This window comes from Parasteatoda tepidariorum, chromosome 3, assembly GCF_982258835.1.
Source record: "Parasteatoda tepidariorum strain Cologne lab strain chromosome 3, Ptep-v5.0, whole genome shotgun sequence".
NCBI lineage: Eukaryota > Metazoa > Arthropoda > Arachnida > Araneae > Theridiidae > Parasteatoda > Parasteatoda tepidariorum.
Window position 1 is genome coordinate 18408237 of NC_141757.1, and position 144179 is coordinate 18552415.

General features: G+C 27.2%; 1 protein-coding gene and 3 long non-coding RNA genes across 6 annotated transcripts; 1 reads left to right on the forward strand and 3 right to left on the reverse strand.

Moving 5' to 3' along the window:
• Positions 1 to 4073: 4073 nt before the first annotated feature.
• Positions 4074 to 63711, reverse strand: LOC107455260 (uncharacterized). Of its 3 annotated transcripts, XM_043045663.3 has the most exons (20): positions 63202 to 63711; positions 58607 to 58697; positions 44784 to 44883; positions 43109 to 43196; positions 41049 to 41373; positions 38962 to 39128; positions 38027 to 38132; positions 36042 to 36124; positions 35461 to 35577; positions 29142 to 29247; positions 27165 to 27385; positions 24232 to 24281; positions 22379 to 22652; positions 19681 to 19785; positions 17657 to 17870; positions 14612 to 14754; positions 11871 to 12953; positions 8425 to 8535; positions 6770 to 6858; positions 4074 to 6546 (listed from the first exon to the last, which is right to left on the reverse strand). In XM_043045663.3, exons 1-20 carry the CDS (start codon positions 63238 to 63240, stop codon positions 6501 to 6503), a joined length of 3558 nt encoding a protein of 1185 aa, XP_042901597.2. In that variant the 5' UTR covers positions 63241 to 63711; the 3' UTR covers positions 4074 to 6500. The 3 variants fall into 3 exon arrangements, with proteins under 3 accessions (XP_042901597.2, XP_042901600.2, XP_042901599.2); XM_043045666.3 differs by lacking the exons at positions 58607 to 58697; positions 63202 to 63711 and adding an exon at positions 45954 to 46334; XM_043045665.3 differs by lacking the exons at positions 58607 to 58697; positions 63202 to 63711 and adding an exon at positions 45711 to 45864.
• An 11662-nt stretch (positions 63712 to 75373) lies between these two features.
• LOC147813212 (uncharacterized) lies at positions 75374 to 79934 on the reverse strand. Its single transcript, XR_015432437.1, has 4 exons — positions 79783 to 79934; positions 78181 to 78218; positions 77449 to 77525; positions 75374 to 75485 (listed from the first exon to the last, which is right to left on the reverse strand). It is a non-coding gene; the product is annotated as an uncharacterized LOC147813212 (long non-coding RNA).
• A 1859-nt stretch (positions 79935 to 81793) lies between these two features.
• On the reverse strand, positions 81794 to 102058 carry LOC147813213 (uncharacterized). The gene is made up of 5 exons (XR_015432305.1): positions 102053 to 102058; positions 87077 to 87098; positions 85204 to 85255; positions 84225 to 84289; positions 81794 to 81915 (listed from the first exon to the last, which is right to left on the reverse strand). It is a non-coding gene; the product is annotated as an uncharacterized LOC147813213 (long non-coding RNA).
• A 7362-nt stretch (positions 102059 to 109420) lies between these two features.
• On the forward strand, positions 109421 to 114617 carry LOC147813214 (uncharacterized). Its single transcript, XR_015432438.1, has 4 exons — positions 109421 to 110253; positions 111810 to 111847; positions 112472 to 112548; positions 114506 to 114617. It is a non-coding gene; the product is annotated as an uncharacterized LOC147813214 (long non-coding RNA).
• Positions 114618 to 144179: the final 29562 nt, after the last annotated feature.

The following is a 144179-nucleotide window of genomic DNA, read 5'->3' on the forward strand; positions in this document are numbered from 1 at the left end:
CATGTATAACCATATGGTGCATATATATACAAGTAATTTAAAGCAATCAAATGCAAAGGGTATGCGTGTATGCATACATATATAAAAACTAATCAGCAATATATTTTCAGCTTTGAAATGTTAGCAAATACAATCTGCTTTCAGTTGGATCCCTTTTTTCCAAGTGGATTCTGAAGGACACACTTTGCATTAGACTACTTTAAATACTTATTTTTAAATTAAGAGATTTCAATTAAAATTTTCAATCAGTATTACATATTGAAGCATTAAATTTAGGTATTATTTAAACAGAATAATATAAACAAAATATAAATCCAAATATATGTAGAAACATGGCTTGTTGCTGTTCTTGACCCAAACAAATATATAGATGAATTGAACAGCTTAACTTAGCATAGGAAGATAAGCTACTCTACATATGCTAGGCTTTAATTAATAATTTAAGTTAGCTCTGTGAAATGGAGCACAATAACTTTCAAGGTAACCCATCTACGTAAAAGCAGTCAATTTCAATAACTACTTAAATTTCATTTTCATTGTGTATTTAAAAATGTAAAGCAGTTACCTTACGTAAATTAATGCGCTATTATTGCTCTAACAGTTACTAAAAACAAATATTTCCTAATTAAGCTCCATTAATTTCGATAAGTTTATTCCTAAAAACTAAAATTTTGTTTTTTTTTGACTTCACTTTCATTTAAATAAATAAAAGTTACCTTTGTAACCGTGCATATAGTGTTATGAACTAGAAAATCAGTTTTGAATTTTTAGATATATGCTAAACGATATTGCGAAGAAGTTTTGATCTTAAATCTTCTAAATGATATATCTATTAATATTTAATAACCTCAAGAAATTTTAAAAATTGTAAAAAATTTGTTATTTAAAAACACTAAAAAAGTTAAGATTCCAGCTACATGAAAAAAAAAAGAAGCAATATTTCATAGATTTCTTTTAAACCTTTAACAGTAGAGTTAAAAAAAAGAAGAGAATTAATGCTTCTCCTTGATTAATACATTTGTATAGAACTAAAATAATCCAAAAATAATAATTAAAGTCCTATTTTCAAGGGGGAAAATGTGTAAATATAATACTGACAAATACCTTAGCGCAAACTTCAAGTCAGTTCAAGGTATAGCATGGGCACTTATTTTTAAAAACCAACCATTATTTTTCCAAAATAAACAAGAACCTTTACAGTTAGACTGACGGTCAAAAACATATATTATACATATATATATTTAAAAATCAAAAATACTTCATAGCATCAAGCTAGTATACTTTACAATCACTAATAATGCAGTATGAAAATCCAGATATTATTATTTGATAAAACTGTTTCCAAGAAAACATTTTTATTGTAAACCAGCCAATCAAATCAAATTTATTTATACCTATTAACATATGCAATTTTGAAAACTCTGAGTATCATTATTTTTGATGAAATTCTTACTTTAAAATATAAGCAAGTTAAAACAAATAAGAAACCTGCAAATGTATGCAATTGTAAGAGAGAAAAAACATTTAAAATAATAAAAGGGAGAAAAATTCTCCTTCATAGAATAAGAATTAGCTGAAAAGCTATTCTTAGATTCGCTTAATCTCATTAGTAGCTTATCCACCCAATCTATATTCTTATCAATGTGAGATGTCTATCAATCTAATAAGCGTAATTACAATACAAAACATATTTAATAAAAAATTTGTAAGTATTTTTTGTAAGTTAAAGTAAAATTAAGGTGCTTTTATTAGTAATTTTATTTCTAATATATTCGTTAACGTAATAACAACCTAACATATTTATTAATGCATCTGACAGATTAAATCTTATGGTCAAAAAAATTAGTAACTAGTCTTCAAATGTGAGTAAAAGATCATTTCTATCAAGTAATGTAATAATTACGCCTGGTTTAGTATTGCAATTCGAAGACTCCAGTTACATAAAAAAGGTTTGTCCCAATTTGTTTGAATATGTAAAGTTGAACTATACATTTCCAGGGTCTAATTTAAAGAAATTAAAATTTTTTTAAAAAATTAACTGCTAAAAATAAAATAAAAATGCTAATATGTATTATATTTTTCTATACAAATGACCAGATTTTTAAAATTAAAAATTATATTCATAAAATGCAAAAAGATCCAATATGCAATCCAAAACAGAATTTCTGAAACTAGAATAGCAATAAATATATCAAAATATTTGTAGAACATGCCGAGTAACACAGATACTTAATACAAATAGCATTAAAATTTTAAATTCAAAAGAATAGTTACACAAATGAGTGACACATTTTGAACAATTTCTAAATGTTTATAATTAAATTAAAAAGATTTATTTAAACTTATATTCAATTTCGTCCTAAACGATGCTATCCACCGACAGGTATAACTTTAAAAGGCTAATTCTGATGGATGTAAAATTTCTGAAAATTTCATAAATAATTATTTCTTCCTACATAGGTATATAATTGTATATTATTTTAAGAATGCTTATGCAAATAAAATTTTTTATTAGTTATAAATTCTAAGATTAATACAACTGAAAAATTTTTTTTACAGGGGAAAAAACCTTAATGTTAAGCAACATAAGTTAAAGGAAAATAACTAAAATTTTATCTTCAATTAATTTTCACCTTTTTTCCAAATAACTAACAAAATCAATAAAAACCAAATTAAGGAAAAAATAAATACTCTTCATAGATATATTAAAACAAGTCACCTAGTAAAATTTGTTGTTTAATGTTTGAAATAAATACCTTCATTTTACAGTACTGTTGCAATAAAAGAAAACAAAAAACCAGTATAAATTAAATAATAATTCCATACATCAATAATTAAATGTAAGAGATGAATCAATAAATGAGAAACTACAAAATCCCACCTACAAGATTTGTTACTGTATTTGCTGAAAATGATAAATCAGTATACAGTCACTAAATTCATTGCATAAAAATTTGAAACAATGTTGTTTATAAGGCTACATGCTATGTAAACTATGTTAAATATTACTGAACAGTCTTTAAGAGTGAACTATTAAATTTTTGTTACTTTTACTAGTTCTATTAATTAAAATAGATGTCGGATCGAAAATCTAAATTTTTCGATTTTTTAAAATTGATTATTTAAAATCTGCATTTGCATTCGCTGAAACTGGGAGGTTATAAATCAGGACAAAATATTTTTCATCAGGAAAACCAGGCCAACCACAAACCCTAAATAAATTACCATAAAAAAATGGCTTTTAGTTACGTAAACAAATAAAAACCATATGGTCCAACCATCAAGAGAAAAAAATCTTACCTTTCGACATGTTAATGTCAATCATCATGACTGTTGTTATTAGTATACCTAGTATTACTGCAATGTTATAGGAAGTTAGACTGAATTATAATAAAAGATTACACCCCAACAGTTCAATGGTTATTTTCTTCTTGTGAAAAGTTAAGAAAAAAAAATTAGACAAATAGAAAGTTATTGGAGGATGCAATATAAAAATTTTAGAACAATAAACAACAAGAATTGCTAAGTGACATTTTTATAACATACTTCATAAGTACTTAAAAGTAAATTAATTAATTTAATACAGCAAATACTTTTATTCTAAGAAAAAAATTATTTCATATAAGGCAGTTGAACATCATATTATACTAACATAGATTACTATTAGTGTCAGAAACTCTGTTTTAAAAATAAATAAATTAGACCTGATGTAGGGCAGCTAAAACAGTTCGATTGATGAAGTAAAAAAATAAATATTAATCATGAGCTAAAACACAAGTTATTAGATAATTAAGTTTAAAGGTCTTAAACTTATCATACAAGATAAATTTTTGTTTTGTTAAAATACAATCTTCAGTCCTTCAATGAATTAAAGACTGAATTTAAAACATTAAAAATATTTTGACAACATAAAAGCAAAGATACTTAACTCTCTTTGTGCTGAAATATGCATCAGCACAATATTTTAGTATTATAAAAAATTAAATAGATATTTGTAAGTCAAGCACAACAAAAGCAAATAAGATGAATTACATTAAATAATAATAAATATTGAGTTTACACAGAACAAAATATATTTCTATAATTCTTTAATTTTTGAATCAGAATACAACTATTCAGAGCTTCATCTTAGATGCATTTAAATTCACAAAACAAAAGTCGATTGAAATTTTTGTTACATTTATCATTTCATACAAAATAAAATATAATATAGTAATAACATAAGGAAAGGCTATATTATAACATCAATTAAATTAAATAGAACATATTTATGGGAATTCAACATTCCATGATAATAGAAAGCAATGTGACTGAAGAAATGACAATGTATATTCAAAGTTGATACATTTTTTAAACAGTATAAGTCAAAGATGAATTAATTTGCGATGTTGCAGGTAAACTGCATATAATTGTAAATATTTTAGAAAAATTATCGTCGAATGCACAGTTTTAAATAAATTGACAACATATCTCTCTTTTTAAAAAAAATAAATAGAAAATAAACAGCTAAGTAATTTAAAACTTAAATTTTTAAGAGTCAACTAGCAAATTAGTAATACTTTATTTAAATTAAATAAAATAACCCAGTTAAAACTCTTTGAACTTATCAACATGGACGAAAAAAGAAACAAAATCTAAAAGAAAATTTACAATCACTATGAAGATAATTTAGAAGCCCTAAAATTTTAACTTTTCCAAAACCACCAAAGAGAAATTTATCAGTTTAATATAGACTGACAAACAAATGAATCAGAACTGAAAATGAATCGAAAGAAAAATATGCTTAAATAAAAAGCAGACAGAATTAACAATCACTATTAAAAATATTTTGCACAAAGAAAACAGAATTTCACTGTTCACAAATGAAGGAGAAGTCAAATTAAAATTTTGAATAAGTACAAAATTAGCTGCAAAAATAAATAACTGAAGAATCAGATCAAATCTACCTAAATTAAATGCTACATTTCCCTATATTGGTAAAAGAAATGGAATTTAATTCATATAGTAGCTAATTATTATCCGATACTACAAAAGTATGAACGTGGTCCTTTTAATAATAATAAAAAAATTACAATCAATTACAAAAAATTGTTTTCACTCAATTGAATTTTAATAGTAACTGAGTAAAGTGAATTTACCAGTGTAAAGACACCAAGTAAGAAATCTTAAATTTTACAGAACATGAAAGTTTAATAATAATATCTCAAGAAAAAATAACCATAAAAAAATAAAACAAGACCAATGAAAAAGAACCAGAAAGATAAAACTAACTTAAAGTGCAAAAAATAATATATAGTATTGTGAGCAGTATTGAATCACAATATTTTAGCTAACATACATTCCATTATTTAATTGTCTTTCCTTTATGCAAAGAACCACTTTCTTTGGATTAATAAATAAGGAAACTGTCAGCAAAACAGCTTTATGCATTATGTCAAATAGCAAGAAATGATGTATATTGATGTTCAGATAAATGATGTATCTGCAAAAGCACTCAGAGGATGTTAATTATGTTAAAATTCGGTAACGTTTTGAAAAGAAGAAAAAAACTATGGAGGAAGAAAATGAATAATTCAAGAAAATTTGCTTGTTACATATATTATTATTTTTTTAAAATAAAAACTAACATAGGTGATCACTTACTGGAAAAATAAATTACAAACTGAATACAAAACATTTATAAAAGGAAAAATCTATCGGCTAACACAAACGGATTGCATAAAATATCCCGATAGTCTTCTCCCAGAAAAAAAAGCTTCTTATTAGGTTTAAATGAGTCTTTCATTGAAGAAATAGATTAGCTACACGTTAAATGCACTCAACAAAAGAGAATGACTGAACAAATTAAAAAAAAAAATCCAAGTAAAAATGTGATAGAATTTTTTTTGTCAGCATTTGTTAAATATATAATTTTATACACTGATTCATCCCTCGCAAACTGAAAATCTAAAAGCTGATGCAAGGACAGACAGAAAAGCAATAAAGATAAAATACAAAATTTTTTCTTCATACACAACAGCTTAAGATTAATTAAAAAAAATGTTTAAATGATTTAAAAAAATCAAAGATTTCTTTTAAAAAGAAATTTGCTTGTATGATTACAATAATAAACTACAGAAGTAACAAGGATGAGTTTTCAAAATTTTCAGAATCATGAAATATAAAATTCAGACACAGGCAAATGAATAAAAACATGCATTTTTACTTTAATGCATAGAAACTCAACAATTCACTTACATTTATATTTGAACACATTACCTGTTTGCAAAACAGCTAAAATACAAATAGCATTGTACAAAACTACAAAAACTATACCAGCCACATTGCTTTTGATTTGGAGGTAAAATAGCTTAAATAAAGCTATATGAATAATAGCAATTTTTCGAAAAAATGTATTATGAGAAAAAACAAGCAATTAATATAAAAAAGTCCTAATTATATCTTCTTTCTTCAAGTTTTGGAATAGTTCACTTTAAGAATCACCAAAATAACTTCAGTAATTAGGGGAGTAGAGACACCTGAATCATAGCAAGGTCCAGCATGTATCTGCATAGAAGGTTTTATGATTTAAATTAGCGAAGAACAATGAAGTGATACTGAAGAGAAAGTGAGTATTTACAATTGAGATATTGGATATTAGATATTACTTGAGATATTGAGATTTAAAAATTATGGTTCCAATTTTTATTTAAATTTGTCATTCTAAAAGAATTTTTTAAAATTTTTAATCAGATACTTAAAACAATAGAATTTATTTTTTACTCCATACCTTTGATATTTCTTCTGAAAGCTCAGAGCTTGTTGTGCTTCTTTAAATTTTATAACAGCTTTTCTTTCATTTTTCACTAAGTTAATATTCTGAAAAATAAGTAAAGATTTACTTGAAAGAAAAAAATGCACACATAAATAAAAGGCCATATTCTAAAATATGTATCATTAAACTAACATATTACAGGCAATGTGCAAGCATAACATGTCATACATACAACTTAAGCTGCAAAAAAGACAACAAATGCATTATAAATGCATAATAATTTAATTTTACTAAAAACAAAAGCAGGTACAAAAAATAGTGTTATAAAAAATTAGTTAAAAACGATAAGTGTAGCTGACCAAAAGATAAAACTTAATTTTTTTTTTTCAGAAATGAAAAATTTTACTGTCATGTTTAAAAATTGTGTTGAATATCCTAAATCAAATTCGAAAAAACAACTAATGAAAACAATGTTTTTGTATAACTAAATACCACCATTCAGAAGTTGATGTCAGGTGCAGAATACTGCTGAGAAAAAAAATACAAGAAGCTATTTAGAGTGATTGATGAAGTAGAGATGTTTTAGTAAGTTCTTTTGAACTATTGCCATCATAAAATGCATAAAAAAATATCTATTTATTTATTCAGCTAGATAATTTAGCTTATTAGGTTTTTAGTCTAAATTAACTAGATTCTAAGTATTTTTTCAAGAACAATTTAATTTAGCCTCTTGAATTTTTGTCTGTTTCCATATCTAGTAATAGACAAGACATAACATCATAAAATATAAACGGTTTTCTTTTAAAAATTCAAAATTATACAATATTAATAATGTTAAAATTACACAGGAAAAATAAGAGGTAATACAGTAAAAGACATGACAATTTTCATCAGACTTTCCTGGCAAGAATATCAACGAATTATGAAATACAGATAGTACAGAATAATGAATTCAAAATTCGCATTTCCATTTGTCTTTCAGAACATAAATTTGCAAGTTTTAGAACTTAACAAATATGTTTTAAATCTATTTTTAATATATAGTTAAAAATACAATTTTAGATAACTCTTTATTAAATAAATTCAAATTCTGAAAAAAATATTGTTGAATAATACTTCGCTGAAAGTGCCGATTATTCGTTACTTCTCTAGTATTTATCAAGATTCAAATCGATATCTTTTCTAGTGAAGGTTTAAAATCTCATTCCTTTTTTTCTGTATCACGAACTATTTCAAAGTCAAATTCCAAGTTCCTATCTCCATGATTTAATAAAATGTAAAATAATAGAATAAACTTAAACATGCCAAATTTAGGTTTAAATATTTTAAAGTTAATAGTGAAGAAAACTATTCAAAATATTTAAAAATATATATATATATATATAGATACATATACAGAGACATTCAAAAGTCTCTGGCTACCTGTCAGTATACATTAATTTCTTTCAGCTTTTGGCTTTTTATACAAGCAACTATAAAAAAATACATATATTGTTTAAAAAATGCAAATAGAAACTGTGCTGTATTAAAAGACAAATAATTTTCCTCCTAATTTTTATTGCAATTAAATTAAATTTTGCAGCTGCAGATTTTTGTACACGACTGTAAATACAGTTGAAGATAGGCAAGCAGAAGGTTTAAAACAAATAAGAATAAATTGAAAAAAAAACCTTCACAACTCCAACTGCAGAGCATAATTTCCGTAACTGTCCCACATCTGTTGAGGATGATAAATTTTCAACACAAACAGTATCACTTGAAGAGTTTTCTGGTTGTGGTCCCTACAAATAAAAGTTATCAACTATGCTTTTAAAGGATGAATATAACAAAGAAAAAAAAAAGATTTAATGCCTAAAACAAATTATTCTAAAATTATTTTGAATTGAAATTTTTAAAACAAAACACTATGTGCATACATACCAACACAATATATAAATAATAGAAATTAATTAATATAAATAAGACAGAAATAACAAAAACTCAAAACTGCTAAGATTATAACAATATCACACACACTGTAATATAATGAATAAATAAAAAGAAAATTAAAAAAAAAATTGTATCTACCAGTCTAACTTTCATATAAAAAAACTTGATATGTAAAATAAGTGTTAAAAGGACAACTAACAAGATCAACATAATTTTCTTTAAAAAAAGCTTTGCACTAAAAAAATATAAATTAGTAGTCTAGTAAAAATAGCAATTTTCATTTAATAAAAAAAATATATTAAAAAAGAAATAGTCTTTGGTACAAATTTACTATCTGATTTTAATAATAATAAAAAAAATGTAACTGTTGCAGTGATATTTTTTTTAGAAATAATTATAATAGATGTTTGATTTATTTATACTTTGTATTTTATTGGTGAATTGTTGGAATGCATTTTAAAAAAAGTTATTTTCCAAATTTTGCCCAGAATGAAAACTTAAAACTTTTAAAATTTGAAACTATTTCTTATTTTTTTTTTGAAGTTTAATACTAATCCAGTCTACGCATTTTAGGATAATACCCTATTACAGCGACCTTCATCATCAAGATTCTTTTTTACGTCAGTCTGGTGCACAAGGCTTTAAGTCTCGTCTTCCATTGTTAGCACACTTTGCAGTTGTTTATAAAATTCCTTTACAATAACTGTCAGCATTATTAGTTGGGGCATAAAGGCCTGTTTACACGGTCCAATTTCTTGAATCCGAGAAATTGGACGGATTTCTCTGTCAAAGAAATTGGATGATTCGTTGACACTATCCAAGTTCTTGAATGTCGCTGATTCGTTGATAGAAAAACTTGCGCAGGCGCATTGTTCATATTCAACATTATAAAATAATACTTACATAAGTTTAAAATTACTAAATAAATTCAAATAAAATCATAATAACGCAAATAAACCTCAACAGATCAATTTATTTGGACTAAAATATATGAAAACCCACAACAAAATTTGCTGCCAGCTTGTTGACGTCACAAAACCTAAGACGCTGATTGGTTAAGGGAGAAAAACCTTGGATGGAAAGTAGAACATGCTCTACTATCGTCCAAGAAGTTGGACCAAGTTCTTGGATGTTTGTTTACACGATCCAAGCTCAAAGCAAAACAAGTTTCCATCAATATCAATCAATCTCTGTCTAAGAAATTGGATCGTCTAAACAGGCCTTAAGTTTGGATGACATTTAATTTTATACATTACAAGGACCTTACCATTATAAAAACAAATAAAGTCTCATTTGCTATTTCAAAATGTTTAGAACACACAACCAACATCATATACTACATAAATTCAAAATTTTAATTTTGTGAACACATAGAAATTTAAATGGAGTGTTACTGATATATTTAAACTGTGGGATAAAAATCTGAAAATCACATACAGTTGTTTTTCATACATTTCCCAATCTTTGTAAGAAATATACAAAAAGAAATATTTTCATGAGAATGTGAAAATATTTTTCAGATAATTACAAATTAAAACATTTTAATTGCTTCTAAAGTCAAAATTAGCTTTTATAACATCTTTCAAATAATCAATATTAATCTGCTTTAATTTAATTAGTATTTAGTCCTACTAACAACTTTTGAAATAAACTCAAAGACAAAGAGTTGTCTACAATAGTGTATAAGAGACACATTAAGTGTAATTAGTGACATCTACAATAAAACTGAATATCAAGATACATACTTTAATTCTATTTCTTACAAAAACTGGCATTTTATAGGTAAAAAATTTTTAATGGGAAAAAATACTACTTTCAGTTCCTTTTTAACTGCTGAAACTTCAAACAATGAACTTTAAACTAAGACTACATATTTAACAATAAATGACAATAATAACTGCTTTCATCAACAAAACTATTTATTTATAAGAAGTCAACAATCGAAATTCAATCCAAAATACTTTAGAATTTTTAAAACTTAACTCCACACCAACTTGGCAGTTACGGAGAAAATAGAGTAAATAATGTTGCATAAATTGCTCACTGATATTTTTGCAGTTGCAACCCAAAATACTTCTTACGGAGAGAAATTATATATATATATATTATTTTTAATCATTTCAGAATTTCAGCTAGCCATTTAAAATAATTACTCTAACACTACTCCATTTCGTTCGAACTATTATACCATATTTATTTTTACAAACCTGAAAGGCAAAGTAACAAAAGAAAAACGAATTTGGTAGATAATATTTTGACTAGATTTGCATTAATATAAGTATGTTTTATTTTTCTCCTACGTAAAAAATTAATGCTCTTGCACTAAAAAAATCATTAAAAAAATTTATGAAACATGCATCTGATGACAAGTTAAAAAATTCTGAGATTATTGTGTTATTACTTGGGTTAAAATTATTTTAAAGAAAGAGTATAAATTTTCTGAAACAACTACATCATATAATATAGCACTCATTAAAAAAAAAATAGTACACAAGTGCATGATCTTCAATTCTTTTTTTTAAATTTGAATTGAAGATCATGCACTTGTGTACTATTTTTTTTTATTTTGAGTATTATTCTGAGTATTACTTGGGTTAAAATTATTTTAAAGAAAGAGTATAAATTTTCTGAAACAACTACATCATATAATATAGCACTCATTAAAAAAAAATAGTACACAAGTGCATGATCTTCAATTCAAATTTTAAAAAAAGTTCAGGATTGGTAAATTTAATTAATCAAGTTTTTTTCTTCCTTATATCATTATTCAAGAATTCTAAAAATTCTGAAACTACAAAACAGGTAGATTAGTTAAGATACTCAGTTAAATTTCTCAAAAATGAGCAATATTAGAATTGTTTAATAACTCGGATGAATAAAGGTAAACACTACAGATTGACAGAAAAGTGGCTAAATATAATTATATAAAAATAACATTTACTTCTTGTAAGTTTTACAAACTTAAATTAAGTGTTTCTTATAATTTTACAAACAAGAGCAACAGGCTTTACTTGACAATGCCTATTAACAAATTATTTACAAAAGTTATTAAGTCAAGTTCACTTAAGTTTTAACACATTATTAAGCTAAGGTAATACTAAGTTTAAGCATATAAAGCTAAGTTTAGCTTAAGAAATTGAGAGCAAAAGCTACTTCGCTCATTGACACATCAACTAAATATACTTACAGATTTTGGATTTATCTGATTTGCATTTGTTTCATCAGCCACTGGGCTTTTTGCTGGCAACTTTTCATTTTTAGGGGGTTCAACTGGTTTTGGCTGTTGCTTAGTTTCACGCTGAGTAGACATTTGCTTTTGTTGAGCAGCATTAGGCCTTGAAAATCTTTGCTTTCGATTAGAGTCCTGATAAAATGGTGCTCGGTGAGGCATTGGGTTATTTGAATCAAAGAACTGTCTAGGTTGATTTACTTGGTTGTGGAAGTGGGGAGGGGGGAAGCGATCAGGAGGAAACATGTCCATTCCTCTGGGTCGGAAGTTTTGAAACCCAGGTCTTTGTGGTCTATGTCCAGGGTGAAATTGTTGATTAGGATGATCAAAATGTCCAGGAGGACCAAACTGATGATGTTCATTTGGTTGTGGACCATGAAAATCAGGATGGTTCATATCTTGGGGATGAAATCGTGGGCGGTTCAAGTCACCTGGGTTTTGGGGGTGGAATGATGGTCGATTAGATTCAAATCTAAACTGATTAAAATGTGGTCGCTCCCCAGGGGGCCTAAAGGCTAGAAGCGGTGGTCTCGGTTCATGGAATGAATGAGCTGGTGGCATAGGCATTCTCATTTCATTCATTGGTGGCCCGGGAGCTGGACCCCTCATTCTTGGTTGGTCCATAAAAGGAGGAGTTGAGAACTGTGGCCCTCTAGGACCTTGGAATCGAAGAGGTGGTGGTGGCCCAGATCTTTGTTGGAAAGGTCCACGGGGATTTTTAAATTCTTTCTTTTGAAATCCAGGTCTATTTCCTAGACGTGACTGAATTGGACCTTTGCGAGTTTGCTTGATGTTGGGTTTTACAGGGTTAGAAACACTTTTCTGTTGATTTGTATTTGAAGAAGGAGAGGGTGTGATTTCTTGTTTATTCGTTCCAGTAACTTTTTTTAGAGAAATTATTTTTTTCTTTGGAGCAGCTGTTGGCGTTACATTCTTGGGTGCCGTTTGATTGGGAACATTATTGATGAGCTGTTTATTAGCAGCGACTTTGTTTTGCATAGGTACATTCTCATTACCAGTTTTCTGTGTCTTTAAAACAGCCTGTAATGAAGAAATATTAATACATCATTCATGAAATTGGTAAAAGTTAATTACACACTAATGTAAGACAGTAAAAGTGATGCAGTTTTATTTCAATACAAAATAAATAATTTGCAGTTGATTGCAAGGGCAACTAGCTGACTTGCAGAGTTAAAATATGCTTAATTTTCAAAAAGTTTTTATTTTGATCAGTTTCGGAGCTTTTTGTGACTTAGACTTGAAAAAATAGGCACTTAAGGGACAAAAAAGTAAAAAGAAAAGAAAAGTTAAAAACAGGTGACTTTCTTAAATTTTTTACATAAACAATTGAATCATTTACAACAAAGTAAATTTTTGTATTAAAAGAAAACAGCAGGAAAAAGAAAATTTTTAAATAATATATAATAAATGTTTAAAAAAATAGGTTAAAAAGTAGAAGAACAAGAGAAGATTTTTTCTCTGTATTTTTTTTTTTTTAGCTAGTGAGCTATTTTATGCAGATTCATGTCATGTAAAAATATGTATAATATATTTCCTAACATTTAAAATCTAAATTATTTTCTCAATAAAAAAAAAAAAAATCATTATATCATATAATCAATAATTTTTTTATATTACAACATTGAATTGAGTGCAGAAAAAAGTCTATTTTCAGAGACTAAATATTTTTATATAATTAAAATTAGTTATTATTTTTCACACTTTCTTTTCTGGTAAATCATTTGAATGCACAAGGGTAAGAAAAAGGGTCTTCGTAATAAATCAAAGCAATTAATTGCAAAACACGATTTCCCTTGGCGAAAACTATTTTAATGTGTACGTAATTGGCATTTTCGATTTCATGATGGCTAGAGGTGTTCTCTGGGGCTTGGCCCTGCAGCCACCTGAGCCAGTTTCATTTAGCAACTCATACGTACATCATTAAATGAAGAATACTTCTTATATTGATTGAGCTTCACATTTTCAAAAATAAAAGATTCTTATTATTTATCATATTTGATTCTTCCTTAAAGCAGTTTATCATTTCTAATACATAGTAAAATAATTTAAAAATGTGTAAATACAAATCGAGATATTGGATTTTTAAATGGCGAGAATCTGAGTTCCAATGAACGGTTTTTAAATTGCATGAATACGAATTGCAACGTGTAACTTTTGAATCAGGTAAATACAAAAATCGATGCTTAATATTAAAACTCTGTGAATAAGAATCATAATTTTAGTGGATTCCAGTGTAGTTCCAAAAATTCTAAATGGTGAAAATCAGCCAAACTAAAAGAATCAAATTAGTGGATTTCTGTCAATTGGCAGAAGAATCACATGCATGTTTTGTTAGCCTGATTTGGCCAAAGTTAAAAAATTTGAATTTCAGAGAGCAAAATCCCGTTACAATTTCATCGGATAATAAGTTTTTGATTAACAGAAGTCCGAGAACCAAAGGTCTTCCGCTATATTCTCAGAAAAATCATATGCTCTGCTCTGAACTTTTAGATTCTGAAGAATGATTTGATAAATGCGGAATTCCAGTATACATTCTGCATACAATCACTCTTGATAAATACAATGCAGAGATAATTTTTTTTTTTAAATGACTAAATTAAGGTACATTGTAGAATTGTAACTGTTTGCCAGTCCTTGCAGGTTCATGGTTCAATTTAAACTATATAAATATTTATTACCATTTTAGGTTCAGCAGCATTTACAGGGAGAGCAGGTTGAACCGGCTTTTTCCTCAGCACCACAATCTTCTTTTTAGCAACTGGTGTCACATTAGTCGGGGGCACTCCAATTCTTTCTTTCACACTTAGCTTTTGTTGAAAAACTAAAGAAAAAAGGATGTGATTAATCCTCAGGATTTAAAAGCTAATCCAATATTTAACAGGAATAAACAAAGTCATGTCAGATTTAGAAGAAAGATTTATTACAGTTACCCCTGAAACTGGAATATAGTGAAGTTTTTAGTACAGGGCGCGTAGCCAGATTTTTCATCAAAAAATAAGCATCTTTTAAGTACTTTTTCAAAGCATGCAACAAATATTTGTAATCACTTTCCAAAGAAAAAAAAATCATAATTAGGATCTGTGCAGTAATAAAAATTATTTTTTTCTACTTATTTTATTCTTGTTGGCATCACTACCACCTATATAGAAGAAGGAAAATAATTTCTACCAACTTTCAGTTCGGGAGTGAAATAAGTATTCAATATTCAGAACTTTTATTTTCTCTTCGATAAAAGGAGGTTAAGAAAGAGCTCGTTTTTTAACTAATTGTTGATACGAGAATCGGTAAACTCTACTTAAAATTAAAATTTAACCAATCAAAAATTATTAATTTCATCTGTAGAATGTTAATAATTTTGATAAATTAATTTATTATTTTAAAATTTGATTCAATATTAATTAAATCAGCAGATCTGTATAATATACAGGAAATATGTAACCACTGGGGAAATTGTTTTAACTATTACTAAAAAAAAAAAAAAATCTCTCGAAAGAAAGCTTGTCTTGTACGAATTTTAGAGAAAATTCTCTTTACTTTTTCTTGAAAATACCGTAATTGGAAAACTGAGATGTTCAGCTTTAAAATTATCTTAAGAGAATTAAGATAGATTTTTATTTTTTTCTGTATTGCTTAGCAATCTTTTGTTTTTGTAGGCATTATGATAGCATGCTATTTTTAAAAGAGTTTCTGATCTATACTTCTTTTAATGTTTTATGGTAATTTTTTTCCAGGAAAATACTATTTTTCAGCTTTGAAGTTTCGTTTCAAGAATAAAGAGGATTTCTTTTACATTTCTCTCTCTCTCTTTTTTTCTTCTTAACTTAACAATTTTGGCTTTTTTTTTATGATAGTTAGTTTTTTATTTATCTTAAAAATTTCTTGTGGATAATTGCTATATTTTTTCCTCATACCAATTATATAGTTAAGTTTTGGATGATTTTAAATGACTAAAATTATTTATACATAAAAAATATTTATTAATAACATTTTTCGAAAAGAAATGTTGCTATCAAATATTCAGCATTGGGATGTTTTTAGTACATGGCCAAATCAGTGTTCATTATATTACTAAAATACAACCACAGGATTCAAAATAAAATATGGCATATCGTGTTTTGCATTTTTACGATTTTATACCAAATAGCGTATTTCATTTTCACATGATTTAAAAGCCGCTATTATAATTCTTGTCAAAGTAAATTATAAATTTAAATTCGTATTCCCGCGATTTTAAAATAATGTTCATTTTATCTAAGTTTGCTAATTAGTAATAATTTATAAGCCCATTATGCACTACCATAATCACTATTTCCAAGAACACTGCCATATATGAAAGAATAATTTTTCAAAAAATTTGGGTACAGTGAAGAACTTCTCATAGTGGACTTATTGCTTAAAACTAGGGCCCTATAAATTACGTGAAGATGCGGAAACCAGCGTAATTCACAATTATCCGCATAATTTACAATTTTCCGCGTAATCGCAGCATATCTGCATAATTTTTATTTTTCAGCAACATGTATTCGTTTACCAGATAAATTTCTCCTTAAGGGTTTTTTTTTCAATTGAAATATATCTTCATTTTCAATTCCAAGAATCTTTTTGGTCAGGTGGTCAGACCTTTCCAAGAACCTGACAGAGGTGAACAAATTCACAGAAAACTTTAAGAAATTGTTCAAGCATTGTCCTGCAAGAAAGCGCCGCTATTTAAAGTTTTTAACAAATGACAATAAGAAAGTTAAACTTTGTCCAGTACCAATAAAGACACGGTGGAATTCCTGGTTTAAATCAGTGCAATATCATGCTGAATATTGTAATGTTTACATAGAATTTTTTAGCAGTGAAATAAACCTTACTCCTGACACTGCTTGTCTCAATCAGTGCAAAGTTTTGGTGGAAAGCAAGTACGTTTGCAAAGACTTTCAGTTCAATGCAGAACACGCTCAGATATTAATGGATACTCTTCTCTTTTTCGAAACAAGTGGTGTATCTATTTACAAAGCTTACAATAAGATTTTTGATCTGTGGTCTAAACTTCGATGTAATTCTCAGGCATCATACTCACGAAAAGATTCACGCAGCGTATTTCTTCAAGAAGTGTTTCACAAAACAATTGCAAAGTTAAATAATTACTACTCTCCAGAACTAGACGTATTCAAAAAACGCTGGCCCAAGTTTAGTCAACCTACATTAAACTTCATGAAAGCTGCTCGAGTTTTCGATAAAGAACAAATAGTCAACCTCAATATTGAAGACGACGATGTGTCAGACTGGACGCGACGACTGGAATTCAGAGGTAGTCTCGGGGAGATTTCCAGAACTTACAAAAAAAGCAAAGACAAGTGCTCTCAGTGCTTCCTAATTCAGTAGATTGTGAAAGAGCTGTATCCTGCTACGGTCAAATTTTTACAAAACAAAGACAGAGTTTGAAAGAAAACGCAGCTTCTGGACTAACTTCTGCATGCATAATTTTTAAAAGACGCCGCATCCTAGCTGCATAATTTTTAAAAAATTTCCGCATAATTTATAGGGCCCTACTTATAACTACATAAAGTTCATCATAACAAGGTTTAATAGTATTCAGATTTACAGGATTTTCTGCCATCATATAAATTTACAAAAAGATTTATTTTTCAACTTAAATGTTTTTCTGTTAAAAATTTTGGAAAACAGCTGGTCAAATTTAGGATAACCTGTAAAAATTAAAATTACTCATGACTCACCAGGTTGTGGCTGTTGTCGAACAGGATTAGAGGGCTCAATTTTGGTCTGAGTTAGAGATATGACATTTTTATTTTGTGAGGCTTGTCTTTTTTTCAACTCCGTAAGTCTCTGTGCAGCCATCTGTCTGCGGCGCTCTTCTTTCTGCTTCAAAATTTGTTCTCTAAGCCTTTTTTGTTCTTCGATTTTCATTCGCAATTCTTTGGTTTCTTCATCCTAAAAGATGTCAATTCAAATTTTAAATCACAAACTTTACCACCAGTCACAATAATCTAAAAATAATCTCTCTCCAACGCTATATATATATATATATATATCTGAACCTTTTACCCAATATCCCCCCCCCCCAAATTTTTTTTGATGGGTTTCCCAGCCATTTTAAACCAGAACGATTGAGGCAAAATGCAGAAATTTTAGTCACCGTTGAAGCTGAGTAGAGAGAAAGGTGTGAGGTCTTTGATTTATGAGGGGGAAATGCTTTATATTTCAGGGTGAGTAGCCAGATTTTTCAACAAAAAATAAGCACCTTTTAGTATTAAAAAATATTTTTTATCACTTTCCAAAAAAAAAGTAAATTAATAATTAGGTTCTGTGCAGTAATAAAAATGTCTTCTCTACCATTTAAAGTTCTTAATTAAAAAAACAAAATATCAATAAAATTCAGAAACATTTTCAAAAACTTTTCATAATCGAGATAAAATAACTAGCTTCGGATAAATATTGCAGAGAAAATCATGCATTTTTTGTAATTTAGAATGATAATCAAAATGACAAAGAAAAAAAAAATCTTTTTGAAAGATAGAAAATTAAGCACTTTTCACAAACCCCGAAAAAAAGCACCTTTAAAAAATGTTACGCACTCTGCATATGCTTATTAGTGAACAGAGGATGGAAGGGTAATAAAAAAATACATCCCTATACTTTACCATATAAATATAAAAAAACTGAAGTGAAAATACCAATTTTTAATTAGAATATGAAAATGGTTTAAACATGACTATTTTTTCATCAATAATTAAATAGAAGTATACTTAGCTGCACAGTATAAAACCTTTTAGGCGGTTTTCAGAAAATTGAGAAAAGCTTAGCTCGCTTTCCACATCATTTTTAAACTAGAACAACTGAGTCATCTTTAAAGTTGAATAAATGGAAAGGCGAGGGAGGTTCTTTTTTTCCAATTGAACACAGAACAGCAGCAGACTCAGATGAAGTGAAATGAAAATAAAATCTCAAAAAACTTTTTGCAAGCAATGCTATTGACTCCTAATTCTGACAAAACTTGTTCATAAATAACTAAATTTATTAACAGTTCTTAATTTCATTAAATATTTAAATTGATTTTCAGAAAACGTTTAACTCTGCAACAGAGTAGACATGCTCAATCAAATTACAAACTGAACCCCCAAAAACAGTGCTTTCTGCTCAGTAGAAAAACCAACAGCTGGACGTCCAATTTTCGATACTTGCAAACCAAATGGAATGTTGTAATCACAGGGAAAGAGCGACTGTGTAAATCAGAGTATGAAATTCTCTTCCAATCTGTCGTTGCCAGTTTAATTTCAGGGTAAAATAGACATTTAAATGGCATTTTTTATTCATTTTAATTATGTTTATTTATTTTCAAAATAGAAATCAGATGGAACAAATGATTTTGTTTTTTGCTTCCATGGGGAAATATCATCAAACAGAAGGGGGCAGGGAAATTTTAGAAAGCTGCATCACTATGCTTTACTATATAAATATAATTAAATAAAAAGAGTGAATTGAAAATGCAAATTTTTAATTGGAATATTAAAACACAGCTTTTTTTTATTATTATTCAATATTAAAGTAGCAATCTAGATAAGTTGTATTGAATCCTTTTTAACAATCCAGAAAGTCAGGAAATTCAGACACCTAGGATAGCGTTGGTCCTCAGCATTCTGGATAATTTGTTCCCTACTATATATATACATAAACAACAAAATGAACAGAAAATTAAAACGTATTATTTAAACACATTGAAGATCCAATTAATAAATTCTACCTCTTCTTCAACCACAGCTTTTGATTGGGAAGTTGCAGGTTTTAGAGAAGACATTGTATCAACTAATGGAATTTCCTTGATATTCGAGTTAATCATACGAGTATTCTGAAATAAAACAGAGGAAATGTGTAGAGAAATAGTTTTACAATTTTATTCATAATACAAGTAACAATAATGATAAAAATATGAATAACTGTATAAGTTTAGTTAGTAATTAATCATTAAGATAGATATATAAATTGCTTGCTAAGTAATTTTGAGTTTCAAGAAGTAATTCCTGTCTGGTCTATGGACAAGTTGGGGTTAAATTTTTTTTTTTAAATTTCTCATATTTATTTTACTATCAAATTTATGTTGAGGTTCAGGATATATAAATTGTTATACCCAGTTTAAAAACATTTTATCTAATACATACTTTTATTTTTATCTAAACATTTTAACTGAATTTAAGGAGTTAATCCTTGAACTGAAATTTAACTAAAAAAAGAAAAAGCTACTGAAAAACTTACTTTAAGTATTTTATGCTTTTGAATTTTACATAATAGATTATAACATTATTCACTAGTACAGAGTGCAAAAAAAAAGGAACACCCTGAATAACTTTTGATCTAGTGGTCTTATCTTCATATATTAGGTCTCAATCTAAATGGTTTGAGTGGTTAACTTCAAATATGCTTATTAATCAGTGGAGACAATTAAGTTATATAATTAAACACAAAAACACACTATCTCTGAATAAACATATGATTTTGACAGATTCAGACTTTTTACCCACAAAGCATTTTTGGAAATATGGTCGAAACAGTTTGGTCAGGAGTAATGTTAATTTTAATTGTTAATAGTTTCTGATGATTTATATTTAAATATTTGATTTTTTTAAAACTATTTAATAACTTAGAAACTGTTTGATCCATTTTGTTCAAATTAAGCATTCTGCATGTAAAATTACATTCGTTAAAATGATAAAAAAATTTGTATATTCAAAATGAGTTTTGACTTTTAAATAAAAAATAATCATAAAAGTTTTTTTTTGCATGAAATTATCTTCAGGTATGCATATTTTATAATTAAGTGGAAAAATGTTTCAATTCATTTAAAAATTTTAGAGATATGATGAAATAAATAGGCAAAAAGTTAACATTATCTAACATTAACCTTTTAACCACTCTCCTGAACAAATCATTGGAATATTTCCCAGATTATGACACCCCAGAATCACAATACGTTAATAAAAAGTAAGTTTATTCAGAGAATGTACGTTTTTGTGGTTGATTTCATAGTTAAAAATTCTGCCTGCACCAATTCAAAATATACGGTAGGGCTATAAGACTAAGGTCTTAGAATGTGAAAATCTGATGTACTGCATATGAAATATACATAAAAATATTTAAGCACAACCAAAAATGTACATTGAAGCCTTCATAATATTTTTGCTGGTTAATAGTGATCGCAAATTGTTAGAGGAAAAGGAGATAATTTTCACATTGTCTTTACATATGTAAACAATATTTTCTTGAAAATCACGAATTTTTCTTATTAAGCCAAACTTTTGGTTTTAATAATTGTTTCATGAATCTTTTTCAAAATAAAACCAACTATTTATTAAAAAATTTCTCACTTCGTTATCTCTTTAAATATGGGCTTAATCAATTAAAAAAGTAAAATAAAAATTCATAAGACTCTTACTCTGCCTATCTTGTTCTATGCAAATGAACCCCGGACTCTAAATGCTATTCTGCCGCACAATTAAAAAAGAAACGCAAGTGCTTTATAATTGATTCCGAGAAAAGTGGCTTGACAACTATTTTCCTTCTATTGCTAATACTATGGATGCTAAAATAGAATTTCAAAAAGCTGATAAAAAAATTTATTTTTGGAAATTCTTTTGTTGCAATATGTAGCTTACCAAACAAAGATGCTAAATATATAAAAAGCTCAATTTTGATTTTTTTCTGACTTACATTGATTTTTCAATTGCACGGCAGTATTGCACTCTCTTTATTTTTGAAAGAAAAATTGTCAGTATTATTTTTGGCCCTGTGCAAGAGGGAGGCTGTTGGCAAACTAGATATAACTTAAAGTTATATAGGTTTATTAGGCAGCCATAGATAACACAGGTCATCCGGAGTAATAAGTTACGGCTTGGCTATGTCTGATGAAGCCCAGAAAGTGATGAAGCAAAAATTGCCATTTTTAAAAATCTTATATGACTTCCAAGTAGATGACACTGTAAATGACTTAAGCATCTTGAAAGCAAAAAAACAGAAGGAGTGGCAATAAGAAACTTTGAAAATAGTGAATAGTTGAGACAGCCAAGGCCTGTTATAAAATATAAATTTTTTCACTAATCACTTGTGAGGTAAATATAAACATTGAGTAAATATTAAAAATAAATTTTTTTGGGCATACAAATCAAAAAAATTCGCTGAAAATGATAGTTTAATTTTTTTTTTACATTGCAGCTATTGTTATGGTTGACATAAATTTAACTTAAACACGAATGGTAAAATTTTTTTAAAGAGTTGCAGATAATCTTTTAAAGCTAGTAACAGTTCCTTAGCAATGGTCACTAAATTTATTGAATTTTTAAAAGCATAACGTCAGAGGGTTTAAGAAATAATAAACAAGAACTTTTGAAAACATGAATAAAGCGAATTAAATAAACAGAATTTAAATTGGTACATTAAAAGACAAATACCTTTCTAGCAGGTATTGAATCTGTACGAGCAATTTTCATTGGGACTTCCTTAATATTAGAATTTAGAGGCCTTTTTTCTCCTTGTCGTGGAAAACGCTGATTTTGCTGCAGACTTTGTTTCCTTTGAAACTGATTTTGACGCATCTGTTGGTTTTGCTGTAAAGGTCGCAAGTTTTGTTGCAACGGTCGTTGATTTTGTTGAAGAGGTCGATTTTGATGCAAAGTATTTTGGTGGTGTGGTTGTGAATGTTGATTTGGAGGAAAAATATTCTGCCTGAAAAAAATTATAATAATAATTCTAAATTAATTTTGGTATAACAGGCCTTTCTTCATTGTTTACACACACAAACTACATATTTAATAAGTTTTAAAAATACTAGTATTTAAATAAACACAAAACCAAAGAGGCATAATTGAAATTTGTTTATTAAACACAGTTATTGTTAAGTACAGTTAAATCTTTTAAGCAAAGTTACGGGAAAATTATAACTATAAAGTTTCATGTTACTTTTATCTACATTTAGTCTTTTTTTTTAAAAGTCTAATTTGAACATAATATAAGAATTTAAATACACTTCTCTTACAATTATATCTCCAGATAAAACCTTCAATATCAATAAAATCTGACATTGAAAAAAAACAAAAAACACATAGAATAAATTATAAATAGAAAGTGAAACCTCCCGGGAGCAGGGATGCGAACTGCTCCGCTTGCAGCAAAAGTTTTAATAAATTGGTATTGAATTAGACGGTAAAACTTGTTGATTGAGGTTAATTACCTTCCCCCCACTCTTTACAAGTGATATCACAAGATTACAGCAATAAAGTTGCATTTTATATGATACTTTGAATTTTCGTTATGTAGTGGTGAAAAAATTATCTGAAATGAAAAATACTAAACTAAAAATAACTTAAATTTCGTTACCAATTGAAAATATTTTTTTACAATGCGGAGCAAATTGGTTGTGCCTCCCAAAAAGGGGTCGCAAATAGGTCGCTACACAGAGGTGCTCTTTCCCGGAGGTTTCACTGAGTAGATTAAAAAAGATTCACTAAAGAGTAGATTAATAATTTACATTAAAAAATATTTTTGGCTTATAATTTCAAGGAAATAAAAAAATCAAGATTTGAATAATACAAAAAATTCAAATTTCATAGATTTTCCTTGTAAGAAAAAAAATCATTTTATTTAGAAGAAAATGGTGAAATCTATTGTATTGTTCATTAAACAATAAAAGCTTATGGTTAAAATTATCAATAATCAGCTTCAAAAAAATAATTGGTACTTGATAAGTAATTTAATGATAAGTTTCTAAAGAACAAATTTTATTATTTGCTCAACATCAATCTTTTCTTTAAACTTTAGCATATGTGACAGTAAAGGAAACAGTTACAAGAAATTTTTTTTTTTTTAATGAATCAGAAGAAAAATAAAACACAAATTAAATTATGCTTACAAAACTAATTGAGGAATATTTTAGATTTACTATTATAATATCCATATTTATTATTTTTTTTATTTGCAATCAGACAGCACAAAAGTTGAATAAAAAAATAAACTTTTCATTTCATTATGCTTAATAAATTATGTTTTTACTGAAACAAATAATAAAGTAGAAAATAACAGAAGATGTTACAATTATAAAAATTATTGCAAAAAATTTTACACACTAAACCATAGTACAACAAGGTATAAAGAAGAAAAAAATTATTTATAAATAGGAATTAAAAAAAAAAGATAAGTTTCGAAAAAAAATTACAAGGTAAATGTGACATATAGGCTTAATTCAATATTAAGTTAGAGAAATTAAAGAAATTAGCATTAGACAGATTAACAGACAAAAATAACTTACTGATAATGAGGAGTAACTGACTGAGTCATTTTCATTTGATGATACGGTTCCTGTAGAAAAACAAATAGGGTAGTAAATAAATATAACATTTGTAAGGTGGTTCAACAGAGAGTTAGCCATCAAGAATGTACATGGATGAAGAAAAAAAAAAAAAAAAAGAGAAAATTTAATTTATTCAACAAAAATACATAATTACAAAATAACTTCTAAATTTACATAAGCAGATAAATCAATTAAATTAAAACCAAAATATTAGAATGGATGCTGAGGATATAAAACTCATCATAAAACATTATTTCAAAAATACCAATTACATAATATTTCAAAACATGCTCTATTTGTCATCCTGTTGTTTTGTATAGCACTTGACATATCTGGCCTATCATGGGATATTATTCAAATATTTATTAAGAAAGGGGGAAAATAAACCTTGTTATAAATTGTAAGCAATTCATAGTTCTCGTAAAAATATGAATACTAAGGCAAAAAAGTTAATTCACATTCTTCTTAGAAATATGAACACCATTATTTTTAGTTATAAGCTTAACGTTATTTAAATATAAGCAGGGTTGGTATTATTTCAATCATTAAAATTATGATATAAATCACCTAAATTAAAAAAATATATATATATTGATTTAAACAAATTGATTTTTTAAAAATGAATTATTCAATCAAAAATATTTTCATATAAAATTATATTTTTATTAATAAACATTATATTATATTATTATTAATTAACATTCTTTATGTTGAGACTTTTCTTTAAAATCCAATTTCATTGATAATGAAAGTTTTATCCAGGGGGAATGTATGTAGACAATATTTCAAAATAAATTAACAAAAAAGAGAGAGAGACTAAGAGTAGCACAAAACTTTTAAAATATAAATGTCCATTAGCTGTTAGTAAAATAATAATAAATATATTTCAACTGTATTTATTCAGTTTTAAGTACAAAGTCAGGAATTTGAAAAATAAAATTTAGTGAGGCAGATAAAAGCAAGAAAAACAATCAAATAATGAAACATGCAATGTTAATATTAAAAACATTCCTGAATTTTATTTTAATTTATTAAAAAAAAAAAAAAGACTAGACAGGCTTTTGTTTGAAGAGGTTGAAATTGGTTGTAGATGTATTTTAAATGTGTTTTAGTAAAAAAATATTTTTTAATTGTCTTTTCTATTTTTCAATAGCACTAAACCATATTTTTAATTAATTCATTGATAATTATGCTAGATTAGTCCTAGACTTCCCAGTTATTCTCTGACATATATTTAAATACAAGTGCTTTTAAAACTTATATCAGTTATGTATATCAATAACGAAGAAAGATTTGTTCAACCCAGAGAAACTTAGAATAATTTTTTATCAATAATGTATTCAGATCTAAATGGAAAACTTTATATCACATTTTGTGAGATGAGCAATCAAATTACAGGAGGAAAATTTTTCAGTCACAAAGATACTAATAAAACAATGTGTGCATCTCCGAATGGATGTTTTGGAGGCCAGATTGAACACATAGCAATCAATGGTAAATACAAGAGGTCACTCGCTGATGTCAGAGTAAAAAGAGGGACCTTTTTCTGAGTGGAAGCATAAAACAAAAGCTATATAAAAATATAGGGCTTAAAAAAAGTAAGGTATAATATAAAGAAACTTAAGACACCAGGAAATTAAGCAAACTATAACCATCAAACTGATTGGAAAGATTTTATACACAGAGTACAGAAACAGGGTGCGTAGCCAAATCTTTTAACAAAAAATAAGCACCTTTTTTTAAGTACTTTTTAAGCCCTCAAAGAATATTTTTAAGCTCTATATACATTAACAAAATACAAACTAATATTCAAAGACTTTACACGATCATGATAAATCAACTATTTTCCGACAAATAATTCTCTTCTTGAGTATATTAGCCACCATAAAAAGATTTTTCGGTTCGATTTCAGAGGGTGGAAAATGAAGCTTGAAACTGAGAATATCTTGCAAAATGCAGCAGAGTTGCACATGAGAGAGCTAGAATCTCGCCAAACTCAGCTGAGTAGACGCACATGTGGACTCTTAAGTATTTCATCAAACATGTATAATCAATCATTGGCGCTTTCATATGCTGTGGAGGCCGAAATGGATTGCAGTTGAATGAATTGTGAAAACGTTGAATAGAACAATTCTTGAGTTGAAAAAAAAAAAAAAAAAACAGTTTAAATTGAAAAATTAGAAAAACATTTAAACAAGATTTTTTTCCTTTTTCTCAATATTTCTTAGTTTACTTAAAATATATTAAAAATTTTACACATACCTATGATGACCTGGAGAAGTAATTAAAATTTACAAATATGTCTTTCTTTCTTGAGTTTATGATTATAAAAACTATTTACTGATAAAAAATGAATATTAATCATGGATATAAGCTTATAAAGTATCTCTCTAGCTCTCCCTTACAAACAAAAAAAATAAACTGAGTTTTTAAGTACCACCCTTGAAAATTTGATTTCCGGAAACTTACGTGATCAATGATTTTTTGAAACGCCTGGACCTTCGATCTCCGGAAACTTCCGGATCACTGTCAGCAAAAATTCCGGAAATCCGGATTTTTTCCGGAGCACAATCAGCCCTGATAATACGTGGAGAAAATCAACACGGTAAAGAAAAAATTTAATTTTCAAAAGGGGAAAATTAAGCACTTTTTAAAAACACCCAATGAAAAAAGCACCTTTAAGGGCTTATAAAAAACAAAAATCGGAAATAAGCACTTTTTAAACATTCTATGTACCATAAGAAATGATGTAGTGACAATATTTCAGTCATTTTTTTAATTTTTTTTATTACCATTGGGGAAAGAAATTTTCTTGGTTTGGTGTCAACACATTTATGCATCAATATATAAACGCATGCATTGCTGTTTTATATAATATAGAGTATAAATACCTGACTAGGTTGGGTGTTATGATATCCAGGATGGGGGATGCTCGTTTGTAGAGAGCTGACTGGAGGAGAAGTATATGTTGGTGGCTGCATGTGGAAAGGTGGTGGAGGTTGATTGTAAGAAACACCTTGAGGAATAGGAACTGGAGGAGGAGGCGCTTGGAAATTTGGATTTTGAAAGTTGTTTGAATTGTAATTGTTCTGGTAACTAGGAGGAGGTTGAGCTATTGAAAATTAAGAGTCAAAACAATAAAAATTCACTTAAGTTTCTGCATGAATTAGCAAGTGAACACATTTTAAAAAAAATACTTTAAAAAAATTGTAAAATTATAAGCACATAGTTAACTTAAAGGTAAGAAAAATCATGAGTAAAAAAGCATTTTTATAAAAAGCATGTATAACTAACTACTCAATAGATAAACGAAGGTCTTTACAGAGAGATAATTCTATAAGATAATCTTTGAGATTCATATATGACACAAATTTTAAATAAGTTCTAAAAATCAGCATCTTTGATAGATGAATGATTAGAATATGTTAAAAATAATAATAAGTTGAACACGCGATGATGAGAGGATAGACGAAAAAAAAAAAAAAAAGTGGTTAAGTGAACTGTCCTAATTAATGATAAAGTTGCCCTGACTTTTAAAAGGCTATAATGGATTTTAACTCTTATAACAACTTTATTTATGATGAAAAGTATCTTAATATGATGAAAAGTATCCAATAAAAAAAAAAAAAAAACTATGACTAGGCATCGTAATGTCTTTAATTTATTTTATTTATATTAAAAATTTTCTTTGGTTGGAACAGAAATCTTATAAGCAGTTAAAAATTTTGTTTTTGTGCCATGTAAAGTTGAAACTGATACATATGAACTCATTTTTTAAATTTTCAAATTTTGTAGATTAGTCATGGTAGTCGTTAAATATTTTTAAAAAGAATTGTTCCCTTGTGGGAAGTAATAAAGAAGTAATCTTTGTCAATCACTTTAAAAACTTGTTAAGTTGGTTTGGACAATGAATTTTGCTTTCTTTAGATGATGTAATGAAAGGAAGTTGGCATTTGTTTATTAGAGAGATATTGCTTATAAGAGAGATATGTTGTTTTGTTAATAGGGATCTTTTTGACGTCCCGGTAAAATATTACTCAATGAGGACCTGTAAAGTAATGAGTGCGTGAGATAAGATCTAGGAATAATGCAGACATCAACCGCTCTGCTTTCTGCAATTATAGTGAACTCACAATTATAACTTCCAGAATAAGGATAATTATGCTCACTCTTTATAAGAGTAACCACGAAATGAATGTAATAAAGTTGCATTTAATAAGATACTTCAAATTTTTAATATGTAGTGGTGGAAAAAATACTTAGAATGAAAAATACTAAACCAGAAATAAATTTCGTCACAACTAGAAAATATTTTTTTTACAAAGTGGAGCAAGTTGGCATCTCTGATAATGCTGCTGAAGGCATTTTGACGCATGTACTGACATTATTAATTAACATAAAAAGATGTTGTGTCGAAAATCCAAGTCTCTCAATTCTTCAAACAAGTTATTTTTTAAAATTCTTTTTTGTATTTGAATAAAATGGCATGTTCTGAACACGCCAGGAATGAGAATGGAAAACGAACAAAAGTCTTAAAATACCTATTAACTATAATCATGAAAAAATAAATAGAACAATATGTGAGACAATTTTGCACAAAAAGAAAACATTTAAATTAGTTACATATTCATTTGAAGTTGGATTTACAATATGAGTACATAGACAATTAAATTAATGCAGAAGTATCAAACTTTATGTTTACAAAATGCGGTTTCCAACAAAGTTATAACCTTTGTTTATAGTGTCAGTAAGATCTATAACAGAAAGATTTTTAACAGTAGATTGTACATACCTAAACAGAAAGCTGAAATTCAAAAAATATACCAAAGCTTTAGAGATGTCAATAGTTGGTTAAAATGTATACTTACATGCATAATTCATAACAGGTGGAGGTGGAGCAGAATATGAAACAGGAGGTGGCATATCTGGTGGTGGTTGTGTTTGCCATACAACAGGAGAATGTGATGGCGGAGCCTAAAACATATTATTATGAGATTGAAAAAAGACAATAGAATTATTTATTACATATGGCCAAACTAGGCAGAAAAGCATTAAATCAGCCTATAAATTACTTGCTAATAAAATAAAAATATTTTTATCTTTTAGACTAAACAAATTTATTCTCACTTACTAAGTGAAATAGTATATTAATCAAAATTGAAACTGATTATTATTTTAAACAAAATCTGAGAGCAATACAGATAATTTTTATAACTACCATTTATGGGCTTCTTCATAAAAAAATTCCTAGTATCAACACTAGTATTTCAGACGAAAATATTTTCTTTCGCAAAAATTTAGATTGTGACACAGTTATTTTAAAAAGATTGGAAAATTTTTCTTCCTCTTTTGTTGGTAAAATGGGTTTTTTAAGACATTCTAGATCTGTCCCTAGTTTATTCAATGTCTTTACAAGAATATCAACATGATTTGTATTCGCTAATTTCACAAATGACTGATTAAATAGACAGAGTTCTCCCTAGGAATAAAAAAGGGCAGGATGCTTCCTCTCTAAATATGGGAACTTTGAGTTTTGATAAGGCACTTACTTAACACTGCGAGAATTTATTAAAATGTGTAATATTATGCAAATAACTAAATTTTATCCTCAACAGTCTTTAAATTACCCTCTTATACTATTTTATGTGTTTATTTCAAAAAATGATTCTCTCTCATTATCAAAATTAGAGAAAAATTCGTAGTAAATAAAAATAATTGAAGGCATGATAAAAGACAATCTTTGTGGATATTGTTTTTTCAAAAAAGTAAACAAACAATGATTAATTGATAAACAACTTGAAAGTTTTTTTTTCTTTAATTTAAACTGAAAATTATGAGAAAATAAACATTTAAATGTGCATTTTTTTAATTTAAAAAAAGGTATTTATTTAAAAAATAGGTTTAAAATCACTTAAAAACTTATTTAATATCCTCCCAAAAGAGATAATAAAAATTCAACCCGTTGAGAATAGTCCTAACAAAGTAAATATTTGTGATAGTAAACAGAATTAAACCTATAAACAAATATAATTATAACAGTGTGTAATTATTATTTAAACAGTGAATTAATTTTTTTTTCAAAATGGAGTATGAATAAAAAAGCAGTGTTTTTTTTATAAAGGATGACCGATTATTTTTACAAAAACAGGGTTCCCACTCTATGATGAGATTGAAATTCAAGGACTTTCCAGGACTTTTCAAGGACCTCAACAAAATTTTCAAGGACCTTAATCTAAGACCAATTTCAAAAATTATTCTCTTCTATTTTACTAGAAGCAACAATGCTTGTTGTGGCAATAATTAATTTCAAATATAATACCTAAATGCTTTGCCTATATAGAGAGAAGAAAGTATATGTATTATGGACTAAAATTTATATTTTTCAGGGATGAGATTAGCCAAAAGGCAAAAAAGCTGAATTTCCACGATTATAAATTTTACGCAAGCGCAACCCTTTGATAATAAATTCCAGACAGTTTAAGGTAATAAATAATGTGTTGACATACAATTTTGTACTAATCTATTATTATATAAATGATTACATTGCTACTTAACATTTAGTGAAAATAAAAATTACCAATTGAAAAAATAAAGCTGGAAATTATAATTTTCCTCAGTTCACATAAGAGACAATTAATACTTGAAAAACTACCTGGTTTAGCAAATTAAAACTACTGAGAATATACATTAATATTTCATTTCTTTTAATAAATACTGTTATGTGTTTTATAGCAAATATATCAGTAATATTACTTTTTAAATTATATTGGGAAAAAAAACTTTAACAATGGACGGAATCATTATGTTAATATTATAGTCTAATCTAACTAGAGCCCTTTGAAACATATCAATAACAGTGAAGTAGAAATATATAGTAACTCCTTAGCATACAAAAATTGCTATTTTAGTTTGAAAAATTACATGACAATCAGTAACTATTTAGATAATTGTTTTTTATTTGATAAGAATTTTGCCTTTTATAGCATAAATAACAGCAATTATAAATAAAATTTTGATGATGAGTTAATTAACTCTTTTTCCAAAAAAAAAAAAATTAAATTAAATCCCTTTTTAAGTGATTGCTTTTGTTTGCTATATCTTTTATGTTTGCTATATTTAGTCGTTAGTCCATCTTCAAACATCTCGTGACAAATCCTATTTTTTCTTCTTTGCAAGCACAGAATGTAAGTTTTGAATATATTCCCTTCCAGTTTCTCTGATGTTGTAACACTTACATATACTAATAATCGTCGTTAGAAAAACAGTCACCTTTATAGTAACTAATTTAAAAAAATAATTTACTTCTTGCAAGAATCGCGATAGTTGATTTTAAAATAGCGTGAATATGAATAACAATTATGGATTTTGAAATCACATGAATATGAAACTAGATATACGATTTTGAAAATGAGGAAATACAAACTGGGATATAGAATTTTTAAAATGCGTAAATACAAATCACGATTCATTCTTTTTAGATTGCGTAAATACGAATCATGATGCGTAATTTTTAGATTGCATAAATAAGAGTTATGATGCATAATTTTCAGAATGCGTGAATGCGAATCCCAATGCCTTATTTTAAAATCATGTATAAATACGAAAATCAATGTTTGATATTATAAACCGCATGAGCAAATCAAGACATTAATTTTAAACTTGCGTGAATACGAATCGCTATATAGGTTTTTAAAAAGGCGTAAATACGAATCACAATATCGGATTTTTAAATCTCGTAAATAAGAATCGCAACATACAATATTCAAATCGCGTGAATAAGAATCGTAACACGCAAATATGAAAAGCTATGTTTGATATTAAAATCGTGTGAATAAGAATGGAGATATTAGCAGATTCCAGCTTTGGGACCTCTAAAAGGCTTGTCAGAAGCAGCGTCGCTTGTACTACAAAAATCGGATCTATCGGGAGGGCGGGTAAAAAATTCGGAAAATCTTATCAGCTGCTGTAGTAAAAGGGGAGAAAATAGCTATAATAAGTAAAAATGAGAAAGGATTGCTAGCTATGTAGTTTGAATTTTCTGTTTCTCTTTGAAAATCGGTGAATTTTCTGAAAAAGCGGAATACTTATAAAAAAAGTGAAATTTTTAGAAAAATCTGAATTTTTGATAAAAAAAAAAACTGAAATTCAAGAGATAAAAGTGAAAAAAGCGGAAATCCGCTAAAAAGCGGAAAAATCTCATCCCTGATTTTTTTAAAAACAACCCTACTGGTTTTACATATTAATTCACAAAATCATTTTCAGCACAATCTATAACTAATGGTAATGAGGTGTTAATGGTGAAATCCTTTAATCCTGTGTATTTCCATGTGAAGGCTGCATGAAAGACAGAGTTAAATCTTAGGTATTCCATATTCCGTGACTATTCCATAACCCCCTCCTCTCCTCTATTAAGCATAGTTTCTGAAATTATTCATCCATAATTTACACAACCTTCTCTAAATGTTATGCAGCAACAATTCTTTCTGAAAATAAAAATTAGAAGGAACATATCCCATTTTCACCATGGTTAAAAGCATTATTCGTTATGTGTAATCCACAACTGCCAATGAATATGAGCTGGTGGGAATATTTCTCTTTTAATTCACACTGAAGCTTCTAATAGAATTTCCAAGTGACATAGGGTCCATCCATGGATAATTGAAGTATTTTAGAGAGCTTTTAACCATCATCCATGCATTTGTAAAGAGAGGACAAAATATTTTCTGCAGTTCCATGACCTATAAATTGGGAGGTAAGATACTTAGTGCAAACTTTATTATCAATTCCTTACCATAATGTCCATCTGCTTAGATTGTAGAGACTGACTTAACGTCTCATCAAAGAGTACAGTGTAGCAATCAACATTCTTCAGCTCATTTATAAGAATCCCTTTGAAGTATAGTGCCAATCCAAAGGAGCCCAAATAGGCTCACTTTGTGGCACTACAAAAAAATTGTCTCGCTATACAGCTATCAGCAAACATTTTGGAGAACAATTTACTAATCCCTTCACAGGAGTTACATGAATAATTACTAGTGATGCACTTCAGACTCCAGAGAATTTCAGCATCAAGCACATTCCTTTTGACCAGATAAGAAGACAATGTTACCTCGGCCACTAAAGTTTCTGTTTCACATGGGGCACACGATGTCGAAGGAGTATTTACACCAGATGAATTAGATGTTGATGTCTTTGGAAAAAGAGAACTCAGGGCATGAGACTGCTTTTTTGTCTTACCTTTCTTTGATGTGTGATTTCAGAGCAGATTCTTTCATTTTCGCGATATCGATCTCCTTCATGCATAATCGGCACTTGGCTCTGAACTTCTTTTCGGGCATCGATAAAATCCATTCTTTATAAGCTTGATTATCCATCCATTGGGGATTAAAATAGCACTTCCCAGGCATAACTAGTCTAAACTACATAACACAAATACGAAGCCGTGCCTTTGCGAATACGATTTACAATAAAGTTTTGAAATGACGCAAACGTAAGGACAAGTGCGGATGGTAAAACGGCAAATTTATTGAAAACTACAAGGTACATATTGTTACGAAATTCGAGAGTATCCCAGTTTCGTTAAGAAAAAAGAAGATCTAAGCATATGTGACAGAAGATGAAGTGGAGTCTCGCCCCGAACGCATTGATTGTCTGCTGTGCTCCGCGTGCTTGGCAGACACCAAGACGCTAGGCCCGGTTAGAAACGGTGGCGTTAAAAACCAGGTGAGAGAGTTCGGGAACAAAACAGAAAGAACGAGAAAGATCCGCGGGTGTTTTATAAAAAGGGCCGCCAGCAGTATTGGACAAATTCAAGGACCTATCAAGTTTTTCAAGGACCTAAGACGTTTTTCAAGCACCTTCAAGGACCTAAATTTAGCAAAAAAAAATTCAAGGACTTTCAAGGACCGTGGGAACCCTGAAAAAAGGGTACATTATTGGGATCAAAGGGAAAGCAGGGTGGGTCACCCTTCAAAAAAAGCTAAGGGAGAGCACTGGAATATATATATATATATCAATTATTTAGTATCTATAAACTAGTAACAAGAAAAAAACTAACATTAAGTTATTAATATAAACAACTGAAAAATGTTTAACTCAGTAGAATTTTAGATTATGTAAAAAATAAATAAAATATTCAAATATAAAGTGTTCAATTGTTTAATCTAAAAATAAAAGACTAAGAAAGAATTAATATTATTTATGATATTAGAAAACACAGTGTAGCTGTTTAGCAAAAGAGAATTGTCTTTACTTTTTTACTAAGCAGAGTATTTATTGATGTATTCCATTAATTTTCATACATTTTGTTAAGGATATCACAGATGATGTTTTATGATAATCAACTAAAAAAAAAAAAAAAAAAAAAAAAAAAAAAAAAAAAAAAAACCTTTAAACTTGAAATTTTACTGTGAACCTGTAAAACCATATAACAGTGAAAAAATATTGTAAGTAAAGAAAAAAATATTATATACAAGTTAGCAGATGTCACAAATAACTTTCACTGGAAATGAATTTGGGTAATTTTTTGAGGTCTGCGCTTCAAGATTTAAAATCCAAGACTGCCCAAAGCTTAAATAAAAATGAATTACATTTTCAACTTAATTTCAAAAACTATTACAGGGTGCATAGCCAGATTTTTCAACAAAAAATAAGCACCTTTTAAGCACTGAAAAAATATTTTTAATCACTTTCCTAAAAAAAAAACTTAATCAGGATCTGTGCAGTAATAAAAATTCAAAAACTTAACATAACTATGATAAAATAACTAGTTTCTAATAAATATTGCAGAGAAAATTGTGAAAATCATACAACTTTTGTTATTTAGAAGGACAATCGACACTGCAAAGAAAAAAATATCTTTTTAGAAGATAGAAAATTAAGCACTTTTTACAAACCCCGAATAAAAAAAAACACCCTTAAGGGCTTTTAAAAAAAGTCAATCAAAAATAAGTATCTTTATAAGCACTTTTTAAAAATGCTACACACCCTGTATTATCTTGCGAAACAATTATGCTCTTTCAGAATTTAATTTCTTTCTTACACTCTTTATATTCATATCTAATTAAAATCACGCTATTAGACCCACACTTAAACCTTTGTTCGCACTCTAAGATACAATAGGTAACATTCACAAAAAAATAAGATTAATATTAATTATTAAAGTAAGTAATTTTAGAGTAAAAATACCTGCTGAATAATAGGGGGCTGAGGAGGATAATCAGGAGGATTATACTGCATTGCAGGAGGAGAACTATAAATCGGTGGAGCAACATTCATTGGGGATTGCATATCCTGATGAGAGTACTAAATTTAAAATTAAAGGAAAGAATTTGTACTGTAAGTCAAAACAAAACAGACAAGATAGATTCTTAAAAAGTATCAGAATAACAAATGTAACAATCTCTTTTAAAACAAGTGAGGTAATAAGTTTAATTTTAAACATACAAAATTGGATACATCATTTGCAATATGCATTACGTAAATCAGTTATGTAGTTTTTGTATATGGTAATATCCCATACATTATAATTTTTTAAGACAAACTAATACTTTTAAATTCAAATTAATAAATGCCCTTTAAATCACACAACCAAAATATTTACAAGATTAATAGACACAAAAGTTAAATCATTTGTAAGCACAAAAAAAAAAAAAAAAAAAAAAAAAAAAAAAAAACAGACAATTAAATCAATTCTTAAAATAATAGATCAAAATATTTCTGGAATATTTTTCAAAATTTTATTTAAAAAAAATCTTATGAATACTCACCACAGGAGGCATTAAATTCTGGGGAGGCTGATCATATGAAGGCATTGAAATAGGTGCTGGAGTACTTTCACATGCCATGGAAGCTGAAAAAAAAAAAGTTCCAAGTTTAGCATACGGAATAAAATAATACACAATTACTGAAGAACCGCACTAGTCCAAACTAATTGGAATCCTTGCCCATTCTGATCTTTTCAAATTCAGATTGTGATCGATGTACACAACTTATATTTATATAATTAAAACACGAAGAAGCCTCTTCAAATGCTTATGTATGAATGTACCAGAATCTATCTTTCTTTTTAATGTGACGAAGGTAGGAATGCATTAGAAAGCTGTTGTTTTCACACTATATTATGTGAATGATTTTTAGAGATATTCATCACTTTTACAAAACATTCTGCATGTTCAATAAGTATGTTTTGCATAGTGCATATACTGTAGTACAATCTCCATTTCCTACAGATCTTGTGTAGAACATACAAAAATAAAGCTGTGCAGAAGAGCAAAATCTCTCTATTAAATTATCGCTTTCTCACATCATGAATAAAAATATCACAAGTTTTGTTTGTGTGATTAACTACAAGATCACATGCTTTTCACGATGTTTTATAGCAATTTGTATTTCAGACATGTTACAGCTGTTTTAGAAAGTAAAAAGGAGTTGAAATTAGCGTTCAAAATTTTGAATCAAACTGTATAAAATTTAAAGAAATTATTATATTAAACAAAATTTAAATTAAATGAATGATAGCTTTTTTTATAGAAACATGTCCAGTAATTTTAGTCAAAACACTTTCTTATTGAGAACCGAAAATAAAGATTTAATATTCTTTAGAAAATTGCAATTTTCATTAGTATTTATAATTAAAATGTTTTACAAATCCTGAATGCAACTAAACATTTCTTTAACAAAAATCACTTTCTAAACAAACCCTCACTTTACTATTTAAAAAATGCTTGTGTATATTGACTGGATTAAAATAATTCACAATAAACTAACTGAGTTAGAAGAATAATTTAAATTGTTAAACACTTTATCCTCAACACACAAGACTTAACTTCCTCTTCTAAAAATAGTTAATAAGTATATAACTTTCAATTTTATCATCAGAAGATTTCAGATTATTCATCGTTATATAATAATAACAAAATTTTTTAAAAAAATAGAAAAAATATATTAAAAACGAAGAAATAAAGAACTTCAATCACTTTCGTTCAATTTGTAGATTGCTCTCCCAATTCAGCCCATAAAATTTTTGCAATTTTAAAATTGTTAAGTAGAAAACACTACAGGCGAAAAAAGCCAGATTTTTTTCAAATCCGCAGAAAAGTGGCACGGCTGAAAATCACACGAATCACATCACACATTTTATTGACAACATTTTAAATTACTCTAAAGATGAAATCTGCATTATTTTCTATCCTAGACTATATTATGCTTCATATGGTTTTTGAATTATACGCATGCAATCTAGATCTTATGCACATTACATGATTTTATTTTATTATCAGATTTCACATGGTCCTCGCCTTAATTAAATTTCATTATTTATCTTTTTATAGTATTATTGATGGAGCTATTGTTTTTCTTGATTGGTTTGTTTCGTATTGATTTTCGTGGTCTCTGGAAAAAATTTATAACTAAATGAATATTTTTACAAAGTTTCTTTTCATTTGAAATTCTTTTAAAAACTTATTACTGGCATTATCTTTCCAGATTATTCGAAATACGGGAATACATTGGTCTAAATTTGTAGTATTCTGCTGTATTTTACTACACTATTTTAGATATTATACCAGTTAAGTTCTATTTATATTAATATTAGAAACTAATTGTTTTAATGAAATTAATTTAATTCTTCGCCAAAAATAAAACAAAATTTAAAAGAATACTTAAACTCTACACTTTTGAATTCATTATTTATAAAGTTTAATTTGAATATTTTGTACAGTAGGATCAGGCACTAATAAAAATTGAAACTTACTTTCTCCAGAAGTCGGGGGAACAAGAACTCCTCGGAAATGAGGATTTATGAGAATTTTACGTGACTGCGTAGAAACAGGAGGAACTGAAGGCTCTGGAGGAGAATACTAAACCAAAGAATAATCATATAAGCAAATAATCAATCATAGGCAATAACAGTTTCGAAAAAGTAATCTATTACAATTCAAACAATTTAATGATGATGGAAGATTATAGAAGAAGCATTTTGTAAAAATAAAAAAAATGTTCAATCATAAAAATTTCATACATAATGAGGACCTTTAAAGGTAAAAGTTTTGATAATATGGGGATTTTTTCACAAGTTTTCTAAAAATGAGTAACACATTCAGGGCTAAACGACCCTATCAGACCTTAAAACTTACAATGAGCATGACATCAAACACCACTTTTAGCTTAATTCATGTAAACAAAAATAAATCAATAAGAAATGTTAAGTTTCACTATAATATCATTTTAAAACAGATGAAAGAATACGAATATGATGCATTTTGTGTTACACTTTAAAAACTTGATTATTTTGATGTAGCAATTTTTAATAGTACCCAGATAATGGATAAATACCTACAAAATTTATTTTTATAAGCATTATTTTAGGAACCAAAATTCTTTTAACTGAAAATAGTAATGACAATAATATTTATTTTCACATAACATATGTTACATTTTCGTAGTTATTTTTACTTTACCGTTTCATTATTATAGATAATGTGTTGCTGAATAAAAAAAAAAAGTTATATTTATATATTTTTTGAATGAAAAAATTAGTCTAGAGCAATAATATATTTTTGCAATTAAGTTTATCTTAACTTTAACACAGGGAACAATGGTCAAAATAATAAACGCACATTACATACATTATGGAACACTAATTAATGACTTAGTTTTGTAAACTAGTAAATAATGAAAAATCTTTACTTGTGGTGCTTGATTTTGCTGCTTGTTCATAAAAGGTTGAGGGTTGCGGCTATAAGTTGCACTCTTCATTCTAGGTAAAGGCCTGCCTTTAAAGCGCATTTTTCGTTTTTGCTCATTTTCTAGAAATGCTTGAACTTTAGCTGTTTCTTCTTGACTTATGACGGAATCTAAAACAAATTAAATGCATAGTCTAATGGTAAATGTGACAAAACCAAACAGCTTAACAAATAGTAACAATAAATTTTAAAAATAAGGCATTAATTTAATTTTTTAATATTATTCTTTTTAAATAGAAAAGAGAATTGTTAATTTAATAAATCATAAATAATATAAAGTTATATAATATTAGAAAACATTACATTTGTAACTGAGTAATTATTAAAGATAGTATTAAATTCTTGAAAAAATTCCAGACTATTATTCATATCACTTTTATATTGGTGGATGATTTTTTTTGTTGAACACATCAATTTTTTTAAGTCTATGTCTTTTGATGAAAATATTTTAAGAAAGCTAAATTCTGAGTATATTTGAAAAAGTGGCACAATTGAAATAAGATTATGATTTTGTGACACAAACTCCCTCTCTATCCCTAGTGAACTGGTCTAAACGCCGCCTTCTGGCGGGCAGTTAATAGTTAGTTAAGCTTTTGAAATCTTTATGGATAGACAGTGATTACTTTCTGTCTCCCTTTTGTAATTGTAGTATCTGTTGGTAATTTTGTGTGTAACTTTACCTTATAACATTAAAATACTGTTACGCTAAAAGGGCTGATTTACAGTAACCCATTACCACCAGACAAAATTTTAAATTTATAATTGAATGATAAATTTTTTTGGAGATTGTTTATAAATTTATGGTTGCAGCATAGTTAAAAACAGAGTTTGTTGATTTCAATTAGCTTGATTTAACGCACAATTTAAATAAAAGAAAGTTTAGAGATAATTTTTTTTTTTTTACAGTGTGATTTATTTTTTAAATTAATGGGTAAGTTATTTTATGCTGTAATATTTTTCACTTGCAGATAATGTATGAGGCAACAAAATTCAGTTTATAATTTCAAAATTTTTTATTAAAAAACAAACAAACCTGAAATTGTGATTTCTCTATTCTTGCTTGCTTTTCCACAATTAGTAATTATTATTCTAATTTTGTAAACATTTTATGCTACTATTAAACAATATTCAGCGCAATAATATAGTTTTAAATACATCGTTATGACTCATTTTAACTACACTTATGCTTATTATGTATCAGTTAATTTAATTACAAATAAGAAATAAGTGTAATTGAATTAATAATATATATTAATTCAATTACGTTCATGCTTATGACATTTAACTATTTATAATACAGTGTTTTCACTACAGCGCAAGAATCTTGCATATTTGTTTCTTTTCTCGCATTAAAAAATTATTACCGCGAGAAATTCGCACATTCTATAAATCAATTTCAAAATTCACGAATTTCTCGTATTTTGGAAAAAGCTTCGAATTATGCCATTTAGAATAAAATCCGTTTCACTTTTCTTCCTGGATCTTTCATTATTTTCAACATCTGCCCCATTATCTAGCTTCCCTATTCACCAGTATTGTTCAGAATCTTTTCGAGCAACATAACACAACCACGGAACCCTTTTCAGAACACATTTCTCTGCAACCACGTGTTTACCGTAGGTAAGATTTCTTCATGTAAGACGTTCAAATTTTTTATGCACAGATGTAAAATGGATAAATACCTTGTAAAGGCAAAATCTTCTATGATGATGCACCAAAAATATTCAATGTTTTAAAAAATAGAAGACGTTAAAAATGTATTATGATTAAAGAAATGATTTTTTTTCAAGAGTTTTTGTGTTTTTTTAGTTTTTAGAAATCTCACCCTGTTTTTGGTAAAGGGTGAGAAATTCTCACCCATTTTTTTTCTATGATGAAAACAGTGTAATATAAACACTCACAAGGTATTTTGAATAAAGTAAAAAAATCTGATTTAATTTTGAAAAGATACAATTTTAATAAAATGAATAAAAGAAAACATGAATCCTGGTCTAAACTACAGAAGTAGAATTAAAATCAACTAAAAATTACCTAAAGTGTCAGGAATATCTGTTCTCTTTTTAGCAGGAGTCAAAGTTATTATATTACTTCTTTCAGATCTAAAGCGTTCCCTGTGATCATCCTCATCTTCGCTTTCTTCATCAAATTCCATTTCGTCATTTGAGTCTGGAACTAGACGTTGAGATGAGGTTAGACTTTTGCTAACATATGCGATGGTATTACTGGTAGTTTCAATTTCTATATTAGGACTAGAAATGGACTCTTTCCTTTTTATTGTGTGCACTTTTTCCAACTCTTTTCTTGAAGTAAGAGAAATTAAATTTCCTTTTTGTTTCTCATAAGCTTTTTTAGGAGTCTGAAAAAAGTAACATTTAATCATTATAAAAATTTCTTAAAATGGAAAAATCACTGTGCAAATATTACGAGTTGAAAATAATTAGATGCATACAGTCTACACTTTTTAGTACAACCCCCATTACAGCAACTCTTCCAATATAAGAACCGATACACACCTCATTTGCTGTTCCATAGACACTATGTTACTTTGATGTCCATTAGAATGCTAACATTGACACCCCCGTGACAGAATCGTGGCAACACAGCGACACTGTTGCAGAACGTTCACGAGTTCTCATAGAAAGATTTTTTTCTATGGGAAGTAACAAATTTCGGTTTTCTTTTCTGAAGAAATTTTCCCTTTTTTTTTTACTATGCAGTTATTACCATTAATTTCCACATAGTTTTCAAAATCCTATATTTACTACAACTGAATCTCGAAGCGAAAACATGCAATTATTAGTCCGTTTTTGAAGAGTCCAATTCGCGTGAGTTCATCACCGTTTTTTTTCTTCTCGGTAGTTACTGCTACGGATTTCTTAGAATTAAAAAAGATATTACATATTCAATTAAAAAAATTATTTTATCCCAAAAGTTTTTTTTCTCTTGATGCTCTTGATACTTTAAATTACAGGGGTCTGTCAAGGTTTTTCTGAGAGGTATCTATTTTGTGGAAATTTAGACCAAATTTGCGAAAATAAAAAATTATATAAAAAAAAATCAACACAAAAATATGAATTTATCCTTTCTTACAGGATACAAAAATAAAATTTTAAGAAAGAGTATTTTGTGAAACTACCGCTTTTCTTAAAGTTGAATTTGTGAAGGTACCGCTAAACGGTTGTAAATTTGGCCTGGACAGACCTCTGAATTAGTAACATGTATATTTGCTATTAAAAGTGTCTTGCGGAAAGACATTAGTACTAGAGAGGTACGTCGCAGAAAGCCTGAAAAAATTTTGCCACAGTCATAAAATATAGCGACTGAAATTTAGTCGCGATTTAAAAAATAAGTCATAGAAATTACTTAAACTATTATTTACTTCGATGTTACCACACAATGTAAAACGCCTTGAATTCCTTTAAATTGCAACTATTTTGCCATTTATAAGCCAATTTTAAAATTGCAAATATGAACTAGAAACCATACTTTAAAGAGCAGTTGCAAAACTTTAAAAAATAAATCGGAAAACATTTTTATACAAACAAATTATACAATAGGGAAAAAAAACTATCATAGGAAATAATGTTTTCAAATTATGTGAGGATTTTTTCAGACCAAACTTTTGATATTGAACATTAGTAACATTTATTTAAAAGATTTAAACTTCCTTAATGAGATGCTAATTTTTAGAAGCTTCTTAACATTTTCAGAAAGAGTTGATAAATAAAAAAAAATAAATAAAAGAATATTATTAAAATTAATAACATCATTTGTAAATATACAATCCATTAAAAAATGTTTAGCAAATGAAATAGTCCTCTTTACTAATTTTTTTTCTCACTTAATATTTAAATACAAAATTCTTTTTTACTTAAAGGATTTTTCAAATTTTTTAGGAAGATATATGATATTTTCAAAAGTTCAAAAACAAAGTATTTTGAATGAACATAAAAAGATAAATTATCTGAACTCTTCATGAAATACAAAAACTGCATTTGTTAAAAGGAAAAATATCAGTGAATTACTAACAGTTCAAAATGTTTCTTTTTTTAATTAGACATTTAAAACTAACACAATTTTAAAATACTTACCTCAATTGGTGACGAATCTACATCATCTTGCATAAAACTGTCGAGTTCATCATCTAGATTAAGATCTAATATATCTTCATCTGCAGAGCTACCAGAGAAAAATATTACGATAAGTAGTATGAAGACATAAAAATAGCTATAGTATATAAATTTAAAAATAACAGTTTATGATCAAATAAATAACATATCTGATGAAGCTTGGTGAATATTTGCCAAGCTTTGTGTTGGAATAAGTATTAAGTTAAGTGCCAACACCAAAAATTTGAAATAAGGTAGATTATTTTTTAGTTAAACTTTTACTAAAAATTAACGCACTTGAAACTATTTTAGAAAAAAAAAATGCTTATAAAGATTACATCAAGTATATCTATATCGGACAGGAAAGTTGTCGGAAAAAATAAAATACTAGTACTAAATTACTATTACTACTAAATACTAGTAATTATTAAATACTTCAGCAAGGGAGCCCAACTAAAAAATCCTGAAAATTTCTTGAATAAAATATATTTACAAAATATGAAATTCTAAATAAAATATATGCAGCATGATTTAAATGAATAATTATTTATAAGTTTACTTTTATCTCTAATCACATTTATTATTCTACCAGAACAAATATTTTCAAATTATACACATGCCAACAAGTATAAATTCTAGTTCTAGTTTTTTAAAATAAAATATACAAAAATTTTTATTAATAAATATGATCGATGATTTCCTGTAACTTCTGGATCACAATTATAGAAAAATCCGGGAATCTGGATTTTTTCCGCAGCACAATCATCTCTGCTTTAGTACTAGTAATTACTACTAGTACTAAGAATACTATTTAATAATTGATATAAAAACACTGAACATAAAGAATATTTAATATTCAAAATATTTAACTTAAAAAATATGTATATAAATTGTATAATATTGATATGGATCTGTTTCAGGGGCTGTAAAAAATCTATCACCACAACCATAGTACTTGTAATAGTATATTTTAGATACCTATTACTTCAACACCAACAGTACCATTACCAAAATTAATTAAGTCTCACTCGGGATCAATAATAGTTGGGTAGTCTTTTATTATAACCTTCAAAGCTGATAAGAACTTTAATACAACTTTTTATAACAATATTTTTATCTGGTGCCCAAAGTATTGCGATAACAATGCAGCAACCTTAAAATAAGTATACTGATACAAATTATGAACTCTTAAAAAAATTTTTTTTTCATGGGTTTGCATTTTTTATAATGATTTCTTTTGTTTAAGAAAGAAAACTACCTAAGTAAAAAATAAATAACAACAATAAAACAGCTATAAAAACACAACAGCTATAAAAACACATTAAAAATAACTATTGGAAGTGGAAATCAATTTAAGATTGAGACTGTTATGTCTCAATCTTATAAGGCTTGTTTAACAGTAAATGGCTAATTTTATTACCAGAGTCAAAGTAAATAGTTGGATTTTCAATCTAACTTAGGAATTGAAAATGACATCTAATATGCTGCAAAATATAGTAATTTGAATGCCATGCAAGCCGAACTAATTTAAGAAATAACAAGATTAATTTAGAGCTAATCATCTTTTGCATAACAGCACGACTTACAATAACATCCATAATCAAATGATCAGGTACATAACATTAAATACAACATTATTAAATAAATAAAGACTCACTCAGATTTCCGCACATTGGCAACTTCATACAAGTCAGCATTATTTTCACCTATCTCTACAGGATTTCCCTCTTCATCAAAATATTCTACATCTGGATCATCTAGATTGAAAAATACAAAATAATTATAAAGTATCAGCAACACACAATGATTACTATTTTTGTTTCAATTTATTAGCTCAAATTACATTTCAATATACAATTTATGACTGATTTTAAAATAAAAAGTCAAGTAATGGTCATAATATCAGAGAAACAAAAAAAGGTAAATTCCATTAAGTAAAATACAATTAGAGGGGAAAATCATAAGGATTGACTACTTAATTGACTTAACTTAATTCTTATAATTAACTTAACTTGTTTCTATTTTCTGCCTCTTCAAATTCAATTACAAAGCATCAAAAAAGGTCCCATTGATTAAGGTTTAAATTTTAAGAAATAAAAGGTAAATTTTAATTAAAAAGATATCCAAATTTTTAACTTTGCTCTGTTTTAAGACAAAATAAAGTATTAAGCTAAAAATGTTAATTACATCTAATCACAAATATTAATTCCATTTAAATGTGAGCACAAATAACTAAAATATGTTATTTACTTATCAAAAGCACAAAAAAAAAAATAATAATATTTCAAGTATATAGATATATTCAAATTCAGCATATACTTGACTTTCAGAATTTAAAATCAAATATATTTTTTTATAAGAAATTCAATTTTAAAAAGATTAGATTCAAACATTTATGTGTAACATTAAAAAATTCATGAGACTAAGGTTAATAAGTACTTAATACACACAAATACTTAAATATAACCAATATACTCAACATTTCTTTTGTTTACGAATTTTATTCTTAAATATAACCAATATACATAGCATTAGATCTAGTAATTTCAGATTACCAAAAAAAAAAAGGCAAAATATTCAATACCGTCTAGAACTCGAATCTTCATAATGCAAGCTACAATTCAACATGTAAACATTATGCAAAGTGAAAAAATTATGACGTTTTACTGAAATGAATAAAAGTATTTCAGGGAATTCAAATAGTTAAATAAGAAATTTATAATGAAAAGTACAGATGCCATTTTCGCGAAACTTAACAAAGGAAATCCAAATTGGAAGAATGAAGAGACCTTACACGCGAATCACAATTTAATTTATAAAAGCTTACGGAGTCATATTACTGCAGCAAGCGTTGAATCCGTGAATTCCATTTTTAAAATAATTAAAGATTGGAATTTAAAAATTCATAATTGGATTTTTTGTGATAACAAAAATTTCAATTAACGATTCTGTGGAATTTGAAATCTAAGGGTAAAAACATTAACTGCGTGCTTGCAGCAAGGGCAGAAACGAAAACAATCCTATAAAATGCGGACAGTGATTGTTTAACAAGCCTATTAATTATTTATAAAAAAATAAAGAGAAAATATGTTATCGTTCACACAACAGGAAAAAAAAATAGACACGTCAAACACTATTTAACAGCATTAAACAAAGCAAACAATAAAAATTGAGGATGAAGCACATTTTAAAACGATCAATTAGCGTTTCAACTTCCGAAAGGGACGTTTTATTTCTTAGAATTATATCATGTTACGGTTATGAAAATAATCAAATTGAAACTGTGAAAGGTGTATTACAAAAACAACAAAACTGAAATAATAAAGATGAAAAAAAGTATTACCAGCGATTTCAAAAGAATTTTTTATTTGAATAATGTCAATCTTAACAGTTATTTTATTTCTGAGAATTATCATGTTACTGAGTCATGATTATAAAATTAATCGAACTGAAACTGAGAAAACCAAACAAAAATAACCAAACTTAAATAATAAAGATGAAAAAAATACTGCAAGCGATTTTAAAGAATTTTTTTTTTCTCAATCGAGGCAATCTTATGGCTTTATAAGTACGAAAAAAACTAAGATATATAGTTACTTAATTTTTTTTCTAAAAATGACTTTCAGTTCTTATTACTTACTAATATAATTTATATATAAATAAACGCAAATTTTGAATTACTTTTCTAAATATGAACTACCTTGAAAAATTCTAGAACGAAATTGGAATACAAATTTTTAAAATATGCCCCTCTCAATAATTAGAAATCTAAAAATCACCCCCAATATTTCAGAAAAATAAGGAAAATTACTATGAATCATCATCGATTTAAAATCATCAAAGTTAAAGATGAGAGAGAGATAAAGATAATCAATCTTTTTGCACATATTTAGCAAACGTAAGAATTTTTTATGAGTGAAATTTAGAGAGTTATTGAGACTTTACGTCACCATAAAAAATTGAACCCCTGCGATGCCCATGGCCAACTATATCTCGTTATTTTGAAATCACTTTATATATATCTATATATATATTTTTTTTTTTTGCACTGTACTTGCTCTTATTTATTTCATTCTAAAATAATAAGAGTCTTTGTTTTTTAGAAATATTTCAGATCACATCCGATTAATTTATGATTATGATTAATTATACTCTATAAGTATGAGTGACACTTTATTGAATTTGGGTATATAAAATTTTAGAGTTTATGTTTTTCTTTGTTATTTCAATAAATTTCAGTGTTTTTGGCATATCTGTAAAGAAAATACAACATAAAAATGTGAAAGTAAATTATTTAGTCTTAACTCTTTAATTGAGGGAAGATTTTAAGTCAATTAATTAATTTTTGTAGATTACGTCTGCTTTAGTTCACATAACGTTAAAAACAATTAAGTTTCTAATGTTATAACAGGAAACTGTGTTAAGTGTATTATGATACTCAGTTGACAAAGTATTTATTAATGCTGGCTATTATCACCGTGCAATGTACTCATTTAATTGATGGTGATTATTAACATGAAATCGGATAAAAAAAAAACAAAATCAAGCTATTTCAGACTTAAAAACAAATAAACAATAAAAAAAATTAATGAGTTTCTTAGATTGCAAGAAACTTAATCGAAAAAAATATTCTTTTGGAAACATAATAAATTCTTAATTGATGGTCTTGAATTTTGTTTTAAGTTCTGCTGCTTTAGAGTTTCTTCAAATATTACGTAACAATCCACAGAGAGCAGGGTTTGTGATTGGTTTATTTTTGCTGACAAAGGGAGCGAAAAAAGAAAGAAAGAAAGAAACGTTAAATTTGTAAAGAAAGGAGGGGAAATTTTTTTTCGAAGAGTTTCAAATTTTAATGAAATAAATTTAGACGTGCATTTTGCTTTATGCAAGCCTACATTTTTATTTTTTATTTTAGTAATCCTAAAAACAGATAATTGCAGTGAAATAAGAAGCAATACTCTTGTTATTTGTGCAAAATTTGTTTATGCAATACGACTTAGATAGCATAAAATAGTGTTTGTTGCTGGTTTATTTTTACTGACAAGGGGTGAGAGAGAACAGAAAATTTCTAAAAATGTGTTTACGCTATATTTGCACGGCCCTTTAGCAACACATATATGATTTTTTTTATTTCGCTAGGTATTAAACCTACCGTCGACAAAAATTTTTTCCCAGCCATTCAGCACTGAATACAGCTACGTAAATGTTTAAAAAATAACAAAAACATTTCAATCGTTTTTTGATAGGCTTAGCCACCAGGATAAAGGGGTATTATTAATATAGTTATTCTAATTAAGCAGAAAGTTTAATATTAAAATAGAACGACTATGTTTAAAAATTAATAAAAACATGTAAATACAGAAAGAAAAACCTCAAATTTCTGAATTTTGATAGTTTACGTTAGAAAAGTAAAAAATGCAGGTAACTGATTTCAAGATTTGTAAAATTTTGTAAAGTGCTATTTCCTGCTGAAAACAAATCTACTTTAAACATACTATTATAGGAAAAAAATAGACAAAACAGGTTTTCTGACTTTAGGACCATTAAGAGGGCTGCCAATGAATCTAAAAATAATCGCTTAGTTGCTACTCCAAAATAGTTTCCATGTGCATAAAATAGTTGCGAAATTAGTCTCCCGTCTTTAACACATTTTAAAATATTTATGCTATAGTAACATAAAATATTCTAAATAATGTTAATTTTTTGGAGATACTTGCACAGTATTTCTTTTTCTTTTTTTAATTTTGCGAAAGAAAACCTGAGAAACTTGGTGCAAGAGAATCTAAGTTTTTCAAGTGCATAAGTTTTAATAAAAAATTACTTACTGAAAAAGATTTTTTATTCCGTCGCCAATGGGCATAAGATGAAAAAGTTTTTTTTTTTTCAATTTTAACTTTAGCAGAGCTTGAAACTTTGGACCAACAGTTTAAACAATAATTTTACCAAAGGAATATTTTCAAGAGATATGTCATACGTAGGGTTAGCTAAAATTATTTAGTTACTAAACTGTAATGTAATATATAAAGATTTTGATATCTTCCATTTAAACAGCAAAAAACTGAAAGCTTTTAAAAAAAATTATATATACAAATGCCAATGAAAGCAAAATGTATGAGTAACTTCAGGAGCTAGTTTAATAAACTAAGTAATGCCAAAAATAAGTGAAGACGTGTCTCCAGGGAAGCTTAATTATCCAGCACGTAAAATTGAGCAATAAAAGAGGATAATCAACAGCAGATTTATGAAGGCAAAATTATAATCGAACTTCCTGTTTTGAAATTTTCGATTTCGTCTCTATCAATAGATATTACAATTATGAATAAGGAGATAAAGAATTACTATTTCATATATTACTATTTTAGTACAAAGAAACCCAAAAATACCTCCTAGTGACACGCGTGTCACAACAAGTATTACAGTGGCAAGCGAGAAGTACACAATAATTTATACTTTTATTCACAAACATAACTGTAAACAATAAAAAGAAGAAGAAAAAAACCAGTGGTAGCGGGCGGCCATAATAGATGGATTCAGAAAAACTATGATTTAATGTACCATTAAAAACAATTTTCAAGATGTAAGGCTGACTATAGTAGTACTTCTTTTACTATGGAAGTACATGCTATTTTATTTTATAATCGTCTTTGAACAGCCCACCCAATTGAGTACACGTTATTGAAGAGACTCATGCAATATAAAAATATCTAGCGATAACTACATCAATTAAAATTTTAATTCATTGCTTATCTCTTTCAGATTCTTACCTTAACTAAATATCTAACTAAAATTACTTTTAAAATATTTTTTTCTTTCGATTTTCATTTGAAGCAAGTTAATTACTAAACAGCAATTATAGTTACACAATTTAATTCATTGTGTAAAAGTAAATTTCAACGGTTTAAAGATTAAATTTGAGAAGAAAATTAACAAATGGCACACTAAACAACAGAAAATAATAAATAGTTGCTTAAGTGGCACACTCATCAAAAAAAGTTTGCCATCCTAGTTTCTAAGAGTCCGAAGTTTCGAAAATATAGCGGAATCAGTGCTAAATATACAGTGAATACCTTTAATGTTAATTATTTTATTCTTATTAAAATTGATGCTTAACTTGCAGTGTAAACCATTCACAGACTCAGTCATGTACTATTTATATTTCCACAAGAGATAAATTGATTGTTTGGGGTGAAAGGCAATATAACCTTAAGAAACTTTTCAAATAGAATAATCAAGCCAGCTTTCATTTTAACAAAAAGCCTAAGTAAGCCTTTCAGTTCATCTTTTTTCTTAAATTTTGCAAATGTGAAGTTTCTGATTGATATTTTATTTTTCTTAGATGCATGTTTTATTCATTTATTATTATTACTTTTTAATTGCTCATTTTTTTCTCATTTTAAAATTTTATGAATTCAAAACTCTTTTTGTTAAGTCCATTATAAAAACATATAAGTAAAGAGAAGACGAAATTTTTTTAATTAAAGCTGTGAGGTTTACACCAATCAAGTAGATTTTTGAATGACTTTAAAGGTCAAGAAAACAGATTGTTCGTTCAATGAGAGATTTCCCCCCCTATTTGGTGCTTTCCTTAGAGGAGTAATTTAGGTACTGTTTGTCTACGATAGGTACTCTGTCCGCCACAAAGTCTGCGGCAGTCTGGTGCTATGGAAACAAGAAGAGAGCATTTTAGGGAGGGTGGCTTCGATGAAGAGGTCTCCTTTTCTTTCGCCTTCGATGATAGCTTGTATGGGGAGTATACCAGATTGGCTGACTCAGCCACCAGTAGGAGACTTATTTAATCTGATTCAAGAACTTTTTTAAGATTCGCATGAATATTTCTTTCTTACTTAAAATAATTCTCTCGATTCAATCAGTTGTTATTTTTTAAATACAAAGGAAAAAAAGTGAACAAATTCTGACATTAAGGGTAGTACAGGTTTTTTTAATATTACTTTTTAATTTTACGATATTTATTATGAATGTTCATTGATTGTTAGATGGTTTAATTTCTAAACTTGCACATTTTTTAAAGCAGTTAATTTCTTTTATTACTTGAATTTTCTGGAAAAAGTGAAGAGCTTAAACTTAATAACTCTGATTTTAAAAGGAGATAAAACTTTTGCTGAAAATAAAAATAGTTCACGTTATCTGTGCCGGAGAAATATTAAATATCTTTGTTTTGATTATTAATTTTTAAATATTTTATTTATTTATTTATTTTTTTTTCTTCTTGAAACTGAAAGCAAGTGACCGCAACTAGGATGAAATCTAAAACTATCAACGATGATTTTTATCAGCACCCATCAAACCATCTGAAATTACCTGAAGTTTCTTTTGCTTAAATTACGTTTTCTTATTCATATTTTATTGTAACCTGTACAGTTTTTTTTTCACTATTTATTAAAAACAGTTTTTATTAGCAAATTTATTTTTTTCTTAATAACCAATTTACTATGTATGATAAATTTATAGATGAGTTATTTATTAATTAAACATTGAGCTGCTTTAAACAATTTTATACAATTTCCATACATATTCCATACATACATATAAATTTTTTTTCTAAAACAGAAGATTTTGAAAAAGAGAAAAGATTAAAAAAAAGGAATCACACGCTCTAAACGATGTTTCAGGCGCGAATGCTCTTTTCTCTTAACTCTAGGGCTAATACAATAGATCGAAGAAAGAAGTCTCCTTTTCTCCCACCGAAACCTGTCTTAAAGAGGGACTCCGCACCCCTACTTGAAATAATCATACCTCGTTACCATAGTCCCCGCCACCCCTCCAGACGAATGGCGGACAGAGTACCTATCGTAGACAAACAGTAGAGAGAACCAGTCCCCCATCCCTCGTTGCAAAGAACATCGTCACGTGATTCCTGGACGATTTTCCCTCCAGTAAACCCTCTCCCCATTCTTTTCCTATGGAGGTGAATTGATGAGCTGTGTTTTTAACTATAAAATTTAAAAAAAATGGTGGTATACTGCTATGCATTTGAATGCAACGAAAAATTCATTAAAGGAGGACCTTTTGCATTTCACAAGAAAGATTTTTCTTCTTTTATATTCAATTATAAACATTTATTTTCTATTTATATGTTAGCACGTCAAGTTATGGAATGAATTTAATTGGTTTTTAACTAGCAAAATAGCAATTATTTTTTTATATTTTTATTTAAATTAATAGATTATAATGTAGTTAACATTGATAGGCATTTTCATTACAATTAAATTTCATATTGATACAAATATTCTGATATTTTTACTCCTTTTCTGATAAAGCGCGTGCATCGGATTTGGCGCATTTCTTTCACGCCAATGTTTGCAAACAGATCGCTTTAATTTTCGCTCTGTAACTAAAATAAAATAATTTTTTGCAATAATTTCAAGCGAATTTAATTATATATATTAAATGATTTAATTATATATTTAATACATTTCATGCAAAAAAAATTTTTTTGGATCAAAACTAAAATTATCTTTTAGAAATTCCGTTATTAAATAAAATTTATAAGCCGAAGAATATATTTCTTATTATTTTATTATATAGGAAAAATTGTTTGGATATTCATATTTACTTAGGAAGCTTTATATTTATTACTGTACATTTATTATTGAAGAAAATATTAACTAGGTTATTATAGGTTCTATTATTAATAATAGGTCCTATTATTAAATAATTGTTATAGGATTATAAAAGGTGTGGCTATTTATTATTATCATTATATGTATTTAATTTTGATTTCGAGAAATAAAAAGAGAATCATTCTTTTTTTGAATATCAATTAATGTTTTTAATATAAAATTACAAGTAGCTGTCGAGAGCTATCAATGTTTCAAACAACTGGTAGACAGTATGTTCTTATATGGAATTTCGCAATACTTTTTTTTTTAAATAAGATAAATGGACAAATAACAAGACAAAAATTTGGTATTTTAATTTAAATACTTTCATCATGTTATGTTAACTCACTAAAATTTTAATTGTGTGCATTGGTTGAAATAAATTATTATCGCTGATAACACTGATAACATATTTTATAATTCATGTCAGAATGTAATATAAAAAAGACATGATGTATTTTTAAAAATTAAATGTATTTCCAAACTTTGCAAATTTTATTTTATTTCTTTTTCCTTATTAAAATTTACAGATTATAAAGTAATGACTTAGAAAATATTTTGCATATCAATCCAGATTGTTGTATCAAATGGATAAGATGATTTTCTTTAAACAAAGATTGACAATGAAAATATATTTCTTAGTTCAAGCCGTAATGTAATATAAAACAGAATGATAATGTATTTTTTTAACTATTTAAAATAAAATATTGTTATCCAATTATTTTCTTGCAGTTCTTTAAATTCTATTGAAGGAACTAGTTATTTTTTTTATTTAACTCTTATGACGCTTTGACAAAAATAATTAATACCTATAATCATTTGCAATTAGTTCTTTATATTTTAAATGCTTTTAAATGTATGTTCGATTCAAAAAATCATTATTTTTATTTCATTGTCTGGCAAAGTCATACTTAAATAATATGTTATTAGCTTTTTATGATTAAGAAATTAAAAGTAAATAATTAAATGTAGCACACATACTATAATGTATTTTTATTTGAAAGCTTATCTTTTACAATCACGAATAAAATTGGGAAAGCATTCAAAATAAAATAAAAGAGAGAAAAAATCTTTAGTACTCTTGGAAATATTCCTGTACGATGCGACCGCCAGCTATGAATTTTTCGCCAAAATGGATACCCCCATCTTGGAACAAGTTTTCAGAGCCCAAACAATAGACTAGCTCTCTCTACCCTAATATCTCCTCTAAGGTGCTTTCACACTTTCTATAAGAAATGACCTGATGATTGAGTAAAATCATGCACCTATATAGGGTATCCCAAGACCTGGGACATATGGGGTAAAATGGTGCTTTATTTATCATAAAAAACAACGTTAATATATTTTTAAAACTAGCGGAACATAAAGTTAAATGATTTCAAATTTGACCAATATTTAATTGACCAATGTTCAACTCGGCTAAATTTAATTCGAATTAACAATTCAGAAATGCACAGCATAAATAAAGAATATAAAATAAATAGAAAAATATTTTGATATTTATAAAATATTAGCATAAAAAAAATCATATTTAACTTTAATGAATTTTTCTACATTTGACGATTTATACAATACTAACACCAAAACTGGTGAATATGCTTTAAGTGAGGCATTTTGGACCTTTAGTTCTCTTTAAAATTTTAATGATAAAACTTAACGCAGTTGTTCAAAAATTGGTAATCAAAAAAATTTTTATATGTTAAAATTTTTTTTTCTCTTTTCTTTTAAAGAACAATTTTTAAGCACATGGCAGATTTGATAATAGAAAGTTTCATTTTCAATCCTTTTAGAATTTTTAAATGACGAATCACTCTCAGTATTTATCCCAATCAATATATATTCTTTTTGTCGGTTTCTAAATGGTGTAAGTTTCGTTAAATTTCTCTACTTATTTGTAAGTTATTTCTCTCATTTACAATGCTGGTTTAAAAAGTATTGTACCAAGCACAGGATTCGTATCGATTGGAGATGAATAAAACAGTTCTTAACGACCCCAAAAATTTATTAGCAGAATCTTTCAGAAAATACAGCTATTTCTAGCACTTAGTTACAGGCGAGATAACAGTCTAGCACACAGCAAATTATGAGCTTTGAAACTTTCAGACGGCTCAATAAACTTATTAATAATCTCCAAAACTTTCTGAGGAGACACGCTCCTATTTATATAGGTTTGGTGAGGAAACCCCGGACATCATATAACTCCGTAAATATTAATCCTATTGTTTTGAAACTCGAGTTTTCCAGAACTACCATGCTGTCGCCAAAAGGAGTCTTCCATAAGAAATATATTAGGCGTTATTTATCTCTAAATTATGTTAGATTTGCACAATTTCCTGACTTAAATCGTTCATTTAGGGTCTATCTGAGATATTTAGTAACAAAAAAAATATTTACAAAATTATACACATATACATATATTTACAAATTTGTAATAGTATTAACCAGTTAACAAATCCAAACATACTTTCTGTAAAACAACTTACTTAATCAACTCTTTTTAGGAGCTTGTATCAGAAAATACAACAAATAATGCATCAAATGTCCTAAGCTTATTGAAAACTGCTTTTGTTTCTCACCTAGAAGCCTATTTTACACTATTACAAACAAAACTTTACTCTCACAATTACTCTACTCAATTGAGGCATTATTTCACTGAAGACTGCAATAACTCGTTTTTTATTCTTTTTATTTATCCTTCCCCAAAGAGTTTTACAAAATTTTCAAAACAGTATATATTTATATATAATTACACGGGATGTAACATAGCAGATCTACTCAGGGTGCAACGGGGAAATGCCAAATATCTTTTAGATTTTACCGAGTTCTCCAAAAATAGATTTTCAAGTGCTTCTTCTTTGCATGTTTCGAGAGAAAAACCTTGGAATGTACTCTTCTCAAAACCACTGCTTGTTACTGATTAACTTTCTTTGGCTTCTGTCGCAACTTTTAGACTCCTGACAAAGCAAATTGTCTTTGAGTGCAACTTTATTGGCTCTCCTACATGTTCTCTCAGTATGACTAGCCAAGATCAGGGGTAGCAGCAAAGTTTTTTAAAATTTTAGGGTAATTTTAGGAACTTTTTTCAAAAAATTTTAGGGGTAATATATGAATTTGCTAGGATAAAAACAGATCACACGGTAGTTTATTACATAATAGAAGATTATTACAATTCATCCACACATATCATAAATAATTGCAAGCCATAAAATAAAGCTCTGAAATTTATTAAGTCAAGAATGAAATCTCTAAAGTGTAAAAATGAAATTTCAACTTTACATATTACCTATCAGAAATTAAGTGCATAATTCAGGAACAGACAAAAGTGAGAATAAATCAAGAGAAAAAATAAATTAACACCAACTTGGATTTTTATTTAATTTTTACCTTCTTAATCAAAACTTTATTATTACCCTTTACCTTACTTTATTAAGAAAACTATTGTGTGATATTATTAGATTTCAAATCAGCAATTTATATTAGAAGTTAGAGAAAAACAAATTAATCACGATCATTTTTCTAATATATTCTTGATATGATTTGTGAGATTCTTTTACTTCTCTCAATAGTGTTGTGGTGATCTTCAACACTCCTCCATAATTTCGAATGGTATCTTTGATTAGTCTAAGAGACATAATAGCATTCTCATGGTGACTCACGTTAAGCATTGCTTTATTTATCGAAAAACCTCTCTCAGGATCAGAATTCCCATGTGGCAAAATTAAAACAGTTTTAATTAATGTAGTTAAATTCTTATATTTTAGATTATTGCTTTTTTATTTATATTTAGCCTATAACTCGAATTTTTTAGGAACACCAACAAAATTTTATCAGATTTTTAGGAATTTTAGGGTCTGCACATAGTTTTAGGAATTTTAGGGGGAATGCGACCCCTGCAAGATATGCCTGCTTTGCATTTAGACGAGTGCTCTGCATTATCTTCTTGCTCTACTAAAGTAAAGAAATATTGGGCAGCCTGTGGTCTAATGGACTAACAGCAAAATGACTGGTATGTAATAATAATAATTTTAATTTTTCTAAATAAAAATTTTCAGGAATGTCAGTTAAAGACTTTTTTAGTTTTATTTATTCGTTTTTTACAGGTTTCTTTTAATCAATCACTTTCTCTTATTCTTCCCCATACATTCTATGCATGCCCCTTGTGCAACGCTCAAGTTATTTGGGGCCTGGAGCTTCAACTACATTAGTGACCCTGAATAAATTTTTTATATAAAATTAAGTTGAAACGAAAGATAAATATTAAAATTACTCATTAAAATCGCCTTGGTTTTGATTTATTAAGTGGGCCATTCTCATGAAAATCAGAATTTCAAATTAAGTTCATGAAACACAATTTTTTTTTTTTTTTTTTTTAAAGTGAATTCTAATTCGTAATATTTTTGTAATTTTTAGTTTTAAGAAGCCAAGATATGTTTCAAGCAAAAGAGTTATATCTTTTGAGTAGTCATACCTCTTTATTCATTCCTGCATGTCTTACTTTAGCATGCTTCTCTTTTATACATTAGTGAGGGCATAACAAGAGTCATTCTCTACTAATACGCTATTTTCAAGTAGTGACAGCAAGGAAAAAAATAAATAAAACGTGCCAGGAATTTCTTACAGGATGGGAGATACAGGAGGGGACAAGAACGAGATGGCAGTCATGCTTAATATTTTAAAAACTGCTACAAGTATTATAAGTTTCTATTAAAATTAGGGAATGATAACATGGTGCAAGAATAACTTTAGTTATCATATTTAAAATAATAATTTTAATGAATAATAGTACATGCCAGCCCTAATTACTTTAAATAATAATAAAAAGAAGCAAAAAAAAAAATCTTTTTTCTAACTAGTCTTTGAAACCATAAGAATGAATCCCTCACAAATGTATCATTTTCTCCCAATGAAGGAATTATAATAGTGACGGAAAGAGAAGAAAACATTAGTTGCTGTTGAAGTTTATGTTCATAAATAAAATAAAAATAACAATAAATATTATTAAACTATCCCATAAAAGTGAATTAGAATACTGTAGATTAATAATAATCTTTAGAACATAAATAATTTATATTAATTACAAAACTGCCATTCTCACACAATGAGGAAAAAGGGCATTATATATATTTTAATTCATTCTCTTTAGAGGAAATTAAAACACTAGTCAATACATTTTAAGAAAATAAATGAACTTCATACGTTTGAATGAGGGAAAGTGAGTGTCATCTTCTGCTCATCCAATTTGTGTATTCAATTTCTTTTTATACATTGACGAACTTCTCCCAATTTATTGAAATTTGATTTGCAGTTTTAAAAGAACATGTACACTGCTAGTACCCAAATAATAATGCCACCCAAATAAAAATCTCATTTAAAGATCAAAAAATCAATACGTAGAAACAACACTATTCTAAATCCTCAGTCAGGATAATACAATGTTGTGAGGGAATGACTGGACATATTAAGGATTAATTTTAAAATAATATTATAGCATTATTTATATAAACACGAAACAATTGAATATAAAAGTTATTTTTTGAACTCTATATTTCAATATTCTAAATTGAAAAAAAGAAAATTATTCTCATTCAACAGTGGGGACAAGTGAGGGAATGACTAATGAGTATTTTAGTTACATAAAATAAATAAAAATTGATTAAAATTATTTACTAATTTGCTAAAATACATTCCAAGGAAGCAGAGTGGTACAGTGAAACATTGGAGGCATGAAAGTAACTATTTTTGAGAGAATGATCCGTAAAACTAAAAGTTTGAGAAAATCTATTGCACTTTTATGTTCATTGCACAACTTGAGCATGAATGATGCACATTAAAAAATAAATACCATTTTAAACATAAATACCATTTAAATTCCTTTTGTCTTCAATCTCTTCATCACTTAAACCTAGAAGGGCAGCTTCCTCATCAAGATCAAGTTCATCTAGGCCGTCATCCTAAAATAAAAACCAAAACATAAATTTTAATGATCTAATTTAAGAAAAAAGCTTCAGGATTAGTGAAAATACTAAAAAATAAATAAAATAATAATGCAGGAATAATGTTCGCAGCCAGTTTTTGGGAACATTGACTTATGGTTCTAATATATTAGCTATAATTATTTCCAACTTTCAAGAGTTACATTCAAATGATTATAACTCAGTTGATAAGATTCAACTTTTAGTTATGATAAAAAACTATTAGTTACAAATTATTTGGTGTAGGCTTCATAATAGATCAAAGAAAAAATTCAAGACAAAATTTAAAAAAAAAAATTAGAACTTTTTCTGGAACTGTACTTACACTAGACTACATTTAGAAAAGGTAAACAACAAACTGAAAAAGTATAATTTACTCTTTTTAACACTCCGTCGGGCGCGTCTCGAAACTTACGGCATCGGGCGCGATGTATCTGTCAGATACATCTCTGTTTTGTGTGTTTTCTGTTAATATGTATTACTTTAAATCTCCTATTTTTACTCTTTTTAGATCCAGGCTTTTACACCCGGACCTTTTATTAGTTTTTTATGTATATTTTTAATTTTTATTTAATTTTTATATATTTTTAATTTTTATATATTTTTTAATATTTTCAATAATAATTTTTATTTATTAATCACAAACGCTATTACAAAAGTTAAATGCTGTAAAAAACATTTAATTAGACATGTTAAACTGTTGAAAAAGTATAAAAAGGACAGTTATGCACAAATAATATATAATATAAAAGTGACAAATCAATTATTATAATTGAATCCGATTCTAAATTTAAGTCAAATTTTTTCTTCCGATCTGTTTTGCCCATTTAAGTATTATTGTCCTTTCCTACATAAAAATCATCATTATTAACATCATCATCGAGTTCTGAGTCATTATAAACACTTTTACTGCCATGACAATCAACTTCACGTGTTTCTAAAATATCTTCTTCGTCAGCATCACTTTCATCAAATTCTCCAGCATTTAATTCCTCATTTCCATCACTAAATAGAATACTATGAACTAGCTCTAGGTCTTTCTGATTTTTCAAATCTAAAAAGCGTTTAGCACTCATCGTAGGAAAAAGATAAATCAAAAACGCTCAGGGAATCTCGATACTTCCATGTAGCTTCACGAGACAAACGTTATCGGGCGCGTGCATCTAACAGATACAAAATTTCAAACAAGCTTAGAAACAGGAAATACTCCTACACCGAACTGGCCACTACTGCATTCCAAAGTAGCAGGGGGCCAGATGGACAGATACTGATAAGGTCGTCAAGGTCGTAAGAAAATGTTTTAGGGGACAAAAGCAGAGATATTGACATGCCTGTATCTGTCAGATCAACGCGCCCGATGGAGTGTTAAATGCAATTGTAATGAAAGCAAATTTGAGAGCAAAAAATAATAAAATATACTACTATTTTTAATTTAAAAAATTACTTTGTTCAGAATAGAAAGTTCTATCAGTTTTCAGTCTTCATTCTATCAATACCGAGCAACTCATAATAGTTTCAAAATATTGAGAATGGAACATTTTTCTAGTACCATTGTATTAAAAAGAATAAGCAGTACCAGTATTAATTATTTTATATTCTCTCATAACAATATTCAATTTAAAATTTCAATTCAGTTCAAAATCTAATTTTCTAAAAATCTCAAAATGAAAACAGTGAATATACTACAAAATTTTTGTACAACAGTAATTATGTAATTATAATATAGATGATACCTTCATTCATCATTTAAAAAAGCTTAAAGACACGTGAGAATAGACAAGTCAAAATTTTTTATAACATAAAAATGCTTTCTTTGTAATTTTTCCCCCTCTGTTTAAGGTTTTTATCACATTACATTCTCTTCTTGTCAATGACCTTAAAAAATGTGGGTGCTTGGCAAAATCCGAATGTCAGAATTTCTTGGCTAAAAATATCATTCTAACTTCATTCTAAAAAAAATGCTTGACGCCATTTGAAAATTTTGAAATTTTTTTACTGTAACAGTGAGAGCTATGAAATCGTTTTTAACTCCATTTTTGAGAGCAACGATCACAATAATTAGATAGGTAATGATTATTTGGCGCTTTTGCAAAAATATTCAGTTGGCCGAATATTGGGCCAAATATTAATTTTCCTTGAGAATGATTAAAAAAGGTTTTTGAGTAAAAATTTAGTAACGATAAAATTTCCCCCATGATTCTGTGACCGACTTAGTATCTATTTTTTAAAAACTTTTTTAGAGAATCTTTTAACTCTTGGTATGTTTTTACTGTCTGGCTATAGGCATTTTGATAGAGAGTTCTTTAATAATTTCCCTATAGCTGATTATTCAAAATTTTTTTCAAAAATAGGCATAATGAAAAAGAATTTACCCTTATGATATGATAGCCAGCAGGAAGTTGGTTAAGACTCACTTTTTATAACTTGACAATTTTAAGAGCCATACATAAAGCATTTTAATTTAAGTTCTTGATTTAATTTTCGTGTTTGATGTTTTGCTTTTGTATATTTCATATCTTTCTATATTTGTATTTTTCGTTTCTTTTTATTTCACACTGCGTTAGGATAATGTCTACATCGCCTACTGCATTGGAAGCAAAAAAAAAACAAACCATAAAGCATTTTTGAAAGAGAAAACAATTTCATTTTTGATTTAATGCAATCTTTGATAACGTTAATATTATCAGTTCCCCCGTGACAGAATCGCAGCGACACGGCAACACAGTCGCAGAATGTTATAGAGTTCTTGCAGAAAGATTTTTCTTTAGAAAAGCAAATAATTTTATCTTTCTTTTCAACAGAAATTTACACGCAATATTGGAATCACGGATTTAGATAATAACTTCTTGACACGCCCAATTTACATTTACGGCGATAGTATCATAAATCAATGTAATGCTTCAATTGTACTTTTGCCAGTTATTGATATTGATTTTAATGTGGTTTTTAAATATCTCAATATATTTTAAACAATATAGAAAATTGAAATCATGCATTTGAATATTTACTTATAAGGCAAAAAATCCGAAAGATTATCAGTTATTGCTATTGATTTCTTCATAGTTTTGAAATCCTATTTTTTTCCTATCCTATTATCTAATCTCAAAATGAAACAAGCATTATGAGAGTCTGATTCGCATTATTTCGTCGTCTATATTTTTTTGGCAATTACTACTACAGATTTCATGGTTTTTAATTATTTTTTTAATTGAATGATTATTTACAAAATGCGAAGAAGGAATTAATTTGTTCCCTCCCCCCCCCCAACAAAATACAAGAATATCACCCATAATATTAGAATAAAAAATTATTACATGTTCAAAAAAAAAAAAAAATATATATATATACTATAGCTTTCTTTGTAAACACAGTGCTTTTGTTATTTTAGATTTAGATTAGTAACATATATGTTCGTTATTATTAAAAGTATCTTTCATAAAGATATTAGTACTAGAGAGTATTGTCGCAGATAGCTGGAAAAAATTCTGCCATGGGGATCAGTTCTGACACAGTGCACTTCAAGTGCTATTAGGCATCCACCAAAACCACCCACCGCTTCCCTAAATTGGAAAATCTTTAATGTATTCAAATTTAGAGCATCTCTAATAAGAAACATTCTTAAGATGCAAAAAAAAAAAAAAAAAAAAAAAAAAATTGAGCACATTAGAAAAGACAACAGGCCATTTTTGTTTTTTTTAAATAAACTGCTACAGTATAAAATCTAGTTTATTTGCGTCATTATTATTTGAAATGTAATTAGTTACTATCAATTCACTTAAATTTCAATTAGAAAAAAATGATAAGTTAATTTCTAAAGCTATCTAAATGATAAATTAATTTTAAAACAACTAAATATCATAAATGATTAGTTTAAAATACAATTTAGATTGAAAAAATTATTTTTACAAAAGTGATGAGTTCCATTAACTTTAAAGTAACAGTCTTTATCTTTTTAAAAAGAATTTAAAAAATAATATGCAGCAGTTTAGCCAGAGGTGTTGATTTGATCCCCTTCTGAGATTTTTTTGTTTTGTTTCGAAGTTTCCTTCATGTCACTGCCCCAGGATCACCAAAATTTACGACTTTTAATGGTGCAAGTTCGAATATAAAATTTCTTAAAATTATTTCATCAAATATCGAAAATGAGTTGATAATTAAGACATAAATTTCAAACATTTCATGAAAAAATTAGTTCCCCCTTTTCAATTGAAAAATCTAAGATCAATTCAAATGCTATTAGAAATCGAACTGTATAACGTTATTACATTACATATGAATTTTTAATAAGATACTTGATTCGTCAATATTAGTAGAGTTTATTTTTTATGGCATTGTAAAATGTAAACATTAAGCAAGGTAGGTGATCGCAAAGAGTAAAAAATATTGATGTTAATTTTGAGAAATGGATAACTATTTATGAAATAACATAAGTACGATTACATGCATAGAAAATGTGGTAAAATTTAAAATGAAAATAATTCACCTTGAACTGTCCATCATCGGCAAGAAGATCTTCATCCATTTTCACGAAAAATTTTATAAAACACTCTTATTGTACAGTTAAACAACGAATTGTTCATACATCAAAACATTTCTAAGAAATTTAAAGAGTTAATTATTACGAAAAATCGTGATTTCGCAAATCTTGTAAACGGAGCATACGCTTGAGAAGAAACAATTTCCACTAAAAATGTATTTGTTTGTTTCATTCGCTTCCGTTTGCTTTTTTCTGCCTGCTATAAGAGCAAAAAAGAAACTATATAATTGTAAAATGGCAACCTCAGCATATAAAGCAAATTCAGACTGACAGCACATGGCAGGGTTGTTCCTCAATAAGTGTTTATACTACTAGAAGCAATTTACTGGCATTTTGACTAGCTATTCAATCGAAATGTGTCTTAGTTAGTATAACTATAAAACTGGTTAGCAATTTAGATCATTTTAGCTTCTGCAATGAAAGATTGATACTGGCTCTTAACCGTTTTCTTTGCTTACGAAAAATTCGCGATGTGAATTCGGTGATGCGAGTGTGAACCTGATTGGTGAAAAATATATGCCAGCGAATAACTTGCCAATCAGATTATCTTTTTCATAACTGAATTCACATCTGTAAATTTTCTGCAAGCGGTGATGATGGGGAGGGCACATAGCAGCAGAATCTGAGAAGGATCCATTTTCAATGTAGCCGATTCACCCATGACATACGAACCAAATATGCAATATATTTATATATATTTTTAACATATATATTTTTAACATTCTTACAAGCGTGAAGAGAAAACGTTCCTTAATATAAATTTGAATCCTATGACTAGAGATTTTGCGCCCTTTGCGAGGCTCCAGACAAGGGATTTTTAATATTTATTTTCTCCAGTGCTCTTGCAAAAAAAAAAAAAAAAAAAAAAAAAAAAAAAGAAGAAGGATAAAAGGAAAAAGAACCTAGAAACCCATTCGACCCATGTTCAGTGCCGTAACTTCAGCCCTCGGGGTCCTGGGGCAAAAGTTTTTGGCGGAGGCCCTTTCAAAAACTTTCACTACTCCATCTCTAATCGTCATTTTAGCTATTTATGTATTATGTTATCGAATATGTTTATGAAAACAAGTTATTTGTTCGCAAATAAATTGGATAACAAATCATTGTAAGTTTTCCACATGGCAAAATGCAAAATTTCAGCGAAATCGATTAATCCTGAGAAATTAAATTTTAAAAAAATCGTACTTATAAAACTCAATTTCTCAAGAACTAATCAATCAATTTCGCACAAATTTTGTATTTTCCATGTGGAATTAGATACTTTAAAATGATTAAAAAAAAAAAAAAAAATATGCCTTGCGATTCAAAAGTTTTCAGGCTATTATTGTCCCGCTATTATTGTTGACTGATCGTTAAGACACGGTTCCCAGCAGATCACCGAAGTCAAGCCTCACTATCTGCTGTCAGTGTGCGGGTGTGTGACCACTTGGATCAGTCTGCGTTGGGACCGAGGGTGTGCGGTATTGGTCCTCGTTAAATTGTTCTACCATAAAATGTTCGACTTCACGTGCAGGTCGCCAGGCTACCGAAGCGAGGGTGCCATCCCCTCAGCAGAGGATCAAACCTCAAGGGATGTTTCCCAAACCGTCGCCAATAGCCTATTGTTTAGCACTAGTGCAACGTAAATGATCAACAACATCAGACTATTATTAAATAAAAAATACTAAATATTTACTAAAAGTTATTTTTCGCATGGAATTATCTTTAGATAAAAGAATTTTATAATAGTGTGCAAAAATTTTTCAATTCCCTTAACATTTGGGGGTCCAAACTTTGGATAGCTCACCCGACCCAACTATTGGGACCATATTTCCCAGATTACAGCTACCTATATTACGGGGGTTAGAAAATCGAATCTGTTGATCAAAAGTTATGTTTATTCAGGGAAAGTATGCTTTTGTGTCTGATTGCGTAACTTAAAATAAAATATCGTGCACAAATTAATTTGCATATTTGAAGTCACACCCTCGAATTCTTAAGATGGAGTCCTAGAACGTGAAGATCCGATCATTAAATTAAAAGTTATTCAGGATGGTACGTTTTTGGTTCACTGCACGTAAATGTTTCCAATTTACGGCATCTCACCGCGGAAATATGACTAGGGGAAAAAAAGGCTATTCATGTTGTCTCCTCTTGTCCCCCATGCCCACAGTAGCCTCCTTTTCCTCTAAATATAATGCTAATCATAAAATACCAATTTTATAAACCTGTTGAATCCGGTTACTATACCGTTAGGAAGGTCTTTTCAAGACAAGATCATTATAATAATTAAAATAATTTTTTAGTTTCAAATCTAAAATTTTTTGATCGCGTTATGGAAACTGAAGGAAATTATAGATTTTTTTTTCTATCGGCACATATATCCACATTTTAAAAAGTCCTAATTGAAAAAATAAACAGAAATTTTTTCTCTATATACATCGATTAACAAAAAACAAAGTTGCTTTACTCCAATATGGACAGGTCCCTAGAAAATATAGCTATATTTTGAAAAGAATTCGTTCTTGAATATTTGGCCTATGTATTCCTGACGCCATGTAATCATATCTCTGATTCAAAATTATGACAAAGAGTAATAGTTTTTTTTTTTTTTTTTTTTTTTATATGAAAGAAAAATGAGAAAAAATCAAAGCATATTTGCTAATTAAAAAAAAAAAAAATTCTTTTTAATGGTTTGTCATGGCAATGAATTTTAATTGCTACGGATTTCTAAGCTGGTGTTCATAGCTTTTTTATTAAATTAAGTACGATTTTTTTTATATAAAATAAAGATTGAATTTCATTTTTTACTGAAAACAAAGTTGTTAAAAACCCTAAAAATTCGAAGTTCCAATTTAAAAAATTTAAAGGCCTTAATAATTTAAAAAATATAAAATCAGAACAAAATCCATGCACACAATAAACAGTAAAATTATCAATTAAAGTACTATACAAATCAAATTTTATATACGAACATAAAAAAAAGCTATTTTTATGTTACCATTCTTATAAAAGAATTCTAACAGTATATAAATATAAAATTTAAATGTATTAAATGAGTTAATGCAAACATTTACTTACCATCTTATAAATAAATTTACATTTGGTTTTCTTGTTTTCCAAAGAAAATTTTTATTAAGAATGGGAATTATTGATATCACGATTTATGTTTGAAAAAATGAAGTTGCAAATAATTTTAAAAACTCTTAATTGAAGTAAAATTTTAATTTCAAAAATTGAACAAAACAAAAGGTAACAGAAAATTTATATCTCAATTAAAAATGGTTAATTTAAATGACGCAATTAAATGAGTTAAAAACTGGAATTTAACTGCAGCGTTTTACGTTTGTCTCAAAAAAAATCTCTTGACAAAATTACCTAAGTAAATGTTAACAAGAGTCATCCCCTTGGATCCCTTAAAAGCTTACATCCATTTTCCTAGAACATCTAGATAATTTCTAGTTTAACAACTTAAGGGACATATAGTGGTACTGTAAATATATGACATTTTATAAAAGCACAAAAGAGCCCAGGGTCATAAAAATGATTAAGGCAATTTAAAGAAGGAAAAGGTCATTTTCCTATGGTGTAAAAGGAGATGGCTATTTTTTGAGGAGTCAGATAACTGTGGGTCAACTCTGTGGGGGGTATGAAGGTTTTAACACCTTCATACCACCCACAGTCAAAAGATGCTTTCAAATATATCTATTAGGCTGAGAGCAAGCTCGCAACCAGCAGCTTTTTCGTCCCTCAGTGAAATAGATATACCACAAAAACAAATTGAAAGAAATGTTATATTCCACAAGAACAAATTGTTAAGATAAGGCGTTCTACATTCTAAATGATGTAGATTCTAATTGATTCTTCACTGAGGAAAGCAAAAGCAGCCTGCCCTCAGCCTTAGTCTCAGTGTAGAATGCATTTTTCAGGATGCAAAACAGTGGTGCTTATTTTAGTTTTCTAAACACTTGTAATGTTTTTTTATGATGTGCTCCTCTTCTCTTTTCGTGTTTTTGTTTCAAATTTTTTTAATAAATTAAAAGTTGTAATATGTAGAAAAAAATTGAAACAAAACCGACGAATTTTTCTTGGGGGGGGGGATTTCTATTTCAATTTGAAAAATAGCTATCAAATTGGGAAAAAAAGTAATTTCTTTTTCTGAAATTCTCAATTCTGTTTTACTTTATTATAGCGAATGTCAAATTTTCGGAAGGGGAGGCTAAGGTTTTCGATTTGGAAAATAGCTTTAAAGTCGAAAATAAGAGTTAAATATAAATTTCACTCGACTTTATTCTTGCGAATGTCTGAAATTCAGAAGGGGTGAAGTATATTCTTCACCTCCTCACTTTAAGAAGAAAATAAAATTTTCTTTTTGAAAAATAGCTTCAAAGTTTTTTTTTTAAAAAAAAAAAAAAAACAATTTTACTGGACTTTATTATTTCAAATGTCTAAATTTCTGAAGATACAAAGAATTTTTTAGCCCCCCTTACTTTATATCAGAAGAAATTAAAGTTTTCTATCACCTTACTATAATTTAAGAGGAAAATGAAGTTTTTTATTTGGAAAATATCGTCGAAGTTATGAAACAAAACAATTTTTTTCTACTAAAATTTTCAACTTTACTTGATTTTCTTCTATTAATGTCTAAATTTCAGAAAATGAGAAGCAAATTTTTCGCCCCCTTACTTTTATTTCAGAAGAAAATAAAGCTTTCTATTTGGAAAATAGATTCAAAGATGACATTTTTTTTTTAGTTACCAATTTTTATTATTTTTTAACACTTTGAAATTTCAGAAGGGGCGAAAAACTATGTTCGCCCCCTCATTAATATTTCGGTAGAAAATAGATTAAAAGTTGGAAATAAAATACTTTTTCTACTTTCACTTTACTTTTTCAAAAGTCAGAAAACATATTAATCGCCCATAACAGAATAACTTGATGTATATCTTCAAAGCTGAAAAAGAATAGCCTTTTTTTTCCTCTAAAATTACCTATTTTACTAGACTTCGTCTTGGCGAATAACTAAATATCAGAAGAGGCAAGGCACATAAATGTTAGAGGAATATAAAGTTTTCTATTTCAAAAATAGCTTCAAAATTGAAAAAAATCCTTTTTTTTTTTAAATTACTGATTTTACTTGACTTTATTTTTGTGAGTGTCTAAATTTCAGGAGGGGTGAAACGCATCGTTTGCCCCATCATCTAAATTTTAGAGGGGCCCTCTGCCACTGGGTCTGACGCAATCAACTACATGCAGCTGTGGCCTTTCCCCTCCTCTGCAAAGCGTGTTTGTTCTTTTAAGAAAGGGAAATAATTTGTGAAAAGGTGTTTTACCGTTTTTTACCCTTCCCTTTATGTTATACTAGGTACGCAATTACAAAAAAGAAAATTTTCATCAACACTATCTTAACACAATTTCTTTCCTACATATATATAATTAGAGTGCTTTATTTTGAAAAAAAAAACAAACATGATGTGGTCTCTTCATATGAGGTCCCCTAGACCGTCGGGGCCCCGGGGCGGTGCCCCGGCTGCCCCGGCGTAGTTACGGCCCTGGTTCAAATATTTTTTTGGATAAGAAACCCTAAACGGCCGAGCGTTTTTGGTGAAACCCTGGCATTATAAAGTTCATTACCTGTCTTACATCTCTTATTGGACTTTGTTGAGAGTAAATTAGACTGAATATCACGTAGAACAAACTGAAAACTTAACTTTATTTACCTCAAAGAAATATAACAGCGAGAAATGGTTGCCAGAACAGGAAACTCAAAACTGTCTAATTAATTTCGAACTCAACATCCTCCCCACCCTGGTCGACCTCGAGGGGGATGACCAGAGCTACCGGGCGGTTTATATTGTGACAATTAACTCTCAGCTCACAGGATCTTATTTTTCCATCTCGTCCTTCATGCAAGTTCACCACTCTAGCTTTCTTCCACATGTGCCGTGGTCGGACATCTTCTTATATGAGTACAATATCGCCAATTCGGACGTTAATGATATTGTCCTGATTACGAACTTGATGAAGTGACCACTTGTCCTGCTGCTGCTTGTAGATTTTTCTTAGTTTTGTGTTGTTATTTGGGCTGGATGGAATGGCCGTTACTTTTCGTCCTGTCAAGAAATGGCTGGGTGTTAAGGCTGTGGAACTGTCATCTTTTCCACTTTCGTAGACCAATGGTCGGCTGTTCAGAGCGGCTTCTATTCCAATGAGGGTCGTCGACAGACCTTCCTCGTCAAGAAGTGCACGTCCGAGTACCTTTCGTAGACATCGCTTGACAACTCCTATTAGGCGTTCCCACCAGCCTCAAGAAAAGGTTGCCAGAACAGGAAACTCAAAACTATCTAATTAATTTCGAACTCAACACCTCTCTTTGTGTCGGACTTTTTGAGGATTCGTGACCTCCTGGACATGGTCTAGCATGCAGTTAGACATTGAGGAATAAGCCACGACGCCTGCCATACTTGCCAAAAAGGGACTACTAATTATTTTTAAATATATTTAATGTGTAGAATGAAATATTTTAAATTGTGAATTTGTTCTTGAAGCAGGCATATACAAAAATAAAGGAAATATGCTGAATGATAGTTTTCCAAAAAGTACTGATGCAAATAGTGCGAAAAGTTATCCGAAAAGCGTAATTCTTTACTCTTGATTTCTGTCATTCTATTTTGAGTAGAAAAGCTAGATGGAAAATTCTTATGAAATTTTTTATAAATGTATTCTTTTCATAATATATTCAATTTTTTGTTATTTAACGAAATGTATTTTTGAGTTTGCTAACCTTTTTCTTTCATTGGCATTACAAAATAATTTTATGTTAGCAATGGAAATATTAAATAAATTATGGATTTTTAGTTGGATATAAATATGATTATTACAATCTAAAAAAAGCCCCAACTCTTGAAACTTCTGTGATTCTTCTACGGAACCAAGGGTTTTGCCAAACCGCAGCTGTAGCATATAGACCATAGACGTTTAGGAATGGTGTAGGGCCCTTTTTCTAGATTTTTCTACCGCACATAAATGGCCAATTTGTTCATACGACTCTAATAGAATTAGCGTTAAGTTCGTTTTGGAGATGAGGGTTAGTGCTGAACCTCATAAGACTTAGGCAATATTCTTCCAGGGTCTATTCTAATGTTCTTCAGGAATCAGGAAGGAATCGTTCAAAATGTCTGTAGATAAGTCTGTACCATTTAGGTAGGTCAGTAGCATTAAGCAGAAAATTTAGGGTTACATTTAATGCTCTTCAATAAGGTCAAAAGTAGTTTCTGAAATTTTGCAGATATCATACTAGTAGAAATGTTTCATGTTTATTAGTAAGTTTCGTTGAGAGATTCTAATAATTATTAAAATAAAGTGTATATGAACCTAATTTATTTCCTGTCTCCCTCTATTAGTAGGTATATCAGCGTCCCGAGATTTTTTTAAAAAGCAAACAAACCCGGTAGTAATGCTTTTTTAAAAGATATTCAAACATTTGCCTTATCGTTATAATTAAAAATTCTCAAAACAGAAATCAACAGGGATTCGGCAATAGAAATTATCATTATTTTTTATTTTTATTGGGAAGGTGAAGAAGTGAACTTTTGAATATTCAATTATAAAAAAGTTACAATGCGTTTTTTTAGTTTTATTATTATTAAGCTGTTAAGATTAGATCGAAGTCAGGCACTTGAGTTTTTTTTATTTTAAATTTAATATCCTATTGAAATATCAAGAAAACAAATGGAATGTGTACGTTCTTGACCACAAACTCACTAGGGTTTCTAGCTTCAAGAATTAGCAATATGCACTCAAAGAAAAAGAAAAAATGGATGATTAAAGGGCGAAAATTATGAGGCCAATGAAAGAGAGATAATTCCGGATACCCTATTCTACAATTCACACTGGTTGTTCTCTAATGTCTGCTTCAAGCTCGCATGCACTGAATCTGCAATATCCTGTTAAATAATTGAGATCAGTGGTTAATAATCTATAACAGTAACTTTATATTGATGATGTTTTCAATATTTACTAATCTCAACTCATGGCTTACTCTACTTCCGGTTGAAAAGTATACAGCTGCTTACTACAGTTTATTATGCGAGGCGATATCTTCAGATAATTTTGTTTTTAATAAAAGATATAAACTATTTAATTTCTGAGCTCCAATCTGCTGTATTTCATAAGATATTTAATGATATTAGGTAATTTTGGTGAGTTTGAATTGATAATTTATTTTAGTTATTTATAGATGTATTGTTAAAATATGTAACAGGTTGCTAGAATTAGAGTGAATTTTTTTCCCGGCAGTCCCGATTAGGCCTCTTTTCACTTGTTTATTACTGTTCTTGTTGCACTCCATGCCGCATCATATGTTAGTGTTAGAATATTGTTCGAGCAGCGAGATTGAGTTCATGTTACATATCATCATTCAGATTTAAACTTTGAAGTTGGTATATTGTTGAAAAGGTAAGAAGTGTTTTATAACGATCTTTTTTTTCTTCTTCAAATGATGATTCCTACGTTTTGAAATGGCAGGTCTCCAAAAGACGATTCTTATAACGATTCTTCTTTTAAACACAAATACAGTTAACAAATACACCTATACAAGAAATACTACTCAAGGGAGTCTCAAAAAACAATGATCACGTTGTGAGCAAATGGCCTCAAATTACACCGGAAACAGTTACCCGGAAGTATAGGGAGTAAGGAGCTTGCAGTGAACCCTAGTGTAGAGTACACCATTCATCGTTAAACAATTCGAACTGTAAACAGTTTTTATATCTTCTGAGAGTTAAATTTTTTTTAAAATATAAATATTATGATTTATATCTAGTAACATCTAATTTCTTTCTTGTATTTTTTATTCAGTTTATTAATTTTTTTTGTTACCTTCGACATCAAGTCAAGCGTGAGCATCATATTAAGTCTCGAAAGAAAATGATTTTTTTAATAGCAATGGATAAACAATCTTATTTAAAGAAAAAAAAGAATAAATAAATAAATAAATAAATAAATAAATAATTAAAACAAGAAAGGAGAATTTAAAATTGTAATGATTTTGTAACACAATGAAATTTAAAAAAAACTCGCTTTAAATTTATAATTGAAAATGGGTTTTTCAGAACGTAAAACTTTTTGTCCGTAGTTGCATTTCAACGGGCTGTAGATTAGCCAACATAATTTTTTTTTACTTCTTTAACAGTTGATAGTTCTTGAACTAATAACTAAATCTTAATGCTTTTTTAATAAATCGAATTGAACGGTGGTGGCTCAAGAAATAGAGCGTTTGCCTTCCAATGAGGTGGACCGAGTTCGAATCCCAGCAATGGCCTGTCAATACAAATTCCGCTCCCGGTACGCACTGACCACACTGCTGACGTAAAATATCATAAGTGGTAGACGGATCATGGATTAGATTCTCCTTGCCGTCAGACTAACCGTGGGAGGTCCGTTTCATGTAACGCAATTGAGCGTTAGTTCTATCAAAAAAAGTCATTCACGAACGTAAATTTCTCCTAATACTTGATCCAGGAGTTCATTTGTCTTCTGGATTGGGTTCGAAATTATAAGTCTTCGGAGATGAACATTAGTAGTCGTAAATCCGAAATTGGGTTGGCTGTTCAACGATAGTAATAAAATTGAATCATCGATTTCCATTACATTTTCCCACTCAGTTTCGCAATTTCAAATCTGCTCCTTCTTTGTTAATTATGGAATACTACGTTGTGATTTAAGAGCCAATAAGAATCCAGCAAAAACAATCTGAAACGTGTTTTCTTTTCTCACGCCATTTTCATTTTTAACGAAAATTACATTGGCAAACATAAACAGAAGAAATCCTAATAATCGTGAATAACTGTTACAAACTAACAACAGTTATTGAAATATTATACTATTCACCAGAATGTGTTATTTTATATGATGACCACCTTAAAGAGAAATCTAATACTTAACAATATTTCAAAAGACCAAACTTGGACAACTTAGCATATCGATTCAATTGTTTTGTTGATCATTTGATTTCCATATTGGACACTTTTTATTTAACGAGTATAAAGTTTATAGTCTACTCTCAGTGCATACATTTTAAGTGTTCTCAGTTATGAGTTTCAGAAATTGATTTACTTGTTGACTTTATGCATAAGATTATTCAGATTTTTAAGAAATTCTCGTAACTTTTTATTAACCACATTTCAACTGGTCGTGTAAGAAATAAAAGTTTTTGAACTACTTCGAATAAAATCGATTTTTGCGATAGGTTGAATAATAATGAAATGATTTCTTCCTCTTTTCAGCTATTAAAGGTTAGAACTAGTTTCAGTTTCAATAATCCAAAATCGTTATATCTCTGCCGAGATGACCTGTAGAGAGAGAAGCTCGCCGATTATGCGAGTACTCGAATATTTTGTTCTTTTTTTTCTTCTTGAGAATTTTATGGACCATAAAAGCTCAACAGACGCTGCAGGCGAGTAGCGTAAACACATTTTGAAATTTTAGTTTCCCGTGAGGCTTGTTTCTGGGATTCTCCAGAAATGATATGGGTCATTTCATGGACACTTTACCACTTTACACACAATTTTATAGTTCATGGGAAATTTCGGTAAACTTATGTATAGAAATGAAATGCGACCCAGCTTTTAACTGTAAATAACATTTGTTCTATTTAGCAATAACTAGTCTAAAATATTTAGTTGAGGTTCCTTTACTTGTTTGTGTTAGTCAATTTAATTGTTATATACAACCTGTTACAAAGAAGAAAAATTCCCAACAAGCACACGACTTTAGGGCTAGTGAAGGGACAATGTCGGCTCACCTAAAGTGCCGTTACGGCGGGCTTTTCATTGCCGTATCGGTTCCGTTAATAAAGTGAAATCTGGGCCAGAATGAGGGCCAGTGCATGGCATTTCAGGCAAAGCGACGGCAATCGTTAAAGGACCGGAACTAGTTTGTTGCCTCTGGATTACTTTGCCATTTTTGCCTGTTAAATACCGGAAAAAATTTTTTTTTTCACAGAATAAAGAGAAAATTGCCGTAAAGGCTTTTATTGTACCTTTATGATGTCTTTTTTGCCTTTTTATCAAAAGCTGAATATGTTCACTGGCACACGTCGTTGCCTCACTTGCCGTTAAGGCACCTTAACTGTTGGCTGATTAGAAAACGTCTATGCCGTTTTCGCCCGTATCGCACCTTTATTTCAGGTGCTTAGGCGAACTTCTTTGCCTTATTTGCCGGCGTACCACCCTTAACTCACCTCAAACTCAGTTTAATAGAAAGTTTTAATGCCATCCTTGCCGGTATCACACCTTTATGTTAGGTGTATCGGCAATTTTTTTTTTTTTGTCACTTACTTATTTATTAGAGTTCTCCTTAAATTTCAAAGACTTTTTGCTGCATGTTGTTGATAACAATTCTTATTTAAGGAACATAAATTGTTTTCTCTTACTCTGCTGATATCAGCTATAGTAATTTATTGCATTTTAACTTTTTATATTGTAATAAAGCAATAACTGCCATTACATGCAAAAAACTTATGCTAATATAAAAAGCAAAATGTTGGAAAAAATTGCTTAATTTATGGTAAATTATCATCCAATGAATCTTCTTACATAATATAATAGATTTCTTTTTTATTTCATTTTAATCAATTATAAATGCAATAAGTTAAAAGTAGAATCATATAAAAACATTGTGTGTTTAATTGAGTGTTCACAGTTTTTTACACATTATGAGGTAAAATTAAATAAAAATTTTATTCTAAGATAAAAACATATTGCGACTTAATGTATAAGTTATTTAAGTTATGAAAAAAAATTAAAATAATTATATATATTAATGTATAAGTTATTTAAGTTATAAAAAAAATGAAAATAATTATATATATTAAACCTACAATTAGCTTTTTTTGATAGAAACAAAGCCACAACCCAGTCATTATTTTTGTTTTCAATATTATTCATATTTAATATTGGATAACTTTCTTTCAATATTATTCATATTCAATATTAGATAAATAAGACACATTATAAATATTTTTAAAAATATATATATACTGGGCACCTGTAAATAACACATCAGTTTCTGTGATTTTAAATAAATAAAGCTGGAATTTTAATAAAAATAAAATGCATAAAATTTAAAATAAAACATGACCTTAAGAAAAGAATATTATTTTATTTCAATATAACAAATCAAAATACAAACAAGTACATAACTGTACAATAACTTCTTTATAAGCATTCTCTTTCACAATGAATCTAGTTTTCCTGCAAGAAAGTAACCAATTTATTTTACAACAGATTTATTAAATAATACGTACAGAAACAAAATATCTAATTAATTTTTGACGAATTTTAATTCTGGGTTAAGTTATAATATCAATTAATTCTAACTATTCAAAATACTTTTATTGATCCCAGGGAAATATTCGAAGAAAAATTCTATTCAATAATTTTCAAAAATTTTGTTTTTCTCTTATAAATATAGTACGCTATAGAATTTAATAAAGTTGCTCAAACCACCTGTTTTTTTTTATTACTTACAAGCGAGCATTGATTGTCACAAAAATAAATTTAAGCTGATTGTAACAAAAGGTAATAATAGCACAAAATGAATATTCCAGCTCGTAATAAAAAAAAAAAATGTGTAAAATATCGGATTCATTTGGATGGAAAAAAATTGCAGCATCAAATATTAAAAGAACTATGAATAATATCCTATGAATTAACGAAACAACCTGGATAAAACTTCTCTTTACAGTATTATGAAACAATTAATTAGTTTATATATAGAGAGAACAATGATTGACTTTAAAAAAGTTAAAAGTGGTGACCAAACTTCATTACTTTAAACTCATCTGTTATAAACTGTTAACTTTTAAAATGCTTCCATAAGTTAGAAGACTAATTAAAGCGGTACATATCGCTTAACAATGCTTATATATTGCATTTTGTAACTACAGATCAATCTATTTAATAATTGAACATAAAAATGCATTTTAAATAAAGAATTTGATAGCAAAGCTTTAATATTTTTTAATTTAGAAAGAATACATTCTCACCAAAATAGTTTGTAGCTATTAATATGTGATGTAATGTTAATATTTAAACAAAATTTAACTTTTTTACGATTAAGAACTATGAACGAATTTTTTACTTTAAATTAATATGTGAAAATATTTTAAGTTTATATAAAATTAAATTATTTAATTAAAAGAAATTTTAACCTCAAGGAAATAAACAAACTAAAGGTTTTTAAAAATGCAAAAAATAATAATGTAAAATTTTTTAAAATAGTACGTTTAAAATCTGAAAATATGTTATTTGATTAAAATTTCTAACAATTAAAAGAATATATGATCGTTCAAAATTATACAAGATATATAAAAATTATAATTACTTAAAAATGATATACCAATTATTATAGAAGAAGTTATTAAGATATGCGATAAAGAGGAATGATTTTCTGAATTTGTAATGAATTTACAAACTAACTAAAGAATATAAATTTTATGCCATCAAGATAGGTTGGTTTAAACTAAACGGTTTTTTAAAATATTTAAATTTTTTTATACATAAAAAATTTTAATTTGAAGAGAACCAGTTGAAAAAAAAAGTTGAAAACCAGTGAAATATATATATATATATATATATTAAACATCATAACAGTACATAGCACTTAATAACAGCTATGCAATAATTTTAAGATTTATTTTATAATAAATTTTTACTTTTAAATTTTTAATATTTAAAAATTATGAAAAGAAATTTACTTTAAGATGACATGTAGGCTATGATAAAATCAAATCATTTGACTAAAAAAGAAATTTCTCTCAACAAATACAAGTAATTCTAGTATAGGCATAATTTTTAAAAAAACGAGCTGAAACTTTTTTAAAAAAGTAATAAATTTAGGCGGCTAAAAAGCTAAGAGTTTAGGAAAGTACTTTTGAAAATCAAGAACAGGTATTTTGATTAAAAAATTTCGATTTAAAAAAAAATTATTTCCTTATAAAATTTTTCCTTTAAAATCATAAAAAATTATTTATTGATAATCTGAAAATATTTTAATACAAATTACAGTCGAAGAAATTATTAAAATTGCAGTTCTACATATAGAATATAAAGTAGATTTTCTAATTTTGCTATGAACTTGTAAAATAGATTCCACAAATTATAGAATATAAAATCGGTGCTACTGAGTTAAAATGTAGTTTTATCATGTTCTTACCTTTTCTGTTGATTCTCGTTCATTCTAATTCTAGTACTCAACCATTCTATTTCATTCACATTCTCAGAATTTCTGGACTTTTCCTGAAAGAAAGAAAAATAATTAGAATATGAGCTTGGAAAAAACTGTTATAAATCAACAAAATAAAAACATTAAATTAAAAAAAAAACTGCTTAGAACTCATTTCTAGACAATAAGTTTATGTTTACCAGCTATCTTGTACATGCACAATGCTTATCGGAAATTATTATTAACTACTGAAGATATTTCTTATAAAATAATTACCATTGGCAAATACTATAGAATATAGTTCAAAATTGAAATGCGAAATTTAGATTATTTTTTTTAGAATTAGGTAAAATTAGATAAGTTATGATAAAATTAAATCATTTGACGAAAAAAATGTTTCCCACCTCAAAAAAAATTCTAGTATATTTAAAATTTTCAATTTTAGTCTAGCATGTGTATGGTATGTTTGTTAGTCTAGTATGCGGTCAATATTTACAAAAGTGAAAAATAAACTTGAAAATTTTTTAGGAAAGTACTTTTGCTAATCAGAAATAAGTATTTTGATTAAAAAATGTTAAGGATTCAAAAAAATATTTTCTTTAAAATTATAAACAATTATTTACTAATAATTATAAAGTATTTCAATAATACAAAGAATACCACAAATTATAGAATATAAAATGGATGCCACTAAGTTAAAATGTAGTTTTAACATGTTCTTACCTTCTTTTCTGTTGACTGCCATTTTCAGTCTCTCCAGACTTTTCATGAAAGAAAAAGAAAACAATAAGAATATAACCATAGAAAAAACAGCAAAAAATCAACAAAGTAAGAACAATGAATTGAGAAAAAAAAACTGCTTCTAACTATTTACAATACAATATATCTGACAATAAGTTTAATGTTTACCATCTATTTTTTATATGCTCAATGCTTATCGTAAACTAGTATTAACTACTGATGATCTTGCCTTTAAAATAATTACACTTGGCAAATGCTATAAAATATAGTTCAGAATTGAAAGGGTAAATTTAGAGGACAAGTTTATATCTAAAATAAAAAATCGAATTTAAAGTCCTAACTTATTATGCATCTTTTTCAAAAATGGGGTAAAATGTGTGTTTAGATAAATTCTGCCTAATATTTATAATAAAATTACATTATCAAATCAATCAAATATTATAAATGACAATCATTAAGAAAATAGTAATTTATAGTTCTTTTATAACATGACGTAGTATTAAAGTGAAAAATTTTCTTTTTTAAATTTTGTTCTCTAATTCAAATTTAGAAAAGGAATAAGATATGAAAGGAAAAAAAATCCGGCATAACAGACATAGAAGTCTATTCAAATTATAGATACTAAAATAGTCCAATATATTACTTTTGTCCGGGTTACCCTTAATTTTAGAAATAAAATTCCTAGCCTCTTCCATTATAATTTCAAAAAATATTTAGATTAATTTTTTGCACTACATAGTAATCATCAGAAATATATATATTCAACAGTCAATTAAAATCACTTTTTTTTTACGGAAAATATGTCAAGCATAATGCTTTTTTAAAAATAAAATTTCAATAGGTGAAAGTTCAACAGGAAGAGATTTAAAATAAACAACCCTATAAATCTTAAGATAGAGAATGAATTAAGAAAAAGATAAATAAGATTAGATAAATAGTAAAATTTGCACAAGAACTGGAAAAAGAGCTAGAAACAGAAAACTTAATTCTATGAAGAAAGAAAAAATATTATGCTGCAAATATTTCTATACTTAAAAAGAACTTTGAATTTATTTCTACAAAAAATATTCTTATTTTAAATAATTTTAAAAAATGCAAATATGTTGCAGTAGATTTCTTTTATGGGATAATAAAGTATATGTTTATCTTAATTACTTTTAACCTCATTGGCTACATAGTGTTAACGTGAATTTTAGAGTGAATTATATTTCACGTTTATTGCAAGATTTTTTTCATGTTTTGGCCGAAAATTACATCGTTCCTGACAGTTCCAGCATTTCTGTTTACTTAAAATCAAATTTCCTGTCCCTTTTGTACACAAAGATATGGGCCAAAACAATTTTTTTTACCATTCATTATAAATGTAACGTTCGTTATAAATATAAAGTTTTTCAAAAATATGAAAAAAATTTTAAAAGACATTTTAAGAAAATGCTTTTGCAGATTAAATTATGCGTTATTTATTTAAAAAATTTAAAAATGTTTTAAAAAACATACTTCAATAACAGTAAAGTTATTTCCTAATATTATTAAAAATTTAATCCTAAATTTTACCCTTAATATAAAGATTTGAGATGTTCTTACCTTTTATCTTGACCTTTCTTCCAAAAGATTTTTTCTTCCAAAAGATTTTTCTTACAGTATTTCCATCCGTGCAAAAAAAAATTTAAATAAATAACATTAATAAAAAGCAATTACAAAGCAACAAAAGCAAACTTAGAAAGAGTTTTCCCAGTTAATTTATTCTGAAAAATTGAGAGCTGAAAGCAAGTGTGAGACGAGTTTTAGATTGTTAAACGTTTCTAATTTAAAAAACTCTTATCAAAAAATTATTAAATTTAAATTATACGATAAACTAATAAAAAATTAGAAAATGTTAATACCTTTTTTTTTTTTTTTTTTTTTTTTTAGTGGTCGGAAACATATTTGAAGAAAACCCTTTAGGTCTGATCAGAAGTTTTATTTGAAACAAAAGGTGAAACGCGCTGTCAATACATGGTCCTGGCAAAAAATGACTACCGATTTTTTTAATAAATTAAATAAGGTAATTAAACTAAGTAAGTAAATTAATTTAAATAATTATTAAATTAAAAACTTTTTAAAAAAAATAAAGAAGCATTTGATTTAAATAGCTATAGAAAATCATTTTTCTATTGTTAGGATTAATGGAACTTATAATTCATTTTAAAACTAAAATGGTAACTTACACCCCAACAAGCACACAACTTTTGGGCTAGTGAAGGGACAATGCCGGCTCACCTAAAGTGCCATTACGGCGGGCTTTTCATTGCCGTATCGGTTCCGTTAATAAAGTGAAATCTGGGCCAGAATGAGGGCCAGTGCATGGCATTTCAGGCAAACTTCTGGCAATCGTTGAAGGACCGGGACTATTTTGTTGCCTCTGGATTGCTTTGCCATTTTTGCCTTTTAAATACCGGGGAAAAAAAATTTTTTCACAGAATAAAAAGAAAATTGCCGTAAAGGCTTTTATTGAACCTTTATGATGTCTTTTTTGCCTTTTTATCAAAAGCTGAATACGTTCACTGGCATACGTCGTTGCCGTTAAGGCACCTTAACTGTAGACTGATTAGAAAACGTCTATGCCGTTTTCGCCCATATCGCACCTTTATTTCAGGTGTTTAGGCGAACTTCTTTGCCTTATTTACCAATGCACCACCCTTAACTCACCTCAAACTCGGTTCAATAGAGTTTTAATGGCGTCCTTGCCGGTATCACACCTTTATTTCAGATGCTTAGGCGAACTTCTTTGCCTTATTTGCTAATAAACCACCCTTAACTCACCTCCCACTTGGTTCAATAGAAAACTTTAATGCCGTCCTTGCCGGTATCACACCTTTATTTTAGGTGTCTCGGCATTTTTTTTATTTTTTATTATTAGAACTTAGCTTTTAATTTCAAAGGCTTCTTGCTGCATTTTGTTACAATTCTTATTTAGGGAACATAAATTGTCACGAGTGTTTGTTCTACTCGGCTGATATCAGTGATAGTAATTTATTGATTCTTAGCTTTTTATATTGTAATATAACAACAACTGTCATTACATGCATACTGTTTTATGAAAATATAAAAAACAAAATGGTGTAAAACAATTATTTAATTTATAACCAAATGTCCAATGAATCTTCGTACAATAAAATAGACTTTTTTTTTATTTCATTTTAAACAATTATAAGCGCTATCATTTAAAGTAGAAGCATATAAAAAAAAAATCTTTTTGAATTGAGTATTTAAATTTTTTAAGCATTTTGAGATAGAGGAAATTAAGTACAAATTTTTATTCTAAAATAAAACACAATGCAACTCAATAAATAAGTTATTTAAGTTTTTTAAATAATGCTTATATATTTAAAACCTACATCTAGCTTTTATTGATAGAAACTTACACATAAAAGTTTATTTATCCTATAATTTTGTGTATATTCATCAAGTCATTAATTTTATTAAATATTAGATAAACAGTATATATCATAAATAGTTTTTTCAAAAAAAAATATTTTGTACTAGTAAATAATACACCATTTTAGTAATTTTAAATATATAAAAGCAGGAATTTTAACAACAATAAAGCTTAAAATAAACCATGAAGGAGTTTTATTTCCTTGTAACAAATCAATACATCTGTATACACTATTTACATATGGACAAATATATTTTCTTTATCCCATTCCAGAAGCTTTATTTCAATGAGCCTTTTTCCTGCAAAAAATAAAGCAATTTATTTTACTATAGATATATTAAATGTTCACAGAAAAAAAAATATCATTGATTTAAATCAACTGATTTTTTAAAAGCCATGGATTAAGACAAGCTGATTATTTTTACAAAAAATTATTAATTTAATTATAAAAATATGATATTGAATTTAGTTAATAAATATGCATTCTTTAGGTTGCATTTAAAAAAACAACTAAGATCTGATTTCAGAGATAATGATAGTATTTCACTAAGAAATAATAAAAGAGATATGTATGTAAATTATTATAGTCATACATCCCTTTAATGATTATACTTAAGAAAAGTATTGATTTAAAGAAATAGATTTGAAAAAAATCAATTACTTAAATAAACTTATCATTTAACTATTATAATTATAAATACTTTTTATACTATGTAACTAATAAAAACATTATTTATAGTATGTTTAATTCAAGTCTTTTTTTTTCCATTAATAAGGTTATTTACTAAGAAATGGTGAAAGGGATATGCAAGCAAATTATTATTTTTTAAAATAGATCAACTGCCAAACATATTAAAATTATTCACATTTCATTTTTTAATTATTTAAATGCAGTTCATATATATGTAGCTCATAGATATCAAGACTTATTCTACCCAAAGTAATTTAAAAAAGTTTTTTCAGCAATGCAATCTGATCTAAACTAATTTAATCTGCTTTAGATATCTAATTGAAAAATAGTATCACAAACTTTAACATTCATTAGCAAATTGAGAATGAAAAACATAATTATAATTCTATTTATTCAATTAGTTTTGTAATAATTAAATAATTTTAACCATCTTAGTTAGAAATGTTAACTATTGTAGCTATAATAATATTTTAAAGTAATGTTAAGTGTTATGAAAACAATTCATTCAATGTTTTGAATGGTAAACGTAGAAAAAAAAATTTTTTTTTAAATGATTTTCTTAAACCCAACAATTTATTAACAATATTCATGTTATATTTAATTTTATTTAATGCGACATTATATTAATAACCAAATTGCTGGTACATTATACATTTATCAGTTAACTGTAAAAAAAATTAACAAAAAAGTATAATTTGCTCTAAATATAAATTTTTTAATTCCAGAAACAAAGCTTGAATAATTTTTTTAATTCTATTAATGAGCGATTCGTAACAGTTTGAGATTGATAATTAGGAAATGTTAATAGTACTTCTGTAACCAGTATCAATTATTTAATATTATTTCATACCAATATTTATTTAAAATCTGCAATTAAATTCGTGACATCCTTAATAAATTACTTTTAAGTGGAGTTTCAATTATTTTGAAAGGAAGGCAAAGTAAATATTGTGTCTTGGCATTTATATATATATATATATGTATATGTATATATATATATTACATCAGAAATACAAATCTTTTGATTATTCAAACTGATAGTTTTAGGAACCGCATTAGTATTTGTAGAATATGTGATGTTCTGAACACAGACATTGTCAGAAATCAGAGCAAAAAGCTAAAAAAACATGAGAATAAAGTTGTTTTTTTTTCTTTATCAGGAATTCAGAAATTTCAGGACTATGAACTCGGATATTATTTAACTTATTAAATAAACTATTATGCTAAAATAAATGGAGAGAAAATTTATACTTTATTATTAAACTATTAGTATAAAAACTTACTTTTATTATATCTTTCCTTATAAATTTTGTATCTTTTTTATCAAATAATTATAATGCACCATATAAGAAAACACTTTTTAATTATCATTCATATAAAATATATATGATATATTGCCTTAAATATATAAAAATTTATATTATATTAATGGATTAAAAAATAATTATGTTCCATGAAATTTAATTACATACTAATATCATAAATTATACACATCTAAATAATAACATTAATTAAACAATATTGAAATATAGCATTTCTATATTACGGGCAAGCAAGGTAGAGAATCATTCTTTATGGTATCACTAAAATCAAATTTAAATGCTGAATGTTTATTTTGCTTGCTAAATAAAGCTGCATACTTAAATATTTAGTTCTTTCCTTTTTTATTAGATATTTTGTTAATATATTTAAAGAAAAGAGTGGATATTTTTAGTTTATTGAAAATATTAATTAATAGTTAAAGGAATAGTTAATTGCTATGAAAGACCTTGAATTGGCTCGGTTAATTTAAATTGGCTTAAAATAATGTCCCACAAATTGTTTTAAAAAAACACAAAACCCCCAGTTTAAACAAAAAAAACTGGTTTCTTTTCAACCATATGGTAACCTAAGGTAAAATATAAATTTATTTCTTACCATCCTTTTTGTTGATTTTTAAATTTTGAGTTTTATCTTCATTGTTGATCTTCCATCCTGACTCCCTATGAAAGAAAAAAAAAACTATAATTAGAATATGATAGTTGTAAAATTAGTTAAAACAAAAACAACAAAATCGAAACATTAAAAAAAAAAACTGTTTCTAAAATCATGTATGAAGATTAATGTAAATATTTTTATTTCAGTTATGGAATATGACAATAAGTTCATTGTTTATCATTTATCTTGTTTATACTCTAAGCATGTGGTGTGTTAGGGGAACTAAATGTGAATTGGTAAATTCAATAAAACTTAGCACGAGCTTGTAGGGGAATACTTTCAGCCTTTCAGCCCAAATTTAATGTGGACAAAGTTTTTAATTTTTTTCATGTATTTTTTTAAGTAAAAAATATTTGCTAAAATAATTGCTTTAATACGAATATTATATGCTGGTGAAACTTATGGAAAAATGAAATATTATATAATATTATCATTTCAAATAAAATAACGAAAAATATTTCGTTATTCATTCATAACTTTACGTAGTTATTTTAACAGTAAAAATAATTTCTTTTAAAATTTTGTTTTCTAACTAATTAAAAAAATAGAATGATAAAAAAATGTTATAACAGACATGAAAACAGAGAAAACAAATACTAAAATATCGTAATGATATAAAATTGTCAGCACATCTTTTCACCTAATTTATACATTCATAAAGTGCATTTTTCATTTATTACGAAACCTTATTAAGAAATTATTAAATAAGAATATTGCAAAAATATAAATATAAAAGCTTATATGAGTAATAAAAACACTTGTTATTAATAAAGACTGTGTTAGAGAAATACATAAAGTGAACTTAATTTTGATAAGCACAATAATTATTAATTAAAAAAATCAAAATTCTTTTGCAAATCAAAAATATGTGATTTAATTGAAAAAAATATTAATATTTAATGTTTCACTATGTTCTTACCTTATTTTGCTGTTGATGGCTGGATTAGCATTTCTTGGATCGTTCGCCCTGTCTTTCCATAAAAGAAAAGGAATAAATTAGAGTATGATCGTCATAAAAACAGTTAAAAATCAACAAAATCAAAACTGTTTCTAACTAATTATATTTTATAATTTTTGTTAAAAACAATTTTTTGATTTAAATGAAATTAATTTTGATTTAAAGGAAAGAGAAGGATCATATATTAAAATTACAGCGAATATTTATATTTTTGGTAACTGACGATAAGTTGAATGTTTACCAAATTTTACCTTACCAAATTTTCTCTTAAAATTTTTTTGATTCTAATTTAGAAAAAGAACTAGTCTTTTAGCCAATTAGAATTAAAATAAATAGATAAATTAGAATTAAAATAAATAGACAAATTCTAAATAAAGCTTTTGTTAGTTAGGGCTCCCTCTCAATTTTAAAAATAAAATTTCCTGAATTTTTGAGGAATAGTTTCCAACAATTTTTAGATTATATATTTCCACTACACAGTTATCATCATAAATTTTAATTAAACAGTTAATAAAAATTCTTTTTTGTAGAAAATGTATACACTTTCTTAAACACAAAATTGTCAAAGGTGAAGGCTGAACAGGTATATTTTAGAATTAACAACCATTTAAAAACTCAAAATAGTAAATTAAGAAGAAGATAAATTACATGAGATAAATTATAGATTTTGCACAATAACTGGAAAAAAAGAATTAGTAATCGTCTTTATAGCATTGAGGACCAACAATATTTAATACAAAAAGCTTTATTTCATGAAAAAAAATATTATACAGAAAATATTATTATACTTATGAATAAATTTTAAAAATAATAACCATGAAATAATATTCTAATTTCTATTCAAAAAAATTGAACGTAATTTTAAATTAAATTTGCTTTATAACAAATTCAGTTTTACAACATAATAATTTTATAACGAATTAATTCATTTTAAAACAAATTTAATCGTAAAATTAAACTTAATATAAAGATTTGAAATGTTCTTATACCTCTACAGCAATTCATTAATTGCAAAAGAAGTATAAAAACAACAAAATAAAAATTAGAAATACTGTCCTTCTATTTAATATGTCATTTTGTTATTTATTTATTTAGAACAAAGAATATATTATATTGAGTATCAAAACAAATATTTAAATTGTTTAAAAATATATTCTGAAAATACTCAAAAAAACTTTAAAAGTGGAAGTGTTTAGTGGAACAATTTTTACATGTTTACCAACGTTATTATTATTTTTTTTAATTTAAAAAAGTCAAAGCAGAAAAATATCAAAATTAAAGTATAATTTAAATATAAAGTAACTAATTAGAGATGAGAAAATTTAAACTCTTACTATTTATTTATTTATTTTATGGTGGTTCAAAAAATATTTCTTCTTATATCTAATCAAAATTATTATTTGAAACAATAAGTGACACCCGCGGTTTAGATAATTCAAATAATGTTTTTTAACAATCCTTCAGAGAAAAAATATGGCTACCGAAATGAAGTAAATTATTAAATTAATCAATGCTTCCGAAAAATGAAAGAAGCATTTTTAATTAATGCATAAGAAATCATAAATTTTTCTTTTATTAGATAGAGTTAATTGAACTTTTATTTATTAAAAAAATCGTCTAATTCATTTTAAAACTAAACTAGCAGCTTAAACTAAACAACAGGAAAGCATAAGATAAAATAGCCAACTGAAGTATTATAGTTATAAAACATAATTTCTAAAAACTTAGCAAATAAAATCAAAGCGAATTAAACTAATTTTAAAAAGCTATTTAATAAATAAGTTAAAAAATTTTTTAAATTACATGAACTAAAGAGAAAAAACTTGTTACTTACTTGCTCTCAAGTGGCGCCACTTCTATTTTTCGAAGAAAGAAGAAAACTAGGGGCTACGTTTATCTCCTTCTTTTTACACCCTTTTCGCCAAATGAATCTTTTAGCTTGTTCTATACAAGTAATCAACGACCACCTACTGAGCAGCTTTTCCGTACTTGAAAGGAATGTTTCTTAGAATTGGGGGTAGGGGACAAAATGTGCTTCCCCACATTCTTTTTAGTTCAAGGACTTCAAACATACTTATCTGGTGATTTCAAACAGTAATGAATATCTATTTTGAATTCTTAAAGACAATTTCTGGTCCTCATAATAAAAAATTAATCTGCACTAAAATATTTTATTAACTATTAGCGATAAGCAAGCTTACTAAATTAAAAAATTATTGAAGTCAAAATTCATTTGAGTACTTTTCGTAAGAAAAATTTTTAATACATATAAACTCGGAAATAATGCTTACATATTTATTTTGATTTGCGGAGTAGTAAATTAGAATATCGTTTCTTTATAATGAACAGTAAAGATTCCATAATTAAGGACGTTTAAGTAAATAAACCATTTTTTAGGTTTCATCAGCTTTTTAACAATTTTAGTACATAAAAACACGTTCTACTTTTATGAAATATTTTTTATAAATAATTAAATAACTTTAATTGGGCAAATTTATTTACATTAGCAAACTGGCTGTGTAAAATATAATATTAGCACTACAAAATTATAAATTTTTAAAAAAATATATATATATTTTCGTCTAAAAGTCTTTATAAATCACTCCCCGAGTTAAGAATTTTTTTGTTTTTGTTTATGAATGAATGCATGACGACTGTTTTTTTTTATATCATTCAATTACATTACTAAAAAATAATTATATTTTTGGTTGAAAGCTAATGATCAGAAAGATTTAAAATCCTAAATAACCAACTGCAACAAATTCATTACCTTGGATACTTAAAGCAAAAATTTGAGGTTACTTTATTTTTCTACTAAATACTTACTTCTTTTAACTATCTTTATAAGGATAATGATGTTCTTTTAACTTTCTTACAGATGATATTCATACGATGAAATTCTATTTATCTATGCATATTTATACTTTCTATGGCATTAAAATTCAGGATTTTTAAATTCTTTAACATAAAAATCGTAACTTTAACTTTAAAACTTTATTTTATTTACGTTTAAGCAACAACATTGATTTTAGAAATCCATTATTAGTTTTCAAACAGTTTTATTTAGTTTATATTTTAAATTTATACTTTGAAACACACCTATATACACGCAGTTTATATTTCAAAACATGCATCGAAATTTTTTGAAGTAACATCAGTTTTTATTTTGCTATTATTTGCATAGCTATAACACATGAAAAACGTTATTTTTTATTTTATCATTTGAAACTTTAAATATTTCATTAAATGCATAGTTAAAAATTACCTGTCTATTTTTTGTTTAAAAATCATTCCATTTATACAAAAATAAAAAATAGCAGGCTTTACCCTTTTCTTACTCCGCTCACTCCCGTAATTGCTTATCGTTCATTCATCATTGATTTTTTTTCTTTATATATACTTCCTTAAGCTGCAATATTTTTCACTTTTCGCAAAACACATAACATTTTATTTTCAAAATATACAAGTATTGCAGCTTTATGTAAGAACATTTTGCTAAGCATAATGAAATAAAGGATTTAATAAATTTGAAAAATAATTATCTGAAAGAAAAAAAAAACTTAAGGAATTTAGATTGTGTAACTCAACTGGAAAAAAAAAATGAGAAGTAATACTACTCGTTAACAAGACTTATTGAAGTTTAAACAGGGAACGGTTTTAGCGTTATTTATTAAGTTTATTGTTTTTAAAAATGCCAATATAATTATTAAGAGTGATATTAGGCAACAAACAAATCTCTCTCTCTGGCTGTCTTTCGCTACTTTTTATTGACAACAACTTGAGCGCATGTTTATAAAATAAATTTTTTATGACAATGGATAAATAGTCAATGGTCAATATTTAAAGCAAAAAAACTTAAAGAAAGATATAACGAATGGGTATTTAAATTTTCAATTGCTTTCAAACATATTGGAATTTCAAAACAAAATTCTTGTTAAGTTTACACATAAATCCGCCCTTTCAGCAAATTAAATTTTAACCAAGTTACCTTTCAGCCAACTACGCGAAGAAAAAGTTTTTCTTAAATTACCGCATTCTATGATAATAACATTTTTTCAAAACAAAACCATAGCTCTGTTAATAAAACCAAGTATTTAAACCATTTATTTGGTAATTTTTTTGTTAAAATGATAGCAGTTAACCGGATACTCTAGCTTTCAAAATTATAGCTCTTTTAACCTCACATTTAGTAAAAAATATAAAACTGAATAGTAAATTTTTCTGAACAAATGGTTTTTATACAGTGCTCTAAACTATCATGGTAAAATTATAAAATTTTACCACGTTTTTCGCATTTCAACTCATATTATAAAATCTAAATTTTTTATTACTTTACCGAAAACATTACTAAACCACTTCGTTAAAAAATACTGAGCTTTTTGGTTTTTCCCTATAGCCGGAAATAAAGTAAGTTTTACAATATTTTAGTAGTTTTGATTAAATTTTCTTTTCTAGCAAACATATCAACCAATCGCAGTATTTTTTTATTAACAATTAGTGATTTTTAAGTTAACAATCAAAATCGAAATTTTCTCTACAACTCATCATGAGAACAATCACGTGAAAAGAAAAAGAAGAAGAAAAAAGGTGCGTAAAAGGCAATAATAAAATTGCAATTAATTTTCGAACATATTTGAATACCGGTATTAATTTCAAGATCAAAATTAGCCTTTACAGAGCGCAAAATTTCTAATTAGTATTTGCATTTCTGTGTTCTACAAAGCAGCCAGTACAGTATTTTTTTACACCAGATTTTGCAGATAACAATTTCCAAACTAATTATAGAATAGTCATTTTCATTTTCATCGCACTCTCTGTTCATTTTTCTGTAATCCTTTGTAATTTTATTTTATAACTGTTGTTGAACAGCCAACCCGAATTTGATCTCATGGTTACCAGTGTTCAACTTTATATCATTGTAATTTTGAATCTAAACCAAGAAATAAGAGAACTCCTGTACAAAAGTATCGGGAACGAATTGCCTTCGTGGAGAACTTTTTCATGGTGAGATAAACCACGAAAACCTCCCGTGATTAGCAAGACGAAGATGGGACTCTAATAATCCACGATGCGTCTATCACTTGGAATATTTTATGTCAGCCGGGTACGAAATTCGTATCAACCAGCAATTCTTAAGATTCAAATCCTCAAAACTCATTAGTTGGCTAGCGTTCCTTCCCCTGAGCCTCCACCGCTTATCCTTCGTAATTTGAAACTTCTAAATCTTATACTTTTTGTACAGCAAAGCAAAATGTTAAGTTAAAATAAACACCCAAAAATAGCGGAGGGGACTTCGCTCCTTAGGACTTTTTTATTCAGAGGGAAATGTATTATAGTAAATATTTCTTTCAGGATTCGGCTCAATAATTTAGTAGTTTTCCTGCCACTGTTTATGAATTTTTTCATATAAAAATTAAATAAAAATACAATATATTGATAATTTTTTGCAGAATATTTTTCTAATTAAAAAGATGAAATCCAGTTTAGAAGTATCTGAGTTAACTCCTCAAAGTAAATATACTAAAAAATAGACATTTAAGTGCATGAATTATAAAAGATCCAACATTTTACGCATTTGTGTCTAGTTGAATAGTACTAATTTTTGAAGTTGCGAAATAAGAAGACTTAACAATTTTATTACCATTAATTTTCTTCCTTTTTTTAATAATTTATTAACAGTGTCTAACTTGTGCTTGAAAAAAAATATTAAACATTTCTTTAATTAGTAAAACAAATTCTAACAAGAAATTTTAAAATAATCCTACTTAAAAGTTATTACTATAATGGGGAAAAAAATACTATGATGCTTCTTCAGAGTTTCATAACAGTTAAACTTCTGTTTGCGCATTTGTTTAAGAAATATAATGTGCTTACGTTGTAAAAAAATCAAGATATTCAAGAAATATCGCAGTGATGCATGAACACGAAGCTTATTACAAATTTATCAGATAAATTACTCAAATTTTTGAGGGTTCAAAGAATCTAATTTCTTGTTTTTTAATGTTCTTTTTTTACCTGCACAAAAATATATATGTGTTTATATTTGAAGCATTTAAAGAAACTTGATTAATTTGTATCATGGCGTACTATAAACGTACTATATTATCTCAATAGTTGTGAAAGACTCAAATAGTCGTTCACCATGATTTAAATAATTTACAAACTTTCGACTGCTTAGATAAAGAGATGAAAGATAAAGAAAAGAACGAAAAATGATGTTGTGTAGTCTGAACATTTTAGCCAATTTAATAAATGAAATACGGTTAGAAGTTTCCACCGTAACTCATAAAAATTAGGACATTAAAAAATTAAAATGTATGAATTACAAAAGATCTAACTTTTATTGCATTTGTGTCCAGATGAGAGAAAAATTTGATTTTACTAATTTATGAAGATGCGAAATAAGAAGATTTAACAATTTCGTTACCGTTAATTTTTCGTTTATAGTTTTCTTTTTATATTTTAGCTTTCTTTATTAGTGCACGAACCACGAGATATAGCTAATTAAGTAAGCTACCGATTTATTATATCAATTGTTAAAATTAAGGAAGGTTGAAACTGATTTCTCGCTTTATAATGTTTTTTTTTTCCTACAAACAAATATATCTGCTTATAATTTTAAAACACATGAATGAGAATGAATTTGATTTATTTGAATCATTTACAAACTCTTGACTGTTCAGATACAAGGGGTTTAAAAATCCAAAAAAGTGCAAAAAATTATGATGCTTAGTTGTACCCATAAATCATAAAAAGCGAGACTCTCTCCATTTTTAACAAGTTATATTACTAATCAAATAAGACTTTAATATTGAATCAAAAAATATTTTTAAAAAGTTAGAGTTTATTTATGTATTTATTTTTTATTTACTTTTACAATTTCCCATATCCGGTTGAAAGATTTTTGTTAGATGCATAAGAAATAGAATTTTGATCTGTAAAAGATTTTTACTGTGTATTGCTTTTCGCAATCTATGAAATATGAGAATTTTGCGTTTTTCTGTTATACATTTGCTTATTTATTTTTTTAGAAAAAATAAATAGTTCAATTAAAAGCTTATTGCAAACAATTGAAAACAAAATTGGTTTTATGAAAATGTTAAATAATAATAATCATCAGCAATATAAGGAAATAAATAAAAACTGAAATTTTAGTGAAGAAAAAAAAAAAAATTGGAAAAGTCTAAAGTTCCTCAAGAACTCTGACCCCCAACAGGGTGGGATGCGAGAAGCGCATAACCGGACGTCGTTAACTTCTCAATTTACCATACACTAACAAAGAGAGGAAATACTCGTCCCCCTCAAAGCAAACTGTAACTAATTCTAAAATAAAGGTCTTTACTTCTTTTTGCAACAAATATTTTAATATCATGAAGGGCACACAAATACACTTACAAACTCCTTTTTATTCCTGAAATTCTATTGCATAAAATTAATTGACCATTAAAATTCTTATGATTCTCTTTTTGATATAGACTTTACATTTAATATATACAGTAAAAAATCGCTAGTTCTTACCACGTACAAAAGCGCTTGCATTACAAACTACTAATTTTAGTACAATAATTACCAATAATACAAATTATTATAATTTTATCGAAAACTATTTAAAACAGCACTAATTCGAGGAATTAATTATCATGATGGGTCGTGTAAAGAAGGGACAGTGAGTAAACTTTGTTTTTACGAAAATAATTCAAAATAATATTTTCATTTAATATCTGTCATAGTAGCGTAAAGATTAAAGTGTTAAAATTCTGAGTAGGAAACTAAACTCCTTTAATTTTCTATTAAGATATGTATACTGAACTGCTCTAAATTGATTTTATGGGGATATTTATTTGAGCTAAGTCAAATAAAGAATAAATAAGTTAATGCGGCAAAAGAATTACGCAGCGTAAATTACTCAACGTTATGTTGAATTACAAGTTCTTCAAAATAAATATTCTACAAAAAATATGCATATCAAATAAATTTTTTTTTTTTTACAAAATAAAGAGTAAAAATTTAACTTAACTATGTCGTATTTGTTAAACTTCTTTATTCTTACTATAATTGCGAAATTTATTATATTTAACTGTAAATAAACTAAGAATAAGTTACTAGATATCAGATATTATTTATATAAAATTTTATTGAAAGATTGGTTTGAACTGTTTTCTAAAAACAGAATCAATTCAAAAAAAGATTACTAAAATAAAAAATTAAAAAAAAGTATGTGTTATTAAGAGAAAGAAATATACTATACAATTACAATTTTATTCGTTAATAAAATGATTAATGGAAGTTACAGAATACTATTTGTTTAATAACATGAGAGAATTGTAATTGCACTATTCCAATCACTGGATACCCATTAATCATTTGTTTTTCTTGGATAGATTTTTTTTAAGGTCGTCATTAATTACAGAAGGTGTCTAAATTAATTTTTGTCCTTTTGTCAGTCAATGGGCTAAATTGATTTTTAATTCCAGCCAATATACGTTTCGCAGAAAATTCTTTTCTTTCTTCAGTATTAATATTTATATAATAATTGCTGCCAAAAAGAAGAACAATAGTTGTGTATAAGTTAATTATAAAACGAATATAAAATTGCTTTAAAGTAATTTAATGTAACACTATTAAAATTACCCTCTGGTGAAAGTAAAAAGAAAAAGGTCAGTCTGTAAAACAATGAATTCCAAGAATTTCAAAAATTATCTTCTTTATTTTTAATTATATCATTTCGAGATGCTTTTTGATTTTCGAGATGCTATCATGATTTTTTTCATGACTCTTAGAATTCTTTACTTAAGATAATAGTGTTGAAGTTAATCTAATCGATTAAATTGGTCTAATCGAAAAGTGCGAACGCATGAGAACCTAGAATAATAGCATTAACACTGACCATTCCTGAAAATTCTTTTTATATGAAGTTGGAAAAATAAACTGCATTGTTAAATTAACGTGAAACGAGCAGATATTAATAAATTTCCTTCTCTGTCAGAAAACTGAATAAATTTCCTTCTCTGTCAGAAAACTGAAAAGGTCACTGATACCGCCACTGTTTTGGGGTTTTCAACTTAACGTTACATTTTATCAAACACTGTTTGATTTAGAAACTTCAAATTACGTTAATATGTAGGAAATTGAACGGAGATTACAATGGAATTAAAAAATAATTCTAAAATTAAGTCAAGATTATTTTTACTCTTATACTTGTTAGAAAAATAACATGCGGGCCGCTCTGTGACCGCAAGAATTCAGCTGCGGAAGTTAAATTTGGTATGCTGAAAGAGCCAAATTTGTTTTTAACCGTAACATAGAGTCTTTATTTCCTTTTAGAAACTCTTATTTGTTTGAAAGTTATTACAATTTAAAAGTTTTTTTTTCATTTTTTCTTTAACTAATAATTATTTATTGATTGTTGTGGAAAAAGTTTTCATTTACGCGATTTTCATAATATCCCTCTTGACTTAATATTAAAAATAATGAAAATAAAGAAAAAAATATTATATAGAAAAAGGCTAGGTGTTGCCAAATATAAAACTTCGACATTTTATACCGACATTTGAAAATATGTGTAGAATAAAGAGAAATAAGAATTGTTTCTTATATGATCGGTTAACAAGAAAAAATTACTTCTAATTTATAAATCCTTTTCATTGTGTCGCACACTCTGCCTTTCTAAAATGTAATTTTTTTAAGCGCAGTTATTTATCATTCAAATCCAGCTATCCTTTTTATTTTGTCAAAATTAACAAGTTAATATAATGAACTTAAATAATAGTATAATAATTTTACATTAAGCAAATAATTTTTAATCGACTTTTCAGGAAAAAAAAAAACTTTTAAGAACATTGTTAAGAACAGTTTGTGCCAAATACCGCTAGTTCTGAGAGAATAAAAAAACGAATTTGCGCGCGGGCATAAACTGCTTTTTCCATAGAACATCTTCAATGCGTAATAACTCTCGGCGAGACCGTTTTTCCTTCTTCTTCATTTGTCAAAACTTAGGAATCCTTAAAATGCAACTGCTGGCAATCCAATCGTAATTTTTACTTAAAAAAGTGGAAGAAAACAATTTGTACTTGATCTTCAATTATTTCAAACTTGATGAATGAGATTCAACTACAGGGATTATCGAGCGTAGCGAACAGGTGACGGTGCCTCCATGTAGAAAACAAGGATACATAAAAATAAATTGTGTCGAACAACTATTATCAGTAAGCGTATGATTAATATTTAAAATTGTCTCTAAAAAAGGACTGTAGAAGCTGATCAATTGATAAAAATTTATCTGCTGCAGTCAAGGTATAAATTATCGTCACTATCTGAAAAACATTTAATATATTTAAATATTAGCATGTTTACGAATTATGACCTGTTTTTGAATTTTTTTTAAATTAACGTCAAACTTTAACCGGATTTCAATAAATTAGTTCAAAAAGAACTGCACTCTTTAAAAAGGAGGTATGAAAATGATTCATTGGATTCGTTTTGTACTATGAAAATTGCCAAGTCGATTCGGCAGCATGAAATACTATTTCATTTTTCACCAGTTTATGGTTAAAAGAGCTCCACTTAGTTCTAATTACATAATCATTCAATTTCGTCTAAATAGTTATGCCTTTTCTGAAATATTGATTTGCAAATTTACCGTAAATTTAAAACTATACCTACAGTTTAATGGGACAAACAGATAAAATTTCGGTTCTCTTACCGTTATTTTAATATTTCAGCCATATTTCTGTTATTAGTTCCTAAGATTTAAAACATAGCACAATTTTAAAATTTGTTAACCCAAAACCCCTTGTGAGAAAAAAACAATGTTTTTAATTCATGTATAGGAAATATTTTGCAAATGACATTTTAAAATGATTAAATGTATGTTTATTATTTTGTATTGTTATGTTTCTTTCATTTTTCTACAACTAGGGAACATTACTGGAAAATGAGTAATTTTTCACACAATGCATTTTTATTTAAATCTTATATCGACTTCGTAGAAGAAAAAATCGGTGACTTAAATTCAATCCTGCTGTAACTTTTGTATTTTTTCCAGCTTTAAATACAATGCTATTTTTATTAACACTTGAATTGAAGTATGTGACGAATGTAGTGTAAAGAAAGATTGAAACAGAGAAATTTAATGTTTAATTTTGTCTAATTTGCTATTTAAAGAATTTAGTTTCAAAATAAAACTCAATAACGCAATTATGGTTTTAAATAACTACTCCGCTATTTAATTGGTTAAGGCAATATGCAGTAGAACATTTTTTTATTTATGTCACATTTTATGCTAGGATAAATAGTGCAGACCCTTACCACACATGAATGATAAATTTGCTTGACTATAGTAAGTAGAAGGGAGAGGGGGGGGATATTGTCGCCGTAGTGTCCTCAATTGGTTATGCCTGGACAAAAGCCGTACCGACTGTCATTCTGAGTAAATTGGCGAAATTCTATCAAAGTTAAAAGAAAGGCAACCCTACAAGACCCTACACTTTATATTTTCTGCCATCTATCCGCAGGACTCGAAAACACGTCTAAAGTAAAAAATAAAAAACAGCGCCATCTATGTATTGCATTCAAAACAGTTTTTTTTTCCTTAATGTATATAAACTATTTTAAAAATAAATTAATGCTGCATGAAAAAATATTTTTGTAATGCAAATAAAAAATAAATATAATTAACGTTTTGAAAGTATAATTTTAATTTTTATTTATATTCTGTATTATAAGTTTTTAAAAAAATTTATTTGCTTAATATTTTGAAGTTTAATTAATAAAAATATCCAAATGTATTTTTATTACTTAAAAACGTATATTTAAGAATAAAATTTCCTAAACAATTATTATTTTCAAGTATTGCTTAAAAGTTTAGGGGAAAAAAAGTTATTTACTTTATTAGACTAGACATTTGCTATAAACAGTCAGAAAATTTAAACACGATTTTTTTAAAATTCAAAATTCTTAAGACCATTTAAACTATTTTGAATCCAGTTTTTAAGAAGTAAGTGATTAAACTAAGATATTAAATTTGAAATGAACATTAAAATAAAAATAAAATAAAAAACAATTTATATAAATAAAACGTTTACTATTATAAATGGTATACATTCATTATTACAAAACACTTAAATTGTAATAAAAGTTAGTAAATTAATGTAATAAAAAAGCCCATCTCATTAAAAATCCTTGCTCTAAATTCAAGATATTTATAATTTCTAGGAGGATTTAAGCAATTTACAATATTTTTTTATTCATTTATTTTCTATAAATAGATTTTTTTATTTACATGAATTTTAAACTTACCTATTCATTTTTGTTTTAGAGAAGGTTTAAAAAAGGAGTCATAGTCTGGAAAAAATTTATGTTAATTTCATTTGGGGCTTACAGTAATAATTTTCAAGCGACCAAAACATAAACAATGGGAAAAGTTTTCATATCGCTTCTTCCTAAAATGACAAAAAATAGACAATGACGGACCTTTAGCCTTTTACTGCTATCATATAAATTATACTAGATTTTTTTTTTTAACCATGAATTACAAAAATGATGGATTTTTTATTGAATCCTTTAACGTTAAAAATAAATGTATCGCTTATTCAATAAAAAAATAATAATAAGTCTTCAATAAGAAAAAGTGTTCAATAAGTATTCAATTCAATAAGTCTTTCTTAAGTACATGTTTAATACAATAAATTTAACAAAATTTTATAATAAACAATCGAAAAAATAAAAACTTTTTCTCAATGAACAAAGGAATTGTTCTAGTTAAAAGTATTAATATTTATTCTTATTTTTAAGGGAATATGTATTAAATTTTTCTAGAATGAAAGAATATATTATATTTCGAGTTAAAAATTATACTTCAGAAAATGATTTCAAAAAGAAAAAATAAATAATTATATATATTTATTTAAAAATTTTAATAAAATTTAAAATGATTATTTTTTAATAAAATTATTTTTTTAAAAAATATAATAGGTAATACCACATAAAGTATATTTAGATTATAGTAAAATAATAAAATTCAAGTTTTTAATATTCTATGTAAAAAAATTAGCAGTTTTCAAAGAATAATAAAAGTTGTTTTTTTCCTCTCAAAAATACGGTTAACGTTTTATGGATTTTTTCCATTCTCTCCTGATTTTTTTCAAATTTTTGAGTTAAAAGCACATTTTTTACCAACTCTGCATCTATTCATTATTAATCTATTGTAACATTACACTTAATTAACGGTATACAATAAAGGTCCTGTAACTAATTAAGTGTAAGAGGCCAAACAACGGTATACAATAAAGGTCCAGTAACTAATTAAGTGTAAGAGGCCAAACAACGGTTTTATTTTTCGGGCCTGTATAGGTGAAGAGTTATTCCGCCTCTTCCTGAAATGCCTCAAAACAAACGATAAAGGACCCTATTGTACTTGCCTTTTGCCGTTACCCTACCTAGAATGCCAGCTTACGGCCTTACGTTTGCCGTGAGGTGTGTGCTTACTGGGACTATATTGGTTTTTAAGGGAAGAAAATAAAACAAGGATTTAAGGGAAACAATTACGCGGATAGGTGATCGGAAACGGGGGAATATAACGATTAAAAAATATAATTACTAAATAAAGAAAATAAAAACAAATTATTTGTGAAAAATTAATAAATAATAGTGTACTGAAAATATAACATGAGCTAAAGAATAGAAGTTTACTTACTTGTCCTTCTTAGGCTGTTGAGTATCGCATTCCTGCAATAAAGCAGAAAGGAGACCTCTTTTGAAGTTGACCATTTCCATTATTTATCCCCTTTTTTTTCCAAATTTTTTGGCGACCATTGAATCTTTTGGCGTCTGGGGTAAGTGGACCACCTGGTTGAAGAGATTATTTCTTAGAATCGGGGAAGGGGGTTTAAAGTGCTTAGCGTTCGCTTTCCCCTCTCTTTTTCCCTTAACTTGAAGGATTGGAAACAAGGTCACTTAAATGATTCTTTTTAAAAATACGTGTCCAGTGATTTCAGACAGTAAGATGTCCTCAAATTAAGATCAATATTTATTTTTAAATTATTAAAAACAATTTCTGGTGATATAAAGGAAAAATAAATTAAATAACAAAAACATTTAGTTAATTACCAACGATAAATGAACTCTCGAAATTAAATAATTGCATTATGTCAAAACTTATTTGTATGCTTTTTTTTTCAGAAAAACTTTTATACTTCTACACTTGGAAATAATGCTTACATGAATGTTTTGACTTCCTGTGCAGAAAAATAAAATCCTGTTTCTCTATAAGATTAATATGTATTATTAATAAATATTATTAACTCTTTCTGTTAAGGAATTGTTCCATGCGAAAATTAAAAAAAGAAAAACAGGGAGTCTCTGACTCCCCCCGTTTCCGATCACCTATCCGCGTAATTGTTTCCCTTAAATCCTTGTTTTATTTTCTTCCCTTAAAAACCAATATTTTAAACTGAAACGCTGAATATTTTGCTTTTAAAATGTACAAGTGAAGTAGCGTTATGTAAGAATGTTTTGTTAAAATGCTAATCGTAACGACTTCGAGGACTACCTCAACTTGAAAATTATCATCTGCACTTTAAAGAAGATTTGACCTAAGGAATACAGATTGTGTATTACAATAATAAAACAAGAAAAATTGCTGAGAAATTATTTTATTTGTTGACGAGAATTTTAACAGTTTAAACTGAGAATACTTTTTATTGTTAGGTTTATTTATTTTTAAAAAAGTCAATTTAACTGTTAAGATTTATATCCTGCAACATGCAAATCCCTCTCTCTCTCTTTCGCCCCAGTAAGCACACACCTCACGGCAAACGTAAGGCCGTAAGCTGGCATTCTAGGTAGGATAACGGCAAAAGGCAAGTACAATAGGGTCCTTTATCGTTTGTTTTGAGGCATTTCAGGAAGAGGCGGAATAACTCCTCACTTATACAGGCCCGAAAAATAAAACCGCTGTTTGGCCTCTTACACTAAATTAGTTACAGGACCTTTATTGTATACCGCTGTTTGGCCTCTTACACTTAATTAGTTACAGGACCTTTACTGTATACCGTTAATTAAATGTAATGTTACAATTGATTAATAATGAATAGATGCAGAGTTGGTAAAAAATGTGCTTTTAACTCAAAACTTTGAAAAAAAAATCAGGAGAGAAAGGAAAAAAATTCATAAAACATTAACCGTATTTTTTGAGAGGAAAAAAACAGTTTTTATTATTCTTTGAAAACTGCTAATTTTTTAAATAGAATATTAAAAACTAGAATTTTATTATTTTATTATAATCTAAATATACTTTCTGTGGCATTACCTATTATATTTTTAAAAAAAGTAATTTTAATAAAAAAATAATCATTTTAAATTTGATTACAATTTTTAAATAAATATATATAATTATTTTTTTTTTTAATTTTTTCTTTTTGAAATCATTTTCTGAAGTATAATTTTTACATATTCCCTTAAAAATAAGAATAAATATTAATACTTATAACTAGAACAATGAAATTAACCAAATGAAATTAACATGAATTTTTTTCAGACTATGATTCTTTTTTTAAACATTCTTTAAAACAAAAATGAATTGGTAAGTTCAAAATTCATGTAAATAAAAAAATCCATTTATAGAAAATAAATAGAAAAAAATATTGTAAATTGCTTATATCCTCCTTGAAATTATAAATATCTTGAATTTAGAGCAAGGATTTTTAATGAAATATGCTTTTTTATTACATTAATTTACTAACTTTTATTACAATTTAAGTATTTTGTAATAATGAATGTATACCATTTAAAAAAGTAAACTTTTCATTTATATAAACTGCTTATTATTTTTATTTTTATTTTAATGTTCATTTTAAACTTAATATCTTAGTTTAATCACTTACTTCTTAAAAACTGGATTCAAAATAGTTTAAATGGTCTTAGGAATTTTGAATTTTAAAAAAATCGTGTTTAAATTTTCTGATTGGTTATAGCAAACGTCTAGTCCAATAAAGTAAGTAACTTTTTTTTGAGTAAACTTTTAAGCAATACTTGAAGGTAATAATTGCTTAAGAAATTTTATTCTTCAAAATATGTTTTTAAATAATAAAAATACATTTGGATATTTTTATTAATTAAACTTCAAAATATTAAGCAAATAATTTTTTCTCTAAGCTTATAATACAGAATATAGATAAAAATAAAAATTATATTTTCAAAATGTTAATTATATTTATTTTTTATTCGCATAACAAAAATATTTTTTCATGCAGTATTATATTTATTTTTAAAATAGTTTATATACATTAAGGAAAAAAAAACTGTTTTGAATGCAATACACAGATGGCGCTGTTTTTTTATTTTTTACTTTAGACGTGTTTTCGATTCCTGCCGATAGATGGCAGAAAATATAAAGTGTCGGGTCTTGTAGGGTTGCCTTTCTTTTAATTTTGATAGAATTTCGCCAATTTGCACAAAATGACAGTCGGTACGGCTTCTGTCCTGGCTGAGGCATAACCCCCCGCGGACTCTGCGGAAACCATATCCCTCCCCCACCCAAGGACAACCCTCCAACAAAAGTTTCTGCTTACTAAAAAAAAGCAAATCTATCATTCATGTGTGGCAAGAGTCTGCACTATTTATTCTAGCATAAAATGTGACATAAATAAAAAAATGTTCTACTGCATATTGCCTTTACCAATTAAATAGCGGAATAGTTATTTAAAACCAGAATTGCTTTATTGAGTTTTATTTTAAAACTCAATTCTTTTAATAGCAAATTAGACAAAATTAAACATTAAATTTCTCTGTTTCAATCTTTCTTTACACTTACATCCATCACATACTTCAATTCAAGTGTTAATCAAAATAGATTCGTATTTAAAGCTGGAAAAAATACAAAAGTTATAGCATGATTTAAAAAAAGTTACCGATTTTTTCTTCTATGAAGTCGATATAAGATTTAAATAAAAATGCATTGTGTGAAAAATTACTCATTCTCCAATAATGTTCCCTAGTTGTAGAAAAATGAAAGAAACATGACAATACAAAATAATAAACGCACATTTATCCATTTTCAAACGTCATTTGCAAAATGTTTCCTATACATGAGTTAAAAACATTATTTTTTCTCACAAGGGGTTTTGGGGTTAACAAATTTTAAAATTGTGCTGTGTTTTAAATCTTAGGAAACAATGGCAGAAATATGGCTGAAATATGAAAATAACGGTAAGAGAACCGAAATTTTATTTGTTTGCCCAATTAAACTGTTGGTATAGTTTTAAATTTACGGTCAATTTGCAAATCAATATTTTAGAAAAGGCATAACTATTTAGACAAAATTGAATGATTATGTAATTAGAACTAAGTGGAGCTCTTTTAACTTTTAACCATAAACTGGCGAAAAATTAAATAGTATTTCATGCTGCCGAATCGACTTGGCAATTTTCATAGTACAAAACGAATCCAATTTTCATACCTATTTTTTAAAGAGTGCAGTTCTTTTAGAATTAATTTATTAAAATCCGGTTAAAGTTTGAGGTTAATTTAAAAAAAAATCAAAAACAGATCATAGTTCGTAAACATGCAAATATTTAAATATATTAAATGTTTTTCAGATTGTGACGATAATTTATACCTTGACTGCAGCAGATAAATTTTTATCAATTGATCAGCTTCTACAGTCCCTTTTTAGAGGCGATTTTAAATATTAATCATACGCTTACTGATAATAGTTGTTCGACACAATTTATTTTTATGTATCCTTGTTTTCTACATGGAGGCACCGTCACCTGTTCGCTACGCTCGATAATCCCTGTAGTTGATTCTCGTTCATCAAGTTTGAAATAATTGAAGATCAAGTACAAATCGTTTTCTTCTACTTTTTTAAATAAAAATTACGATTGGATTGCCAGCAGTTGTATTTTAAGGATTACTAAGTTTTGACAAATGAAAAATAAGGAAAAACGGTCTCGCCGAGAGTTATTACGCATTAAAGATGTTCTATGAAAAAAGCAGTTTATGCCCACGCGCAAAATCGTTTTTTTTTCTCTCAGAACTAGAGGCATTGGGTACAAACCTTTCTCAAGAATGTTCTTAAAAGTTTTTTTTTTCCTGAAAAGTCGATTAAAATTTATTTGTTTAATATAAAATTATTATACTTTTATTTAAGTTCATTATATTAACTTGTTAATTTTAACAAAATAAAAAAGATAGCTGGATTTGAATAATAAATAACTGTGCTTAAAAATATTACATTTAGAAAGGCAGAATGCGAGACACAATAAGAATTAATAAATTAGAAGTAATTTTTTCTTGTTAACAGATCATATAGGAAACAATTCTTATTTCTCTTTATTCTACATATATTTTCAAATATCGGTATGAAATGTCGAAGTTTTATATTTGGCAACACCTAATCTTTTTTCTATATATATTTTTTTCTTTATTTTTATTATTTTTAATAAAGTCAAGAGGGATATTATGAAAATCGCGTAAATGAAAAATTTTTCCACAACAATCGATAAATATTTATTAGTTAAAGAAAAAATTAAAAAGAACCTTTTAAATTGTAATAACTTTCAGACAAATAAGAGTTTCTAAGAGGAAATAAAGACTCTATGTTACGGTTATAAACTAAATTTGGCTCTTTCAGCATACCAAATTTAACTTCTGCAACTGAATGCTTGCGGCCATAGAGCGGCCCACGTGTTATTTTTCTAACAAGAATAAAAATAATCTTGACTTAATTTTAGAATTATTTTTTAATTCCATTGCAATTTGCGTTCAATCTCCTACATATCTGCGTAATGTGAAGTTTCTAAATCTAACAGTGTCTGATAAAGTGTAACGTTAAGTTGAAAACCCCAAAACAGTGGCGGTGTCAGGGACCTTTTCAGTCTTCTGACAGAGAAGGAAATTTATTAATATCTGCTCGTTTTACGTTAATTTAGCAATGCAGTTTATTTTTCCAACTTCATATAAAAAGAAAGTTTTAGGAATGATCAATGTTAATGTTATTATTCTAGGTTCTCATGCGTTCGCACTTCTCGATTAGACCAATTTAATCGAAAACTTCAACACTATTATCTTAAGTAAAGAATTCTAAGAGTCATGAAAAAAATCATGATAGCGTCTCGAAAATCAAAAAGCATCTCGAAATGTAATAATAAAAAATAAAGAAGACAATTTTTGAAATTCTTAGAATTCATTGTTTTACAGACTGAGTTTTTTCTTTTTATTTTCACCAGAGCGTATTTTTAATAGTGTTATATTAAATTACTTTAAAGCATTTTATAATCTTTTTATAGTTAACTTATACACAACTATTGTTCTCCTTTTAGGCAGCAATTATTATATAAATATTAATACTGAAGAAAGAAAAGAATTTTGTATTGTTCTACGAAACGTATATTGGCTGGAATTAATTATCAATTTGGCCCATTGACTGACAAAAGGATAAAAATTAATTTAGACACCTTTTGTAATTTATGACGACCTTATAAAAGATCTATCCAAGAAAAAAAATGATCAATGGGTATCCAGTGATTGGAATAGTGCATTTACAATTCTCTCATGTTATTAAACTAATAGTATTCTTTGACTTTCATTAATCATTTTATTAACAAAATTGTAATTGTAAAGTATATTTTTTCTCTCTTAATAACACATACTTTTTTTAATTTTTTATTTTAATAATCTTTTTAATTTGGATTAATTCGGTTTTTAGAAAACAGTTCAAACCAATCTTTCAATAAAATTTTATATCAATAATATCTGATATCTAGTAACTTATTCTTAGTTTATTTGCAGTTAAATATAATAAATTTCGCAATTATAGTAGGAATAACGAAGTTTACCTAATACGACATAGTTAAATTAAATTTTTACTCCTTATTTTGTAAAATTTTTTTTTTTTTTTTTATATTCATATTTTTTGTAGAATATTTATTTTAAGGAACTTGTAATTCAACGTTGAGTAATTTACGCTGAGTAATTTTTTTGCCGTATTGACTTATTCATTCTTTATTTGACTTAGCTCAAATAAATATAATATCTCCCGAAATTGGTTATATGGGGTTTATATCAAATAAACCCCATATAATCAATTTCGAGCAGTCCAGTAAACATATCTTAATAGAAAATTAAAGGATTTAAGTTTCCAACTCAGAATTTTAACACCTTAATCTTTACACTACTATAACAAACCTTAAATGAAAATATTGTTTCGAATTATTTTCGTTAAAACAAAAACAAAGTTTACTCACTGTCCCTTCCTTACACAGGGGGGTTGCTCTCCCAGGAGCGACCCATCATAATAATTAATTATCGAATTAGTGCTGTTTTAAATAGTTTTCGATAAAATTATAATAATTTGAATTATTATTATTAATGATTGCACTAAAATTAGTAGTTTGTAATGCAAGCACTTTTGTACGTTGTAAGAACTAGCGCTTTTTTTTTTCTGCATATATTAAATGTAAAGTCAATATCAAAAAGAGAATCATAAGAATTTTAATGATCAATTTTATGCAATAGAATTTCAGGAATAAAAAGGAGTTTGTAAGTGTATTTGTGTGCCCTTCATGATATTAAAATATTTGTTAGTAAAAGAAGTAAAGACCTTTATTTTAGAATTAAGAAGTTAAAGTTTACTTTGAGGGGGACGATTGGTGATGGAATGTAGCTGTTTCAAAAAGAGATCCTTTTCCTCTCTTTGTTAGTGTATGGTAACTTGAGAAGTTAACGATGTCCGGTTATGCGTTTCTCACATCCCACCCTGTTGGGGGTCAGAGTTCTTGAGAAACTTCAGACTTTTCCAATATTTTGTTATTTTTTTATGTTTTGAATCGATCTCCCCTATCATCAATTTCAGTTTTAATTTCTTTCCTTATATTGCTGACGATTATTATTATTTAACATTTTCATAAGACCACTATTATGTTCAATTGTTCGTAATAAGTTTTTCATTGAACTGTTTATTTTTTTTCCTAAAAAAATAAATAAGCAAAAATATAACAGAAAAACGCAAAATTCTCATATTTCGCAGATTGCGAAAAGCAATACACCGTAAAAGTCATTTACAGATCAAAATTGTGTTTCTAAAATGTATCTAACAAAAATCTTTCAACCATTTGTGGGAAATTAGAAAAGTAAATGAAAAATAAATATATAAATGAACTCTAATTTTTAAAAAAAATATTTTTTGATTTAATATCAAGGTCTTATTTGATTAGTAATATAACTTGTTAAAAATGGAGAGGGTCTCGCTTTTTATGCTTTATAAGTACAACAAAGCATCATAATTCTTTGCACTTTTTTGGATTTTTAAACTCCTTGTATCTGAACAGTCCAGAGCTTGTAAATGATTCAAATAAATCAAATTCATTCTCATTCATGTGTTTTAAAATTAACATTATTCAAATTAAAATTAACATTAAAATATTATAAAGCGAGAAATCAGTTACAACCTGTCATAATTCTAACAATTGATATAATAAATCGGTAACTTACTTAATTAACTATATTTCGTGGTTCGTGCAATAATGAAGAAAGCTAAAATATAAAAAGAAAACTGTAAAAGAAAAATTAACGGTAACTAAATTGTTAAATCTTCTTATTTCGCATCTTCATAAATTATTAAAATTCAATTCTTCTCTCATCTGGACACAAATGCATTTAAAATTAGATCTTTTGAAATTCATGCATTTAAATTTTTTACTGTCTTAATATTTATGAGTTAACTCAGAAACTTCTAACCGTATTTCATTTCTTAAATTAGCAAAAAAGTTCAGAAGGAAAAAATAATTAATGTACTCTGTTTTCATTTAATTTTGAACCAATACAGAAAAATTTATGAACGGGCAATGTTTAGGGAGGAAAACTCCTTAATTCTTTGAGTAGAGAAATAATAATACGTTACAATACCATGCGTTTCTTTCTAAATTAAAAATTCGTTAGGGCGTAGCCAACGGAGTTAAATTATTGCCGTATGCGCCATTGATAACTTCAATCTACGTTTTATTATCTGTATTTTATTTGTAGAGCAAAAACTGCAAGATTTAGAAAAATCAAATTACAATGGACTGTAGAGAAGTGTACAGGGATTACGATGGAATGAAGAAAATGTATGATCGATAATTTGTTTGAGAATTATTAACTCCTACACTCAGTGATAAAAAATATCGTACGAGCCGCTCTGCTGGACACAAAAATTCCTCTACAGAAATGAAATTTTGTTTTTCTGAGCAAAAACAACAAGATTTTAAAATTTGAAATTACTATGGTTTATAGAAAGAAACACAGAGAAAATTTAACATTCGATAATAAGTATTATTAACTCTTATACTTGTAAAAAAAATACTATATATGGATGATCTGTAAGATGAGAAAATGTATGATCAAAACTACCAAAATATTGCTAAGTTTACCATAATTCTAGCTCTATGGAAACACCAAAAAACTCGATAATTTTTACCAAAGTGTTTGGGTAATGTTTTAGGTTGACAATAAGATGAAATTTTATAATGTTTGTTAAATTTTGGTAAAATATGGTAAATAATCATGTTAGCAAAGAGCATTTTCTTCTTATAAGCCTTTATTCAATAAAATTAACTGTTCTGTTTTGTATTTTCTACTAAATGTGTGGTAATAAGAACTATATTTGTGAAAACCAGAATTTCTGTTAAACCCTTACAATTTGAATAGAAAATTTATCAAATAAATGGTTTAAATGCAGGATATATTTTAATTTTATTACCCAAGTTATTTTTTTTTATTTTTTATTTTTTTTTTAAAACCAGAAATGTCAATACAGTTCCGTAATTTTACCGAATTGTTTTCTTCGTATTTTCCACTTAAATGTAATTATGCAGTTAAAATTCGATGAGCTAAAAAATCATTTTTATATGTAAACCTAAAACGAATTTTCTTTCGAATTCCAATTTATTTGAAAGTCATTTCTAATTTAAGTGTTCATTCGTGATTTTTTTCAGGTATATTTTAAATATTGACTGTTTATTCATTTTTGCAGAAAATTTATTTTTTCGTCAGGAGATCTTTGTCTTTTTTTTAATTTTGTAAGCTCGGACTGAATTGTGAATTAAGAGTAGCGAAAGAGAGAGAGAGGGATTTGCATGTTGCAGGATATAAATCTTAACAGTTAAATTGACTTTTTTAAAAATAAATAAACCTAACAATAAAAAGTATTCTCAGTTTAAACTGTTAAAATTCTCGTCAACAAATAAAATAATTTCTCTGCAATTTTTCTTGTTTTATTATTGTAATACACAATCTGTATTCCTTAGGTCAAATCTTCTTTAAAGTGCAGATGATAATTTTCAAGTTGAGGTAGTCCTCGAAGTCGTTACGATTAGCATTTTAACAAAACATTCTTACATAACGCTACTTCACTTGTACATTTTAAAAGCAAAATATTCAGCGTTTCAGTTTAAAATATTGGTTTTTAAGGGAAGAAAATAAAACAAGGATTTAAGGGAAACAATTACGCGGATAGGTGATCGGAAACGGGGGGAGTCAGAGACTCCCTGTTTTTCTTTTTTTAATTTTCGCATGGAACAATTCCTTAACAGAAAGAGTTAATAATATTTATTAATAATACATATTAATCTTATAGAGAAACAGGATTTTATTTTTCTGCACAGGAAGTCAAAACATTCATGTAAGCATTATTTCCAAGTGTAGAAGTATAAAAGTTTTTCTGAAAAAAAAAGCATACAAATAAGTTTTGACATAATGCAATTATTTAATTTCGAGAGTTCATTTATCGTTGGTAATTAACTAAATGTTTTTGTTATTTAATTTATTTTTCCTTTATATCACCAGAAATTGTTTTTAATGATTTAAAAATAAATATTGATCTTAATTTGAGGACATCTTACTGTCTGAAATCACAGGACACGTATTTTTAAAAAGAATCATTTAAGTGACCTTGTTTCCAATCCTTCAAGTTAAGGGAAAAAGAGAGGGGAAAGCGAACGCTAAGCACTTTAAACCCCCTTCCCCGATTCTAAGAAATAATCTCTTCAACCAGGTGGTCCACTTACCCCAGACGCCAAAAGATTCAATGGTCGCCAAAAAATTTGGAAAAAAAGGGGATAAATAATGGAAATGGTCAACTTCAAAAGAGGTCTCCTTTCTGTTTTATTGCAGGAATGCGATACTCAACAGCCTAAGAAGGACAAGTAAGTAAACTTTTATTCTTTAGCTCATGTTATATTTCCAGTACACTATTATTTATTAATTTTTCACAAATAATTTGTTTTTATTTTCTTTATTTAGTTTTTAGTAATTATATTTTTTAATCGTTATATTTCCCCGTTTCCGATCACCTATCCGCGTAATTGTTTCCCTTAAATCCTTGTTTTATTTTCTTCCCTTAAAAACCAATATAGTGTATGTTACCATTTTAGTTTTAAAATGAATTATAAGTTCCATTAATCCTAACAATAGAAAAATGATTTTCTATAGCTATTTAAATCAAATGCTTCTTTATTTTTTTAAAAAGTTTTTAATTTAATAATTATTTAAATTAATTTACTTACTTAGTTTAATTACCTTATTTAATTTATTAAAAAAATCGGTAGTCATTTTTTGCCAGGACCATGTATTGACAGCGCGTTTCACCTTTTGTTTCAAATAAAACTTCTGATCAGACCTAAAGGGTTTTCTTCAAATATGTTTCCGACCACTAAAAAAAAAAAAAAAAAAAAAAATGGTATTAACATTTTCTAATTTTTTATTAGTTTATCGTATAATTTAAATTTAATAATTTTTTGATAAGAGTTTTTTAAATTAGAAACGTTTAACAATCTAAAACTCGTCTCACACTTGCTTTCAGCTCTTAATTTTTCAGAATAAATTAACTGGGAAAACTCTTTCTAAGTTTGCTTTTGTTGCTTTGTAATTGCTTTTTATTAATGTTATTTATTTAATTTTTTTTTTGCACGGATGGAAATACTGTAAGAAAAATCTTTTGGAAGAAAAAATCTTTTGGAAGAAAGGTCAAGATAAAAGGTAAGAACATCTCAAATCTTTATATTAAGGGTAAAATTTAGGATTAAATTTTTAATAATATTAGGAAATAACTTTACTGTTATTGAAGTATGTTTTTTAAAACATTTTTAAATTTTTTAAATAAATAACGCATAATTTAATCTGCAAAAGCATTTTCTTAAAATGTCTTTTAAAATTTTTTTCATATTTTTGAAAAACTTTATATTTATAACGAACGTTACATTTATAATGAATGGTAAAAAAAATTGTTTTGGCCCATATCTTTGTGTACAAAAGGGACAGGAAATTTGATTTTAAGTAAACAGAAATGCTGGAACTGTCAGGAACGATGTAATTTTCGGCCAAAACATGAAAAAAATCTTGCAATAAACGTGAAATATAATTCACTCTAAAATTCACGTTAACACTATGTAGCCAATGAGGTTAAAAGTAATTAAGATAAACATATACTTTATTATCCCATAAAAGAAATCTACTGCAACATATTTGCATTTTTTAAAATTATTTAAAATAAGAATATTTTTTGTAGAAATAAATTCAAAGTTCTTTTTAAGTATAGAAATATTTGCAGCATAATATTTTTTCTTTCTTCATAGAATTAAGTTTTCTGTTTCTAGCTCTTTTTCCAGTTCTTGTGCAAATTTTACTATTTATCTTTTTCTTAATTTATTCTCTATCTTAAGATTTATAGGGTTGTTTATTTTAAATCTCTTCCTGTTGAACTTTCACCTATTGAAATTTTATTTTTAAAAAAGCATTATGCTTGACATATTTTCCGTAAAAAAAAAGTGATTTTAATTGACTGTTGAATATATATATATATTTCTGATGATTACTATGTAGTGCAAAAAATTAATCTAAATATTTTTTGAAATTATAATGGAAGAGGCAAGGAATTTTATTTCTAAAATTAAGGGTAACCCGGACAAAAGTAATATATTGGACTATTTTAGTATCTATAATTTGAATAGACTTCTATGTCTGTTATGCCGGATTTTTTTTTCCTTTCATATCTTATTCCTTTTCTAAATTTGAATTAGAGAACAAAATTTAAAAAAGAAAATTTTTCACTTTAATACTACGTCATGTTATAAAAGAACTATAAATTACTATTTTCTTAATGATTGTCATTTATAATATTTGATTGATTTGATAATGTAATTTTATTATAAATATTAGGCAGAATTTATCTAAACACACATTTTACCCCATTTTTGAAAAAGATGCATAATAAGTTAGGACTTTAAATTCGATTTTTTATTTTAGATATAAACTTGTCCTCTAAATTTACCCTTTCAATTCTGAACTATATTTTATAGCATTTGCCTAGTGTAATTATTTTAAAGGCAAGATCATCAGTAGTTAATACTAGTTTACGATAAGCATTGAGCATATTAAAAATAGATGGTAAACATTAAACTTATTGTCAGATATATTGTATTGTAAATAGTTAGAAGCAGTTTTTTTTTTCTCAATTCATTGTTCTTACTTTGTTGATTTTTTGCTGTTTTTTCTATGGTTATATTCTTATTGTTTTCTTTTTCTTTCATGAAAAGTCTGGAGAGACTGAAAATGGCAGTCAACAGAAAAGAAGGTAAGAACATGTTAAAACTACATTTTAACTTAGTATTATTGAATTATTGAAATACTTTATGATTATTAGTAAATAATTGTTTATAATTTTAAAGAAAATATTTTTTTGAATCCTTAACATTTTTTAATCAAAATACTTATTTCTGATTAGCAAAAGTACTTTCCTAAAAAATTTTCAAGTTTATTTTTGACTTTTGTAAATGTTGACCACATACTAGACTAACAAACATACCATACACATGCTAGACTAAAATTGAAAATTTTAAATATACTAGATTTTTTTTTGAGGTGGGAAACATTTTTTTCGTCAAATGATTTAATTTTATCATAACTTATCTAATTTTACCTAATTCTAAAAAAAATAATCTAAATTTCGCATTTCAATTTTGAACTATATTCTATAGTATTTGCCAATGGTAATTATTTTATAAGAAATATCTTCAGTAGTTAGTAATAATTTCCGATAAGCATTGTGCATGTACAAGATAGCTGGTAAACATAAACTTATTGTCTAGAAATGAGTTCTAAGCAGTTTTTTTTTTTAATTTAATGTTTTTATTTTGTTGATTTATAACAGTTTTTTCCACGCTCATATTCTAATTATTTTTCTTTCTTTCATGAAAAGTCCAGAAATTCTGAGAATGTGAATGAAATAGAATGGTTGAGTACTAGAATTAGAATGAACGAGAATCAACAGAAAAGGTAAGAACATGATAAAACTACATTTTAACTCAGTAGCACCGATTTTATATTCTATAATTTGTGGAATCTATTTTACAAGTTCATAGCAAAATTAGAAAATCTACTTTATATTCTATATGTAGAACTGCAATTTTAATAATTTCTTCGACTGTAATTTGTATTAAAATATTTTCAGATTATCAATAAATAATTTTTTTTGATTTTAAAGGAAAAATTTTATAAGGAAATATTTTTTTTTTAAATCGAAATTTTTTAATCAAAATACCTGTTCTTGATTTTCAAAAGTACTTTCCTAAACTCTTAGCTTTTTAGCCGCCTAAATTTATTACTTTTTTAAAAAAGTTTCAGCTCGTTTTTTTAAAAATTATGCCTATACTAGAATTACTTGTATTTGTTGAGAGAAATTTCTTTTTTAGTCAAATGATTTGATTTTATCATAGCTTACATGTCATCTTAAAGTAAATTTCTTTTCATAATTTTTAAATATTAAAAATTTAAAAGTAAAAATTTATTATAAAATAAATCTTAAAATTATTGCATAGCTGTTATTAAGTGCTATGTACTGTTATGATGTTTAATATATATACGTATATATATATATTTCACTGGTTTTAAACTTTTTTTTTCAACTGGTTCTCTTCAAATTAAAATTTTTTATGTATAAAAAAATTTTAATATTTTAAAAAACCGTTTAGTTTAAACCAACCTATCTTGATGGCATAAAATTTATATTCTTTAGTTAGTTTGTAAATTCATTACAAATTCAGAAAATCATTCCTCTTTATCGCATATCTTAATAACTTCTTCTATAATAATTGGTATATCATTTTTAAGTAATTAATACTTAATGGAGTATAATTTTGAACGATCATATATTCTTTTAATTGTTAGAAATTTTAATCAAATAACATATTTTCAGATTTTAAACGTACTATTTTAAAAAATTTTACATTATTATTTTTTGCATTTTTAAAAACCTTTAGTTTGTTTATTTCCTTGAGGTTAAAATTTCTTTTAATTAAATAATTTAATTTTATATAAACTTAAAATATTTTCACATATTAATTTAAAGTAAAAAATTCGTTCATAGTTCTTAATCGTAAAAAAGTTAAATTTTGTTTAAATATTAACATTACATCACATATTAATAGCTACAAACTATTTTGGTGAGAATGTATTCTTTCTAAATTAAAAAATATTAAAGCTTTGCTATCAAATTCTTTATTTAAAATGCATTTTTATGTTCAATTATTAAATAGATTGATCTGTAGTTACAAAATGCAATATATAAGCATTGTTAAGCGATATGTACCGCTTCAATTAGTCTTCTAACTTATGGAAGCATTTTAAAAGTTAACAGTTTATAACAGATGAGTTTAAAGTAATGAAGTTTGGTCACCACTTTTAATTTTTTTTAAGTCAATCATTGTTCTCTCTATATATAAACTAATTAATTGTTTCATAATACTGTAAAGAGAAGTTTTATCCAGGTTGTTTCGTTAATTCATAGGATATTATTCATAGTTCTTTTAATATTTGATGCTGCAATTTTTTTCCATCCAAATGAATCCGCTATTTTACACATTTTTTTTTTATTACGAGCTGGAATATTCATTTTGTGCTATTATTACCTTTTGTTACAATCAGCTTAAATTTATTTTTGTGACAATCAATGCTCGCTTGTAAGTAATAAAAAAAACAGGTGGTTTGAGCAACTTTATTAAATTCTATAGCGTACTATATTTATAAGAGAAAAACAAAATTTTTGAAAATTATTGAATAGAATTTTTCTTCGAATATTTCCCTGGGATCAATAAAAGTATTTTGAATAGTTAGAATTAATTGATATTATAACTTAACCCAGAATTAAAATTCGTCAAAAATTAATTAGATATTTTGTTTCTGTACGTATTATTTAATAAATCTGTTGTAAAATAAATTGGTTACTTTTTTGCAGGAAAACTAGATTCATTGTGAAAGAGAATGCTTATAAAGAAGTTATTGTACAGTTATGTACTTGTTTGTATTTTGATTTGTTATATTGAAATAAAATAATATTCTTTTCTTAAGGTCATGTTTTATTTTAAATTTTATGCATTTTATTTTTATTAAAATTCCAGCTTTATTTATTTAAAATCACAGAAACTGATGTGTTATTTACAGGTGCCCAGTATATATATATTTTTAAAAATATTTATAATGTGTCTTATTTATCTAATATTGAATATGAATAATATTGAAAGAAAGTTATCCAATATTAAATATGAATAATATTGAAAACAAAAATAATGACTGGGTTGTGGCTTTGTTTCTATCAAAAAAAGCTAATTGTAGGTTTAATATATATAATTATTTTCATTTTTTTATAACTTAAATAACTTATACATTAATATATATAATTATTTTAATTTTTTTTCATAACTTAAATAACTTATACATTAAGTCGCAATATGTTTTTATCTTAGAATAAAATTTTTATTTAATTTTACCTCATAATGTGTAAAAAAATGTGAACACTCAATTAAACACACAATGTTTTTATATGATTCTACTTTTAACTTATTGCATTTATAATTGATTAAAATGAAATAAAAAAGAAATCTATTATATTATGTAAGAAGATTCATTGGATGATAATTTACCATAAGTTAAGCAATTTTTTCCAACAGTTTGCTTTTTATATTAGCATAAGTTTTTTGCATGTAATGGCAGTTATTGCTTTATTACAATATAAAAAGTTAAAATGCAATAAATTACTATAGCTGATATCAGCAGAGTAAGAGAAAACAATTTATGTTCCTTAAATAAGAATTGTTATCAACAACATGCAGCAAAAAGTCTTTGAAATTTAAGGAGAACTCTAATAAATAAGTAAGTGACAAAAAAAAAATTGCCGATACACCTAACATAAAGGTGTGATAACGGCAAGGATGGCATTAAAGTTTTCTATTGAACCAAGTGTGAGGTGAGTTAAGGGTGGTATATCAGCAAATAAGGCAAAGAAGTTCGCCTAAACATCTGATATAAAGGTGTGATACCGGCAAGGACAGCATTAAAACTTTCTATTAAACTGAGTTTGAGGTGAGTTAAGGGTGGTACGCCGGCAAATAAGGCAAAGAAGTTCGCCTAAGCACCTGAAATAAAGGTGCGATACGGGCGAAAACGGCATAGACGTTTTCTAATCAGCCAACAGTTAAGGTGCCTTAACGGCAAGTGAGGCAACGACGTGTGCCAGTGAACATATTCAGCTTTTGATAAAAAGGCAAAAAAGACATCATAAAGGTACAATAAAAGCCTTTACGGCAATTTTCTCTTTATTCTGTGAAAAAAAAATTTTTTTCCGGTATTTAACAGGCAAAAATGGCAAAGTAATCCAGAGGCAACAAACTAGTTCCGGTCCTTTAACGATTGCCGTCGCTTTGCCTGAAATGCCATGCACTGGCCCTCATTCTGGCCCAGATTTCACTTTATTAACGGAACCGATACGGCAATGAAAAGCCCGCCGTAATGGCACTTTAGGTGAGCCGACATTGTCCCTTCACTAGCCCTAAAGTCGTGTGCTTGTTGGGGCTACTCTTAATTCACAATTCAGTCCGAGCTTACAAAATTAAAAAAAAGACAAAGATCTCCTGACGAAAAAATAAATTTTCTGCAAAAATGAATAAACAGTCAATATTTAAAATATACCTGAAAAAAATCACGAATGAACACTTAAATTAGAAATGACTTTCAAATAAATTGGAATTCGAAAGAAAATCCGTTTTAGGTTTACATATAAAAATGATTTTTTAGCTCATCGAATTTTAACTGCATAATTACATTTAAGTGGAAAATACGAAGAAAGCAATTCGGTAAAATTACGGAACTGTATTGACATTTCTGGTTTAAAAAAAAAAAAAAAATAACTTGGGTAATAAAATTAAAATATATCCTGCATTTAAACCATTTATTTGATAAATTTTCTATTCAAATTGTAAGGGTTTAACAGAAATTCTGGTTTTCACAAATATAGTTCTTATTACCACACATTTAGTAGAAAATACAAAACAGAACAGTTAATTTTATTGAATAAAGGCTTATAAGAAGAAAATGCTCTTAGCTAACATGATTATTTACCATATTTTACCAAAATTTAACAAACATTATAAAATTTCATCTTATTGTCAACCTAAAACATTACCCAAACACTTTGGTAAAAATTATCGAGTTTTTTGGTGTTTCCATAGAGCTAGAATTATGGTAAACTTAGCAATATTTTGGTAGTTTTGATCATACATTTTCTCATCTTACAGATAGTATAAGTATAAGAGTTAATAATACTTATTATCGAATGTTAAATTTTCTCTGTATTTCTTTCTATAAACCATAGTAATTTCAAATTTTAAAATCTTGTTGTTTTTGCTCAGAAAAACAAAATTTCAATTCTGTAGAGGAATTTTTGTGTCCAGCAGAGCGGCTCATACGATATTTTTTATCACTGAGTGTAGGAGTTAATAATTCTCAAACAAATTATCGATCATACATTTTCTTCATTCCATCGTAATCCCTGTACACTTCTCTACAGTCCATTGTAATTTGATTTTTCTAAATCTTGCAGTTTTTGCTCTACAAATAAAATACAGATAATAAAACGTAGATTGAAGTTATCAATGGCGCAAACGGCAATAATTTAACTCCGTTGGCTACGCCCTAACGAATTTTTAATTTAGAAAGAAACGCATGGTATTGTAACGTATTATTATTTCTCTTCTCAAAGAATTAAGGAGTTTTCCTCCCTAAACATTGCCCGTTCATAAATTTTTCTGTATTGGTTCAAAATTAAATAAAAACAGAGTACATTAATTATTTTTTCCTTCTGAACTTTTTTGCTAATTTAAGAAATGAAATACGGTTAGAAGTTTCTGAGTTAACTCATAAATATTAAGACAGTAAAAAATTTAAATGCATGAATTTCAAAAGATCTAATTTTAAATGCATTTGTGTCCAGATGAGAGAAGAATTGAATTTTAATAATTTATGAAGATGCGAAATAAGAAGATTTAACAATTTAATTACCGTTAATTTTTCTTTTACAGTTTTCTTTTTATATTTTAGCTTTCTTCATTATTGCACGAACCACGAAATATAGTTAATTAAGTAAGTTACCGATTTATTATATCAATTGTTAGAATTATGACAGGTTGTAACTGATTTCTCGCTTTATAATATTTTAATGTTAATTTTAATTTGAATAATGTTAATTTTAAAACACATGAATGAGAATGAATTTGATTTATTTGAATCATTTACAAGCTCTGGACTGTTCAGATACAAGGAGTTTAAAAATCCAAAAAAGTGCAAAGAATTATGATGCTTTGTTGTACTTATAAAGCATAAAAAGCTAGACCCTCTCCATTTTTAACAAGTTATATTACTAATCAAATAAGACCTTGATATTAAATCAAAAAATATTTTTTTTAAAAATTAGAGTTCATTTATATATTTATTTTTCATTTACTTTTCTAATTTCCCACAAATGGTTGAAAGATTTTTGTTAGATACATTTTAGAAACACAATTTTGATCTGTAAATGACTTTTACGGTGTATTGCTTTTCGCAATCTGCGAAATATGAGAATTTTGCGTTTTTCTGTTATATTTTTGCTTATTTATTTTTTTAGGGAAAAAAATAAACAGTTCAATGAAAAACTTATTACGAACAATTGAACATAATAGTGGTCTTATGAAAATGTTAAATAATAATAATCGTCAGCAATATAAGGAAAGAAATTAAAACTGAAATTGATGACAGGGGAGATCGATTCAAAACATAAAAAAATAACAAAATATTGGAAAAGTCTGAAGTTCCTCAAGAACTCTGACCCCCAACAGGGTGGGATGTGAGAAACGCATAACCGGACATCGTTAACTTCTCAAGTTACCATACACTAACAAAGAGAGGAAAAGGATCTCTTTTTGAAACAGCTACATTCCATCACCAATCGTCCCCCTCAAAGTAAACTTTAACTTCTTAATTCTAAAATAAAGGTCTTTACTTCTTTTACTAACAAATATTTTAATATCATGAAGGGCACACAAATACACTTACAAACTCCTTTTTATTCCTGAAATTCTATTGCATAAAATTGATCATTAAAATTCTTATGATTCTCTTTTTGATATTGACTTTACATTTAATATATGCAGAAAAAAAAAGCGCTAGTTCTTACAACGTACAAAAGTGCTTGCATTACAAACTACTAATTTTAGTGCAATCATTAATAATAATAATTCAAATTATTATAATTTTATCGAAAACTATTTAAAACAGCACTAATTCGATAATTAATTATTATGATGGGTCGCTCCTGGGAGAGCAACCCCCCTGTGTAAGGAAGGGACAGTGAGTAAACTTTGTTTTTGTTTTAACGAAAATAATTCGAAACAATATTTTCATTTAAGGTTTGTTATAGTAGTGTAAAGATTAAGGTGTTAAAATTCTGAGTTGGAAACTTAAATCCTTTAATTTTCTATTAAGATATGTTTACTGGACTGCTCGAAATTAATTATATGGGGTTTATTTGATATAAACCCCATATAACCAATTTCGGGAGATATTATATTTATTTGAGCTAAGTCAAATAAAGAATGAATAAGTCAATACGGCAAAAAAATTACTCAGCGTAAATTACTCAACGTTGAATTACAAGTTCCTTAAAATAAATATTCTACAAAAAATATGAATATCAAAAAAAAAAAATTTTTTTTACAAAATAAAGAGTAAAAATTTAATTTAACTATGTCGTATTAGGTAAACTTCGTTATTCCTACTATAATTGCGAAATTTATTATATTTAACTGCAAATAAACTAAGAATAAGTTACTAGATATCAGATATTATTGATATAAAATTTTATTGAAAGATTGGTTTGAACTGTTTTCTAAAAACCGAATTAATCCAAATTAAAAAGATTATTAAAATAAAAAATTAAAAAAAGTATGTGTTATTAAGAGAGAAAAAATATACTTTACAATTACAATTTTGTTAATAAAATGATTAATGAAAGTCAAAGAATACTATTAGTTTAATAACATGAGAGAATTGTAAATGCACTATTCCAATCACTGGATACCCATTGATCATTTTTTTTCTTGGATAGATCTTTTATAAGGTCGTCATAAATTACAAAAGGTGTCTAAATTAATTTTTATCCTTTTGTCAGTCAATGGGCCAAATTGATAATTAATTCCAGCCAATATACGTTTCGTAGAACAATACAAAATTCTTTTCTTTCTTCAGTATTAATATTTATATAATAATTGCTGCCTAAAAGGAGAACAATAGTTGTGTATAAGTTAACTATAAAAAGATTATAAAATGCTTTAAAGTAATTTAATATAACACTATTAAAAATACGCTCTGGTGAAAATAAAAAGAAAAAACTCAGTCTGTAAAACAATGAATTCTAAGAATTTCAAAAATTGTCTTCTTTATTTTTTATTATTACATTTCGAGATGCTTTTTGATTTTCGAGACGCTATCATGATTTTTTTCATGACTCTTAGAATTCTTTACTTAAGATAATAGTGTTGAAGTTTTCGATTAAATTGGTCTAATCGAGAAGTGCGAACGCATGAGAACCTAGAATAATAACATTAACATTGATCATTCCTAAAACTTTCTTTTTATATGAAGTTGGAAAAATAAACTGCATTGCTAAATTAACGTAAAACGAGCAGATATTAATAAATTTCCTTCTCTGTCAGAAGACTGAAAAGGTCCCTGACACCGCCACTGTTTTGGGGTTTTCAACTTAACGTTACACTTTATCAGACACTGTTAGATTTAGAAACTTCACATTACGCAGATATGTAGGAGATTGAACGCAAATTGCAATGGAATTAAAAAATAATTCTAAAATTAAGTCAAGATTATTTTTATTCTTGTTAGAAAAATAACACGTGGGCCGCTCTATGGCCGCAAGCATTCAGTTGCAGAAGTTAAATTTGGTATGCTGAAAGAGCCAAATTTAGTTTATAACCGTAACATAGAGTCTTTATTTCCTCTTAGAAACTCTTATTTGTTTGAAAGTTATTACAATTTAAAAGGTTCTTTTTAATTTTTTCTTTAACTAATAAATATTTATCGATTGTTGTGGAAAAATTTTTCATTTACGCGATTTTCATAATATCCCTCTTGACTTTATTAAAAATAATAAAAATAAAGAAAAAAATATATATAGAAAAAGATTAGGTGTTGCCAAATATAAAACTTCGACATTTCATACCGATATTTGAAAATATATGTAGAATAAAGAGAAATAAGAATTGTTTCCTATATGATCTGTTAACAAGAAAAAATTACTTCTAATTTATTAATTCTTATTGTGTCTCGCATTCTGCCTTTCTAAATGTAATATTTTTAAGCACAGTTATTTATTATTCAAATCCAGCTATCTTTTTTATTTTGTTAAAATTAACAAGTTAATATAATGAACTTAAATAAAAGTATAATAATTTTATATTAAACAAATAAATTTTAATCGACTTTTCAGGAAAAAAAAAACTTTTAAGAACATTCTTGAGAAAGGTTTGTACCCAATGCCTCTAGTTCTGAGAGAAAAAAAAAAACGATTTTGCGCGTGGGCAGAAACTGCTTTTTTCATAGAACATCTTCAATGCGTAATAACTCTCGGCGAGACCGTTTTTCCTTATTTTTCATTTGTCAAAACTTAGTAATCATTAAAATACAACTGCTGGCAATCCAATCGTAATTTTTATTTAAAAAAGTAGAAGAAAACGATTTGTACTTGATCTTCAATTATTTCAAACTTGATGAACGAGAATCAACTACAGGGATTATCGAGCGTAGCGAACAGGTGACGGTGCCTCCATGTAGAAAACAAGGATACATAAAAATAAATTGTGTCGAACAACTATTATCAGTAAGCGTATGATTAATATTTAAAATCGCCTCTAAAAAGGGACTGTAGAAGCTGATCAATTGATAAAAATTTATCTGCTGCAGTCAAGGTATAAATTATCGTCACAATCTGAAAAACATTTAATATATTTAAATATTTGCATGTTTACGAACTATGATCTGTTTTTGATTTTTTTTAAAATTAACCTCAAACTTTAACCGGATTTTAATAAATTAATTCTAAAAGAACTGCACTCTTTAAAAACTAGGTATGAAAATTGGATTCGTTTTGTACTATGAAAATTGCCAAGTCGATTCGGCAGCATGAAATACTATTTCATTTTTCGCCAGTTTATGGTTAAAAGTTAAACGAGCTCCACTTAGTTCTAATTACATAATCATTCAATTTTGTCTAAATAGTTATGCCTTTTCTAAAATATTGATTTGCAAATTGACCGTAAATTTAAAACTATACCAACAGTTTAATTGGGCAAACAAATAAAATTTCGGTTCTCTTACCGTTATTTTCATATTTCAGTCATATTTCTGCCATTGTTTCCTAAGATTTAAAACACAGCACAATTTTAAAATTTGTTAACCCCAAAACCCCTTGTGAGAAAAAACAATGTTTTTAACTCATGTATAGGAAACATTTTGCAAATGACGTTTGAAAATGGATAAATGTGCGTTTATTATTTTGTATTGTCATGTTTCTTTCATTTTTCTACAACTAGGGAACATTATTGGAGAATGAGTAATTTTTCACACAATGCATTTTTATTTAAATCTTATATCGACTTCATAGAAGAAAAAATCGGTAACTTTTTTTAAATCATGCTATAACTTTTGTATTTTTTCCAGCTTTAAATACGATGCTATTTTGATTAACACTTGAATTGAAGTATGTGATGAATGTAAGTGTAAAGAAAGATTGAAACAGAGAAATTTAATGTTTAATTTTGTCTAATTTGCTATTAAAAGAATTGAGTTTTAAAATAAAACTCAATAACGCAATTCTGGTTTTAAATAACTATTCCGCTATTTAATTGGTAAAGGCAATATGCAGTAGAACATTTTTTTATTTATGTCACATTTTATGCTAGAATAAATAGTGCAGACCCTTGCCACACATGAATGATAGATTTGCTTTTTTTTAGTAAGCAGAAACTTTTGTTGGAGGGTTGTCCTTGGGTGGGGGAGGGATATGGTTTCCGCAGAGTCCGCGGGGGGTTATGCCTCAGCCAGGACAGAAGCCGTACCGACTGTCACTCTGTGTAAATTGGCGAAATTCTATCAAAGTTAAAATAAAGGCAACCCTACAAGACCCGACACTTTATATTTTCTGCCATCTATCGGCAGGAATCGAAAACACGTCTAAAGTAAAAAATAAAAAAACAGCGCCATCTGTGTATTGCATTCAAAACAGTTTTTTTTTTCCTTAATGTATATAAACTATTTTAAAAATAAATATAATACTGCATGAAAAAATATTTTTGTTATGCGAATAAAAAATAAATATAAATTACATTTTGAAAGTATAATTTTTATTTTTATCTATATTCTGTATTATAAGCTTAGAGAAAAAATTATTTGCTTAATATTTTGAAGTTTAATTAATAAAAATATCCAAATGTATTTTTATTATTTAAAAACATATTTTGAAGAATAAAATTTCCTAAGCAATTATTACCTTCAAGTATTGCTTAAAAGTTTACGGAAAAAAAAGTTACTTACTTTATTGGACTAGACGTTTGCTATAACCAATCAGAAAATTTAAACACGATTTTTTTAAAATTCAAAATTCCTAAGACCATTTAAACTATTTTGAATCCAGTTTTTAAGAAGTAAGTGATTAAACTAAGATATTAAGTTTAAAATGAACATTAAAATAAAAAAAAACAAAAAGCAGTTTATATAAATGAAAAGTTTACTTTTTTAAATGGTATACATTCATTATTACAAAATACTTAAATTGTAATAAAAGTTAGTAAATTAATGTAATAAAAAAGCATATTTCATTAAAAATCCTTGCTCTAAATTCAAGATATTTATAATTTCAAGGAGGATATAAGCAATTTACAATATTTTTTTCTATTTATTTTCTATAAATGGATTTTTTTATTTACATGAATTTTGAACTTACCAATTCATTTTTGTTTTAAAGAATGTTTAAAAAAAGAATCATAGTCTGAAAAAAATTCATGTTAATTTCATTTGGTTAATTTCATTGTTCTAGTTATAAGTATTAATATTTATTCTTATTTTTAAGGGAATATGTATTCAATTTTTCTTGAAAGTAACAAATATATTATATTTCGAGTTAAAAATTATACTTCAGAAAATGATTTCAAAAAGAAAAAATTTAAAAAAAAATAATTATATATATTTATTTAAAAATTTTAATCAAATTTAAAATGATTATTTTTTTATTAAAAATACTTTTTTAAAAAATATAATAGGTAATGCCACAGAAAGTATATTTAGATTATAATAAAATAATAAAATTTTAGTTTTTAATATTCTATTTAAAAAATTAGCAGTTTTCAAAGAATAATAAAAACTGTTTTTTTCCTCTCAAAAAATACGGTTAATGTTTTATGAATTTTTTTCCTTTCTCTCCTGATTTTTTTCAAAGTTTTGAGTTAAAAGCACATTTTTTACCAACTCTGCATCTATTCATTATTAATAAATTGTAACATTACATTTAATTAACGGTATACAGTAAAGGTCCTGTAACTAATTAAGTGTAAGAGGCCAAACAGCGGTATACAATAAAGGTCCTGTAACTAATTTAGTGTAAGAGGCCAAACAGCGGTTTTATTTTTCGGGCCTGTATAAGTGAGGAGTTATTCCGCCTCTTCCTGAAATGCCTCAAAACAAACGATAAAGGACCCTATTGTACTTGCCTTTTGCCGTTATCCTACCTAGAATGCCAGCTTACGGCCTTACGTTTGCCGTGAGGTGTGTGCTTACTGGGTTCTATGTTCTTGCTAAATGTAAGAGATGCGTTATTATTCGGTTTAATATTTTCATATAATTCATTGAATACTGATTAATTATTATTTATTCTAAGAAGGTATTTTTAATATTCGATATTTGGGTAAAAAGTAACGTTAAAAAAAATACATTTTTACTCATGGTGACATTTTTCAACCTAGTCTGACAACAATCTTAGTAGAAATGTAGAATGTAAGTGACATAAGGGTAAGAGATCCTTATATACCAATATTGTGCATAGATAGGTCCAACATGCCAGATTCATCCTATATTTTATAGCCATTACTCAGCCTATATTACGTCCATCAAGGTATGTCCAATTCTGCCACTATTTTAGAGCCACTATTCAGTCTAGATAAGACCCATACATCTAAGCTTGTAATGTTGTTGTTGTTATTGTAAGCCATTAAGGCAAAAGTGCGTTTGTTCTTGTTTTCCAGTGGCGCCATCTATCGCCAAGAATTCGACTTCTGCCTCACCCATACGTCACGCCCGCTTATAGGGCGGACCCATTTATACATCCATTCATTCAACCACAGATCGCAACTTTGACTTGAACCAGAGAACGATAATTCTTGATATTTTCAATGCGCTATCAGTATGTTTGATTTACAAAAAAAAAAAAAATTATTTTAAGAATCATTGCATATATACATATCCTAAATGAATGATTCTTACTTTTGTAACGTGAAAATAACTTTACTGAACATCACGTGTATCTTATCTTGCTGTAATTATAAATATTAGTATTACTGAACATGAAAATATTGTGTCAGCTACTTTATACTGAGTTGTGTAAAGGAGCATTGCTGGTGTATCAGAACAGTAATTAGAGTGTAAATAGTAAGTAGTTGCCACCATTTTTAATGTTAAAATGCACGACATATTTTTACAGTGTGAGTATAATTTGAGTAGTTGTTGTGGTGGCCGAAATAGTTTGAAATCATATTTTTCAAAACAAATGTTCGAACATGGATTTTGTCATTACTGGAAAAAAATTTTGCAATAAGGTGCAAAAAGGTGGCAGTTATAAATTTATATAATAAAAATCCATGAAATTAAAAAAAAAAAAAATCCAGAGTAGCATCATTTTTTAATTTGAAAGTAAAGTTGAAAAGGGAGCATTCAATTTGAAAAAAAAGGGACAATGGATTAAATATAAAATCTTCGAGTATATTTCATGGTGATTTCAAATTGGTGCCATGCAAAAAAAGAAAAAAAAATATTATAGAGCAAGGAAATATAAACTTCTAAAAAAAAAACTATAATTTAAAGCTCATACTTCTATTCAGCGTATGCATCATCTTCTTTCGAAAGAGACTCGACAGATACCTTTTCAAATTTCATGGAATCCTCTCCAATTGAGACAGCCATTATGTACCCTGAACTTTGATGCATGGCGCCATTTTTGGTTTGGCATTCAGCAAAACTTTTCTGCCGTTCTATTACGCTCATTGTGCATTGCTGAAGACAAATATATGTGTTTCACCATAATTTAAAAGATCCATTGTTGGCCCGATTCGAATGGCCTATAAAGTTGCTCAGAAAAGCTTTTTATATATCTTGAAATCCCAAAACATATTGCTGCAGTTACATTCAAACTAAATCGAACAGTCCAGAGAATCGTTTCTTTTGATATTAGACCTCATCGTTTCTTTATATTCTGACTGATGTTTTGAATGGCATTATTTTTATTCTGAGAGAAATGTTTTGGTGTCTTGTCGAGATATTTTACTTAAATATTGGCGTTGTTTTAGTTAAAAAAATACGAGAATTGTTTTATAGAGGGAAATTCCTTTCTTATATTCTAAAAGTTTTAGATAAACAACAATATAAAGAATAACAATATTTTGGATTTATTGATTTTGTAACTAAGCGATTATTAATACTGGTGCTACTAATGGTCAATGTTGTTACAAAGTTATTAATCGTGTTAATCGTTGATAATATGACACATGGACATTTAAAACTAATAGGTTTAATGTGTATATATATATATATATATATATATATATATACAGTGGAACCTGTCTAAATTGACCACCCTCGGGACCAAGTCAAATGGTCACTATATAGAGGTGGTCACTTTACGAAGACTCTTTAAAAAGGACTCTTGAAATAAAACTAGTAGAAAATGGTCACCTTACTCAGGCGTTCACTTAACCCAGGTGGTCACTTTTACAGGTTCCACTGACTTTTGTATTAATAAAAGAATTAAAACTCTTTCGTTTAAGTCCAAGGGGGGAGAAGCTTTCCGGATGGGATGAGGTTTCAAAACGGATGGGATGAGGAAAATTTCAACGTAGCCGTCACAGCCGGTCCAAAGATTTCCTCAGCAAGCAACTATCCTGTCGACTTGTAATAACAGGGCTCCAACCCTGTTATTAGTGTTGTATTTAGCTTGAAATAATTGCAGTCATAAGCCATCATACGTTCTAAACAGGTTTATTAAATGGAGGCTGGTATCGATAACAGTCACGTCCCCACTCCTGAAAAGGAGGGGGAGTGGACAAGACTCCGGACAATTCCGGCACAGCTTATTTGGATCACATCATGATGAAAAGGACACGCAAAACTATGCGCTCTTACGTTTTATACCAGCATAGATTAGAGGTAAAAAGGCACATTCGTACATTCCTTGTATCCTTACGCATTAAGGAAAATCATTTCTGCTTCCTTATATGGAATTGAAAAAGGGAACGATTTTAAAAATAACTCTTCCTTTGAAATATAAATCTATTTATATTTCAATGGTATGTTTTCAGCCTTGAATTCCCAAAATAGAATAGCTCTACGCTTATTCTTTAACAAAGACATTTTATGAAAACGAAAGAGTTTTAATTCTTTTATTAATACAAAAGTATTTACTTATTGTACTACAAAGAGTTAGCTTGTATTTCTTGTGTTTATATATTTTTTTTATATAACATTATGATATAGTATTGTATCTATCGTGCATATAAAATGTTTTTTTTTTCTTCTTTTCAACGAAATTGATGAAGGTCGGCGTTGGAGAGTTGGTTGTTCATATTTTATTGAAGTTAAATTTGAGCCTTGCTCTAAACTTTTATTATGAATAATTCAATAGTGTATTATTATGATTAGATTGCATTTCTAGTGTTTATATTGTTTTTTTTTTTTAAATTATGATATAAAATTGTTCTTTAGTGCATTTAAAATGTTTTTTTTTGGAAAAAAAAATATGGTTCAAACGTCAATTAAACTAGTGACGGCAAACTAAATTAAGTCATTATTTAAACTTTTGTTTTCTAATGATTTTTCAAGATTTAACCACATGAAAAATTAAATTGTTCAGAACTTTCTTTTGAACTTAAAAATGAAGAGTTTTCAAATAAACTTAAAGAAAGTGTAATACTTCTTTTAATTTTTCGGACTTGGTCAAAACTAAAAATTCCTATTTTAAAAAAATGTGAAACCCAAACAAACGGACAGTTAACACTTAACAAAATTTGTAAGACTCCCTTATTACGATAGGCTAAATTTTTAAATCAGTTAAGTTTTTTATACTTGATACTGATTTACCATATGCTTTAGTAGGGTTGTAGACTTGCAGGGATTTTTGTTTGTTTATTGATTGTGTCGGGCCAGTTGTTACTCTATTTGGTAAGAGACTGATCATCTCTGCTAATTCTAAAAGTGACAACTTATCTTTGCACATTAAACAGCAGAATTCTCAAAATGTTAAGGTTAAAAATGGTGAAAAAGATGTTTCAAAAAAAGTAAACATCGAAAAAAGAAAAGAATGATGCTTCAAAAAAGTAAGCATCGAAAAAATGAATGTTAAGGATGTTTCAGTAAAAGTAAACATCAAAAAATAGAAAGAAAGAATGTCCAAAAAGTTCAAATGATTCGAAGATAGATCTAGGTAATGGATGCGTTCATTATCAGGTTAATATCGACGAAAAAATATGTAAAGGGTAACAAAAACAAAAAATAAAAGGAAAAATAGGAAAAAGAAGAATGACCAAGAAACTGATTACAAAAACAAAATAACTAAAAAGAAATTTAAGTAAACAAAATTTTGAAAAAGTACATATATCAAAGCTTACGAAGTATTTTTAACCACACAGAATCTTAAATTCTGATTAAATGACACTTGTTGTCCAGTTCGTTTTGCATAAAAGTTTTGTATATTTTTGTGTGAAAAATGTTTTTGAAAATTTTAGTAGAATTGTTTATAAATGTTTACTTTTTCTTTCTCTTTAATAACTAAACAGATAAATTGCATAATCATGTTTTTAATATTTTTGTCATTGTAAATAATTTTTTTCTTCTTTACATAATTGAAAAAATGTTGTTTGTAGTAAGGAAAAAGGAACAATCGTACCAACCTAAAAATTTTAAATTTAAAGTATTCAAAATTTTTTTTGGCTCACCAAAAATTTTTTTTGGGGGGGATGTAATACAATAAGTAAATACTTTTGTATTAATAAAAGAATTAAAACTCTTCCGTTTTCATAAAATGTCTTTGTTAAAGAATAAGCGTAGAGCTATTCTATTTTGGGAATTCAAGGCTGAAAACATACCATTGAAATATAAATAGATTTATATTTCAAAGGAAGAGTTATTTTTAAAATCGTCCCCTTTTTCAATTCCATATAAGGAAGCAGAAATGATTTTCCTTAATGCGTAAGGATACAAGGAATGTACGAATGTGCCTTTTTACCTCTAATCTATGCTGGTATAAAACGTAAGAGCGCATAGTTTTGCGTGTCCTTTTCATCATGATGTGATCCAAATAAGCTGTGCCGGAATTGTCCGGAGTCTTGTCCACTCCCCCTCCTTTTCAGGAGTGGGGACGTGACTGTTATCGATACCAGCCTCCATTTAATAAACCTGTTTAGAACGTATGATGGCTTATGACTGCAATTATTTCAAGCTAAATACAACACTAATAACAGGGTTGGAGCCCTGTTATTACATATATATATATATATATATATATATATATATATATATATATATATATATATATATATATATATATATATATATATATATATATATTATTATAGTGATCATATTTAATGCAGCTTTAGCGCTTAATATTATCTACTATTAACTTTCTTTCATTCTCCTTCTGTTTTCGTTTTTATTTCCAGTCTTTAGGACGTTACGTGTGTTTAGGATGTTGCTCTTTGAGCCTATTTTTATGGAATTAAACAATTATCACAATTTAGCGCCTGGTAAAAAATGTGTTCAATATTTAAATTATTCTTCATGTTGTACCCGGTACGGAGAGCCTAAATCAGAGGGGAACTTCGGATCGACATCCTGCTACTCTGAAAGCAAAAGCGAAAGCAAACGATTTTTTGAATTGCATTCTATTCCCGAAACTTTACCTTCCTATAAAGCGTGTGATGATAAAAGATGCAAAACTTGCCCTAATATTGACAAAAAACATACTGTTCCTTATAACGTTAGCTCCAAATCTTTTTGTAAAATTAAAAATGTTATTTATATGTTAACCTGTAGTTTCTGTAATATGAAATATGTTGGACAAACTAGTAACTCACTTAACATTCGAATTAATCAACACCGTTCTGATATTAACAGTAATAAGGCTATCAATAACCTGGAATTGAATCATTTTAGAGTACATAAATTTAACAGAGTCAAAATTAATATCTTAGATATTATAGAGGATTTAGATTTAAGACTACAGAAAGAAAATTACTACATGCTTCTATACAAAACAATTCTGCCGTATGGGCTAAACGATACCTTCCAACATACACAGATTAACTACAATAACTCATCAACTTATTCACTTTTTCATATTAAAGATAAGCGTACAAATCGAGGTAAACGGGGTTCAAGAAGTAATAGAAACTCTCTTAATAGTGACAAATTAAATATAAAATTTCTTTCTAATATGGAAAAAGACTTTAATAAACAATATAGTATTAAACCAATTAAAGATTTTGTCTTCTCCCTTAAGAATTATGAAGCATATAAGTTCTACGATCTTATTATTAACTTTTCTTTCATTAATTTACATTTCAAAATTCTTTGTTTCGATCTTATAAAAGCCAAAATGAGCAAAATTTTGCCTAATAATAAGAAAAGTTTAGATAATTTATATTTCGTTATTAACTTTCAAAATCCTATTTTCGATAAGATCAAATTTCACAACATTTTTGAAAATTTTAAAGCTTTATTTCCATTAAAAGATTTTAACATTATTAAAAGTTTTAAATATAACAAATCACTTGGTAGAACCATTTTTAACTATAATGATATAAGCAAAAATTTAGGGAGTATTAATATATCCGATTATGAATGTCACTGTGAGGAGGATAAATATTTTGATTTAGTTGATAAACATCATAAACATATTATCACTGGTAATTTAAATATTATAGAAAACTTGGAACTTAGAAATTTAATGATAAAAGGCACAAAATTTAGACCCATTTACCATATATCAATCAATAAGATTCTAAAATACTTTCTTAATGATCTCAATAGTTTTTGTTTAAAGATATCAAATAGATTCTCTTTACCTTTAGGTATGCTAACAGAATGGAAATGGGAAGTTTATTATTACTTTAAAAACTTTATTTTCAATAATAAGGATAATTTAAATAAGAATAACAATTCAACAAATTTTTCTAATATTGTTCAATCAATTAAGCAACTTCAAAAAAATTTTGTAATTACTCCCATAGACAAAGCTAACAATAATTATGCTATATTCTGTAAAAAATTCTATGCTGAACTTTTAAATACGGAATTAAAAAATAGTAAAAATTTTGAACTTAGTAATTTCAATAATAATATTGCCATTAAAAAAATTTTAGCTTTTTACAAGAGATTAAAAATTAAAATTAGCAATATACAATTTCCTTACTTAATTATCAGTCCTAAATTTCATAAAATTCCAGTAAAATTTAGAACTATCACATGTGGGTCTAATACTTATTTAACTAAACCTGGCACCATTTTCTCTAACTACTTAAATAAGATTATTAACTATATTACTAAAGAAGGTTTCTCTTGGATAATCACTAATAATCAACCGATTTTAGATTTCATTAAACATAATAAAATTAATTCTATTGCGACTTTTGATTTCCAGGATCTTTTCAATAGCATTCCCCTTTCTAAACTAAAAGATGTCCTTTTGAATTATTACCATGATTTTAAAAATATACTTTGTTGCGATTTTGATTATTGGGAAATTCTGATTAATTTTTGTCTTTTTAGTAATTATCTTTACAATGGAAGGGATATCTTTCTTCAAATTAATGGAATACCACAGGGATCTAATTATTCATCTCTCTTAGCTAACTTATTTTTGCATTATTATGAAAAAAATTTTACTCTGAGTATTAAATTTGTTTTTAGATATATTGATGACTTAATTATCTTTAATTTCCAAGATTTTACTGTTTTATTGAGTGATATATACCCTGAGGAATTAATCTTACTTCGTAATCATGATGATAATATTAATTTCAATTTTTTGGATTTGGGTATTATGAAAGTTGAAAATATCTGCTTTGTTGATTTATACGATAAAAGAAATGATTTTAATTTTAATATTAATAAACTAGTTACTTGGAATTCTAATGTTTCCAGGAGCATCTATTTAAATACCACTTTTAATGAAATGAACAGAATTAAATGAATATGTAGTAATATTTATTTATCCAAAATACAAATCGATAAACTCTTTCAAAATCTGATAAAAAACAATGGATACCCAACTAATGTAATAAAATTTTATATAAAATCATTGAATTAATCGTATACTTTGGTGGATATATTTTCTAAACATTTTTTTTTGTTAATTTTTAAGATTTTCCCATGTGCAAATCCATTTCAGGCCAAAATTCATTGCCAAAATTATTTACTAAATAATTTCTTTGTTAATTTATGTAATTTTTCCATGTGCAAATCCATTTCGGGCAAATCCGTGGTTATAATTATGTACTAAAATTTTTTCTTTGTTAATCTTTCCATGTGCAAATCCATTTCGGGCAAATCCGTGGTTAGAATTATTTACTAAAAATTCCTTTGCTAAATAATTTCCCTTGTTAATCTATACAGTTTTTCCATGTGCAAATCCATTTCGGGCAAATCCGTGGATAAACTGTTTGCTAAAAATTTCTTTATTAATTTATACAATTCCATGTGCAAATCCATTTCGGGCAAATCCGTGGTTAAAATTATCTGCTAAAATTTTTCTTTGTTAATTTTTCCATGTGCAAATCCATTTCGGGCAAATCCGTGTTAAAAATTATCTATTAAAATTTTTTCTTTGATAATTTAAATAATTTTTCTATGTGCTAATCCATATCGTGCAAATCCGTGGCTAAAATTATTTGCAAAGCAGGCAATTTATGTTTCTCTTTTCTATTTTATATTTTTTCTTAAATAAACATCTATCTTCTAAAACTATTTATGATCAATTTTTAAAATTATCCAGCATAATATTACCTTGTGCACATCCATTTCGGGCCCATCCTTGGTAACTAACAAATCAAAACTCAGAATAACAAATCACTTCAGCAGTGCAGTAAGAACGACACTTTAGAACCCTTTTGTTACACTCAATTTGCGCTTTTGTTTTCATGTTTTGTTTTCATATTTTGTAATCTGCGAAAACATTTTTAAATCTTTCTGCGAAAACATTTTTAAATCATTCTTGAAAAATAACTGTCCATGTAAGTTGTTATGATTTTGCTACTCGCTTTATAGTCCCCCCTTTTTAATGTTTTTTCTTTTTATTTTATTTTTTCTTTTTATTTTCTTTTTTCTTTTTATTTTATTTTATTATCTGTTTTTACATGTTATATTTACTTTTTATGATCTATTTCTATGTGTTATTTTATAAAAAAAATTTTTTGAGTGCTCCTCACACTATTGTATTAATATATTTTGCTTTGGCTTTATTGATACAATATCAGAAAGCACTCTGTTTTGCGGATTTAATCGTGTGGGCTGAAGAAAAGATTATATATTTTTTTTCCGGCTTTTTTTCCGGTTTTTTAATTAACATTTCACTTTTTTTTTTTTTTTTTTTTTTTTTTTAAATAAAATGTTTGTTGTTTTTTTTTACTTATTATTTCCCACCCCCTTTTTTTCATATGTCTATAATTTTTCTTTGTTTTATTCTTCATTTTGAACTTATATATATATATATATATATATATATATATATATATATATATATATATATATATATATACACCGAAGAGCCATTATATTATGACCACCCTGCTAATAACGTGTAGGACCACCTATAGCCCTCAAAACTCACCCGCCGTGGCATTGATTCCACATGGTGCTGATGGGTAGTCTGAGGTATCTGGTACCAAGCGCTCACCAACTGGTCCTGCAATTCCCTCACATTGTGAGGGTGTAGCGTGGCAACACGAATTTGGTTTTAAGAGTAGGACTACAAATGCTCTATTGGATTAAGGTCTGGTGAATTTGGGGGCCAAGACATGACTTAAAAGTCACTGGAATGTTCCTCGACGATTCGACCCTTATGACATGGTGTATTATCCTGTTGGTAAACACCATCCCCCGCAGGAAACACTGATGCTATGAATGGGTGAACCTGGTCTGCAACTATGTTCAAGTAGCTTACAGATGTCAGGGATTGTTCGATGAGGATTATGGGTCCTAATGTGCCCATGAAAACATTGTTCCTGGGCGAGAAACCCTGAAAACCTGGGAGAGTCCAGTGTTATAGATGGAGGGTGGTATATATATATATATATATATATGTTGGGGAAACACTTATGAGTCAGGTTTGAATCCCAGCGACAGGTGGTCTTCATTCAAATTTTGCTTTTGGCTAGCATCGAACACAGTACTGGTGTAATAGTACTCAGTTGTAGGCGGATAATGGATTCCCTTGCCGTTGGGCAACTGTGGGATGTTTTCGCAGTTTTCTCATAAGTTTGATACAGGAGTTACATTGTCTTTTAGGTTGGTTTCAAAATTGCAAGGGCACGGATTTGAAAATTGATAGCCACAAACTTAAAAATGGGTCGGCTGCTCAATGTTGATCATAAAATATGAAATAAAATAAAAATTGTTATTAGATTCCTTAAATCGATAGAACACTTAAATACAGCAATATCTAACCAGCTTTACTGTGCATGGCTAAAAATGGTTTCAGGAGGTAGATTAAATCTATCTGTTAAAGCTAGTTAAAAAGTTAAAATTTTCTAACAAAAAAACAACTACCTGTGAACTTAAGTTTGGTGAAAAGAAAATCTTTTGTTTGAATAGTTTGCATTTAAAAACATTAATGAAATTGTCAGCAAAAATGTAAATAAGCAAATCATAAATAAACCAAGAATAATGGTTGTCTAAATGTCGGTTTATTTTTACGCTAATAATGAATAATTGTGACAAACTGGGTAAATAGGTTAACTTTATCTCCATTATTGTTCGCAAAGAGCAGGATAAATCATTTTTATAGCATCTTTATTCTTCTAAACATGTGTTTTTGGCGTACAACTACATAAATCTTTTACTCCTTACGTTGTTGCTGAATTTTATTCCTTTTCAAACCTTTTCTCTTGAAATCGAAAGAAATGGTGTTTATATTTTCTCTCTCTCTTAAAAACAAATTAAATTTGATTTGACAATTAGTGACAATACTGTCAGATTGATTACAAATTATCTTTTAAGTTACAGTTTTTTCACTTTTAGGTCACTGTTTCGAATATTTTTTATCTTAAGTTTTAAAATGTACACTAAATGCGATGCTCATGTTTTCTAAGCAGGAAAAGTGTTAAATCTTCATTTGTAAAGATATTTATTAAAAAGACAAAAATTAATTAGAATTTTATTTAAGCCATTTAAGGACATTTTTAAAATCAGAGTAATAACTCAAAATAAAATCATTTAGGTTTGAAAGGGGAATGCTATGGAAAAGATCCTGGAAATTAAAAGTTGCAATAGAATTAATTTAATTTAATTTAATAAATTCTAAAGTCTGTTGATTATTAGTGATATTCAATTAATTTTCAAAACCTTATTTTCGATAAGATTAAATTTCATAATTGTTTTGGCTAAAAGTCTGTTCAAAGCGGACAAATATATTTCTTTTCTTTCTTTTTTTTTAAAAATAAATGTCAATTTTCTAAAATCATTAAAATTGTATAATGAAACATCAACCTTATTAATTATAAACTTTAAATTATCCAACATGATATTATTACCTTTCACACATCCATTTTCGGGCCAATCCATGATACCTAACAGATACCTTCAGTACAGCAGTAAGAACGCTTCATAAAAGATCCCTGTAATAACGCTTCTAACTCCATTTGCACTTTTGTTTTCATATTTCGTAATCTGGCAATCTTATCACGAAAATATTTGAAATTATTCTTGAAAGATTCCGTTACGCCTAAGTTCATTTGAATTCGCTACTCGCTTTATAGATCACGTTTTTTGTTTTGTTCTATATTCTCTCTATATTTTATTTTCTGTTTTTTTGCTTGATATGTTTTATTTCGTATCGATTTTTTACTTAATGTGTTCTATTTTCTTTCAATTTTGAGTGATCCTCACACTATTGTATTAACATATTTTGCTCTGGCTATATTGATACAATAAAAGAAAGCACTCCTTTTTGCGGATATAATCGTGTGAGCTGATGAAGAGATTATATATATATATATATATATATATATATATATATATATATATATATATATATATATATATATATATATATATATATATGTGACGAAGTGTGGGTATCTCGGTTCTGATAGGCTGCTGAAACGTGACCTTTGTTCACTTTAGCAACTATTCCTTCTATTCTAATTTGAGTAAGTTTCAATTCTCTTAAGTGACACATACTATACTCTTTCATAGTCGCAAAGATTTCAATTCTTTCACTTAATATTTTTAACGTAACGCTAGGACCAGCACGCAGCTATGTAAAACATAAACAAACTAATTATGCATCGAAGTTGCCAGGTACACAAAACAAAAATATATCACGTTTACAGTAAAATACATAAACAAATAATAAATCTAAGTTAAGTAAAAGATGTAGAGAAAGAATTATATTTAATCTGATTCGATGAGCGATAAGGCACTGTATTTAATTAAGTTCACTTTAATTGACATTTTAACCACTTTAACACGCTATTTTACTTACCAAAGTTCAGCTGGCACTGACGCCATAGGTCACATGTGTGGGTATATATGATCTTCTTCTTCTTGAAGTGCAAGTACCCAATTTACCAATTTATCAATTTACCAACCCACGGCGAGTACCCAATGAAGTGCAAGTACCAAAAGCATTTCTGAAGCATGTGCATAAAGAATGATTTCAAAATTATTTTTCAAAAAAAAAAGTTTTTCTGTCTATAGTTTTTATGTTATATATGTAATGTATGTGTTTATGTTATGTAATGTATGTTATGTACACGATGTATGTTATTTTCCTGGACAATAATTTTTATTTCTCTATAATCTATTTAAAAAGCTAATTATTTTTGAATAAATGTATAAATGGTAAAGCCATTTCGTTAAAATAAATCTTTCAGTAGCAGCAAAAAAGGCAGTTTCAGAGAAAAATCAATTTAAGGAGGTTTTAAAAAGCAAGTAGGTTGTGTTTTTATTTTTCTGCCTTCCCTAAATCATTAATAAAATAAACATCATTTCCAATGAGTTCTTTTAAAAAACCCTGTTGCAGAGAACACATAGTAAAAGTGTCAGGCCTACACGAAGAACATCTATATATATAGTATTTCTCTTACACGGCGACAAAAAAAGGCCTCACTACAACTCCCCGAATGGCAACGCTAGAAAATCGACCAATGATTACCACTAAGAATGTCACATGCCAAATTTAGCTGAGATGGCTCAACATATAGCGCTTTTAAAAACGGAAACTGAAATAACCAGAAAGAGAGAGAGCATAAGCTGGGCAGAAGTGAGTAGTCTTTGTCTATAGATCTCTATTTTAGTATTTTGTTGAAAGCACTTTTTTTCACGAATTTATATATTACGAACTTATTTGACGATTTTTGATCTATATCACGAATTTGTTTTACCAGAATTTATTTGTTTATGCAGGTTTTTCCATTGCAATTCACATATTTCAGTTTTTAATGGACTTAATTATAGTTAAAATTTTAACCATTTTAAAGAGATCAGTTTTAAAAATTTTATCTTAAGATTTTATACTATAGCACATTTCTAATAGGTTTAACGAATTACATGTCATTTATTTGAATTCAATTTTATTTTAATGACTTAGTATTTATTAAAAAGATGAAATTTTTTTTAAAAAAAAAAGTTGTTATATGGATTTGAATGATTGTTTTAAATTCTTAGAATTTTGTGCATTTGCAATGTACCTAAGTTAGTAGCGAGCGAAGGGAGCGTGGTTTGCGGAGCAAACCATATAAGATTGTGTAGCAATTTTTGGGGGTTGGCGAGTGTTAGCGAGCAGGGGGCGCAACCCACTCGTGGAAATAAAAAAAATATTAAATAGTAAAATGTCATTATCCTGGCTGATATTTTCCTGGAGCTTGAATGCCAGGAAGTATTTGTAAACTGCATAATGTTTGCGAACTACAACTTCATGCGTTAAGGTAGTAATTCTGTTTACTAAATGAATATTTCATTTTTTTAAAAATTAAACTATTCTGAAGGCCACAAATAAAAATTTCCCCCCCAAAAGTGTCAATTTTTTTTAGAACTACTCAAATACTTTCAATTGAGGATGTATGGCAAACATTGGCACGCGTTTGATTTACGGGGATACGTTCTCTTCTATATTTTTACATTATGCATTGAAGACCTGTATGTCCCACATATTTACCAAACACTACAAATTAATTAATTTTTTATCTTTCAACAAACATTTTATCTCCTTTATTTTGGTTATCAAAATTAAAATGACCAAAAAAGCCTGATAAACAAGCATCTTTCCACTTCAATATTTTTCTTGTTTTATAACGCAATCAATTCAGCGTTGATTTAAACTGCATTAATTAAATATCCAAAAAAGATGTCCATTAAGTAAATCTCAGCTTCATTAAATTTACTATTACTTAATTAAATGAAGAGAAGGACAACAAAGCTGCCTTTTTTTATAATCCATCATAGGGTTTAATTCACGTACCTACCATGGAATTATTTTAGCAGGTTGGTTAATTAATTCAAAAGCATGAAATAGGAGCGTTTTAATTCTCTAAACGTTATTATAAACACGTTTAGAAAAAATTCCCACCTTTTGGTGAATGAACGTAAAGTAATCTAATTAACTATTATCACTTAGTTTATCTTAAATGGTGATTGAAAATAACCTCTTTATCAAAAATAAACTCCTTTTGATTAAAGTTTTATTTGTATTGCATTAATTAGATGAGTATAATAGGATTTTAGCTAATTAAAAGATGAAACATTTTCGCCGAAGTTGGATTCTGAAATAAATAAAGGAAATTAGTAGAGTTTTCCAGAATAGAGTTTTTCCCTACGGAAATTAGAATAACTGATTAGTGATCGAAACAATTTAAGAAAAAATGATTTGAATGAGGGTGAATTAATTTAGAGAAAAGTACCAGGTCTATAATTTTCGAGCACTGGTCGTCAGAACTTTCCGTTTTCATCCTTTTTTGAAAAGAATAAACTACGCTTGACTATCGTTATTTAATAACGTTAAATAAATATGCGTTTTTAAACTATAATTAAGCAGTATATTGTAAAAATTGCGATGTAATGTTTCTCTAAATATGACGTCGAACAACCCAAAAATCTACGTGAATGTACACTTTATTCCGTGTAAACACCAAATTGAGCTTTCATATACGATTTAAAGAGTATAATTTAGATCTAAATTCTTAAAATTGAATAATCTTACACCAAACTCTGACACTTTCTCACACCATACGAGAATTATTTTCACTTCCGAAAACACGGATGTTGGCGGGCTTTGAATATCGAAAATTCAAGAAACACTAAATTGAATATCGATCATGGTTTGTTTACAATTTAGACCGAATGATATGGCGTTGCTTTCTAATATTATTCATAAAAAAATTCTCCGTTCTAAGATGTCTGTATGTTTTTAGTTGTGTAATAAGGATAATTATATTTAAATTTTTAAATATTTTTTTCCGTATTAAAAGATTTTATAATGTATAACTTCTATCCGCTTAAATTCTGTTAAGCCTATTTCGAATTCATTTTTATATTCTCTCTGAACTAATTTTATAATTAATTTTAATTCAGTATTAATCTATCTATGCAATCTAATTAAATGATTCTTATTTTAAATTGTATTTTAAAAATAATTTCATTGACTCTTATGTATGTGTTATTTTACTGCAAAATATTAATGTTACTGAATAACGAAAATGGTGGCGGCTAATTTACACCGCGTTGAGTAAATTATTAGTGTAGTGAAACACTAAATCTATGAGTTATGTGTGACATTTGATGTCAAGTCATTCGCTACACCAGTTTGGTGCATATATATATATATATATATATATATATATATATATATATATAAATATATATATATATATATATATATATATATACATATATATATATACATATATATATATATATATATATATATATATATATATATATATATATATATATATATATATATATATATATATATATATATATATATATATATATATATATATATATATATGATGGTTTTAAATATCGTTATAAGGCATAATTTAAGAAGTTTGAAATTTTTTATAAATTTTAATTCCGAACACAGATCAGGTTCATAATAACCAGAATTGATAGGGAAACTGTATCATATTAATTGGAATTTAGTGCATTTTGCCTGGCGTAAGTCTTAAATTTCACTAATTTTAGCTTAATTCTTCAAGCATTTTAAAAGCAATATAACAAATCAAAGTAATTCTTTATCAAACCATACATACGCTTTATCAAAATTTTCCATCAAATTCAAGCAGTCAGTCACCTTAACAGTTTGCCACTGGATAGTTTTTTTTCTGAAGTAATATGTTTTTTCATTTTTCCATTAAATTGTTTTTCTGAAAGTGAAAGGCAATTTTTAAAGCAGCATGACGGAGAACTTTTTATTATATTTATACTATTTGTTTTGATAATAGGACATTAGCCTAAAAAAGTGAATGCGAACTTTCCAGGCTATTGCATTCATTTGCAACTAAAGCTTCGTCATAATATGCTTTATTATTTTTTTTTAGATAAATAGATCTGGGATATATTTGTGTGACGATTCCCAACCCAAGAGTGCCAAAATTTATACGACTCCTCATGTATGAATCCCACAAAACAAGTTTAATCAATCTTCACTACGGAAAAAAAATATAACACAGTTAAATCTCCTCCACCAAAGAAAAGAGGAAAAAACACATCAAGAAACTGGCTTTACGGAATCATTTCAACAGACAGAATGAGAAATCTTTTCCATTATCATACTAAGTCTACTCCAATTCTTCTGTCCGCTTTTACTCTCTTAGAACAGAGAAGTTCTTCTTTAAAATGAAAGTCGGCATAGATACGTTTATACATTTTGTCTTTCTCTGGAATCTGTAAGAAATGGAATATGCATTTTCTTCCCTTCAAAATATTATATCACGGATTGTGCGAGAATTCAATGTTGTCATTTGAGTTTTACGGTGAAGGATAGGATTTCGGATGTAAAATCATTTTTGTGCAAGCTTGAAATAGCATTTGGAATGTGAGCTTATTCGATATAAAAGTTAATGGAATTGTAATGTACCTGCTTGTATTTATCCTAGTTAAATAAACTCAAATCAATGCTATTTTATAGCTAATCTTATGCGGGTTTTGAATTAAAAACGTGCTTATTTTTGCATTTCTTTTGTCTATGTCCATAAAAATTGAGATAGCAAAAAGGAAATACTTTCTTACATTTTGATCAAACTACAGCTAAGATATATATTTTTTTGTTTTAATATTTGTTGCTGCTAAAATATAATTGTAAAGATTCTGAGTTTTCAAAGCTGGCAAACTGTGTTTACACTAGTTGTGCCCAAGAAAGTCATTTTGACTGCTTTTTAATTTTAATTAGAAAAACAATGATGTATATAATGACACAATTTCTTAGAATTTTGGGACTTTTTGTACAACATGTTATTTTTTTATTGTTAATAATTACTAATAACTTGTTACATAACTGTAAATAATATAAAAAATATTAAAAATTTATTTTAATTGAATTTCCTTACACATTAGTTATTCTTTCACAATCCAGTAATTTTTACTGCTTTTGGGAGGTTTCAGTCTTTCCAGTGTTAAACTGTTAAGGTAATATATTGACCTCAAAAAACTGAAAAAAAAAAACTATATTGAAGTGTTGTGTTTACATACTAACTTCCCGTAACTGGCAAAACTTCGTTAAACTGTTACGGTAATGTGCGGAATTCCCAAAACTGAGAAAACTCTGTAAAAGTGTTAGGATTAAATACTGGATTTCCAAAGCTTGCAAAACTCTGGAGTCAACTGGACATATGTCTAATCATTTAGGCTAAAAACCTAATAGCAGGGTAGATTATAAAGCTGTGAATAAAATTAAACTCTATTTCATTAATAATCAAACTTCTTTTAGACATTAAACTGGTCAAAAATAAAATATAAAAAGAGAAAATAATGACAATAATCATGTTTTCAAATTTCAGAATGACTTTTTTCTAAAAATTTTAATTTCGCATCTCTATTTAGTTAAAAATAATATTTTATCAAAAAATAAGATTTTTTGAGCATTTATTACACACTGAGAAAAAATATTTTCAAAACTAGCAGAATATGACAAACTTTACCGTATTTTCTTACCCAAAATGTCATTACCATACATTATACCAGAATTTTTTTCTCCTTGCAACCCAAAATTATTGATAAAAAAACACACAATTTATTTGCTGTTATAGTGCAAAAAATGAAAATTGTAGTACAAGAAATGTCATGCCATGGCTATTCATTATCTATATTAATATTAATTTTTAAATTTTCACCAAATAGGCAAATAATACAAAAAATTGAGCATTTACAGCTTAGCCACAAATATTAACTATTTTAATTAGCATATTTTAAAATATAAAACTCCCGAGTAATGACGTATGCCATGAATGACTACAAAAGTACATTTTTACGGACAAAAGACAAAATATACTTCTTCAGAAATAATTAACCCAACCATAAAATTCAACCAATTTAGAAAGTAGTCGCGTAAAGTGTGACTTTTGTAAGTTAAGTTTTAATAAAAGGAATTGTTAATCGCGGTTGCTTTGAGAAAAAGAAAATATCTTTGAAGAAATGACTTTTTCATTTTAATGAGAAATAGAAGAGATTTTCCTAAGATGAGTTTTAATTGGCAGCTCCCTCACTTTAAAAATTCTGAATAGGAAGTATTTTGAGATTTGTACCTTCATTAACGTAAGCTGGACAATTTTTTTTCCAGTCAGTTTTAAATAGAAATAAGTACGAAAATACTTATTAAAAAGTTTGATTCTGGGCCATTATGGCGGGGAAAAATATGTACAAATGAAGAAAAACACTAAATCGTGTTTTGGTTCAATGCATTATTTAAAAGAGCTTTAGAAAACAAATATCGCTTATTTATAAGCATAAGGTATGTTTTTAAAGACAAATTCTTTAAGCTCTAGTTCAAGTATTTTTTTTTAATTTTCTTGCACAAATCATTCAATTTACTTTTTCCCCCCTATCTATAAGACTCGTCATAAAAAATTATGAAAATTGAGAATTATTTACTCATTATGATAATTTTCGTCTTTTTCGTAAAAATCTTGCCAAGTTTGTGATTTTTCATAAAAGTTTAATAACTTTTAAAATATTTAAGTTATTTTTCAAATCTAAAGCCCAGATAATTCTTTATGGCAATACACGGTGAAAAAATTCTGGTAAAGATACCGTACTTCATGGTAATGACATTTTTGGTAAAAAGAACTTAATTCTGGTTAATAAACCCAAAATATACGGTATTTAAAGGATTTTGTAATTAGTTAACGATTTAACGGAAATTCTGGTTAACGATTTAACGAAACCACACATATAGTAAAAAATAAAAAAACTGAAAAGTAAATTTAATCGGTGGTTTTTATGGCATGCAATAAGGTATCATGAAGAAGTTATCAAATTTTACCACATTTACCAAATTTTATCACATCTTTGAAACAATATTTTACTGTTGTTTTTACCGAAATAAGTGAAGCGCTCCAGTAAAAATTATAGACTTTTTAGTGTTCCCATAGAGCCAGAATCATATTATTAATTATGTAAATTTTACCATATTCTGATAATTTTCACCAAACTTACATTTTCAGAGTACTATCTAGCATAAAATTATAGATTTTCATCAGGTGCTCTCGCTGAACATTTTTAGCTCACAACTGCAGATGTATTTAGCTAAAAATATAACTATTGATTAATTTCAGATTGATTTAAAGATAATTATATCAGTAAAATACTATGGAGGATTATTTGTCTTATTTTTTGCTCATGATAACCTTGTCCTCAGGGTGATTACGACCAAGAAAATGTCGATGTATGGTATTTAAAGTTTCTCAAGGCTACTAAAAAAATTGTTTAAAATTATATTATATTCTATATTTAGCTCGATTATATTCTGCTCGAGAATTACAAAGCATACAAAAACAAACCAAATTTTTTTACACTACTAGATATTATCTTAAACTTGTTTGTTGATATTATCTTAA

Bases quoted from the DNA above. Each gene is read 5' to 3' on its own strand.
- LOC107455260 (XM_043045663.3), bottom strand. From the start codon at position 63,240: ATGGATGAAGATCTTCTTGCCGATGATGGACAGTTCAAG. The intron at 44,884-58,606 runs GTATTTATGTTT...TTTTCAATCTAG, and splicing joins AGACAAAAGGAATTTAAATG to ATGATCCAGATGTAGAATAT. The intron at 8,536-11,870 runs GTAAGTATATTT...TTTTATTTGTAG, and splicing joins ATCAGATAAATCCAAAATCT to GGACCACAACCAGAAAACTC.